At 47.5% G+C, this 121,896-nt stretch overlaps 1 protein-coding gene across 2 annotated transcripts; it reads left to right on the top strand.

Moving 5' to 3' along the window:
* Positions 1–49,627: 49,627 nt before the first annotated feature.
* Positions 49,628–107,762, top strand: LOC144147053 (uncharacterized). 2 transcript variants are annotated; one of them, XM_077679078.1, is made up of 8 exons: positions 49,628–49,936; positions 61,188–61,387; positions 64,423–69,613; positions 73,708–73,890; positions 76,872–77,093; positions 77,847–78,097; positions 81,668–81,746; positions 104,915–107,762. In XM_077679078.1, the coding sequence occupies exons 2-8, from the start codon at positions 61,200–61,202 to the stop codon at positions 105,155–105,157; spliced, it is 6,357 nt and encodes a 2,118-aa protein (XP_077535204.1). In that variant the 5' UTR covers positions 49,628–49,936; positions 61,188–61,199; the 3' UTR covers positions 105,158–107,762. The 2 variants fall into 2 exon arrangements, with proteins under 2 accessions (XP_077535204.1, XP_077535205.1); XM_077679079.1 differs by lacking the exon at positions 64,423–69,613 and having other exon boundaries at positions 49,642–49,936.
* The last annotated feature ends 14,134 nt before the right edge of the window (positions 107,763–121,896 follow it).

Genomic DNA, 121,896 nt, shown 5'->3' on the forward strand with positions numbered 1-121,896 from the left:
CGAGGGGATGATGTGGGCCAGTGGGAAGAGGCCACAAGCGAAGAGCTAGAGAGGATAGGCGAGAACAGAGGAGAACGCCGGCAGGAGTGGACGGGACAGGTTAGAGGGGCGCGACGTCCAGTTAAAGACTCGCAGCGTCTCGGGTTTTCGGGACCCGACCTCGAGAAGGGTCTACCAGGCGCCTTGGCATCCTGGGGCCGAGACGCCACTGACTCGTGGAGGCGCGCAACGTACGCATGCTCCGTTCTTCGACTACCCGCTGTCTGCGGCCCGTCATCGTCCGGCAGTGGCAGGTTTCCTCCCCCCTGCTTGTACGGGACGCCCGATCGTGAGCGGGTGCTGGCAGACAATTGTCAACTAGGACAACGGTGCCTGTTCCGCGTCAACGTTCCGACGTGTGCAACGCCGTCGTCTTAGCACCGCAACGCCACACCCCGCATCGTCACCGGCAACCACGACACACTGCGGACAACGGCTCATCGCCCAGAACAGTTGGTGGGGACATTTCAGTGTGCTTTTTGTAGATTTCGTATTTCTTAGAGTCATGTACAGTTTGTTCACAATCCAGATGTTACTGACGGCCCTGTGCGTGTATTTGGTTTAAGAATATATGTTGTTGTGCCGTTGTCAAGCGCCCTCGTCTAATTATTGACACTGTGGTAGGTCCTAGTCGCCACAGAATACCTGAAAAAAAGAACCTGCGAGGGAGTTTCCCCTCACCACAAGTATCTAGTCATGGAAGATTTGTGCAATATAAACAAAATTTTGGTGGTTCTGTTTACTTCAGGCCAGTTGCAGGCGTTGTTTTGTAGTTTATTGTGGACTTTGAAGTGGCTTCGTGCTGTTTGCGTCGCTTGGGTTCTTCTCTTGAATATTTTTGTACATTAGTGTAATAGTTAGGTCGGTTTTGGTTTTGAATATTTTTTAACTCGAATAAATTATCTCCTTTATGTCGAATTAGGAAATTTGCGCCAACTGCACATACAGAGGAAGGAAGACAAAGAATGCCCAACTCACAACTCACAACTCACAAGTTATGAATTGTGCATTACTTGTCTTCCTTCCTCTGTATGTCCAGTTAGCGCATTAGCGCAAATTTCGCAATTCATAATGCACCAACTAGCCAAACAAAACATTTTACTGAAGTCCCTTACGTCGGTTTAAACTTTGCCACAGATAGCTGATCAAAGGCTAGCGGTGGTAAGCATGTGAGCTTGGTTCTTTTTTAACAGCGTGGCTGTTTAGCATTAGTAGTAGTAGTAAACGTTTATTGGAGCAAAAGGGAAAGGTAAAAGGGTGGTGGTGAAGCGTTCCAGGTGGCCTCTCGACCAGGCCGACTCAATGGTCCGAAAAATCAAGTTCCTCTTTTTCGGGTCCGCAGTTAAAAATACGAATAAATTGCCCAGCGCGCGCACGTGAGCCCAGGCCCCACGCCGACCACCCGGCACTTAGCAAAGCAACGAAAATCACGAGCGGTCGTGTGTGCGTGGCTCGCGACGACCGCCCAGCGTCCCCGGCGCACTTTGGTCATGCGGAGCATACCCACTTAGGAGGACTGGCGAAAATTGGCCCCGCCAAGAAAACTCTAGCGTTCGCCGTGGCAATCGTGGCAACGCTTGCTCGGAATAAGAAAGGCACGTAATAGCGTACACCCGTGCAAGGTGGCCGGCTGGCTTCAAAAAAAAAAAAAAATGAAAGAAGCTGACACGTACAGCAAGAAAGTTGGAGTAGATGCCGTTGCGGCAGCGCGGAAGGAAATAGCCTGCAATCGCGGACTTAAACCATGGTGATGGTCATGAAGGTTGCGTGAACCTTCGCTACCTTCAAGTCTTACGCGTTAGTGTGAACTTCCTTCATTTTTTTTATTTCGGGCGGACTTGCACGTTTCAGGTTGGGTTGGTGTGGTATTATTTCAATTAGAATGCTTTTCCCCTGCTTGTTTTTAGGTTTAGTCTCTCGAACGTGCCCCAAGCAGGTGCGGTCCCGTACGCGTGATGGTTTGTGAATACGCTGCCCACCTTGCGCTTACTTGGGAACGGAATGTCGCTGGGTGCTGGTACTTTGTCATCAAAACAAGTATTAAAGATTTTATTGGGTGCGGGGCATAGCGGATACATGCACAGGTATATCGGCCAACGACAAAAGTTTTTTTGCAATCTAGTGAGCACGGATGCTTACACACATCTAATATGGAAGAAGCCCTCAGCGGAGTTCAATTGGACATTATTGTAGCCGCAATACGTAACTGAAAAAAATGCTTAGGTACCTTGGAGTTTGGTTTTCGCTATCATTCGTTCTTTTGCTTTGTAATTGTTGAAATAGATTTTTTTAATATTCGTAAAATCACTAAGCCGGCTTCTTCCTTGCCCAATGCCCCTGAGGGGTTATTTGCAATTTTGTTTGGGCCGTTATATTTGTCACGTCTCGATTGCTAATTATTGTCATTTAGAGAATTTTTGCTCAGTTTTTGCCGCGGGAATATTGTCTGCACCTTTCCTATTTATTATTGCCGAAACTGGGCGTTTATCCTGTTCGTAAAATGCATCCTCCTACATTTTTTCCCTGAACGCTAAAGTATCTGTTGTTACATCACTGTTTTTTTAATGTTTAGTTTCTCAAAATTCTTAGCATCACTTTCTTCACAATTTTATTCGATTTTCAACAAGTTATAATTTTTATTCTTCATGTATAAGGAGATCACAATATGACTTGGCCAACCCTCCAAAGGGGGTATGCTTTAGTGTTACATTGGCTCCAACCAAGCAACCAACCAACCATATTTGCAGGCGGCGGCGAGCAGTGGAGTCGAGCAGACCACTGGCAACGCGTGAATACCATGGCCTATTCGCAGCGGTACCCCGAACTTCCACCTGCGTCTGTCGAAAAGGCTGCTGCCTTGAGGGGGCCTGATAGTAATCACGGCTTCCCAGCATTCACCGACCACGAGCTCAATATGAGTGCGCAAGGTGAGCGCACTCTCCGTCCACCAGATTTAGCGAATATGAGACCTCTGTTGCCGAATAGCGGAATTTCAACAGATTGCGGAGAACGATCGAGTTGGCCTAGACTCACAAGGCGACCTATGCAACCTCATCAGCTGCAGTTCGGAATTCGTGGCGGCAAACAAACAGACAGCATTAATTTCTGTTGACGTTGGTGTTGGGATAATGATAACAAGGTGTCTCAAAAAGAAGTTTTTTCTTCAAATTCCTTTATGTCTTTTCTCAACAACGCTTACTTCTTTTGTGTCAAGAGTACTTAGCGATGGCAGGAATTGTAGGGTTTTGTTGCAGGTACAGTTTCTGGAGGCGTTGATACAATTGCTGGTGCAATTGGTAGTTCTGGTACTGTGATATCAAAACCGAAAAATATATCTTCTGGAAGGCTTCTTTTTGTATTTGTTTAGTTTCGTTGCGCCGGTAGGACGGCCCGATAGTGATATGAACATAGCCCTTGCTCAGGAAACAAGACACTCTGTTGAGGACTTTGCCAGGGAATATATATTTTTGCGATAAACCCGGGCGAGTGACATTACGCCTGTTTTGTCGCGAAGATTGAAGTAGTGGAAAGCTGAACATCGAGGAGCCAGGTTGTGTGGGGCTGCGAGGCGATGAAAGCATAAAGGTTTCATTATAGGGTCTTCTAAGCATACGGTTGTACCTGTGCGATCTGTCTGATGTCAAGTCATCGCTACGGGCTGACCGGAATGCTTGCGGTGGGTTTTTGTACCTACAATGAATCGCGTGGAGCAAGGTAGTGAGCGTGAAATCGGCCTTATATTCATAGCGTTTGTAGACTCGGGCCCCACGCACTACGGTGCGTAAAGAACACTTTGACCTCGGTGGTTATTCGTCTGGACCTGATATAAGGCCTTTATCACAGTAATAGTCGCTCCGCATTACTAAACGTGGCACCCCAAGCCCATCTCATGAAAAAAATGTTAGAGAAAAATAAAAAATTCGACACAAGAATGTGATGGGGGCCAACGCTGGCAACGTACACAACATAGGGCGATCTCAGGCGTTCAATGAGGACAGCGCCGACTTACCTAACCGCAAATTTCTACTTGTGCATCCACCAGGAAATTAGGCACCCTCCTTCGGTAAACACCATCGGCTGGTCGCAATCGAACGGTGATTGATAAGATCCCATGAAGGCAACATGTGAAATTGCACCGACACTTGTTCCGTCCGTGCAATGTAGCTTCCAGGCGTGAATGCGGTGCATGCGTTAGTTCGCATGAGCGAAATTTAGAGATGGGATTGTGTGACCCCGACGCTTCACTGCCCGATGCGACACCTCACCGAAAGGCCGCGTTCAGTTTATAACACTCTCTGCATGTCAAGCCACGCTGCTAATAAAACAGTTGCGCATGCCAAACAACAGAGCCTGATAAGCCTATTTAATATTCGCACAGGGCGTAAGCCATCATTTTAATTAAGCATTTCTACTCGCATTTATTTACGCGATTACTGATAAAGCTACGTGGGCTTTTCTAGGTTTGGAATGTAATTCGATTCAATTCAGTTCATTTTAATCACCAGATATTACTGGTTGGTTGCCTGGGGTATAAGCTGTGGGGACAGATTGACGGGGGCCCAGACAGCCAGTACAAGGCAGCAAAGAACGATACATCAATCAACAAGCAAGTATGCCATTGCAACAATAAAAAGCGACTCCAGATGAGAAAAATAGAGGTTGAAATGCATTAGCAAAATACACAGCCATGCATAATAGTGAAATAAAAGTGCAAAAAACAGTAACACTTTGTAAGCATTAAAACTACATGTTCACAAATATTTCCCGTAGTTCCTTTAACGTAGAATAACATAGCTCAATCTCGCATTATGCTGGGTATACTACGGCAAATTCGACAAAAGGAAGGGGGCGAAGCGAAGGTGTGCAGTTTCACCTCCGCTGGACGAGGTGCACGTACTTTTACCGTTTGGAGAAAGAAGCATCCCATTGGAAAAGCTATTTTGTGTATACGGCTGTTGCGTATGAAACAGCCTATTGGTCATTTTAAGTCCATTAGGGATGACAGGTTCTTTTAAATCCAGCCTCTAAATTAAGGATGTTACCGAAATGCTTCATTTGAGGGAAAAACGCGAGGCGCTAATGAATTTTGTATGCATACTTGGTAAGTCCTGAAGGAGCTGGACTGCATATGCAACTTCTCGCAGAAAGCAAATACATAGTTTTATAAAATAAAATGTTTTATTGTGCGAAGGAAGATGCCGACAAGAGACGCATTCTATGGCGAGTTAGTCCGAATTCACAAAGAAACCCAGACATACTCGCTACAGGGGTGGCTTCTAGGCAGCAAGAGCAAACACATAATGATTAGAATTGCATGCCTGCGTCCGGGATTGCTTGAAAGGTTCAAGCGATCAAGATGAAGAATCGAGGTTTGAACTAACAAAAATAGCTGATCTGGCGGTTGTATTAGAGGGCTCCTTGGTCGTCGCCCTAGTTATGCGTAATAATAGATCACTGGTTTTGAAACAGCATGTAAGAATGTCACTAAGAAGAAATTACTGTTACATGTTGATGCTACGTATTGTATATCCTAATTTACAGTAGAATAAGCGGTGAAGCGGGATACAAACTTAATAAACTCAACCTTTATATCAATTTCCTGCGTTCGCATTTGGCCAATTCCTCCGAATAAAGTTGTGCATGGGGTTTATCGAGACGTTGTGCATTCTGTGGTACAAAAGAGAATAGAAACCATTGCCTTAACTATGTGCTGTGCGCCATCACTAAGAAGGCTTAGCTTCATATTCACAGCATCATTCTGCCAAATAAGCCTTGTCTGGGCGTGATTAACGCAGTACTCTGTGTGGACTCGGTGTGATGCGAGGCATAGTCTGCAATTTAACGTAAAAGGCTGTTATCTTATGCGGTCTACGCTGTGGCACCCAAGTACGTCAATTTCGTATCTTATGCAACTCATCATAGCGAAGTTGGTAGTGTGGCCCGCTTGTAGCCCCAGATAGAAGCCGTACGTTGAGTGTGCATGTCGAATGTTCGAACGACTTTGTACGAAGGTTTTCTGGTGGAAGCGCAGTGTAGCCCCTAATGATTCAAGAAGCGAGGGTAGAGGTTAAGTAAACAGGTTTTCTCGGCTCAATCTCTCACGTATCAACGCAGGGGTTGAGTAGACAAGCTGCCGAAGCGAGTCTGCCCGACAGGCAGGCAATCCGCGGATTGACCGGATGGTCAGTCTGAGTCAGTGAGGCGCGGGGAGCTGAATACCTCCGCTTCCGCCAACTTTCCTGTCCACACCTCGTCGCGCCATTTTCCCACCTAGTCACGAGAGCTTAGATGACCATGACAGTAGTGCGGCGAAGAGTGGGCGAGCGAACGGAAAGAGAAATCACGCGGGGCTAGATGCGCTCGGACGATTTCCCTCGAAGCGATGCGGCTGGGACCGCCTTCCCACAGAGTGCATATATACGCAGGAAGGTCAGGGCAAGCTGAACCCATGAAATAAGCCAACGTGCCGTTGCCGAGGCCATGTATACAGATCTTACATGTCAAAAGCTGGGCTAACCACCTTTACAACGGACCGACAGTGGCGTACTCAATTGCGCGCACAGAAGAAGCACATTGGAGGTCGCGGCAAATTTGGAAGGTTAGTCGGCTGAACCATTTAGGAACGAGCGGCTGTGAAAAATACGCTCGGGCCTTTACCATTCGCAGATACCAACTTGTATCTTCGGAGTGCGGAACGTGTCCCGAGCCTGTCTGGCAGTATTGGGCAGACCGGAGGCAAAATAAGCGTTGGGCGGACGAAGACGCCCCCATTCTGGCGTTTCTGGGGTGTTATTCTGGGGCTGGTAGTGGCCTTGGGGATCATTTGTGCGTACTTGAGCCTTGGAATTGGTGGATCTTCGGCTACTGCCCAGACAAGTGAAGGCGAACGGGCTATCGTGGAACTCATCAGGTCTTGGAAATTGACAACCACACCCCCCAGGGCTGGCCCACGTCGCAAGAATTCAGTGTCATCGAAAAGCCCCAGGTAATGTATCAGCGCCTTATATTTCCCCAATTCTATGGCAGCCCCGATAAAATTCACCTATTGTTTGACCGCATCAACCGAACCTGATCGTAGTAGATGTTCATCCGGCGCGAGGGTGAGATTCTGGCTAATATAGTAGACGTAATAAGAGGAGGAACGTGAGTTTGCGCTTCAATTTATTTTTTGATGTTCGGTGCAGGCTAGGAATGGCAAACGGAGGGCATAAGCATTTCATGGTGCAAATATATGAATATAAAAAAAGCGATAGAATGACGCATTAATTTTATTTCTTCAGCTTTCCTAAGAGTGCATGCCATACGTAATGAACTTACAAATGCTTCAAGGCTATCTCTAGCAATGCTATCAAGTCTATATGCGCCACAGTTTATGCTCACAATGTGTTAGCCTAACACTTTCACACGCTCAACTGCATTGTGTCGTGAAAGGTGTTATACAAGACCCGATGTCGCAGAAAGCCTCCGCAACTAAGTACACCACAAAGCAGAGGCGGGTTTATGGGTCCTGCCTCTTCCGAGCCATGAGAATTTGCAATGATAATGATGATGATAGTACAATATACTACTACTAATACTGCTACTACCACCACTACTACTACTACTAATAATAATAACAACGATTAGTCGAGTAGTCCTTCATTGGCCTTGCAAATATAGTAATACATAATACATTATTTTTTTACTTTATAATGGCATTAAGTACAACTCCGACAACATTCACGCAGGTGTCGCGAAAACAATTTTGGTGCAATCTAACAAATAACTCTCATTTGCACTGGGTCTGTCAGTGAAATAGGCACGAACGGTGCAAGTATTATATAAACTAGGCATCAATTCACGCCTGTGAACACATGCAAAAAGGACCAGGAAATTTACAAACGGCTCTCCAAAGCAATTATTATCATAATTGGAGACTTGTCTCACCCAAAGTAATATATTAATATGTCGTTCGTACGTGATGTGCCTGAATTGATAGTTAGAATTACATACTTTACGGAAACGTTAGTTGAAAAATTGGTACAACAAACGAACAATAACTGCAGAAAAGCCGTAAATGACTCCGATATGAATACGAAAATATCTCTGTGTGTGAGTAAATGTAGGTCTGCACCTCGAAAGCCGTTGCATTCGTGGTGTCCGTTTAAGAGCTAAGCGTTACCGAAAGGAGGGCAAAAATGATTGCGCACGTGAGTATGGTCTGCAGGTTGACAAAACGATTCAAGTTTTATCAGTAGGTTGTATAGTACATTAAAATCGTCTGCCCCTGGAAGCCTTAGCAAACGAAGCACCTTCCGCGTTCATTCTTGTGGCATCGAGCCACGATCACTGACTAAAGTAGGTAGCGGGTAATTAGATTGGCGCAGCATTTCCGCAGCATCGCGCTGTGGTTAACTCGATGGCCAATTGATCACGCCGCTCTCCGCCCGCCTCTCTGTCCAAATATAGCGAAAGTCTATAACTGCCAGATAGCGAAATTCTCATTGTTTTATTGCTTTCGTACGCCAGTCAGAAATACAGGGACAATTATATCTTAAAGAACGCAGAAATGGGGCTTGATTCAAAGATATTTTAGGTCACCCAGAGGGTCGGCTGGCCACCCACCTTCAAATTCAACGCTGCCACGAACTACACACGTTCTTTAGTTTTTCTAAATTGGTTCACGCTATTTGCCGATGTTGTAGATAAACGCATTCCTTTTTATTTGCCACATCTGGAGGTGCTGTGGATAAACTCACTCCCGTTAGCTTGCCACTTGAGAGAGAAATAATGGTCAATTCCGATGAGATGCACAGCATCTGAGATGCACAGCAACTGCTTTGGATTATCATCACTGCAGTGAGCTAACAATATCGGTAAACTAAGAAGGGTGCTTTTCCTGAGTGTGTATAGCTATAAATATTCAAGAATATAACCACAGCTAACTAAACTCCAAATAACAGTGTATTTGCAACGCAAAACCACGTGCATAACCATCCATCCGGCATGTTTGTGGCCGTTTCGAACCATCCATCTGGCTGTTGTGGCTGTGAAGAAGGAAAACCTGGGAAGCTGGACGGAGTCCACGGAGTGCACGAAAAAGAACACGTTTGTTCGTAATTTGCGATGGAGCCCACTTCATTGCCAATTAGCTGAATGAACTTTCGAAGGACCTAAGCCTTGCTCTCGCGGACAAACACGGACCTGTCTTTGTCCTTCACGCGTCGTAAGTATATTACTGCTTGTGTGGCACACCAATCCAATACGCTATACCATTAAGGACACCGAACAGGTCCCATTTGGCCGTTTGACGTCTACGTTTAAACCTCGCCCCAGCACAACGCACAAATCACCCATCCGTACTAGCATGAAGCCTGCATCTGTGCGTGCACGCTTCTCCCCCTCCCACTATTCACTACAAACGTCTCACTGCAATCCTATGCATGCATAAATTGGCAACGGGAGATGTGCTCGTGCTTAGAAGCGACAGACGCGGTGGAAATGTTCCTCAGAAGGTCTTAATCAGAAGTGATATTTGACCACGCCGGCGTTCCAAGCGAGTAAGATGGTTTTTATCCGGGAGGGATTCGCCGCGACTTGAGGAGCTAGATCATGATGCGGTAACGGCGGTGTCACCAGCTGTCCGTTGTTTTTTGCGCCCATTCGCGCTTCTCTGCAGGCCGACGCATAGGAATGATTCCCGAAAAATAATTCCGGTTGTGGTTCCTCCAAGCGAACGCCATGCGTCGGTACCATTAGGATTTAAAACCTGGAATCCCCTGAGCTCTATTCTTACATACGAACAACTCGCTCTCCGTTTCCCTTCCTCTTCGTAAAGATCTTAATTGTTTGTGTAACACACCCGCCGCGGTGGCTCAGTGGCTAAAGCGCTGCGCTGCTGAGCATGAGGACGCGGGTTCGATTCCCGGCCGCGGCGGCCGCTTTTCTGATGGAGGCGAAAAGCAAAAACGCCCATGTGTACGAGATTTCGGCGCACGTTGAAGATCCCCAGGGGGTCAAAATTAATCCGGAGAACCACCATAACGGCGCGCCTCATCGCCTGTGTTGCGTTGACGCATTAAACCCTACAATCAATCAATCAATTGTTTGTGTAACACATCTACCCCAAACCAAAACCAATCTGTTACGGAGGCCAGCGGAGAGGTGGCATTGACACGAGAGACTTTCACGTTTAAAGCTCCCACCAGCATCACCGGCATTTCATCGGTTGCGGCATGAAGTCTATACTCGGTGACAACTCAAGAACGGCACCACTTCATGTAGCGTATCACTCCGCCAAAGCGCCGGACCCGTGAGGTCAGTGCGCGCGCGTTTTGAAGGGGGTTTGCTATAAATGCGTGATATGGTCTGCCTTGTCTCACGCAGTTTGTTTGTCGTCACTGTAGTCTTTTATAAACATATTAAGTCCAAAAAATCACGGGAACGGCTCACGCCATGTTCAAAATATTCCCAGTAACGCCCTACTTGCGCCGCGTGGAGAAACATTCAGCTACGGTGATAAGGCACAGCGGCAACTTCCGGTGCCGTTCTTAAGTTGTCACCGAGTATAGCTGTGAGTTCACACCCTCTCCTTCCACCCCAAACTGTGCACGCATAAACCGGCAACGGGTGATGTCGCATACCTAGGCGTGAAAGACCCCGGCGAAAATGTCGCTCGGAAGGCCTTCCAATCTGAAAAAGAGTTATGGGCTCACGGCATGGTTCCAACTGCTCAAGTTGCTTTTCAACCGGGAGGGTTACGCAGCTACTGGTCGCGGTAGAAGTTGAGGGGAAACGGTGGCGGGTACATGTTCAGCGGCGGCTGCGGGTGTCGGTTGTTTAACTACCATCCGCGCTTCTGTTTATTTATTTATTTATTTATTTATTTATTTATTTATTTATTTATTTATTTATTTATTTATTTATTTATTTATTTATTTATTCCAAATACCTACAACGCCCGTTGGGCATTTTTGTAGGATGTTAATAAGTAATCACAAAACCAAGAAGTAATCGTACAAATGCAAGCTATAGAACGGAAATACAGGTTTGTCTCGGTAATCAGAAGAGAGCAGAACATAGCCACAGAACATAATTTAAAACATAGGAACAATATACGGTCAAAAGCAACAAAATCAAACGTTAGCATTCAGGAAACACTTTCAATAGCAGTCAAACATTCGGTTTGCGAAGAATTTCATTCGGGAGCATGTTACAATCGTTAATTGTATTTGGAAAGAAGGAATTCTTACATTCATTGAGGCAGCACTGGTACGGTTTAATTTTTTCTAAATTGTCTCTTCGTGACGACACGTAATTTGCGTTTTTAGGTAAGTATGTTGTTACTTCCAATTGAACCTATCTTAATGTCATGGAGGAGCTTTAGTCTACAAATTTTACTTCGCTAGCGTAATGTCTTCCACCCTAAGTTATCCCGGATGACAAAGTTTCTCATATCAAAGTTGAAGTTACCTGTAACAAATCTGGCTGGACTCTTCTGTACTTTTTCGAGCTGTTCATTCAACACTTCCGTATATGCGTCACCTCAACCATCTGATAACGGCGCTACCGCCATTAAAATAGTTCTGAAAATAGTCGTGAAACAGGGGCAAGCGCTGGCGAGGAGGAGCCCCAGACGGCATCGAGCAAATCGGCTCCATTGGAATGAAAATTGGTTGGCGGGGGGCAGGGTGTTAGACATATACTGCTCGCAGTAAAATGTTTTAGGTGAGCAGAGAGCTTAAAAAGGAACTCCAATAGCCAGTAGCCCTGTATTGTTTTCGACTAATGGCGTCACGTACCGGGTAAACTTATGAACGAATTTGGTGGTGTACGATCCAATGGGATGACGCGCGGCGTTCTTTTGTGTGACTGTACAAGTGCTCACTACAGAACGACAGGAGACTTGGAGTCACGCTTTCCGTTGTCCGGTAAACACGGCAAGAGTCATGCGCGTGCAACCACAGCGCGTGATTGGAGCTTTCCTCCTTTCCTTTTCGGCGACTGCGGGCTAACTCTCTGTTGAGCCCTAATACATCCAAAATGGCAAATGGCATAGGGGGGCATGTTTCGATCCGAAGATTGGCTTTCGCCATTGAAGGCTAAATGAGTCGTCTACCACTTCAACAGAATTGTAGTGTGTCCCCTTGAGGCTACTGGCATGCACGCCCTGCCACGAATACCTTTTTTATGGTTGCCACGTTCATTGTTTAAAAGGATACTGTAAGAAACCAGAGCGAAACAGTGGATGGGAAGAATACACCTCGAATGAATTCTGTGGTGGTATCGACAGCGGTCAATCCACGGTTGAAATAAATTAGTTATTGAGCGAGCGCCTCCTCATCTAGGACCGGTTGGCCAAAAGTTTGCATTACATAGCCTTGATTGCAAATGATACACGAACCATACAGCACCCACAGCAGCGAGTAGTTCATTATGTCGTGCACAGGCGTTCGCGTTAGATTTCTTGGCGTCTTCTTCTCCACGACCGTAAAGCCAACGTTTATAGATACTTTTTCAGTTCCGTATCTCTCCCGCCGCGACTATCGGCCGGCTACGACTATCGCCACCGGCCGCCGCTGGCGATCGGCCGGTTGCGATAGGCGGCCGGCCGCGACTATCGCCACCGCGGCGCTGCGGTTGCGAGTTGCGCTAGGAGAGCGAGCGTCGTCTGCTAGCGGGGAGTCTGCTCGGCATCTCCGGCCCTCGCCGCTTCTGGCTGCGTACTGCAAAAGAATGACTGTTCTCGGATGTTGCTCATCATTTTGTTGAGGCCGTTGCAGTTCGTCATCTATTCGAAACGGACGGTATTATGCAAGGAGTCATGTACGTACGCCCAGGGATTTGAATCAGTGGCTAAAATATAAAAAAACGACAGCGTTTTAAATGAACGTTCGCGTAGCAGTGGCTGTCAAGCGTGCACACAAATTCTCTTGCCATGCCAATTGCGCAAATTTATGGCACTACGAATGATATTTCCTCACATGACTGTTGGAGCAGGTTCCCTTTCCGTAGACAACATAGGTAATATCGTCCCTTTCTTTCCGGCCTAGTAAAAAACAATTTGCCGAAGCTGCCGTGGTTCTTCTTTGAGTGCTGCCGTTTTCCAGTTGGCTGGGAGCCGTATTGACGCACTATTCTCGACTATCTGAGCAAACTCGGTGGATTGCTATGGAACAGGCGCCTTGGAGAGCTCCTCTTGTCGCTCCTTAGGAAATTGCTCTCCTTTTGTAATCACCTAGATTGTGCGCAGATGCCACCTTTCTGTTTTTCGGAGACCGCCGCCGAGTCTGCTTTCTCAACAAGTTGCTGGAAAGATTGGGAAATTTAAGGAAAACTGCACCTTCCTCCAGTGCCCAGTAAGCCCGGTCGAACTCGACGACTTAACGTTAATGATCGCAATATCCTCTTCAAGAAAATGAAGTCCGCATACCTTGCACGTTTTGCGTATCTCTTTGACCGCGCGGGGAATCGCTCTTTTTCTATTGGGTGAGATGCTATGGATCCGATGACGGCGCTAAAAAAGCTTCTGAGTGTTGCTTCTGTATCTGCTCGTACAGCCAGGTGCGGAGCATGTTGGCATTGCGGTAAGTCAGGCTCATCAAAGGATACACAGCGTCTTGACGGAGTCACGAAATCGTTGATGAAATCGGCACTGTTCAATAGCGTCACAAACTGACCGCACTGAAAGGGCAAGGTTCGCGCACAGGGGTCAAAAACAAACGCAAACGAAAGAAAGAAACTGAGACACGCAACTACGCCGAAACGTTGAGCTCAGCCGACTGGAGCACGCGTATATGCATGCTCTTCTGCAAGAGGGAACTCGGAAGAAGCACACATGTGGAAACAAAATCGTTGTCTTCTGTTTATTGTAGCTGTTTGCTTTCAAGAATGTACACAATTACCAGATGTGTGCGCCCACCCACTCACGCACAGCAAACATGCGGAGCGCTTTACTATGGTTGTCGCTTTCCTGCTCCAGTCAGAAGGAAAGCATAACGTAAACCGCATGTGAGCGCTGGGATGTCAGCGCGCAAGAAAAGCTCTGTGCGCTTGAACCTAGAACAGGCACAGAGAAGAATAATCGGCACCACATGAGAACGCCGACTTGCCGGAGAGCACGTGCAACGCCGTGCAAACGCAGCGCGCGTGTGAGAAAAAGAAGAATGGCAGAAAAATATAACATAATCCCCAGGAAAAAAAAGAAACTACGTGGCGTAACACGTTACGTAGGGTTGGTGATCACGTGATTTTTTTCGCTCTTGGACTCCTTCGCCCTCATGCAAATGCCGGCCCTCCCGTCGCGTTCCGCCCCGGCATCTCGGGTTATGCTCTGGCTGCGTACTCGAAAAGAAATAACTTTTCTTGGAAGTTGCTCAACATTTTGTTTCCGCGCTATTCCAGTTCGCGTTTTATTTGAAACGGGTCGATTATGCAGAGATGTACGTACGCCTAGTGATTGTTAGCGGGGGCTGAAATACCAAGAACGCCAGCATTTTAAATTAATTTTCGCGTAGCATTAGCTGTCAAGTGCTCACACGATTTCGCTTGGCATGCCAATCGCGCAAGTTCGTTGCAGCACGAATGATAATTCCTGATAACAATGCGCAGCAACTGCATGCATGCTTTCTTTATGAAAGGCATCCGTGTGGTATCCTTCGTAGTTTCAAAGAAATCAAATTGTTCTGCGGGTAAAGCTAGCCCAACATCCTGGAGTTTTGTATTGAGATTTAAATTGTATGTTTTCTAGTTATATTGTGTTAGAATTAAGAATTTTTGATTTTGTTCATTAGTCTGTTTTGTTTTAATAATAGTTTTGAGCTACACTCCGTCCTCTTCCTCAGAGTTGTACATTTTGCAAAGGGGATAGGCATGCGCGCCATGCACGATGCGTGTGCCCAGCCTCCTCACGAACATCACTGCTAAAGTGGGCTGCAAAATCTCGTGCAGCCGACTACGAACTACGCAAGTCGTCATTGCACCAAGCACAGCACATGAAAGAAAACACAGCATGTTGACGGAGTCACGAAATGCTTTCACCCGCGGCCGCACTGTTCAATAGCATCCCAAATCGAATGCACTGAAAAGGCACGTTTATCGCACGAGGGCGAAGACAAACGCAAGCGGAGAGAAGAAACTTCTAGGGCAGACACGTAACTACACCGCGGCTGCAACTTTGAGCCCAGCGGACCGGGTGCGCACGCCGTCGACGCTACCGCCGGATCCGCCGGCGCAGCGCAACTCGCGACCGGAGCGCCCTATCCGCGCCTAGGGTAAAGCCACTTTGGAGGCGCAGTTCCGAAACTGAAAAAGTACCTATAAAGGTTGCGTAAAGCAGCCTCGTTCCGAGCAAAAATACACGCGCACAGCCTGTCATACAAAGCAATAGGATACGGAAAAAGCGGCCTGCAAACTTTGTTTTAATATATACACGGATTGTCGTTCACCAAACTTCCCGTAGATGAAAATATCCCGGGCCATCTCCACTAACGTGAAACCTGGGGAGGGGCGAAGCGTGCAGTGTATAAGTGTATTCAATGATTGCAAGTCTCGCTCTTGCCACGCAGCGCACGCTAATATGGCGCCGGAGAAGCGCCCGTGGGAGGAGAAATCGCGGCCTGCTGAGGGGGTGTCGTGTCTTTGTTTATCGAAGCGTTCTAGCGCGAGCTGTTGAAAAACGACTGTTGCGGTGTGTTCTTTTACTAGGCGTTTTTGCCTACCCAGATAAAACGTTTAGCGCAAGGCGTTGGAAAAAGAGTGTCCCGGTTTTTTAGTACCATGTCTACATGAGACAACGATGTCTTCTTCCAAGCACGTCTGTGCATGGATTCTCGGCGCCCAAACACGCGCCGATGTTCGCATAATGACGTATAACCTAATACCTTACGAAGGCCGGTCTCCTCTTGAACACCGGTTGCCGAAAATTCTGCGGCCGTTCGCTTGCCGTAATTCGGCCGAGGACCGCTAACCAAATTATAAACGTACATTCTGAGGCCGTAAATCGGCCGGTCTCCTTTATAACACCGGCTGCCCGAAGAAAACGAATATTCTGCCGCCGGACGCGCGATTAACTGTTGAAAGAGCGGATGAGCGGGAGCCGCGCTACAGCCGGTCTCCTTTTGAACACCAACTACCATAAGAATAGGGCTATCCTGTGGCCGGTCGCTTGCCGTGCTTCGGCTGAACACCGCTTCCCGAAGGAAAAACGGATGCCCTAAAGTCGTACTCCGGCCGATTTCTTTCTCAACATCGGCAGCCGAAAGGCAACTGAATATCTGGCAGCCGGGCAGCTGCCGTTGTGCGTCTGAACACGTGCGGCCGGAGAAATGCCGAAGCGCTGGTTGCCCAATGTTGGCCGCTCGTCGTATGATAAGCGGCTGCCAGAACCTGGATGCTGGCCGGACATGCCAGAAAACGGCCATAGACGGGCCCGACTTCGGACACACTTTCTGTGCCGCCTGGGAAGCCCCTAAGGGGCTTCGCCCCTAAAACGGGTTTTGCAGTGACGACGATATCACCGCTGCTGTGCAGTGGATGCTGAAGGGGAAACCATGACGCCATCGCTTATCTACCCTCGCCACGCGGCTCTTGCTCAGGATGCCGCGTCTTTGGAGACATTTAAGTGAATGTGGTGCGCTAGGGTAGACGTAGGCTGCTAGTCACCGCGGCGGGTGGCTGGACGTTCTTGCTTTTATTTTGCGGATAAAAAGGCTATACGCTGGATATATGCGACAGAAGCTACATCCGAGTACCATAATTTCTAATTTTTTAGATTGTATTAAAAACAAAATGTTGCAGTTTGTCGGCGGGAGTCACGCTCTTACGCTTTTCATTATTACCAGTAAGAACAATTGACAAAAAACCGAGGTAAACTACCATTCAAAACCAAAATACTAAAGCCAAGTAACGGTATAGACATTATTATTGTTTAGCAACAGTATCAGTAAACTCTGTAATTCGTAGCCCGTCACGCTCTCCAGAAACGAGGAGTGCTTTTATTTTCATGAGCTGGCATCTGCGGCGATGAACTCCCGCGCATGCGCCGGACACATACGGGGAGAGCGATGAACAAGTACGCATGGACTGCGATATTTACGGTCCAGGCCGCAAAAAAAAAAGGCCGATCGGAGTATAGGCCCCAAGCTACGTGGCAGCGACTCAAAGTAGGCAGCTCTCTAGAAGGAAAGATGTGTAGGCGCGTCATACAGCAGCCACCAGAAACGACCCGGCTACAACAATAAATAATAGGGCATGCCCAGGTGAACGTTTCTTCTCAAACATTTTCGCTGCTGTGAATATGACAGTTTGCAAATCGAGTTACGTTTTCCCGTGCCTTCGGATTGGAGTGATCCTGTTTTTGCAACGCACCAATAGTGTATTTCAATGGTGACTATTGCTCAGTAAGTTATGTTTGAAAGGGCGGAGTAACAGTGGGGAAACTCTTTGGTTAAATTACGGTTCATTACGGTTAAATTACACGAATTACGGCAAAAACGCTCATTTCACCGCTGTTAAATTTTGTAGTAACCTGCCGATGGCAGTCAAATCATCCACGTCACTAACACGCGTAAAACAAATCTTAGGGAGTTTATTTTTCTTTATCATGTATCTTATTTTGTGTTTTACTTTTTGCGTGTTATCATGGGTTTCACGTGCCTTTATTTCCTTTTTTGTTACTACGAAATTACGGTACTACTTTTAGGGGCGAAGCAACATAGGGGCGTGTCTCTTCTCATCGTCATCTCATGTAGTCAGCGTACTAAAACACCGGTCTACTCGTTTTCTAACGCCTCGCGCTTGGAAGTAACGCGTACTAAAAGAACACATCAAGACGCTCATTTTACAACGCCCTGTGCTAGAACGTTTCATCTCATTGGGCGAAAGGGCGTACTAGAAAGACGCACCGGAACACTCATTTTTCAATGCCTCGCGCTAGAACGCTTCGTGCTTCAAGAACACAAGACACTGGTTCACAAAGCGCACTAATGCTGCTCCCACCAGCGCTTCTCCGGCGCCCAATCAGCGCGCTCTGCGCGGCCAGAGAGAGACTTACCATCTTTGAATGAACCCATTTACTGCACGCCTCGGTTTCTTAGGTTTAATGTGAAACCCCATTTCTTAATGTGAAACCCCATCTTAGGTTTCACATTAGTGGAGATGGCCGGGGATTTCTAGAGACGAAGCCCCTTAGGGACTGGGGTTGTTGCCGTCGGCTGTGGTCGTCGTCGTCGTCGTCGTCGTAATCGTCATCGTAATCGTCTTCTGATGTGGCCACGGTACTCGTTTACGCGTCGCAATAGAGCGCAAAGCGTGTTACAAAAACACCTGGACACTGGTTTACGCCTCGCGCTGGAGCGCTTCGCAACGCGTACGAAAAACACCGGGACACTCGTTCACGCCTCGCGCTAGAGTGCTTCGTGCTTCGAAGTCAAGACACTTTTACAGCAAAGCTGCATACCTCTACCCCACAAAGGTTTCATCTCCGCTATCGAAAACACCAACGCGCCAAGAATAGACTTATACACTGCATGCTTCACCCCTCCCCAGTTTTCACGTTAGTGGATATGTTCCGGAATTTTTTGTATTAGATTCAAGGAGCCATGAAGAGAAAACACAAGTTTGGTTCATTCGAAAGATTGCCTCGTTAGAACCATACTGACACCACTTTTAACACAAACTTCGCTCAAATAAGCTACATAATTAGGAAAAAAGGGAATGGCCATGCGACCCACCAGATCATTTCCCGCAACAGAACCTATGATGTCACACGAGAATGCTCTGCGATTGGCGGAGGACGGCAAAAGCTAACGCAAGTTAGGCAGGGCTTACCAGTTTGCATAGTGAGCTATATGCCGGTTAAACATACTGCACATTCCTTTTATGACACTACGAACGGTGGAGTAAACGGTTGAAGTTCCGAATAAACACGCAAGCGTGTACGCCAATGCGTACGAAACTACCGCCAGCCGAACTCGACATCTCGCCGTCGCCACCGTCGCGCAGACGAATTTTCGGGTTCGATGCTCTTCGGGGCCAACGAACCGTCCCAGCACGCAGAGCCGCGACCTTGCTTGGTATCGTAATCCCTTCACAGGAGGTTGGCCGTCATATCGCCAACCAGCAAAGGTAAAAATAGAAACGAGGGGAGTAAGGAACAGCAAGCAGCGACGAGATAGTGACAGTCGTCGCAGTTTCGGAATGGTGATGGCTTGCTGCTATTGTTAGGAGCTCGCTTACAGTTTACAACCACTGAAAACTTCAGTTTGTTCGAGTACTTTATAATGAAATTTCATTGCTACATTTTGAAATGCCCATGTGGTACGCGCAAATCGTCGAGGGAGTGCGACATCCCCGCCGGTGAGGAGATCTACTTTCATGTGCTGCCCAACGACGAACCTCGGCGAAGCTAGTGGCTACGTTTTGTTAACTTTGCAAACGGAGGAGAAAGACAGCTAAAGGAAGTACGAGTGTGCTCGCTTCATTTCCGAGGAAGTGATTACGGCAGGGATCCTTACGTTAGCTCACTCCTGGGACATGCTGGCGCTCGTCGCCGACTTCGTCAAATCGCCGCCAAAGCGCTCTGACCTTGGTGGAAACAAATGCCGTACACACCGCGCATTGACGCTCGTATCTTTCTGGTCGAAGCAGAGAGCTCGCGCGAACGGCTTTCCATACACGACACCGGCCAACTAGCATAAGCGATACTGCTACTGAAATTAAACTATTATTAACCGTAATAACAATACGGCACATACGTACCAGTCTGTATTCGTCCGTCGCGACGGGGCTGACGAGGCAGCGGTGCCGACGGCTGGGCGTTCGTCTGTTGTGACTATCACGGAATGGTCGCTTTCCGGTCCATCCGCGTATCCCACAACTTCTCCTGCCGCTCGTGCACTTAGAAGCATTGAGCGTTCATGTGGTGTGAGGTTGTTAAATGCAAGCCCGAGCTTCTCGGCGAGAGTTTTGTTCTCCGGATCAGGCGATTCCATGACTAAGGTTGCGGGTGCACTAGGTTTTACTAGTAGTTTTAAAATGGCCGCAGTTCCTGTTTGATTCCCGCGTGTGGGTGCTATATGGAGTCGTCATACTAAGTATCTGTTTCATGGACCGGCTCGTATGACGCCATTGTTCACGTGACGAAATGTGCAATTTCGCGGGAGATTTTCAATTTTGGCTTAAATTGCCTTATTTCTCAGTGAATAAAGCATCATTTGCTTCCGGGAAAGCGCTTAGGGTACTATGAAACTCCTAATCTTTCGAATAAAACAAACTTTTGTTTTCTCTTCATGGCTCCTTTAAGCTACATTTTGTATGTACGCAAAAGGCTGATTTGCAGGTCTTTTAGGGGCGAAGCCCCTTAGGGGTTCGGGCTATCGGCGTTTCCTACCGTTGTCGTCATCGTTGTATCTCAGATCATGTAATAACGTTACTAAAACACCCGGAAACTTGTTTTCTAACACCTCGCGCTAGAACGTAACGCGTACTTAAAAAAACACACAAGGACGTTCGTTATCCAACGCCTTTCACTAGAACGTTTCATCTCAGTATTCGAAAAGGCCTACAAAAAAGACACCGGGACCCTCATTTTCCAAAGCGTCGGGTAGGAAGCTTCGGGGTTCAAAGACACGGGACATTTAGAGCAAATCTGCATATTTCGAACCCTAACAGTTTCATCTCCATGGGCAGAAACGCTTAGGCTCGAAGAATGCAAATACACTGCATGCTTCGCCGATCTCCAGGTTTCACTTAAGTGGAGATGGCCCGGGATTTTTTTCTACTTCGCATTCATTTGATGGGCTCTCAAGCGCAATTGCTGCATCCACTCAAATAATGTTTTTATTCATAATCGAGTGTACACTTTCGGTCTCATGATTCTGGTACCCTTTTATGTGTACTAATTTGTTTGTATTTGTTCCATCAAATAGCGCTTTGTCTTTGCAAAATAAAAGTAATATCCACCTACGAACTGATTTCAAGGGTTTTCTTTGCTTTGCCAACACGTGTCTGGTAAGAGTGACTACTACTACGGTCATTCGAAAGTTGGCGCGAATTACATCGCGTAAAGGTATTTAACGCGAGTTTCATTCGAATATACAGATTGGTACGAGCAAACATCTGCGTTCAGCAATCTACCTTGCAATAAAGCAGCAGGAGGACAGGAGGAAAAAAATGCAGTCGGTAGATGCAGTTACTTTTAAGACGCGAGGACTTTTAAGACGCGAGGCCATTTCAAAGAGAAATATTTTTGAGAATGAACACTTCAAAAACGTTTGCCCCAAATGCCACCATGACACGGCACCAAAGCAAGTTACACGCCTGTTACACGGGTACTTCAATGGTTGTTAAGAAAAATACAGGTAGCTTGAACAGCCATTAAGCGGATAAACGGAAGCGCGAGCTACGTTGGCAACCCAACGGCGAGCGATGCCGACAGAGGTCGCCCGTCTCCGCTCCGCCGCTGCTCCTGTCCGTTCCGTCATCGGGTAGGGAAAGGTTGCAACCCCAAACAACAACATGTTCCCGCTGCAGGCGAGCGCCGTGCCGCAAACTCGCGTCGTGGGGACACATTTGATTATAACTTGAGGTAGGACAGTGGTGCTTTGGTTAGTAGCTACAAGCGACGGATTCTGAAAAGTGACGCTTCATCACGTCGGAAACACAACAAACGCAGCCATTTGTAACTCCATGGATGGGATTGAATCGCCTCAGTGACAGTAAATCAACACTGTTGCAAAAAGTTGCCGCACAGAGTAAAAGAAATGCACTGCGCATTGATGCGCCGTAGAAAATGATTGCAGAAACAATTTTTGGAGTTCGCTAGGTAACATTTCACGAGTCACGTGATAAATGATCCAAACGGAAGTAAACATGGAAAGTCGTGTGAACACGGCCACCACCACCCTTTTAATTCCCACAGTCGTTGCGGCGTTCAACGGCCATTTGGGTTAACAGTCGGGGCAAGTGCCCTTGTATTAAGAGTTTGAAGCATGCTTTGAAATAAAAATGACAATACTATACAAATAATCTATGCCCACACGCTAGGACTGCTTCCCGTCCTCCTGAATGGTTATAGCGAGAAGATCAGCATGATGATAATGTGTTTACAACAGACAAAATCTTTGTATTTAAACCAGATCCAACTCAGGAACCGGCAATTCATGCCTGGTGTGACGACTGGGAAGGGAGGGAGCTGCAGCGAATCCTATTTATTAAAATTCAGTGACTTCGTACACAATCGTTCTTGAGGCTCACTTCAAAGCTTTGAGCCACTTTCCAGGCACATCGTACTGTTATATCCATTCACGCTTAGTTTTTCACACACTGTGCCAGTTCCCCTTTCGTTGTTACCGTGGTTGCCGGATAGAAATGAATGTTCTACACCCGGAGGAGTAATGAACGTCCAGCGTAGCGGCCACCCAAAGTTATGTCGTCTTTTACTTGGTGAACAAATATGCGCCGTACGATCCTACGCCAGTGAGTGCAGTTCATGGGACACCTGGGTACAAGAATAGGGCGCTCACTCCGCCACCGACACACAACGATATCTAAGTTAGTAGGGGAGCGACGAAGACGACAACCCCAGTCTAAGTAGTTGCTATGGTAATGTGGTGCACCCGACCCCAACGCGAGAACTTCACACGATCCAAAGTGGCGACTTAGGCTGTCCTGCGGTAGCTTCTCCGCGAGAATGTAGAACCTGGAAGATGCGATGTCCGCCTGGGTAGGATTCAAGTTGAACCGGCATAGCGGGCGCGTTGATAAGATGAAGGCACCAAAAAATTCTATTAATACTGTCTCTAGGTTGTATTTCTGTGTGGGCGATGCTGACACCTGCGTGACGCTGAGAGGGCTAAGAAGGAGACAATTGGGTATAAATGTGACCTCTTACTAAACGCAGGAGCCGCACGAAGCCCACCCGGCCTCACTTGGAGACAGTGGAGGAAGTGGAAACCATGGTGATGGACGAAACGAAGGACCAAGAGGACACCGGGATGACTCTAGCAAGGACGGACGAACAGGACACTGTGACGACAGAAGGAACCCCGAAGCGGCGTAATATGCTGCGACAGAAAAGTTCAGCGCTGCGCAAGAATGAAAGCAAGAGCAACAGCACGCAGCTGACCACTGCGGAAGGCCCAGACAGCAGAGCTAAGCCCAAAATATGAGCTGTCCAGCCGGATGAGGACAAGAGGCCGATCTATTGATCCTCCGGCTCAGTCTTACTCTCTCTCTCATTCAGAAGTTATATGAGCTTGGATCATGGGCGGTCATAGAAATTCAGAATGATATACGTTGAACAATAAATTTTTCGCACACAAGTTGGCCTTTCTAACATAATAACGGCGGTGATGTCACTGTTATGGTCAAAAAACGTAAGGTTTGAGGGGATATTAGGTGTTTGAAATTGAACGGTTATTATTTGATATATTTATTTGTTTACAAATATAGCTGTCTGAACAAGAGGCCTAGCAGGGGTGGTATAGCTGTGTACAATAATATATATACAAGAGAGATACAAGTTACAAATAATGTGTAAAATGTGTACCCCTAAGAAAAATGAAACATCAATAGTATATACACGCGAAATCCCACGAAATTCACATCACAGGACATGATCTGGCAAGTCCTTCAAAAACAGTTCAGCCGGAAAACGTCGCACGGCTGGCTATACATTGTCCCATCGTTCAATTGTTTGTGGGAAAAAAAGCACAAATAATCCGAGTGAGCTCTAAAGAGCGCAATATTCAAGGGAACAGTATGTCTTGTTGGGCGCCCCGAGTAATGTGCGAAGGAAAGTAGTGCCGCTATAAAACTTGAGCCATGTACAATCTGGTGAATGAAAGCAATCCTTTTGCACTCACGCAGGTGAGATAAGGGCAGACGTGACAGTTGTTCCGAATGAAATTGAGGGGAAATATAGCTGTCGTAGCGACAGAATATAACCCTGATGGCCTTCTTTTGAGCGCTTTCAATCTTACCTATATCAAATTTAAAGGTGCACTAAAACCAATTTGTTTGTGGTAATATTATTACACGGCGTTCTGTACTCGACAGGATACCCTGGCTGAAATATGGCGACCTGCGAAGCGTGGAATATACTTCAATTTGACATAATTTATCGCGCCGATTTAACAGCACGCTGAGCGCTGCGCAGTAGTTAGACATTGGCGTGACATCAATCCGTGTAGCGCAAAGAAGTGACGTAGCCGTGTGCCTCCAACACTCACCAGATCCTCGTGACGTCACTTGACGCGCGCGGTCAGTCAAGCGGCGACTGGGCGCAGGCGTGTTCATAGACTGGTGCATGTAGCCAGGGCTATAGGCATAGCCGCTACATAGAAAGCCACTCTAGCCAAACATAATGTTCCACACGCGGTTAAGAAGCCGATAATATAGCACAGAATCACAAGAGAAGCCGCCATCATGAATTTTATTAAAGGTGGGCGTCAAATTTCTGCCGCAATTGTGGGGGCGCCTTCTGGCAGCTGGGCCACGCAACACCGGCGGCGGAGAGGTCGAAACAACGTCTTCACCGGCCTCCACAGTGTTTTGACGTCCGCACAAAACGGTGAAGTCATACTGTGGTTCTTCAATACGCGCCCTCCGGGTTGGAAGCGTTGGAAACCTAAACGGAGGATTTTCAGGACGTTCGATGTCATTCATTATTGCCGCCCAAGGATATAAAGTGTTGCTTCGGGTTTGCTATGCCACTAACCATCGATAAAAGCAATAAAATAGGAACATCAAATTTTGGTGCCAGTACTGCTTTTAACTGAGGTGACCATACCACTTGGTACTAGTTTGGCACTTTAATTTGTATGACATTGTTACAAATTCAAGGGTGTTTGTGTACTGTACTCATACCGGTGTGAGGTAGAAAGACGACGACGACGACAGCGTCTCCGAAACATATGCACAGTGCTCGTGCCGCGAGAGCCAGCTGTGGGGACCGCCCTCCCTGTGATTCCGTCGAAGAAAAAGAAGCCGCACACGAGACGACGGAGTGACGTGGACCAATAAGAGGCAGCACAACCGAAGAGCTAGGGAGGCCAGGGGGAAAGAGAGGAGAACGCCGGGAGGATTGGACGGAGCAGGTTAAAGGAGCGTGACGTTCATATTCAAGACTCGTAGCTCATCGGGTTTTCTGGACCCGAGCTCGAGAAGGGTCTACCAGACGACTTGGCATTCTGGGGCCGAGGCGCGACTGACTCGTGGAGGCGCGCAACGCTCGCGTGCTCCATTCTTCGCCGACCCGCGTCCTGCTGCCCGTCGTCGTCCGGCAGCAGCCGGTTTCCTCTCGCCTGCTGGTACGGGACGCCCGATTGTGAGCGCGTGCCGGGCAGACCGTTGTCAACGAGGACAACGGTGCCTGTTCCTCGTCAACGTTTTGGCGTGTGTGACGCCATCGTCATAACCCCGTCACGCCGCACCTGACGACGTAGTTTGAATAATAATAATAATAATAATAATAATAATTTATTCACTGTACATATGCAAATACATGAACCAGCCCGCATAAGCGTGTGGGGGTCGCTTGTGTGCGTGGCTGGGCAGCCCAGCGAATCACAGTTTGTGATTGAACATAATAAATATACATATAGCCATTTACAACCAAGTACTACATTTCCAACATACGAAAACAAGCTCGATAAATGAGAACACGAGTGGGAACATACAAGACATGCGAATACACTGCAATTAAGGAAGCTTCGCAAGAAAGGAAATAATACAATCGTTACATAAAGGAATGCAAGCTTGGTGTTCAAACACAGTAAGAATTACAAACGGAAGAATGGGAAACTTTATGCGTCTGTGCTCAACCACTGTCGAAGCAAGCGTTTCACTGTGGTGAAGTTAGGGATATTGGGGTCAAAGTGAAGCTTATTAAAATAAAATGGAATATAGAAGTGGCGACTTCTTTTACCGAAATTGGTGTACACACGAGGTAGGACGAATCGTTCAGTGTAACGTAGCGGCTTTACTTTAATGTTTACTACTTTGAATGAATCATCAAAATAATTTTTCATTATTACATCAAAAATACACTGCTGGTGCACAGACAACATGTCAAAGAAATACATAATTGATTGAAGATCGTTATCATGGTATCGCGTACCATACGCAAGGTTAACGGCAATTTTATTCAATATTCGGTTTATAACGTTTAATTTGTAAGGGGAAGCAAAACCATAAACAGTTAAACCATATTTGATAATAGACTCACCTAGACATTTGTACACCATTTTTCTAACTGAAACGTCACAGCACGACCTCAAAGAATACAAATATATACAAATCAAACGCAATCGTTTAGCCACCTCCTCAATTTGCAGACTCCAAGATAATGTGTCGTCAAAGATCAAACCAAGGTATTTAACGTTGTGTACAAGATCAAGTTCAGAGCACGAACAACCGAAACATTGAGTACCATGGAGAAAAACAGAGTAAGTCGGCGCTGGGGCTTTATGCGGGCTATGAAAACATAATAACTTTGTTTTTGATGTGTTAACAAAAATACTGTTTATGTTGAACCAGTCGACCAAAACACAAATGTCCTCTTGAATAATTCGAGCTCCATCATCGTATGTGTCGCAGGCCAATGCAAGAACTGTATCATCCGCGTAAAGAAAAATTTTTGATTTCAAAGGAAGATCGCCCAGTTGGTTAACATATATATTAAATAATAAAGGCCCCAGCACAGACCCCTGTGGTACTCCATGGTCTATGGGAAGCGTATTACTACTGCAATTTGAAATACGGACGCATTGAGCACGATCGGAAAAGTAATTATTAAAAAACTGCTTATACGGTCCTCTGAAACCAAAGGTATCTAATTTCCTTAGCAATGACTGGTGGTTAATTGTGTCAAATGCCTTTCTCAAATCGACGAAAAGGCAAATTACCATTTTGTTATTATCAAAGTTGCTGCAAATGTAATCGCATCATTTGAACCCAGCTAATGAACCCATGACACCTCGGAGGTCTTCCCCGTCGGTTTCTTTAATGCCATGAATCTCAACATTATACTTGCGGGAGTACTGTTCTAGTCTATCCACTTCATTTTCAAGAAAAGAAATTCGGGCGCTTTGGTCAGCCACTTTCGTTCCAAAGTCATGTGTTTTCTTTGTTATGTCTTTTATTTCCGCTTTCTGTCCTTCAAGCGAACGAACAATATCGTCATATTTTGAAGAAAGCGTTTCTAAACTCGTTTCCATGTTCTGGATTGTCTCTGCCTGCTTAGCGATACTATCGTTTGTGGCTTGGTGCTTTTCTAGTTGCTCTTCCTGGTTTCTTTCAAGAGCGTTCAAACGCTGAAGAACCATATCTAGCTTTGCCATCACGTCATTCAAAGAAGGTTCGTCATCACTGCCGGCCGAGCTAGTGGCAGCGCTGGAGCCAACTCGCCCAGGCGCGTGTGATTTAAGCTCACGGGAATTACAAGTTGGGCATAACCACGTGTCGAGCCCTTCCGCTGACATTGCTTTAAAACCCTTCTTTGTGACACCAGAGCATTTACCAACATGGTACTGATTCCCGCAAGGCTTACAGGTGAGACAATGACCGTCAGGATCGACAGGCTTCATGCAAGAAAGGCAAACAACATCGTTCGGCATGATGAACAAATGGTGCAGTCCGGCAGAGCCACTACCGTAAGACAAATAAGTCACAATGCCTTACCTAGGCGAGAAAACAAACGCAGTTTAGCACGGTTATCGTGCTCCGCCGGACTGCAGTAGCCGATCAGCAGGCGATGGTTTTTAAGCCTTGAAATGCCGGGTGGCTTGCGCTGACTGGCTGACATCCGGTTGACGTAAGCCCAGATAGCGTGGTGCACCCGGGCGCTTGACTTGGCGATTCCGTGACTGTGCTTCGAAGCGGCGACAGCAACCAAACGGGAGACCTAGGCGAGAAAACAAACGCAGTTTAGCACGGTTATCGTGCTCCGCCGGACTGCAGTAGCCGATCAGCAGGCGATGGTTTTTAAGCCTTGAAATGCCGGGTGGCTTGCGCTGACTGGCTGACATCCGGTTGACGTAAGCCCAGATAGCGTGGTGCACCCGGGCGCTTGACTTGGCGATTCCGTGACTGTGCTTCGAAGCGGCGACAGCAACCAAACGGGAGACCTAGGCGAGAAAACAAACGCAGTTTAGCACGGTTATCGTGCTCCGCCGGACTGCCTATCAAGGATATAAGGCGCGTCAAGGATCAATGAGTCAAGGATATAAGGCGCGTTCGTAGCCTTTGATTCTGTGTCGTTTTGTAGCGCAGTGGGTAGAGCACCATGTACCTTGCGTTCCGCCCGCAGGGTCGTGGGATCGAAACGAGGCGCCGGTAACTGTTATTTCTTTTTTCTTTTTATAGTGTAGGGGGAGGCTGGCTGCTGCGGACGCCGACGCACGGGTGACATCGGGAGTTATACAAATGCTCTGCATTTAAAAACAAACAGGTCCGATCCACTGGAGTTCGGGAGAGAAGCGGGAAAAAAATAGACAACGCCACGCTCACGGCTCTGTCCGCGCCTGCAGGGCCAGCTCTCCGCGCGGAAGACGTGGTGTCTCTTAAGGCATTTAATCGACCCACTGAGTACCAAAACTGCGACCAATCGCAACCTCACCAAAGAATTGAACACTTACAAAGGAGATGGCTGCAGGCTCCTGGAAGACCTGTAGGCGAGGTACCTAAACGAAGAGAAGGGCCAGTACCCGGTACCCGAGACGTACGAAGGACCCGACAACGAGGAGCTGGACAGGCTGTTTACCATGACGGAATTTTGGACAGCGATAGACGAAAGCAATAAGAGAAGTGCCCCTGCAGGGATGCCATAACTTAGAAACTGCTCGGTAACATGAGCGGTGCAGCGGCCCGCGGCCTCCTAGAGCACATCAACGAAACCTGGGACAGCTCGCGGTTGCCGGAGGAATGGAAGGAAGCCGAGGTCCACTTCATTCCAAAGCCCGCCGAAGCCCTCACGATAGACAACATGCGGCCCATCTCCCTCTCGTCCTGCGCGGGGAAAGTGATGGAGTGCATGGTTCTTCGCCGGCTGCAGAAGCACCTCGAAGAAACAGATCAGATGCCGGAGACGATGTACGGCTTCAGAGATCATCTCAGCACCCAAGACGTGATGGTTCAACTCCACGAGCTGGTCGTCAAGCAGGCAACGAGACACGCGCCGCGCGGGATACTCACCCTCGACCTGAAAGGAGCGTTTGACAGCGTGTCCCACGCAAGCGTGTTGCAGAATCTGAAAAAGACCAGGTGCGGCCGCAAGACATTCGGCTACATAAAAGATTTTCTGTCAAACCGAACGGCGCCCATCGGAATAGGGGACGAGAAGTCGGACCCTGTCGAGCTCGGCGATAGGGGCACCCTTCAGAAGTCAGTCTTGTCGCCCCTGCTCTTCAATCTGGCCCTCCTGCCCCTGCCCGATCTACTCAAGCAAATCGAAGGCGTGGACCACGCGTTCTACGCCGACGACATTGCGGTGTGGACGGCCCGAGCCGGGTCCGATGCCTGGGTAGAGGAAGCCTTGCAGCGGGGGGCAACGACCGTGAACGAGTACGCCAAGTCGTGCGGGCTGAGCTGCGCTCCCCAGAAATCTCAGCTGCTCATGATCCAACCGGGGAAACCTCAGAAGGAGCCGCTGCCGAACGTGCCCATCACCATCGACGGAACGGCCATCAAGCCAACTCAGCAGATTCGGATTCTCGGCCTACTACTTCAGACGGACGGGAAGGCACACGCCGCCGTCAAAAAGATCAAGACTACATCCGAACAGATACTCAGTATGATTCGGAGGGTATCTAACAGAAACCGAGGCCTGAAAGAGGACGATGCCATGCGCCTGGTACGCGCTTTCGTCGTGTCGCGGGTTACCTACTCAGCCCCTTATCTCCAGCTTATGAAGGCGAATAGGGACACCCTAAACACGATGCTTCGCAAGGCAACGAAGCAAGCACTCGGCATTCCCGTATACTCGTCCACGCAAAGACTGCTAGACATGGGCGCCCACAACACGGTGGAGGAGCTCATCGAAGCCCACCTTTCGAATCAGAGAATCCGGCTCAGTCACACGAAGCACGGACGAGCCATCCTACGCAAGATAGGTTGGCAGATCGAGCCAGTAGCGGCCCTTCCGGAAGACTGGAAGATGAGCATTCTGACCAAACCCCTTCCCCGGAACATGACGCCGGGCAAGGACGACGAGAGGCGCACCGCGCGGGCAAAAGCAATGGCCCGGAAGCTGGAAGAGAACCCCAGGGTACTATACGCGGACGCCTCGCTCCGAAAACACAGCGACCATGCAGCGGCGGTAGTTACGTCCAGAGACCGGCTGATCGTCAGCGCGTCCCTGAAGACAACAGACCCCGCAGTTGCCGAGGAAGTGGCCGTGGCCCTTGCACTCGCACAGCCATGCGTGGACACCGTAGGCACCGACTCAATGACAGCGTACGGAAGCTTCCGCATGGGGGTAATCTCTTCCGCGGCTCGAACCATTCTATCCAAGTGCAAGCCACCGGGAAGAGCCATAGAGCTCGTGTGGGTCCCGGCTCACTCGCGGGTAGCAGGCAACACCATAGCCGCCTACCATGCCCGAGAAATGTCAATCCGGGCCGAGCACGAGCCGGAAGAGCTACAGCACCCGGTTACCAGCTTTCGGGACATTACCCGGATGTACCGAGAGGAGAGGTGCAGACTGCCGGAACCGCACCCCAAACTGACTAGGCAGCCACAGACGATCCTGCGTCGAGTGCAGGCGGGATCGCTTGCGCATCCCGTACTGATGAACCGCATGTACCCTGCGGAACACGGTACGCTCTGTCCGTTTTGCAAAAGAGAGAGGGGCACCCTGCAGAACTCTGTACAGAACTCAAGACCCCCCCTCCTTCCCTTCCCCACAACACTCCCAATCCCCAACCCCTTGAGCGATGGGAGACCTTGTTGACCAGCCCCGCCCTGCCGACTCAGCTCGCACTGACAGACAGGGGCCACGAGCTGTTGGGAACATATAGGTCCCGTAACTAGGGAACCACCGCGTCTGGTGCCAGTGCGCACCACCGATTTCTTGGGCTCAGTAAAAGTTGATGCCTCCTCCTCCCACAGTAATGGCGCTCAGTGGCCACGGCGTTGACGTCCTGGCCGCAGGGTTTCGGAAGGCGGCGGACCAGTCGCGGTTCCGCTGAGTCACGCGCGGCTGGCTCCGCTCGCTAGGCCTTGCCTCGGAACTGCGGCTCCCAGGGACGTCGCGGCGATCTGACAGCTTCCCGAACGGCGACGTTGGTCTTCCGTGTCACAGGCCCGTGGACATCACCCCGCTGGAGCGACCACGAACCTCGAACCTCGAAAGCCACGAAAGCCTCGAACGGCCTGCCCGTCGTTTTGGTCCAACTGCCCTGCGGAACCTCCGCCGCTCGCCCCGGTTCCCAGGCCAGCCCCCCATGATGATGATACTCCCCTCCTGGCACACACCCTCTCAGGGAAATTGGCCCGGTCACCATCTTCTTCTCCAGGCACCTGCTCTGCGCCGTCGTCCGGTTTTTTCCCCACTCGTAGGACGCCAGTCATCACATTCACCCCCCTGCTCGAGAGGTTTGTTTGGGAAAACAAAACTCGGCACACAAAAATGTTCGCTCATGGCCGCGACGAGACGTATGGCGCTGAAGCACGTTCTGTCGTGTCAGAAGGTCAAGCACCACTAGCACCAGCATAAGAGTACAGTCCGAAACAGTACAAAACAGTCTCTAACCCAATGGAAGGGAACTCTTAAATCCACTCTATAGAAAAAACTGCCTACTTAAAAAAATGTCGGACAAAGGTGCCCTCTTCCGTGCCTACTCTCAGTGGCTTGAAAAGGTTAATCGGCACGAGCAGTCGGTAATAAAGCAGGGATTAGAGGGAATGACACACCCGCAACTTAGTCGTTGGTTGAGTGAGGCATCTTGAACCCTGTGGAGAGGTTTCTCTTCTAGGCGCTGGGCGAGAGGTGGACGACCGGATCGAGGGCAACACGACGAAATGCCTCGATCTCCGCCACGATCTCCCGTGGCTACTCTGTGCTTAGGCGCAGCCCTCTGGCACATGCGACACAACTTTACGAAGCGTGCAGTGTCAGATTGCATCCCAGGCCAGTAGAAGTCCTTGCAGACACGCTCCATGGTTCGCCTGATACCCCTCTGACTGCCGAGGGTTCCTTGATGGGCCTTGTCCAAGACGAAGCCTCGTAGTTCCTGGGGGACGACCAGTTGCTTTCTTCCTTTTGCGGAAGGAAACTGATGCCGTCGATAAAGAATACCGGCTTCCTTCACGAACTCGATCACCGCTGCGTTGAATTTCACCTTTCTACCGACCTCGCCGAAAAACTTTTGGAGAGAAGGGTCTTGCTCCTGTAGCGCACATAATTCAGCAGAGGTGATAGTGCAGGGGCTTTCAGCAACGGCAGGTACCTGCGGCATTGTTCTCGGAGCCTCGCTTTTTGCTGGGTTGGCGCGCATGTGGGTCTTCAACCCCGCTGCAGCTGGGGAAGACGATGGCAGGTTCCGACCGCGCAGGTCTTCTGGGACGCGGACGCTGCCTTGTCCAAGCACCGTGCTTGCAATCACTGGTTCCTTTTCGTGAGGCTCCTCTCGTCTGATGTTTCGATTGTCTTTCGTATTTGCATCACCAGTCCCCTCAATGTTTCCTATAATGACGTCGCACAAGGGGTTGTCCATGCAGGACGCTAGTACGCGGCCTGAGAAGAACGGGGAATCGATTTCCACGTCTGCCTCCGGTAGGGACAGACACGTTCGATTTAATAGTTGGACGGTGCTCATGCCTCCTGTAAGCTTGGTGTCAGCAACGAGAGAGCGGTTCACGATGACCGTAGTACAGCCAGCGTCTCGCAGGACGACCACGGGTTCCGACGTTGGCATCCTCTCCAGCTCGGTTGTCGGCGTGCTGTTTGCTGGAGACACTGGCACAGCTTGGCGTCGTCGAGACTTGCTGGATGCATCTACTGGAAAGTTTTTGGGTCCGGTCATTGCGGAGGGTACCTGTCTCACGTTCTCTGGCAGGTTGCAGCAAGCTTCAGCCTGGTATCGGTGTCCGTGCTTGCGGCGCCTCAGGCAGAAGGCGTTCTTGCTGGGCTGGCTGGAACCCCGTGACTTCGCCCAACAGTGAGACGGACGATGGCCTGGCTTGTTACATAAAAGGCAACGAAGCTTGACCTCGTGCACCTGATGATCAGGAGCCCGGGGAAGTCCAGCTGGCTTGCCGCTGTCTTTCTTTTCTTCCCTTCCTCTGCCCAGGTTGACCAAGCCTTGAGCTTCCAGGTATTGATCAGCCGTCTCAGCAAGCTGGTCCAGGTTCTTGCAGCCCCTTTCTTTGAGGAAAATGGCGAGCTTCTCGTCGCACTGGCTCAGGAATTGCTCGGACACCATTTTGTCCCGGAGCGCGGAGTACGACTGCTCCGTTTTCGCCATTTCCTGCCAGCTGTCGAAGTAACCGAGAAGACGACCAACAAACTGACGACCTATTTCTGAGTTCTGCTGCCTGGATTCCCTAAACTTGCACCGGTACCCTTCTTCGGTGTACCTGAACCTCTGTAAAAGGGTCTTCTTCAATTTCGTGTAGTCCATTGCATCGTCGGACGACATGCGGCCAACGGGACTGAGCGCCTCACCTGTAAGGCACAACTGTAATGTGAGCGCCCACTTGTCCGAAGGCCAACCTTGGCTTGTTGCCGCTCTCCAACCGCTGTATACAAGCGTCGAGCTCGTCTCGTTCCTTATTAAAAGCGGGAACCAACTTGTGAGGGCTGTGGAAGCTTTGTGCCGCATTAGTCGCGGTGTCACTTCCCACGGCGTCCGAACTCGCGTTGGAACCCTGCGACCGCTCCTGAAGTTGTAGCCTCAGTTCTAGCATGGCACGTTCAGCCTCAATTCGAGCTCGGGTCTCGGTCTCCGTCTGCTGTGCTAGCCTTGCGGCTTTTCTAGCCGCCTCACGTTCGGTCGCACGCTTCTCTCTTTCGCGCGTTCAGCGTCGATCCATTCTCTGAGATCCTGACCTGACAGCCCAAATTCTTTTCCGATGAGCATCAACTTCTCGATATCCATCCTCGTTCGTCAAACCCACTTGCCTGCTTAAGCTCTTCAGATGGAAGTAGAGCAAAGTCCTGTCGCGGACGCCAAAAATTGTGAGGACTTTGGGGTTAAGCAGACGGGTGTGTGACTCGCGGAGGAAGATCACAGGGAAATTGACGCCATGGTCTTGAGCGGATATTCCAACACTGAATATATTGGGGACGGAACGCGCACACAAGGGAAATAAAAAAAACAAACAGGTCCGATCCACTAGAGTTCGGGAGAAAGCGGGAAAAAAATAGACAACGCCACGCTCACGGCTTTGTCCCACAGTGATGCCGCTCAGTCGCCACGGCGGTGACGTCCTGGCCGCAGGGTTTCGGAAGACGGCGAACCAGTCGCGGTTCCGCTGAGTCACGCGCCGCTGGCTCCGCTCGCTAGGCCTTGCCTCGGAACTGCGGCTCCCAGGGACGTCGCGGCGATCTGACAGCTTCCCGAACGGCGACGTCGGCCTTCCGCGTCACAGGCCCGTGGACATCACCCCGCTGGAGCGACCACGAACCTCGAACCTCGAAAGCCACGAAAGCCTCGAACCGCCTGCCCGTCGTTTTGATCCAACTGCCCTGCGGAACCTCCGCCGCTCGCCCCGGTTCCCAGGCCAGCCCCCCATGATGATGATACTCCCCTCCTGGCACACACCCTCTAAGGGAAATTGGCCCGGTCACCATCTTCTTCTTCTCGAGGCACCTGCCGTGCGCCCTTGTCCGAGTTTTTTCCCAGTCGTGGGACGCCAGTCATCACAGTTTGGTTTAAGAATGTAATTTTTGTGCCGTTGTCGAGCGCCCACGTTTAATTCTTGGCACTGTGGGAGGTCCCAGTCGCCACAGCATATCCTTAAAAGCACCTGCGGGGGACTTTCGCCTCACCACAACCGGTTAGCTAAGAAACTAAATAATCCTTTGCCAGTAATTAGGACAACTGCGGCGTTAGCACTCACGCCCCACATATACTAAATCCTCAAAGTAATGGTAAGCATTCAGTGTTAAATTACGAGAATTGCTTACCATGTAATATTGCTAACACCACGATGGCTATAGTGGGATACCTAACTGATATTGGGAGCAGGGCAACAATACAAAATCATTACATGTGGTGGCCTCGTCGGGAGTCAGGATTTCCATCTGTGCACGCCTCGACTCAGCAACGTTAAAAAAGACAGGCCTTTGAGGCTTCATATATCTGGAATAAGCGAGCGATGTGGCCGGGCTTGCTGAGGGCATATGGACGATAGCCTGCTGTTTCAGTTGTACCTTGATAAAAACCACTCTGCTGCATGAAGCTCAGGCGCATAAACATTGCTTCGGGAATCAGATATTTGGTGCAAACTTTAACCTCTCGATAAGGCGTAAAGCAAGGACTCCTAAATTGCAGGGCGAAGAAACGTAAAACGGTGAAGGATATGAACAATCATATCCTTGTTGTTAACAACCCTCTCAAATGGGTTGTTAACAAGAATATGAAGTACTAATGCTAACCAGAGACTGATTGTGTGCCCGTGGAAAGATGCAATTCCTTAATTACACACAGTACTAATTGCAATTAACCACTTAGTTAAGCTAGAAATTTTTGCGCAAGGCGCATTATCAGCGTCGTGTGTCGCCCAAGTTATCGGCTTCTAGCGCCCTCGAGACTGAAATCCGGCATGATGATGTCTAGATAATACCCGTGCCCGATAACTGGCAGTGCTTCTGCGACGGGCTTGGAAGGACACAGTTCGCAATGTGTACCTGCAGAGTGCTGAACTTCCGTCTAGCCTATCGCGTGGGACGAACGCGGCCAGCTCCTTCTGTTTCAATAGTCGACGCCGTTAGCTTCCTGATAGCGCGTGGCTGTGCGCTACTGTATGGCGCTCAACAACTTTAGAGGGGTAAAACACAGAGGCAAGTGAACAAGCCACATGAAGGGAGGTTGTGATAAAGGAGAAAGTGCAAACATGGCCCCTGCACGTGCCACGAGATTGTACGGGCTCCCAACGAGTCCCGCCCGATTCCTTTCCCCTTGGCGAAGATGCGTTGCGACGTAAGTGCGAGGGAAAGATTTTTGTTTGAGTTCGTCACAAGGGGCATCCCATCTAAAATTCGTTCCATTTAATTGCACTAGCGTAGAAGGGCAATTCACAACACAGTAATAGCTGTGTCGTCACGCAGTGCCAGTGAGGCTTCCGCTATCGGACAGTGCCGCCGGAAATAGAGGGTTGTCCTTATAAAGAAATCGCGCGGCTGTTAGCCGTTTCACTTTAAACGAAATATTTATTTTATTAAGCATCATGCGTAGACATTACGGTGTGGTATAAACTTTTCAAACAGTGAATAAAGCATGCTCTGTTGCTATGGCTAATTTTTTAAAGTCTTAAGCTAACCGACTGGGGTGCATTGCAGATTTTTTGCAAAATTGCCTTCTTAACAACAAATGAGAGGTGCGAGGCGCTGTTGCAGGTTTTACATTAACGTTTAGCGGCCTGTGCTGTGGTGCGCAGGGCGGAAAGAAATTCAGCAGTGTTTTATAGGTTTTGTCGCAACTAAAAGCACTGAAAGTCAAAAGGTAATCCTGCACTTTGTCTTCGGACCCATACAGAGGCACACGACTCTTGTCCACATGACGAGTGGACCATAAAGAAAGCTGCCAATATCCCAATAATTGATAGGAGAATCGGCGCCCTGATTCAACGTTTCATTGTGCAAATGCCCACTTTAGCTCCAATGGTACATAACCATGCTTTGGGATTTTATGTTGAAATCTATTACTTAAAGACGTTCGAAATGGTGCAATTCTGTTTTAGGCTAGGTGCAAGCCGGGCACTTTTCGTACATACCTTGGACCACCGATGGCTTCGCTTAGAAATGTATCGCTATTGTTTTGAGCAGCGGCTGAAATGTTTGCTGCTGTTTGTGTCCGTAGCCGCTGATTGTGACCTAGATTCAACGCCCAGCAGTTATAAGTTTTTTGCGGAGACCCTAGTTTCTTGGTCAAAAATATTATTTTAGTCCAATTCTATGCGTTGTTTTTGTAGATAAGGATACCTTGGTATCTTTTAGGTTTGTTTTGGTGCGGTGCGTTGCCTGTCTCTACGTGTCATTGACGTACTACTTCGGGCACACCGCCCCGTACTGTTACGTCTCTCAGTGGAAAATGCCCCTTTCCTAAGAATTCCTGTCCCCGATAAACACACATTAGCCAGTAGCCGTGCGTGCACAGCCGACTGGTGGTTGGTATCACCTCATTTCCATAGTTTGTGAATTCGTTTACTCTATCAATTACATATGAGACGTCCTTTTTTGTGCGTGTTTGGGTAAACGATCGTTTTGAGATGCCTTTATTGCTAATTTTATCCATGACACCTTTTAGAAGCCCCTACGTCTCAGTGTTTTCCAAGCCTGTTCACGTCAAGACGGTCACATAGCAGCGTCATTTTTACTCATATACAGCAAACCTCCTGAGGGTTAACAATGCGCTGTCCTCCTGGCAAAAAAAACAGGTAATCTGGTAAAAATATTGACGGTTGATAATGCAAGGGCGCTGCAACGGATTGCATTAAAAATACCCCGATATATTCTTGGCTCCCCGTAAGTTTCCGCTGTTACACCTACCAAACAGTTTTGTTTCACAGCAGAGGGTATTCCTGGAAAGCATACGTGTCAGCCATCATAACAAAGGGGTTCATTTGAGCAAAGTTCAAAACTGCATCATGCATCGATCTAAGCAGGCGTCTTAAGATGGCACAGCTACGTTATGATAATGTGGTTCTTACTAAACCTGACAGGTTGGCTGGGCTAATAACAGAATATCGTGGTAAAGCAGCGCATGTTCATGTTTAGAGTTACCAGCCGCGGTGGCTCGGTGGCTCAGTGGCTAAGGCGTTGTGCTGCTGAGCACAAGGTCGCTCGTCCGATTCCCGGCCGCGGCGCCCGCTTTTCTGATGGAGGCGAAAAGCAAAAACGGCCGCGTGTTCGGGATTTCGGCGCACGTTAATGATCCCCAGGTGGTCAAAATTAAGTCCGGAGCCCTCCGCTATGGTGCGCCTCATCGCCTGCGTTGTGTCGTCGCGTTAAACCCTACAACCAAATCAATATTTAAAGAGCTGGCAAACATTGTCGCGTGGATTCTGTGTTAACCAGGGCAATCCCCTGTTTAAGATGCGTACCGGTTATTGCGCTTGGTACAGTCTCTGAGTGATGGATACGTGCTGTGTTTGCTGGCTTTCGTTTCTTTGTCTTTTGGAACGGATTACTTTAAACGGCTTTTTTTCTGCTATTACGTGTTTGCGTGAGTTTCTTTTCTTTCATTTGTTCGTCTTAGTGTGAAAGCAGACTGGAACATACCACACCCTCCCTATAATCGGTGTTCTGCGAGCGTGGTGTGCCCCTGTACTACTCCCGTGACATCACGTTCAAGTTTCACGCTGCAAGCAGTATTCTACAACTGTTACTTTTCAAATTCACAGTGTTATGAACTTTGAGAACCGGGCACGTTAGTTCCTCGAAGCTCGCAATTGCGGGCCGATCCCTCGAGTGGCCACGTGCTACGAAGGAAGGAATAGGAAAAAGGAAATCACCTTTTCAGATTTGTTAGCTTTATTTCCATTTGCTCTTCACCGCACTTGTTCGAAGAAGCTGTCCACAGTCGTTTTTTTCATAGAGTTCAATACTCTCAGAACTCCCTAAAACTTCGCGCCCTTCCCACTCCCGCTTACCCTCCCTCTGGCGTCACGCGTTAATTTAACTGCTAACTCTCCCCTTTACTCGCTTTCTATTCTCTTCTTCCTGCCATACGACGGTGATGCTAAACAGAACCCGTTGAAATCTGTAAAGATTGCCTCTGGTAATAGGCACGCGCCGCTGGTTGTAATGTAACGAGGGATGTAACAGGCTATGAAGCTATCGGGGTATGCGCCATACGAGTATCAGCCATGTAGAAGGGGAGGTAGGGTTATGCCCAATCCAGACGCGAGGACATGCGCCAAGAACGTGTCAGTGGAGGAAGATGAACCCCATAAGGTGCATGCGCGAGAAATGAGCTGGGTTATCAACGCTCGGACCTGCGTTCCTATCGGCTTCACCTCTGAGAATAAATCACCTCAATCGCCTATCGGTGCGTCGCCTGTCTCCTTAACAGTATATGTAATACGTATAAGCTATCCTGCCAGTAACGTTTTACAAGAAATGCGCGTCACGCAACCCCTCCAGGGAGGTTGTCTGCTACGCTGATTGTAAATAAAACGCACGCTCATGAAACGACTTATTCGAAGCTGTTCTGCGAGCAGACGATAACTGATGCGCAGGCTCCAGCTGCAGACGGATAGATGCGCGGTAAGAACCTGCGAAAGCCATGCCCGCCAAACCACCTAAAGAAAGTAAAGATCTGGGAAACACGTCTCCGCTTATCATATTGCGCACACACGTGCTGTCGGTCGACTGGTGGCGATCGATGGCGAGGTCTCCATCAACGCTTCTGTAGAAGCTACCCGTCGCGTAAACCGCAGCGCACACTACACTTGCTCCTCCACAGTCGTGGAGCGAAAGCCTCCTCTAAGTCGTCGCAAACGGGGGTCTTTTAGAGAGATAAAAGCGAGCTGTAAATTCCTCCTTAGTTTAAAATACCTGTCAAGGTATAAATATGCCTGCAACGGTGACCATAAATTTAAACCACGCCGCAGCAGTGGCCACCATGGCCGTGCCGAGTTCAACTCGGCCGTGCAAAACGATGCCCGAGTTTCCACCGAGTTCTAATGTCACTCAAACACACGCGGCCCATTCGTGGGCGCGGAGTAACAACCGAAGCCACACCCACCCATGGCGTCCACTTTGTGTGGGCGTGGCGTCGTAGCCACGAAGTCCTCATTTGAGGCCCGCTAGCAGCGACGAGAACTTAGCACGAAACAAAAATGAAGTCCCTAGGCCACCGTTAGCCAATTGTACCACACTCAAGGGGGTATTCGGTCCGAACTGGAGTTAGGACTATTGCGCAAGCCGATAGGAGAGGCCAAGACGAGACGATTTTCTCACGGGAGCCTTCTTCATACACCGTGAAAACATAGTCGATGATGAATGACACGACTTCAACGTCTAAAATGCACTCGCCAATGATCAAACTTGACGCACTCTTGACACGCTGAATTGGGACGATTTCTGATCAGCGCCAGCTGTGCACACTCAAGCAAGCCGTAAACAAAAGCCATATTTGATGTTTGGAAGCAGGGCGCGTTCCGTTCGCTACAGTGGACCCCTTTGATTTCTTGGTTTGCGCTTGCGCAGAGCTGCACTGGGACTAGCCTCAAGCGACGTAGCAAACATATTTCAGTCGAAGAACAGAACACCGAGAAAAAAAATTATACCATCTTCCCGTGGGGAACCATGAGGAGGATGCGAAACATCATAGGGGTTCCGTGTAAGTTCCATTGTGTTGTCGTTATGTTGTTTCATTTATCGGAGCACGAATGGGAACGTAGTGTGAACCCCCATGTAGAGACAGAGAAATGTAGAGACACCGAAGAGACCGACACCGGCGTTACCTGATCGAACACCTCGTGGTTCTCGTCTTTCTTTATTGCGTGCTCACGCTCCTACCCCGCTGTCCGCCCTCTTCGCGCTCTTCTCTGGTTGAGGTGCAAGGCACGTGGCGCTTTCCGCCACAGCTTTCCCACGGGAAATTTAACATCCTACTCTAAAGTTTTCAGTTCGTCGTTTCCGTTGGCGTTCAGCTTCGCGTGCCTTCGTTCTATCAGTAGTTTCTTGACGTAGTTTGAATAAGTCAAGGACATAAGGCACATTCGTAGCACTTGCTCCTGTCTCGGTTTTGTAGTGCAGTGGGAAGAGCCCCACGTACCTCCCGCTGCGGCCAGAGAGTCATGGGATCGAAACCGGGCACCGCTAACTATTTCTTTTTTTTAAGTGAATTTTTTAAAGTGTAGGGGGAGAGGTGCGGACGCCGGACGACGGATTGTCGACTAAGAGGCCCAGTGCCGGGCGGGGCCAACAGCCAGGCTGGGCATTTAAAACTACCAGTGGGGTTATCTAGTGTATGCTAGGGAATGAGCATTGCAGATTGATTTCAGATGGGGCTGCATGCGGAAGATAGCACAACGCGTACTTTATCAACGTATACGCGGCCCCAATACAGCGCGCTGAATATGCCAGGCGTGCTGCGCGCGATCCCGGCGGTTTCGCTCGAGGTGTATCGAATTCTCCACTACCTCTACTTTTGTTACCCAAGCAGTTGGAAACTCAGGAGTAGGCGAAACTCGCGCCTTCTGGAATAGCGCCCCAGAACACCGAGAAAAACGGACCGCACCCCGCTCCGGGCGTTTCCAACAGCTAGGACGTGGATTTCAAAGTAGCAGGGGTTTTTTAGATCATGCTAGGGAATGAGCATTGCAGATCTACTTGAGATGGTGGTGCATGAGGAAGATTGCACGAGCCGTACCCTATAAACGAAAGCGACCCAATACAGCCCGCTGAATTTGCCAGGCGTGCAGCGTGCAATTCCGGCGGTTTCGCTCGAAGTGTATCGAATGCTCCATTATCACCACTTTCGTAACACAAGCAGCTGGAAACTCAGAGTAGGCAGAACTCGGGATTTCTGGAATAGCGCCTCAGAACGGGTATAGCCAATAAGCGTAAATCGCTTGAAAAAGCGCTCATGTGACTGTAGCCCATACCTAACTTTAGAAGCGTCCGACAAGTTTACATAGGCGTTCTTGCATCTAAGAACCTAACACATCTGCCTAAACTTCGTTTCACCGCACATATCTGCTCACAATACCACCAAAACGTTGAAAGCACCGAAGCAAGCACGGCAAAAACAACGAGAAGCTGCGTAGTCCAGTACACCGGCTCATTCCTTAACGAGGGGAGCGCGTAGTGGTGGCGCGACCCGTCCAGCTGCCCGGACACCTTGACGTAGAACGAGCCTGCGTGGTTTTAGAGATTGCAACCACTTGGCCACATCAGTGCCCAAAGTGTTAGTTTAGGCTGATATTTAGGCCTCAGCTAAACAAACCTTATATGTGAGCCTTAAAACTTGCCCCGCAACGTCATACTCAGTGTACGCCAAGCAGCGAGTAGCAACTGATGACGTTAGAGTCCAGCAGTGTCGTTAGGCCTAATGGCGGGCCGCGGCATACCCCAGCCTTACCCCGTTCCCCCTCTGCTGCGCATCAAGCGCTGCAAAAACCTTTTAGACTTCTGGAAGTTCAAAAAACTTCGCAACGAGGCTGTGAGAGTGAGGCTTGCCCGAGTGAACGATTTTACAAGATATCGGTGCAGGCTGGCTGATAGTACATTCACACTAGAACAATTTCTACGGTGGTGCTTGTCGAAACATTACTCGACGTAAGCACAATGAACTAGAATATTGTAACGTTTCGAATCTGCCGCGCCCAGTCACTGCCACACGCTCTGTTTGAGAGACGATGGATGGCGCCAGGAGGCCAAGCGATGGCCACCAGCTACGCTCACAGAATAAACCCATTCGTTAGACTGAATTCGGTTCACGGTAACGCAAGATAATCTTCGACTGCGTGAGGACTTCAAGCAGTTGTGACAGTAATCGTGGGGCGGAATAAGGTTAAAAGAACATGAAATTAAAACAAGAGCATGAAACAATCAGCACACGCTTTTAAAGGCTATTCCGGACTCCTTTATAACTTGTAACAGAGTGGTGAATACTACACGAGGCACGGGAGGAATCCAGACGTACACTTTTGCAGTATGTTTCATGCGGAGAGGGGCTAAATAGCTCTTATTCTGGTGGCAAACTGAGAAATGCGTTGCCTGGCACATGCGTAGCCTTCCCCACTGCAACTATACACGAAAAATTACTCGTGTACTTAAACCTGCTTAGATTCTTTGTATGGAAACCTGAATTGGTTGACTGTCTTCCATTTTATTGTACGGTACTTCCACTGCAAGATCTCATGTTTCTGCACCATAGACCACCACCAGGTGTAGAAAATGCTTTTTACAGGATTATTGAAGTGACCGTAGCAACCAACTGGTTAAAAGTTTATATATATATATATATATATATATATATATATATATATATATATATAAATATATATATATATATATATATATATATATATATATATATATATATATATATATATATATAAATATAGATATATATATATATATATATATATATATATATATATATATATATTTAGCTAAGTGATACTTACCCTACGCTGTTTTCGTATACATGTTCAATATCCCAACCGACAAGAATAAGACAAGTATGTTCGTCAACGTCTCTTAGTATTGTATTACATGAAGTTATGGGCACTCGCTCTCTTTGGCTGTTTTACAGAATATTATATTTATTCAAGGTTATGGTTAAACCTACAAATAATTTCTGACGAAAGTTTCTAATTTACTGTTGAATGCATTTTCCAGACTGAATGCCTCTAATGCATTTTCCAACCTCCACTCAACTCGAATCCCTCTAATGACCTAACCGAAACTTCTCCATGCCCGTTCTAAAGCAGCTGTTAATACCTCCGAAAAGGTGGTGCCTCCTTATCTGACTACTTCCGCAACAGGGGATATCTGACTGCCTTTTACGAAGGGTAATGCTGCTGGCATGAAATCATGTGCATTTTTCCAGAAGCACTTCGGGAGTTTCTTCAACTCCCGGGTCACTCTGTGGTTCAATCACAGAGGTTGGGTTCATTATGTAAGACACCATTTACTAACACTGTGTTCCGGGATCTGGTGTATTCCGGGGAATTCTCTATTGCCTAGCTGATTCCACAAATGCAACCATTCTCCAGCATTTGCGTGTTACTTGAAAGGAAATGATAATGTTAGAATGTAGTTTTGCAGCAGTGAAATCTGACGACCGATGTTCACCGGCTATAGGGGCTGTACGCTGATGATCGCACAATGATCATGTTGGCCGAACGACTCGTGTGAAGCTTACGTAAAGTAATAAATCAAGCTTTCATCGGTTCACCGCAATGATCAGAATTCCAAAATGCACGCTTTGTTTTGTTTTTATTATCGACAAATATTTCCGACGATGACGTCTCGCATGCTGCACAGAAAAATTGCAATTCATTCGTATATATAAAAAGCAGCCTTAAACGAAAATGCGGTGTCACAAATACTCCTTGACAGCCCGCCAGTCTCCCGAAGTTACGGTGTTTAGAATTCCCGGAATGTGGCGTCAGAACAGAAAGAAGAGTGCAAAAAGTATTTTAACACCTAAAAACGCAAGCGAGAGAGTAATTAAAAGGTACACCAGAAACCGCAACTGCTGCAGCGGCCTGAAAGGAAGCACGCTATGGCTTGTCTGCAACGTAGTTTTTCATCGGAGCGCAGTATAGCTTGCCCTAACTAAACCTCAGAAACGAAGAGATGGAGCAAACCGAGGGACCTACGCAGTGCCTATTAAATAGCTCCCAAGGTACCCCGCAACACATTTACTGAAATCTTAGCAGCCATTTAGGTGTAGAATACAGATGCGAAACTCAAAGAAACCCACATGGTAGGGCAACAATATTGACTTACTCTAGTGACCTTAAAAAAAAAACTAGTGCCAATGTAAAGTGACCACATCAAACCACACGGATGAACAACACACAAAGAAGACTATGGAAGGTCAAACTTGCCTCCCCCCCCACTCCGTTGTAAAAATTGGGTTAATTTCATGCTTTTGTATCCACCCCGAGTTTGATGGACGATAATTGTTGCAGATGTCAGAAAAAAAAGCTGAGTTCGTATCACGCTGCCGTCAAAACAGTCCAGCAGTGTCGATGCGTTTCACAAGAAGGTCGAGTCACGGGACCAGTAATTAAAATCGCATGTGCTACGCGGTATCCATTCATTCAGTTATCAGTTTTCCACGAGCTGGGCTCGAAGACTGAAGGCGCGCTTTTGGAGCATCGAGATAACTTGTGATAATGCTGCTATGAAGGCTGCAGTAGCAAATTCCGACATAACGAAAGGTCGCGGATGAAACGAGGGCGCAGAAAGTTATGAGGAGAAAACTACAATAACAAGCCTACACTGTCTAACTGCCATAACGCAGACGAAACTGCTCTGCATATGAGTAATAGGAGTATAAGGTAATTCCAGACGTTGAAAAAACCAGTGCTGGAACCAGGGGCGCTGCAATACAATTATCAGTAAAGTATGTTGTTGGGCTGGTTGGTTATCTTACTTATACGTAAAACTGCGCATAGTGACGGTACAGGGAAACGAAGAGACAGGAAGAGCGCAGACTCACAGCAGTTGTGAGTCTGCGCTCGTCCTGTCTCTTCTTTTCCTTGTCCCGTCCGTATGGGCAGTTTAACGTATAAGTCAATATATCAGTACGGTGCACTGAAACCCTGTTATCTAACGAGTACCCTAAAGTCTCGGTGATCGATAAGCACTGTCATTTTTTTGGATCTGCATGTATATACAAAGTTGGAGTATGATTGTGCGAAGATTGGCTCGCGTACGTTCAAAGTTGCGCCACTACGCGCGTTCGTTCCAAATGATTCCCTGGTGGGTTTGGAAAATCAATACTAAACGCACTGCCAACTTATATAAGTTACCGTAGCCGAACAAGGACAACAGCTGGTATGTTTTCGGTGCAAAGTTTGGCTGAGAGCCCCGTCGCAAGAAGGCAACAAGCTGTGAGTAAGTACAAACGTCCTAAGCGGAGCGCGTTCGTCCAGAGAAATTTTCACGGGAGTACGACAAGACACGTGGTCATAATTACCATTGGCCGCACCTCGCTGAAAAGGAACCTCACGCGTTCTTCACGCACTCGCCTATCCGAGTAAAATCCGTGGCCGCCGGGACTCCTCTCCTAGAAAGAAAGAGGGAGGCATCGGGAGTGGAACCATGCATGGAGGGCGATTGCGCTACTTTAACCGGCCGCACATTTGTGTGCTTTCTTAAAAAGTACAATGACAATCCGTTGTCACCCTCCATCGTGACGAGGAGCTAAATACTGGCGATAAATACTCTGCTCGTATGTTTTGCAAATGTTAATTTCGAGCAGATTTCACCAGTGGTGGGTAAGCAGAAGAAGTGAGGTACGCTAAGGGCGGTACTTCTTCCATTTACCCCTCCCTGTACCCTTCATAAAACTGCCACGCGTGTGGTATCCGTACCACAGTCCCCAACTCCATGTGTGGCTGCCCTGTCCTCACTTTCCCTTCAATCACCTCTCACGAGCATTGGAAAGGAGCGCTGGGTATACGCTCTTGACCGGGAATTATACCATGACTCGTGAACAGAGCCGCTGCTGTTACCTCCAGACCGGCGCCGGCAGCCGCTCCACTCCTCTACACGATTTCGCTCAATAAATGAACATTTATCTCTTTTAGGGATGAAGTACCTTAGGAACTCACTCTGTCCGGGTCTGGGCGTCCGCGTACACAGCGTTGCGCATGCGCGAGGAGCATTTGATTGGATTGGATTGAATTAAATTGAATTGTATTTGATTGAATTGGAATTGTATATACTGTACACACATGTTGTCACTCATTTACATGCGGGAGTGGGCAATGCCACGTGTGATTTACGGTAAGAACGATCCTCAGTGCTTCGCCCACTCGTCATGATTAACTTCGTGGAGATGCGCGAATTCTTTATCTCTCTAATGCACGGCGTATATATGTAGGGCTTATGAGGCCGCTAACATATATGTCCTGCACAGACCCCGACGCCATGCCTTGCCTGTGCAGCGTCATATTCGTGTCGACTCCTTTCAGCCAATCAGGGCTCGCTGATTGGCTGAATGAAATGGACAGAACTCAGAATTCCTCCCTAGGATTCTCTTCTCAAGCTGTTGCAGTGCGTATCTGTAGCTCCTCGCGAACTTTAAGCTATGAGTTTGGTCTGTGGAAATTTGCGCGTTTACGAACTGACACCTCACGTGGTCACCGCCCTCTACGTCCTCGCCAGTACCACTCAAAACAGAGCTCAGAGAAGGAAAGTTTTACATCCACCTGAATGAAGCCATAGGGCTACTAAGGAAAGCTATACAGCTGATACAGCTTCCTAAGAAACTACGCAGTTGAAGAAATATTTTTCCTGGTCCAGGATCAATTGCTGTTTTTTTGCTTTAGTTATACAGGTGCCAAACGTACACAAAAAAATGACATTAAGTGCTTAATCGCGGTACTGCCATACAGTTGCATAATTCAACAGTAATTGTTCTGCATTCATTCATCAATTGGAGTGCCTTTAGTTCACTACAGATATTGTGGCATGTTTTGTTTTTGCTTTAGCTTACTTCCTCCTGTGGGTGATTTGTATCGCGGTTGTCGTTTTTTTGTAATGGTCCTCGTAACCACCATAATCATGTATATCCGGCGGCTTGCACCTGCGTTTGCTGAAAGAACGAGGCAGTCGTGGTGAGATTCTGGGACGCGTGACCACACTGCGGCAACGCTGCCGTGAGTACGTGAAAATACGTTTTCAGTCAGCTCGACGGTTTTCTTGTTGCTGATATTAATATTTTATTCCCTCCCTCTCTTTTCTTAATGCCCCCTGCTAGAACAACTACCACTTACACCATTAAACGTGCCTCCAGTTACCATATAAGCATTTTACTGTTACGTGGCGGCAACATGAAGGTGACCCTAACAATGCTAGACGTAATGATCTATGTACATGAGAGAGAGGAGAATGAAAAAAAAAACGAGGGGAACATGAGTAAATGCAGAGCATTGGGGGTCGTTAACGCCGCGTAAAGTCGCGTTAGGGTGGGTAGTTGGGTCGTAGTTGCGTTGGTGTTGGTTTGGGGTAGAGAGAGGAGAGTAAAGTCGCGTTAGGGTGGAGCGAGCGTCAACCAAGGAAGGAAGGAGCAACGCAGTGACTGAAGCACGAGCGACCGCTAGCCGCTTTATATTTGCAGCGCGCGCAGTAGAGGGAGAGCGGTACGGGGGTGAGAGCGCGCATGCGCAAGCAGCACGCGCCCTTCCACGCCCCACCGCGCTGCTATCACGCTCCTGTTACGCCGAGACCGCGACGGGGCGAACGAGCTGACTACGACGCATGCGCGCGCCAACTGCTGTTGAGAGAGAGGAGGGAAGGAGGAGAGGCGCGCCTGCTGCGGACGCGGAACTGTGGACGCCGTCCGACACAGGAAGAGGCGAGGCTAAGAAATGCTCTGCATTTAAAACGGAAAGGCCGGGACGTTAACGAGGTGTAGAGCCCGCTTTGTTACCCTGCAATGGGGTAATGGGGTTCAAGGAATAAAAGAGATGGTGGGAGAAGAAGAAAAGGTAGGGGTGAGATGGTGAATCCTCTAGTCTCGTTTCATGCACTACAGTATTTCATCAAATTCGTTTCGCTCAGGAAAAGTCGAAGCTACACGCAAAAATCTAAAGCAATTCGCTCTAATGTCATTTTCGTGTTGCATGTTTCGTGTTCACTTGCACAGCGCATTCGCCTTCACGAACGCCTTAAGTCGGCATGATCTCGAACGAGATGACCAACAAATGAAACTAAAGAAACTCTGAGCACCACAGTGTTGACACGTTAACATAGCTGAACTTTCAAATAGGACGATTTTTTCGTCCTCTTGCTGGCAAAATTCTGAAATGATGAAGTTCACTGAAACTGCCGCAAAAGGCAAAACATCGTGTTACTCTTCGTTTTGAATTTGTCGCATTTGGCTACCGCTGGCGGGCGACGGCCGCTGCTGAAGCCACTGTTGAAACGGCTGCCACCATTTTTACGAAAACACAATTTTTTTCATTACGTTTTCTTTCCGACCCTAAAAAACAATTTGAACCCGTGTAAGACGTTGTTCTCTACCTTAAAAGCTTCTAAAATAGCAGTGCATTTTGATTTTTGGGCATCATCACCATCTTGCCTAACACATTTAATGCCTTTGCGTCTTCTCGTGTAACCCGGCCCGCCCAAATAATGTCATTCGGTATCTGAACGCCTTAAACACTTAATGTCATTTTTCGTGTACGCGTGGCACGGGTATGAGCCTGTATCGCACAATAAAATAAGCTATAACAATGTTTTCGCATCTTAACCGACAGGGTGCCGCAAATGATGGAAATTGTCAGGAAAACGTGCCTGATCTGGAAGTAACCGTCGCCCCACACCTCCCGGAATTTTAGGAATGCTTGCCTTTCTACGTATTTCGCGGTTGTATATTTGGTATAAGGTCTTTAACTAATCAATTCAACAATAATTTCCTGAGAGGAACCGACCACGCTTCCCTGCACCCTTCACGTGAGCTTTGAACACGTCGTGTACAGCGCCGTTGTGACAAAAAACGTAACCGTGCGGCGCACTGAACTTTACCCGTCAGCGCCCTCGCTTGCACCATACGACAGGACACGTTTCAGATACGACAAAGCGCTTTCGTATGGCTCGTGTATCCCACCTAACCGCGCGTGCTCTATTGTTGTCTCTGAATGAAGCTATTTCCTTATCGCCGCCGCAGCTTATCACCGCCGCAACTGCGGGGGGCAAAAGGGCTAATGTATACTCAAATAACATGAGCGCTTGCTTCATTTAATGGGGGAAAAATATTAACGGAGCGTTGGCATGAGCGCGAATAAACCTTCGAGAGCACAGAAGGCGAGAAGGAAAGAGGGTAGGAGTCACTGAAGGCATTTTTTTATCGTTGTCGGTTTTAGTCGGTGGATGACGCCCCTCGGCGCGATATCCGATACCCGCCTCGTTTGCACTTTGTTCGCCGCCCGTTTTTCCCCGTAGCCTGGACGCTGTATCGGGCTCCGGGCGTACGCACGTTCGCGCGGCTGGAAACGCCGCAGCAGGGATGTGTCGGGCGGCGGTGCACACAGCAACAGCGGAACAGGCCCCCAGGTGAGTTTGGGCACACACCCGTGAACTGCACCATTTCCTACTACGTTTTACGTCCTTGTAGTATCTTTCGCACAACCAACAACATGCTGGGTTTCAATAGGCGCTGCCGGGCAAACCATAGTGTTTTTATTTACACGGCGAAACCAAGTGGGCCTTTGTGTACCTTTTTCGATTGAGCTCAAGATTTTTTCGATTCAGTGTTCATCGTAGCGACTGGGGCGAAAACATGCCACTTGAGAAACAACCGTATCTTTGTGATAGCAGCTGACTTTACGTCTGCGGACGTCGTCGAGCTGAAGTTCTCTCTCGAAGGGGTGCGCCATTGAAGCCTCAACGGAAGCAGTCGGAAAGCAAGTAGTTTAGCATTGGCGTCGTTGCGTTGGAAACGTTAATACACCATTTTATGTGGCAGTGAACTCCTTAAGAAGTAGTCACTTGTTGAAATTCGTGAACATTGTGTTTCTACGTTAACCGGTGAGACGTTACCGGTGCTGGTATTTTCTGCTCGCAGTTCAGGTGAATAAAAAGCTTTTGATTAAATTGTTTTCTGAACACTGTACTTAACGCCTATAATAGAAAACAGAACTTTTGAAAGTAAAAAAATGGCGCTGTGTGTGTTGGCGTTTTTATTGAATGCCACCAAAATAATGCAAACTTATTTCCGTAGCTTCTTTTGAAACATGTACTGACAATTCTTTCGTCTGTGCGGACCAAGGCCGTCGTATGTAGCAGCAAATATTCAAGCGATAATATAATATAACTAATTGAACAAGATAATTACTGATAAATGTGCATAAGTTTTAAATTACTTCTTTGAACCTCTTTGAACAATGCTAGTGCGCTCCTTAAAAGCTCTTGCCGAAGCAGAATGTTAACTATTTAATAATTTCTGATAAAGCTGCTAACCTGATCAAACCACCAAACTTGTAATGGTCTGAAAGGTGTAGCAGAATAAACACACAAACTATGAAAAATCCCTCGGTATTTTAGTCTAAACCTGTACTGATATTTTAACCATCAGCAAGAATGCGCGTCGAGAGCGCAGGTTGTGCCGCTCTTCCCAAAGGGAAACCGTTCAGTGTCCGCGAGCAGTGCTTCCTTGTTCAACAAGTCCGAATCTCTGTCCACACAGCACAAGCAATGAGCGCTCTCCTGGACGACCACGCGTAGCTTTAGCTGCGGTGGCCTCCGTGCGGGGAAGACCTGAACCCCATCGATAATGTCTGGAGAATGATGAAAATGCACCTCGCCAAAAGAAACGACTGTGGCAGCACGGATAACGAGCTGCGGAATGGAATTGCAGAGGAATGGGAACGCCTTCGCTCCCGTCCAGAAATTGTAAAGTCTCTTTACCTTGCGCTGCTGAGCACGAGGTCGCGGGTTCGATTCCCCTCCGCAGCGGCCGCTTTTGTGGTGGAAGCAAAAAGCGAAAATGCCCGTGTGTGCGACATTTCGGCGCACGTTAAAGATCCCCAGGTGGCCAAAATGAATCTGGAGCCCTCCACTACGGCGCCTCTCATCGCCTGTGTTGCGTCGGCGCGTTAAACCCTACAATCAAGTCGCTTTACCAATCGCTGCCCCCCCGTATTCGCGAGGTAACAGACAATGACGGCAAGTTTGCACACACCTAATCGGCTTGTAGTAAGCCACTCGCTGTATCGCGTATGTACGAAGCGAATAACCCATCCCAGTTATTTTCAGTGCATGGTACCAACTGCATGTTCGTCACATAGCAATCAGCACTGGTTCTTTATCACAGACTTGCTTGAACGACAATTTTCTGTGCAGCCAATGAGATGGCAGTAAAAGGAGCGGCCGACACCATATCGCAAAGATGAGCGGCGCCGTTGAGCGCATTAGCGCATGCCACACGTTATCGGCCGCTGCCAAAAATCGTGTCGCTCGCAGCGAGCACCGCGCACCGCGCCGCCGGGTGCCACACTGAACAGAAACGAAGCGCTGCGGCCGAGATGGAGAAAACTGACATACATTGACTGGACCGGAACACGCATGGGCCCTCAGCTATCTCGACAGCAGGCGCTCGACCGGAAGGCGTCGCGCCGATAGTTATCGCGCACCGCTCCCTCGGTCCGATTTATTTTGTGTCCGACACACGTTTAAATATTGCCTTAGTGTGGTGACGTTGGGAAGTACTGTGAGCAGATATAGCGGGCGGCCCCATCTTGTAAGGTCATAATGTGTAAGTGATGTAGTATGCTTGGGAGTCATGCCGAATTTATGACGTTAATTCTAGTTAATGGCGCACGAATGTTATGTAGACGCGTTTATTAATGTCCGGACATGCAAGCCGTAGTGCAGGCAACCGAGCATGCGTGGGGCATCTGAGCAGATTGTTTGTATGTAAAATGCCCGTAGTAGAGATGTGAGGTGGCATTCGAGGTATTTGTGTGGTGCTGCTGGGGCAATCAGGACCGAGTTAGTTTTGTCCGGAAACTGTGTTAGCGTTTTTACGCGGGAATGATAATAGTTTGCATTTGTCAATGTTTAATGGCATTATTAAGTTATCACACCTGCTGAAATTTGTTTGAGAGCCGGTTGAAGAGTAATGATGTCTTCAGAGTGGCGGATGGCGGTGTATTGACGCAATAATCCGCGAACAGTTTTTAATTTGTTGTGAGTATTAATAGGTATGTCAGTATTATAAATTAGGAGAATCAACGTAGAGAGGCAGGCACCCTGTGGGACACCTGGCGTTAGAATAATGAGACGGATGATCGTCATTGACTCTTGAGAACTGTTCCCGATTAAAAAAAGGAAAGATAAAGCCAGGAAATTGTTTGAAAAAATTCCGAAATTGGAAACTTTATGTAACAATACGCTGTGAGGAACATGGTCGAATGCCTTAGAAAATCTAGAAAGACTGCATCAATCTGAAGATTGGCTTTCATGTATTGTGGTAAGTAATGTGTGAAGTCTGCTAATTGGGATTCGCACGAGAATTTTTCGGAAGGCATGTTGCCGTGTGTAGAAGTTGATATTCAAGCAGCTTTGATGATATGCTAGCCAGAGACAAGTTTATAGTTAGCTGGTATTGCAGGGTTCCGAGATTTGCAAATGGCTTAACCTGGTCCTTCTCCAGTCATTCAGGACGTCTTCATTGTCAGGTGACTGTGTAAATATTAGGTGTAAATTATGAATAGATTGCAGAAAAGTATTTTGAATAATTTGCTGTCCATCGGATCGCAGACGGCTGAAGATAAACGTTTAAGAGCTCTTAATAAGTGAAATGTTATTCTCTGAGGCCTTATTAAAGTATCAACAGGCAACCCGAAAGAGCTGGGGTTTAGTGGTATCCGGCAGAAATGTTAGTGGCAGAAGAAAAGACAAGGGAAAAGTGGGCACTGGGGGCACTGGCGTAATAGGTCTCGTCGATGACAACACCTTCCGGCTATTTATATAAATGCTAAGCGGCTGTATCCGGCCATGGATGATAGGATGCATAGAAGTTGTTTGGGTTCGTCTGAAGAATAGATAACAGTACTTCGGAGAAAGCTTTTTCTTGTGCCGCTCTTATATCTTAAATATATTTTTAGCGCGTTTGCGATAGCGTTCCCAGTCTCTCAACCTGTTGTTTCAGTGTGCTTTTTGGTGGAGACGTCTATTGTGGTTGTGAGGCATTTTAGGCGTTTTGTAAACCATTGTTTTTAAGAGTAGAAAAAACTGCGCGTCAAAGACAAGACCAGTACAACTAGGACATGACGGGCCCAGGCTCACAACTAGCTTTGTCGAAAAAATGAATCTATACCATATATGAATCTATACCATAAAATAAACATGAATGCATACCATATGTTTCACATGCGCACAAAGCAACCTGTTTTTTATAGTTTCATTTTCCTTTGTGCGTGGAAAATGCCAGTAAAAACTTCGCTCAATTTCCGGACAGCCTAACAAAAGGCTCGTTCCCCCAATTTTCACGATTTTTGTAAAAAAAAGGCTTCTACCGACTCGTGGGCGACTTGCTCCCGGCTTCTGCTCGGCACTTTTGTTTCATTCAGCAGCGGCTGACATGGCTTGCTTCACAGCCTAAACAATGGTGTGCAAGATGCGACCCTGTTTTGTTTTTTATTGATAGCTGGTATCCCCCAAGCGGTCATTGACACAACGACCGGTCTGGCCCACATATACCTTCCCGGAAGTGAGCGGTATAGTGTACGACCCCAGTAGCGCATCGCAAAAACTACGTAGCATGCGTCGTCACGCACGCTTCTTTAGGCATTGTCTTAAAAGTTCAGTACGCACAAGCCCAACAACCTACTGTACTGCTTGATTGTTGTAACATTGATTGCTGTACTATCGATTGTTTCAAACGGATTTGAGAAGAATTCTCGGAATGTGTCTGTTTTTTAAATTGGTAAGACACAATACAATGAAGACGTTCAACAACAAAAATTCCTTCTCAGCATATATCTTAATGCGCAGTTTACATCATCGTTACCGCGAACGAACGGCACTGTTGCTTCGCGCACACATGCTTTCTTGGACCGCAGCGGCACATCCACTTTTGCGTATATTAGATGGCAGAGCACCCCTGGTTATCAATTGACCTAAGCTAGAATAAGCATCATCAGTTTGGAACTTACCGCAAGCCCACTTCCCCACCATTTATAAATGAATTATCAATACAAATCGCGCGACACTTTATTACACCGAATTGCTGAAATGCAATACGTTACATCGCCCTCCGTATTACAACCTCTCCAAGCACGGCATAATCGCTCGTTTATACATTCTGAGAACCTTGTACTACCGTCAATAGTCACGTCATGGTTTATTAACGTTGTCAGTAGAACATTTACTGGATGGTTGCATATTGATACCTGAATGTGTTTCTTCGTGTATGCGTTTCGGCAAAGGTACTTCCTCACGTGCGATTTGTAGCATTCGATACACTGTAGACTTCAGGAAAAACAACTGTGAAATCGTGCCTCAGGACGTCCTTTTCATTACGCCGATTTCAACTGACTTGTTGTGATTAGGTTATTGTGGCGTTGTGAACTATTCGAAGTTTCCATCATTACGTATAAAGAGAAGTAAACGTACAACTATCTGACGGCTGAATGGTGGATGAATGAACGCTTGGCTGAAACTTCTGCATTTTCAAACATAAAAGTTTTGGAGTGCCTTTGTATCATTTGATACGGGTCTCTAAGGAAATTCAGGATTCGTGGAAATAAGGCGCCACAAGGAGGACTGGAGAGCAATCATGCCTTCTCAAAGCCGTGATTATCTCGCTCGCCTTAAAAGATACTGCAGCAATCGTTGGTGATATTCTGCCCCCCAAATATCTTTAAAGTAGTTTTGGTTCTCCGCCTTAACCAGTCCCTGTGACGCGAATTCTCTGTCGGAGAAAATTAAGTGTTTTTAGATTCCCCAATTCCCCAATATATGTTGCACCGTTTGATAGGTATATCGAAATGCGTTTTGCTAATAAATTTAAGTCATTCTAAAAAAGAAAAATGTAAGAACATCACCCTCGGTCGCCGCTAGAGGCCTAGCGGGACTGCTTAAAATGGTACTCTAATGAGGTCTCGCAGGAGATATGACCACGCCACGCCACACTGGTGGTCATAAGGGCTTCAAATTTTTAGAGTACATTCTTTATATCCTGTACTTTTCAGCATATGAACGCGGGTATAATTCCAGGCCGCGGAGGCCGCTTTTCTTGTGTGGACGAATAGCAAGAAACTCCCGTGGGACGAGATTTCGGCTAACGGTAATGATCCCCAAGAGGTCAAAATTAATGCCCTGACCACAACTATTGCTGCGGCTCAATTCCAAGGTGTAGTTGGACCGCGTCAAACCCTTCATAATACGATGTGTTTGAGTCTATCAGTCTGTAAGAGCTCAGACTGGTGATGTGTACAAAAATTACACCATGGAGACAGTGAAAAGGGAGGAATAATTTTCAACATAAGTTTTTTCTTCCTGGCACCGATGGGGTCCTTTCAGAAAAGCTAATGCATTTCCCCATAGACCGGTTGGTCGACCGAAAATCTCTGATAAGGTCTCTGGACACACGGCGCGTGCGTGAAATCAGGCCTCCTTTGCGTCAAAACGGTTACTTGGGAGTCGCGAAAAACGAACGGCTCTAGATAAGACAATACGCCTATCGATCTTGAAGAAGGAGTACAAGAGTATACCTTTACCTCTTAAACCACATACCGGCATACATTTTTGATCGTGCGTATACATGCGTTTACTTGGTGCGCAAAAAGTCCTCGCATGGGTTCGTTCTTCGGTTGCGATTTGGGTCTTCGAAGGATTGACGATACTTTGGACTCACTTTTAGCAGAGGTTGGACGCAATTTTACCGACGATTTTGAGGCACTTTTGATGCATTGTTGATGCAACGAAGCTTTCCCGCTTGTCTCAACTTTCTTTAGGAAGCAATGGTAATTTTTTTCAGAACTTCTACATTATATCGCACTCCCAATCTGCTATCGAACTAGTTTTTGCTCAGATAGCCAATACATCTTTCTAAGAGTTTGCATGGTATTTTTCACTTAACAACCGCTTCATTAAACTAATTTGTCTTTGCAGTGCATTATGATTTGCTAAATATTTGCCAATTAATATGGGGTGCGTGGAGATATGCCGGTACTTTTCGCTCGCAAAAGTTACCCACACAAATGGCGAAAAACAGATTTCAAGACTTTGTCCTAATAACGATGTTAAAAGGAAGGGGGATTTCCAAAATGACTTCTTTGACAAATTCCTGGTTTAACATACCATATCCACACCTAGCACGAACTTCTGCACCTATCGCCTTGAAGTTTCAAGAGTACACTCGGGTTAGGGTGATGGAGCTCAATATAGCTCTATTTTTTCTGTTTGCCCAAGGAAGTAAAGATAATTGTGTATCAATGTGCGTTATTTGAATTATCATAAAAAATGAGGCTTCAGACGTTCCTGACACGTAACCACCGCTCTCATTTCCCCCTCCCATCCATCGCGCTTTTTTTCTTTCCTTGTGAAACTACCCCGAAGAATGCAATGAAGGTCTGCTCAATTCATTCTACTTCCCCGCATTCGCGCTGCTGGCGTCCACTCTCTTAGCATAGCGTGAAACCTTTTGACGCTGCTTCTTAACGCGTCGTCTTTTCTGTTGTCTTCTGTTGGAAAAGCGATTCAATGTGCATTTTGTTACTCTTCTGCTACTGTTTCTTGTTTGTGTAGCCCAACAAACACTATAGTCTTCAACGATCGCCGTAAAGCTGCGATGGAAATGTGATTGGACAGCGGAACCACTGAATAGGCGTGAGAAAACACTATTGACTAGGGTGCAGCAAATTATAACGGAGAATTGTGCAATTGCGTTCGGCTTTTCCGGTTTCGTAAGCAGCCCGCCTCTCTCAGAAGCACATGCTATACGTTAAAAACTGTCTGGTAGGTATCACTACAGGCGGCATTTTTTGGCATTCAAAAGGCTTGTTTTCGGGGCCAAATCAGGCAGAAAAAACATCGTTTTAGGCCAGCAACGTTGCGAATATAGGCACCTTACGTAGTTATGTAAGTGCAAATAATTCCAAACAACGACGTGCGCGACCTCTATTTACGAGACGAAAACTAAGAACCTCATTGTTTATGATAGCACGAAGGCACGAACAGACGCGCATAGACGTTCAATTGTCCATTAAAACTACTGTACTAAATACGATCAATTGGCTTAATTGAACAAGCGCACTGGTCACAGTTATGTTCAATGGCCGCTGTCGCTTGCTGTAGCGTCTCATATAGTAACAGAGGCCTGAAAAAGAATACTTGAAATCTGGGAATACTGATTTTAAAAAGCGCTACCTATGTCTGCCTTGCGCACTTAAATTAGGGAACACCAAAACAGACACAAATAAGCACAAGAGAGACTACGATTTATTGAGAAATTAACATGCTCCTATATCGTGACTGTTATGTGCAACTCGCCAATTTTCTCATGTAGATTTACAATAACTGAATTGCACATGGAAGCTGTCCAAACACTGTCACATACACGCTCGCACATTTTACGAGCCTATTTGAAAGGTTTTTAACAGCGTAACAAATTCCTGATAAAAAGCGGACTTTAGAGCCCGCCATAAGTAATTTCCAAAAAAATAAAACAGTTCCACTCTACGTGGAAGCTGCCAAGTAAGGAGCAGTGATTTACCAAAGGGGATGTGGCTCCCTCTGTTGACTAGTTTCAGCATAAACCTGGCGCCGATACCATTCGTATTCAAGACAGTGCCCCGCAGCCCCTGAAAACGCCTATAAAAGGGCACTGGATGCAGTTTGTCATTTTGGGGTAATAAGCGCTAGTGCATGATTTTTTTTTCGTTGTACTGTTGTGCACTTATTTCCGGCCCAGCAACGTCAGCCTCCGTTGCAACGGAGCAGCGCAAAATCACCCCCAGCACTTTGCATATGAGTAACGTGCGCCTCTGTGGCGCAACGGGATTGACATCGGTTTCGTAACACGAGGCGCTTAGGGGAAGCGGTGATCTTTTCGAAGGCTCTGTTTGGCTGCGTGACGCCTACTCGCTCCGCTACCCAGACCCCGTGAACCCGGACGAGCTGTGACGACACGCCGGGACCCTGAAGTGCTACGCACCAAAAGCCGCGCGTACAGCCTATGTCAAAATTTTGTGGGCCAAGCCGGGAACGCGCAGGCTGCAAAAAATTCAATGTACAAGCCTACGTCCCGAGCGAGGCTGAAACTTTTTAGGCAGTAAAGCGAGAAGAAACACCTTTCTTTCTTACTGCCTTAAAATAGTTTCGTCAGATTTAATGGTAAAGCGGATTCTTTGAATTCCTCGTGGTAGAGAATGCTTAGGATTGGCCAACAAAATTTTAACAAAGGGTGCATATCACCTTTTCTGTTTTTTTTTTTAGTTTCCCTCACATTTCCCACTACAGCTCTTTTCGTTTTCGCGTTCGCTGACCGCTCGCGTCATGTCAGCGGGGCGGCGTGTGCTAGCCGGAGGGTCCCATTTTACTAAGGGAGGTGGTTGACTAAGGGAGGTGGTTGAACTAGAGGACTAGGTTTAACCCCATAAAGTTTACAACAACAAGTTGCCCAGTAAGATAAATAATGACCTTAAACGGTACTAAAAATGAAATGTGAGGTTAAATAGTGTTAATATAGGCATCAATTGTGAAACAGGCGTTTTGGCATAACCGCCAAAATAGGCATTTATAGGCCTTCCAGGAACACCATGGCAGCCGTGCTTATACTCTGATTCATGCCCATATATCAAAATAGGCCGATAGGAGCGCAATGATCAAATTGGACTTAACAAAACTTTTTGAGCTAGTTGGTTCACGCTTACTTAAACGAATAAAACAAACCACACGTCTTAGTCTGCTTTGCGCCCTCTTTTATTCTTTCCAGTAAACAAAATTGCAATGCATAAAATCCCATCTCTAGTTATCACACTTACTGACATAACGCTTCCGATGTGTATGTAATCGTTTCAGCTCACTACCTTGCACAATTTGTTCTGGTTCCAATAAAGCACAAGCTCCAGCCACGTTGTTTAAAAACGCAGCTTCGCTACAAGTCATCAGCTGGCAGCAGGCAGATATTGATTGCGCTCTACTGAACGGTGAAGTGCTAATTATGAAAAGTAACGAATAATTCGGAATGTGTTGTACCCGTCGCTGTGTTGACAAATTAGAACGTCGCGGGTTAAGGCCGGTTCTATTCAATAAACGCTCATTTACGCCAAGACTACGGTTACAGAAAACAGCATGAAATCGTGTTTTGCCGTATCTATAGCAAAACAAATTAGTCGACGTTGCATATGCTCGAAGGGGTGCATCACCATAGGAAGTTTTGTCTGAGCAGGTGTCATTGATCCCTATCGGTCTCAGTTTTAATACAAATAACATAAAGCAGCCACTGGTGATCCATTACGTCCACATCGCAATGCTTCAGTGTAACAAGCATGGACATGTTTGTCTGCTAGGGTGAAACTATCTCACAAGTCTTAACGAGCTAGTGAATTCAAATAGGGTCAAATCCGAACTAGCAGCAGCCTTGTTTTCATGTTGGGGTCGTTGGAACAGCGCCACGGTCACTACACCATGCAATTAGTGTCGGTTGTCAAGTTAAGCGCAGTTATCCGCAATTTTGAAATGTCGTTATAATCCGGCCGCGGCGGTCGCTTTTCTGATGGAGGCGAAAAGCAAAAACGCCCGTGTGAATGAGATTTCGGCGCGCGTTCAAGATCCCCAGGTAGTCAAAATTAATCCGGAGCCCTCCACTACGGCGCGCCTCATCGCCTGCGTTGCGTCGGCGCGTTAAACCCTACACTCAATCGAAATGTCGTTATAATACCGTTTTGCCATACACGCTGTCCTATGATGTCCGTAGAGATGAGTGTTAATCACTTAATTTTGTGCAATAGCCGCCTTTAATGCACTGCCTGCTGAAGCAACGCTCACAATGATCACACTATTATCGACAATAAGTATGAAGTGGCGTGTCGCAACGTGCGACCTTTATATAGTGCCTCTTTCAAATTTATTATGTGGCCTTATGGAGCAACAAAATACGTAGTCGCCGTACCGGAGTGTGCGTTTTAACAGTGGCGTCTTGTCATTTTTTTTGTTATGCTTTTTCGTGGTGGCATTGCTGTGTTCGCTGGCTGTTCTTATGTAAAACGCCTCCCCCCCCCCCCCCCCTTTTCTTTGCAATTCCTTCGACGACCTTCTCGTGCCGATAAAAAAAATAAATCAGGGACGCATCTAAGGCGAACACTTCATGGCTGTAGTTTAAACGAACATTTATTATAAAGGGCGCTGGTTTTTGTTAGAGAAACGGTAGGCTTTCCCAGGAGATTTTCATTCGCGCTTCACTTTAAAATTGGTTTAAAAGAACGTCAGCCACTAATATTCTTTACTATCTTCTAGCGTAACAGTCAATTGTGAGAAATTGCTGATCAGCGTGAAAATTTTGGCTAGTTGGTACTCTATTGCAGGAAAAGCTGATCGCACAAAAAAAAAGAACGACTTCCGTAGAAGGACAACCTACGGGCAAGTGCTTATCCTGTGTCGTCCTTCTCCGTAGATCGTTTTTTTTTTTGTTCCACCCAATGAACATTTTGCTCAATAGCCAAGTTGCTCCAAGCGGTACGGCGCAGCTCTTTTCAAATACCAATACTTGCATATTTGCAACAAACAGAAGCTCATGGTCTGTCCACGTGTGGCAAAAATATGTTTCGCGTTTTGTGTGTCGCATCAACTTTTACAGGGCCCATTAGCCATGAGCTGGCGGGGCGCCCACAATGGGCCCAGAGGTGGTCACCAACCCCATCCGGGTCCCGGGCACACCACTGGCGGAAGAGGGGAACCCCTGGGTGGATCGAGGCCGGGGCCTCGTGGTTCCGCTGTGCCCCCTCGCGGCGCTGGCGCAATCAGACGAGGAGCCTCCAACGCCTCTCATCACTCCAGGTAGGACAACAAAATGTCCAAAAACGAATCACTGGCAAACTTGAGAATTAAATCCTCCTCAAGCAACGCGAGTACGATGATACGTGCCAGACAAGTGCTCTTTGCGGTACGATAGCGTAGCAAAAGGCGACCATACTACCGCTGCCCTTGCGGTTTTCGTTTATTTCCCAGAGAAAGTAATGAGCCATTACGGTGACTCATGGGGAACAGTGATCCCGCTACTCCAACGCTTATAACAGACCAGTGGGCCACCTACCATACGTGAAAGCGCACTGTGATGGCGGCGCATGAAGAGACACGCACGTAGAAATGAATTTGTCTTGAAGGAGGGCGCCTCGACTTCTTTTCTAGTGTAAAGCAAAAATTGACAAAATTTTTCGCGTTTCGCTAAAAAATGGTTTCCTAACTACATGCTTCATTGCAAACGTTGTGAAAAACACGATAATTGTCTGCCCCTTCGCAACGTAACTCGTTATTCGCTCTCCCCTACCACGCATCACGCTTCTCCCCCTCTCGCTCTTCTGGTCATGAACTGAATGGAAGTTCGTTCAATGCAATTCAGTTTTCCGTCTTCGCACTGAAGCTGCACCGTGGCATTCGACACTGCGCATATTTTTCTGTATCTGTTGTTTCTTCTTCTGCCTGCAACAGCACAAGCGGAAGCTCTCAACGCAGCCGCACACAGATGACCATGTGGTGATAAATGTCACTCTCCCTGGACACTTGTCTGCTTCTTCGTCTGAACTCGGAAGTAGCGAGAGGTGGCCCCTTAAAAAGCATACCAAATTTAAAGGCATTTCACACCGCGAGGTAACGAGGGGTGGTTGTCCACGCCAGCACACCGCCGACAGAGGGAGCAGAATTACAGACCGAAACGAGAGAACAGGCAAGCAGCATAATTTCCCACCGTCGTGAACTCCTGCATTTGTAAAACAATGCACCGCAAACGGCAAGATTACAAAAACTTTCCACAACGACGGAAAAAAATAAGGTGTCTGATAAGTTGAACTGGACATCCATGCTTATGCATTCACGACCCAAAGGTGCAAAGGTGTCGTCGGACTTCGTCATAGCGGAACATTCTTTACTGAGCACGGCCGCACCCCCAACGCCTCGAATTTGGAAACAATGCATGCATGACCGAGTAAGACATGCAGTCACTGAATTGTAATTATTAGTAAAACAATTTTAAGCACCAAAAAATTAAAAGAACTGACAGATGTAAAGCAGAGAACTGACTGAAACAGAAAAAAATGCATGTTATATATATTCCCCAGAAAACGAAGACAAAAATAACAAACAAATTCCAGAAAAGAGCGACGGCAACACGAATAAAATTTCACGAAAGTTGAGCAACTGTGTAACACCGTAGAAGTGCGCTAATTCTCGTTGTCAGGTACAAGCAGCTTAAAGGTGCATGTGCGGGCGTTCGTGCTGTGTGTCTATTCAGCTTGGAAGTTCACAAAACAGGAAACAAATTTGAAGGCACAGCATTGGCTAGGTCCCAAGGTTTGTTGAGTTATGTTCGTCAGAAGGCAGTCAAACTTCTTGTCCTCCCACTATGGAGGTGACAGATCACAAACGCGCAATATTGCGAATGTGTATCAGCGCATCCTCCATCTTTTTGACAACCAGGCTGGCCACGTACGCCGACTTTTACGTATGGCTGTTGGCGAGTGATACATGACTGTTGCATTGGCAGCATGATAGACACAAGAACCTTCCAGCCTTGGATTTCAAATTTTTATTGGTGTAATCCAAACGGCATTGTTATTCTTTTGTTTACATTAGAATACCATGGTCAGAAATTGTATTGTTACCGGCAGCCTGTAGCCGAACACACTGCAATATCTCCTCGCGAGTGTATCCAGGTGCTCATATTCTCTGACTGGGATGCGTGATTTTCGTTTGGTAAATTTTATGCCTAATAATTTGGCACACGTATAGGATAAAGCACTTCATTCGTTCTAAAGCTCCCCATTTTAGTTTCGCCAATCTACATATGCTGTTTCGGGCTTTTTAGATCTCTTCTATGCTTTATAAAGACTAGAAAAAGGCATTCTCAGAAAACCATTCACTTCTGAACTCGTTCCTTCCCGTTATATTGCGTCAGCTTCAATGGTAATAAACTGAGAATGTAGTGATTATCATATTGACGTTGTGTTCCTTTAGCGCAACGGAACTTCTTTTAGGCAGGTTGCCCTCTGCGGTAGCTAGACTTAGACGCCTGCCCAACAAATTATTATGATCAAACTGGAGGGTTTCGCATGCAGTTTGCTCGGCGGCCCAAAATTATCGACCGTGCAAGTAAGAACTACGTATTATACTTTCTACGACAAACGAGTTTTTTTACCCCGGCTTCAAACTGGCGAAATATGCAGGTCGACTTTAGCGCTTCTTTTACGTGGCCACTTAGTTACCCGTATACAGGTGACACGACGCTGTGGTCTCATTGTAAAGTTTGCTATAGCTCTTGCATATTTTGACGGCCAGGGTGGATATAGTCTCTATTTATCAAACCCTCCTGTCAGTATCCACGGCCACTAGCAAGGAGTAGAAACAGAAAGGAAAAACTGTAATTGTAGTGCTTTTATTCCGCACATATCGCCATTTTTAAAGTTTAAAGGTCGAGGAAGAGAAACGGATGCCACGAGTTTTTTAGTAGGCGCGGCTGTAACCTGCGCCGTGATCTTTTCTTAGCACGGAACTCGCCCTGCTCGAAGGTTTTTTTTTTTACTTTTTGCCTAAAATTCTTTTTTAACACTGAAATCTGCTAGACACCTCTGCGTTCAGCCGGCGCAACACTGATCATGAAGTCTTGTTACCTAATATGGAGAGTTTGCCCAAACACTGCAGGCATTTTTCTGCCCGCGGCAGTACTGTATGTGTTTTCTCCTAATCGTTCAGAAGTTTTGCGCCAAGGCAGCTTTTCACTTATTGTACGTGTTTAGTTACCTTTATCGATTCATTTATATGAACTGTTTGCGATTTCTTACAGTGCGTGACAAGCAGAAATACGACTTTCTTAATTGCAGGAGGAATGACGATCAGGGCACCGGGCCCCATGGCACAAACGCCGGGCGAAGTACCCACACGAGGGCCGATGATGGACATCGGCAGTTGGAAGACAGTGGGACCGGGGACCAACACACGCATCAGTCATACCAGCAGGAAGTTCAAAAACAGGGTGCTTATATAAAGAACAGCAAAGGCCATTTTCCTCGTGGCCGTTTTTATAGAGGGCGCTTTCAATCGAGGGGATGCGGCAGCGCCTGGATGCACCTACATAGCGCTGGTGGTAAGGACGAGGGAGCCCCAAGCGCTGGAGAAAGCCTTTTGTCGTTCAAGCGAGCCGTACGCCATATGAACACAGGCTACGCGCGGTCTGTCATGTCCGAAAGCTGCACGCGCAGCGTTTCTGAGTTTGGGGACGCGTCAAGTCAGTGCGGTGGCAACGACTGTGACGCGGACGACGTTCGTGCGGACCCGTTCTACTACGACCAACAGAATCTGAGCGAAGAAGGGTGCCTTGATACGTCATCACGCCATGCTGATTATTTTGAGGACCTAACAGACTCGTGTGCCAGGGACTACAGCCAGCAGAAAGGACAAGTTTGTAGAGAGCCACCGACCCTAGGTGGTCCCGTAGCATCCTCGTCTATCGGAATGATCAGCGTGTTCTGGGACATTGAGAACTGCGCAGTTCCTGTAGGTGTGCCCGCGTACGAGATTGTGCGAAAGGTGCGCAGGATATTTTATCCAGGTCACAGGGAAGTAGACTTCATCGTGGCATGCGACATAGGACGCATAAAGCCCGTCGTTGTCCGTGAACTGGACGAGGCGCATGTCACTGTGATTCACGTGCCGGGAGACCAGAAGAATGCGGCCGACGACAAACTACGCTCTGTACTGCGACGTTTTTCGGACAGCTACAAGTTGACCGGCTCGCGCATTGTTCTCATTTCCGGCGACGTGGATTTCGCCGCTGAAATACACGAGATGCGCTACAGAGACATCATACACATCGTCTTGATCCACAACGACCAAGCAAAGAGGTCACTTACAGACGCGGCCAACCGGAGCATCCGTTTTTCGAAGTTTGTAGAAGACCTTAAGAAAGACGGAGCAAAGGAAAGCACATCTTCGGCAGCCACCGGACGGGACATGTTGAGAGCTCAGAAACTTCCTCTTGGTCGACAAGAGGACATCGCCACAACTACAAGTAGTGAAAGTGATGGTGCCCGCAAAGAGCTCACAATTAACCGTGACCGCGCACACTTATCAAAGATATCTACTACGACGGATGCCCCTGTAACTAAAGTTGGCCTCCTTGTTACAAAGGAGCCTACGAACAGCCACTTTTGGAAGGAATACTTTTCGAAGGTCAGCATTCCGCAAAACTTCATCCTTGAAGTCGGTTCCTGTGGTAGAGACATCGTATGCCTGGTGTACTATAGCGCCGACAAGGCAAGACAGGCTATGGCATTACTGAAGAAACAAGCCATGGATGACGATGACATGCCAGTTTGCTTGGGCATATTGTCTACTGAAACGTCTGGAAATGAACAGCAGACGGTGTGTGAGGAGCCACATCGCGCGAAAAAGGTGAAAGCCGTGATAAACGCGCAGCAGCACAGGATCCAAAGTGTCCAAAAGAAGATAGCGTCTCTTCCGGGCAATGACCAGGCAGCAAGGGAGCAACGCAAGGCGCTAGAAAAACTCTCGGATTCATACGTGGCCCAGTTGACAGAGTTCACCAAAACCATTTCTCAGCTGCCATCGTCACCCGAGCTAGCCGATAGCATCACTGCGAAGGAAGCAGCACGGCTCCGTAGAGCATATCATGTTTACAGCGTTAAAGGCACGCTGAGAGACAGCCTGGAAAAGCGACAGATAGCTTTGCTGATAACCTCACCGGGATCAGGAACTAGCCTTGACGTGGCCTCCTACGTCCAACACAGAGGATGCCGCGTTCTAAGCATCCAACCAAATGAGCTCGTAGCAGAGCAATGCGCACAGCTTGCTGCATCGATGAGTGACATTGGACCAGCGGAGTGCTGGCTTTATCCTAAACAACAGATTAGCCCAGCATCAACGGTGGTCTTCACGACAGCACGCCACTTCTTTCACGAGTTTCTACGGTGCGGGACAGCGCTGGCATGCTTCGAGGTCATCATCGTGGACGGACTGGAAAGCGACTGTCCCTATCAGCACGTTGCCCTCCTCATTCTCCGCCGCCACTTTGTGTCGCATGTTCGCTTAATACTCTGTACAAGAGACCCTGACACGTGTCCTTTTATCCAGGACCTGTTCTGCCTTGGAATGCAGGATGTAATCCGCTGCGAACTAAGATTCCCAGTGAGTGTCATTTGGAAAGGGCAGCCAACGAACCGTGTAGCGGCATGCGTTGCTGCAGCTCTTGAGTACTGTCAGAAGGACGATGGCGGTGGAGACGTCCTAACGTTCTTGCCTTCCTTGACCGACGCGTTCCTTGCGGATGGTATTCTTGCGCACGAATTGAAGATGAAAGGCCTAAATGTGGATGTAACACATGAAGTGCTCCTTTCTGGCATGACCTCAACATACAAGACGGTAGCGTCTTCCGAGAGTAGGTGGCGTATAGTTTTCGCAGTAGAGTGTCCCGATGTTGTCGTTAGTGCACTGCGCATCCGGTGTGTCATAGACAGTGGTCTAGTTCTGAAACCAGTTTACAGAAACGGAGTGATTGTCAAGCAGCTTGCATACGTTTCTGAGAAGGAAGCTGAGGATCGAAAATCCCTGGCCGGAGCCCGTGACTGTGGAACCTGCTACCGCCTGTACAGCCGAGATGCATTCACTTCTCCAGCATCAGATGCCACAGGAAACACACGTTTCATGGAAGACATTGTGCTTCGTTTACTCAACCGACAAACTGAGACAAGCGTATCATTTCTGGAGAAAGTTCCCAAAGAGCTCCTAAAAGACGTGAAAAGAGGGCTTCTGACAATGGGGGCCATAAACATTCATGGCAAAGTAACAGAGCTTGGAACAAGGCTTTGCCAGACAAGCCTAGAGCCCCGGCTTGGCAAGCTGGTATTGGGTTCTGCAGGCCGAATCCCAGGATTCCATGCTGTTGTGTTGGCAATCCTAGCTTTTGAAGACCCGCTGGTGGTTTACAAACCACTCTACAAGGACGGCAGCCGTCGCCCACAGCCTGCGTTTGCTGGAGGATGCACATTTTCTCGAATAATTGAAGTGTACAGAGAATGGCTAGCTGTCCCGAAGAAAATGAAGACTAGTTGGTGCGACTTGAACGGCATCAACGAGGCTATCATTACTCGGATGCACAACACTGCCCTAGCAGTTCAATCCGAATTTGAAATGTTCAAGGGCAGGAACCTTTGTGCTGACTCACTTAAGCAAGAGAAAGACTGCACCTTTAGCTTAGGAGAGTTGCTCGCTGAATCATTTCCAGAAGGCCTGCTGCAAGCTTCCAGCTCGGGCTATCAACACCCGGTTTTAGGCAACAAGCTCAAGGTTTCCCACTTGGCAGTGTCAGACGTGCAGGTAGCGCGAGACAAGCGCGTGGTCTGTTGTTTGTTCGCTGTGATGAATGGCGCCAAAAAGCCACAGCTCCTCAACTTCTGCGCACTTCCAAGTGTTGACTCTCTTTCAGAAACCAAACCTGTTTCTTTGGACCTAAAAGAAGCCTCAAATATACCGAGAATTCAGGAGAGGTTTGGTCCCGTTGGGAACCTGATCTGGAATTACCAGTTCAAACTCCCGCAGGCACTGAAAGCTGTTCAAGAGGATGTGAAGAAGACGGGGGGTGCAAATGGATCGCTTACACTCGATGAGCAAAAACAGTGTGTCCTCATCACAGGGACAAAGCACTACTGCCTAGAAGCTCGTCTTCAGCTCCAGTGCATCATCACTGAGCAGGTGACAAAACTTGCCAAGAAAGATAAAGAGGCGTTTCTCACCCCTCGTGACTCGCCGTACAACGCGCAACCAGTGCTTGCGGTGGTGAGCGTTGGCGGCCGGGTTGATGAAATCCTATCGCCGACTACTTTCCGCACAGTAGTGTTCGCGGACATAAAAATCCCCCTGCCTGAGTTTCGCAGGAAAGTGAACGACTTAGGCGACATTGTTCAATACTGGTTTCTCAAGAAAGAAAACGCCTTCCAAATCACATACAAGACCGCAGAGCAAGCAGATGCCGCTTATCGAACGCTCTCTGAGCAGCGGGGCGAGTTGAGAGCTTTTGTAAAGGGGCCGGCACTCGAACACCGCGAAGAGCAGAGGGCGAGAAGGCCGGCTTTCCATGCTAAGGTCTCACTAGCACGGCGCTTGTGTACGGGCATCGCTTTTGCAGAACTGAAAGACCAGGAGTCTTTCGACCGCATTGTGCGATTTCTTCCACTTCGTCTAGAACTGGATGGGGCCGAAGTGACATGCGACCGCAACAAGAAGGTTTCGTGTCAGCTCTACATCCATGGATTGCCGCCAGCTGCAAGTCAACTGGCATTGGAAAAGCTTCTGAGGGCTTCTCTACCGGTTGATTTCAGCTGTGTGCGCCTCATCCACGAGCCCCCCAGGGATACGTCCACGAGGGAGCTGCGGCGCATGGAATGTGCCATCCAGAGACTGTTCGACGACGAACTTGGATCTGCCACTCCTAAACTGAGCCTGAAGCCTCCTAATGCCACTGAGTACATCGTAAAGGGCTGGATGTCTTTTCAAGATCCCGTCGCCGCGCAATCTTCCTGCGTCTTACTGAAAGGTGCTGCGATACCTTTGCCCTCGGGGCCAGAGAAGACAGAGTTATTGGTGCCATTGAGCCTACATACAGTTGTGGAGGAGACATTCTTTTTTCCCTGCCATTTCTTCGTTGCTGTTCAGAGCAGAGTTGAAGCAGAGCTTCGCCGCCAGGAAGGGCTGCGTCCCGAAGATAACTTGAAATGCGACGCGACCCCCTGTGGCGAGCTAGTTCGAGTCAAGCTGCAGGCGAACAACTTGAACGACTTTCAGAAAGCAGTTCACCTTTTGAACATGCTACTGCTTGGATCAGATGCACCGCGCGTGGAGAACGTGTTGCCCATAGAACGTTTGGCAGATGTGGTCAGAGCTGCAGCACCCCCAAGGGGTATCTACATCTACACCAAGCTTGGGGAAACGCGCCTTGTAGGCGATGTAAAACTGACTTCTGCTGCCATCGAAATGGTCAAGAAGCAAGCCAAAGCATTGGTAAGTGCTCTCGAACTAAATTTTTAAACTATTACCGCAACTGAGCTTTTCCACGAACTTTACCAGCATATGCGCAAAGAAACGGCTCACCTATGTTTGGAAGATGACTCGTTTCTAACTTTCCGCTCATGACAAAATAGGGCGGTTCATCAGGCCAAGTTCACACATTTTGGCTGACATTTTGTGACCGCTGCCCAAGCGCTGAGTGATTTAATTGCCAATGACTGGCAGTTTCGAGACGCGTAAAAAGTCGTCGCCAGCGAACACAGTCACCACCGCGCATAAAGTAAGGAAAACGAAGCGCGATCTGCATGAAAAGCGTACCTTTCAGGCTCACCACGAGCCCACTCCTGACGAGAGATTCCAAAACGGCAGCACCAGCAACTATGGTTGAAACAAATCCAATTGTGCTTGCGTTATCGCTGCTACTAGCGCTTTTCTCTTCGTTGAAAAGGCCAACTACCCTAAAACAGTGATGCGTTCTACCGATAATGTTTTGCAGTATCATATACGGGGTCTACAAAGTGGTTTTAAACAAGCAGTGAGAGATATACTCGGAAAGCATTCGGGATCAGCCAATGAACTAATGCAATAACGTCATGCGTGCTTTCAAAGTTGTAGTGATGGAAGTTCGTTTCCTACATTTTACAATTATCTTAGTCGTTCTGTTTAACAAACTTGCCTAGTTTCCGCGTGGCGTATAAGGGACATCACATATTTTTAATAGACCGTTTTGTACAAAAAGGGGGCTTTGGTTACAGCATGTCACCACATTACATCAAGATGGCGTTAAAGGAAAAGTCCGACAAAGCAAAAAAATTGTACTGTCGACGAGAAAACTCTTAGAATGAGCTCCATTAACCGTACGTTGTTTTAATAGCAGTTTTGAAAGCGTGTACAAGCCTAGCGCCTCGTTTTTATTTTAGTTGTACCACAGTTGTGAAATATTTCACATTATTGCGCGACCTTTTTCATACCCACTTTTTTTGCTTGGCGTTAACTGTTTCTTGTAACACATTTAGTCATCCTTGATGTGTTTACTCTTCTAGTAGTTTTTTTTTTATTTATTAATCTGCCTCAAAAAGTTGTGCCTAATTACATGCGGTGAACGTGTTACGCCTGGTTCAAACAGGGGATGCTACTTAAGAACTGAACCCTTTCAATACCATTTCTTGATTTCGTGTTAGCGCCAAAAATTTTAGAAGCTCTCATCGATACTTATGAAAATCCTATTGAACTACTTGTGCGCATGTTTCTGACCAGGAAAGGGGGGGGGGGAGGGGGAGTCCTGGGTCATTATAAGTATGTTCCGGGGTATCTTTGGTTGTACAAAATACCATTGTCGGTTGCCGATTCCCCATTTTTGGTCTTGTACAAACGGACTCGGAATTGCCTAGAGCAATGAGAAGACCAATTAGATATGAAAAAAGAACAGTACGGTCTCATGAGGCAAATTTGAGGTTACAGACAGTGCGAAGTGCTCCTCCTTGGTGACTATTTGTTTAGCAAAGTAAAAGTTGTGTTCAGCGCTTATGGATAATGAATTACCGAGACATTCGAGCACCGCAGAGGTTGTTCCAAGTTAAGACGCATAGCTTTAATAACGCGATTCTTGCAAGGCCAGACAATGCAGAGTGTTCGCTGACGGTGTTTTTTTCGGTCCGCTCCCCTTCGATAGTAAACGGGAACACCATTGCGCATGCGTGGTGCATTCCAGCGCAAGCGGCATTACCGGAGCGGGGCCCGCTTTGCGCGCCTTGTTCGCTGAGCTAACCGTCTCGGCAGCTTACGCCCCCGCAGCGAGGCATTAGCGCCCGCAGCGAGGCATTAGCGCAACAACGCACTCCGTTTCTTGAGTTGAAACACGAGCGACGAAACCGCCAAAGCGATTCCGAATAGGCAAACGTGCCACACGTCTCAACGACGTGTAGAACGGAAGCGAAAAACATTGACCGAAGCGCGGGCCTATTTTTATGCAGCTCCGAGAGAGAGAGGCTTGTCTTGGCGATTCGAAAGTTGAATCGCTCTTTTAAATATGTTTAGGAGCATTATATCGTGTCAGAGAATAAATATAGAAACAAGGCAATAAACACGGTACCTTAGTTTATTTTAAGGCCTAAGATACCAATTCTTGTGTTTCCTTTGGTTGTTTTGGTTTACACATGCACAGGGCACGAACGGTGACTCGATTCCCCGTCGAGAGAGATACGGTTATTGCTTAGGTAAAAGTGTTTCTGATGCTGACGCTCCGGTCGCGTTGAGCGAGCCACCGGCAGCGGAGTGGGTTTCGAAATACGGTCAGCTGAAACTGTGTAATTACGAGAAGCCAAAGGACGCTAACCACGTGTGAGTAAAGCAAAATGTGGTTAGGTAAACAACGTAGTACTGTACGCAAACGGTAGTAAACGACGCCAAAAATTCTTTTTTTCTACCCGGATTTACACTGCGTTCCACACCACTATGAGCTGGTGGTTCTACTTCATCCATGTCCACCGCAACACCACTACGCATGGACACAGCATGGGCTCAGATCGAGGTCGTAGCGGAGCCCCAGGAACGCTTTCGCCAGCAAGAAAGACGCGCCCTTCTCGTATTACTATCTCGGCATTCTTTCGCTTAGAATAACATTGCTGGGAATACTGGTTTTTACGCAATTGGCACAGATAACGCTCTCGCGCTAAAAAAAAGGATAAAAAATTTGTTTTTGTGTTGGGTTTATTTCACGCCTCAATGCGTTGCGGACAACGCAGGAGTTTTAGCTGTATCCGGGAAGATAATTGGGCGTCCTGTTTATTGATTGTAGGTTTTAACGTGCCGACTCAACGCAGGAGATGAGGGGGGCGCCGTAGAGGAGGACTCCGGATTAATTTTGATCACCTAAGCAGCTTTAACGTGCGCCGAAATCTCGTACACACGGGTGTTTTTGCTTTTAGCCTCCATCAGAAAAGCGGCCGCCACGGTCGGAATCGAACCCCCGTCCTCGTGCTCAGCAGCACAATGCCTTAGCCACTGAGCCACCACCGCGGATTAGATTAGCGTCCTGTGTGCACTCTAGAAAGGCACGGTACGCAGGTTAGTGGAGCCACCGATGGCTGAATATGTTGCGGCAAATGGAGGGCCGCAACCATGAGACGTTTCCTTGGCATGTTGTGGGTATCTCTGCGTGTCCATAATCAAAATCTGGTTTTTTCGCGTTGTTGTATACGTAGAAGTAGTTTGCGCGTTTTTTCCACATACATTTTGAAACTAAAAAAATCCGCACAGTAGAATTATAAACGACGTAAACAAGAAATTTCCTGCAGTCGCGTACACCACCAGTGCCCCCCCCCCCCCCCCCCCCCCCTCCACCTCCCAAACTAATGGGACTTCACTGCTGCGATTCGTGATGTGTCCGCTGCAGCGCCTCTATATTTCCTACTTTTCTAGTGAGTATTAAAATACCGCCCTGCGTGGGAGGTGACCAGAACAACGCAACTGCAATTTTGCACCCTTCAAGACCCAAATATTTTCCTTGCGCGAGTAATGTAAGGGGAATGAGTAAAGGGAATTTCGGTAAGAAATTTCGCTGTCAATTCAAAACACAGCAGCAACAGAACAGGAAACGAGAGCACTACGTAGAAGGGTGACGGAACAAGCGCCTCGCAGTGGTGGCACTGGCTCTGGTGGCGCTGCATTCGTAACGCTCCAGACCGACCTGCTATGGGGTGTGAAGTCAAACGCGCCGAATCGCATTGTCCCCCAGTCGCACTCATCGACGGCGTCTCGATTCGATCCACCATCGCTTGCACACGTTGAAAAATAATGGAAAATGAGTGTAAGATTGAGTAGGCGGCATAGAAGATTGAATTGTAATCAGTGACAAGGTGTTAATGCCGCTGCTAAAGGGAGCAAAGTTAATTACAGAGACGGCCGCAACGCAAACTGCTGTGGGAACCATTAACAATGGGAGTGTGAAAAACGCCGTTTTGTGCGGTGCAAAAGCCGGAGGAAGCCGTGCGCAGTGAGTCCTCACATTCGTAACTGACGGAAAACAAAAGCTTGCTCATCCGAAATAGCCTCGAATGAGTCTCTTATCACTATATTATTTTCCGCAGGAGAAACGCAAGAAGAAGAAATTGGCACTCGTCAGCGAAGAATTCAGCCTGCTGAGAGCTTTCATGGAGAAGTTCGGCGACGACCCCTGGGAGCTAGCTAAGGAATGCAAGCTGGACACGGCGCTGTTCGACGACCGCTTCGAGGCTGTTGATGTTGTCGGCACAGACGCAGCCATAGCTAAAGTAAGAAACTGGGGATTGGTTGCACTGCGACGACAATTTTCCATAGCAAGAATGGTCTCGCCAACTTCCCCGCCAACTTACGTAACATCCAAATTAAACACGTGTTTGTGCGATTATGCTTCCAATTTTACTGCGCGATATACACTTCTTAAACAGTTTTCAAGCAGTATGGGTGAACTAAGATGCTTCCGAACCAATATTTGTGTTTTTAGAGCCTGCATTTTGGGTTACGGAAACGGCAATCAGGGGGGTTCAATACAGAATGACCATGTAGGCCAGGGTTGGAGTAAACGGCTTTTTATTAGCTGCGGGCGATTGATCGATTAACCTTCCCATTGATGGACTAATACTTTAGTCGAGAATATTTTTTTAATCGGTTATTGGGTTGAAACGTCAGCAAAATGAACCAACAGTGTCGTGCAGAAATTTTGCGCAAGCCAAGTAAAGATTGTACTCGTGTTCAAATAATCCGCTGTGAACGTCACAACAGGAAGCGATTGGAGTATGCCCAGAAATGGTGGTGATGAGAACCGCTGGCTGATAGGCAAGACTGACGAGGAAATGGCTGTTTTTAATAGAAATATACACGGCGCAAAAAACGGCGAGCGGACACTCGCACCCTTTTACCGTTGTCGCGACTAACGCTGGCGTAAGTAAACCACAATTATTTGGCGCCGCCAGCAAATATGGCGAGTGTGTCCATGTTCCTGGTTCTAGAAATATAGCACGAAGGATGAACGCACGCAATGCACCTCCCGGCCGCATCAGCGCCATGACGATAATCTGCCTATTTTATCTGGATTGTCTGTGAACAGGACGAGGAGCGTACAGATATTTGCATTATTGTATTATTTTTATATTTTTACATTGTATCATTCAAATCATTTTATATTTGTTCATAAACCCATTGCGGCCAATTATTCGATCAAGTAACCGATTAAAGTCTGCTGATTAGCGGGGTTAAAATTTTCAGTTGACGCCCAGCACTACTTATTCGCAGTTTACGGTGTCGCCATATATGCTTTTTGACCTGTATACGCTAATGTCTCTATGAAAAGAAAATATCTGCAAAAGAACAATAAAGCAAGATCCAAGCGAATCATATAGTGTTATCTATTTATAGAGACGTTCATTTTTAGGTAATCCTAATGGGGTTTAGTACGCGTCAGCTAGCAACTATGAGGAGAAGAGTTAGGTTCATTTGAAAGGAAATTTAGGCATGACGTGAATGATAAATAGCGGTATTCATTGTGAGCTATTCTATAGCAATATTAGGTAGTGACACACAGGTACGTTCACAAGTTTTTGAATTGAAATTGAATTGAAATTTATTCCGCAACAATCACTTGTCACGAGGAGGACAGGTAAAAGCTGTGGAAACAGCTTGAGAGACCCTGACCCCCTGGAACACGGGGTTGGCCTACGGAATCGCATTAGGCTGAATACAGTTTTATTTCGAGCTATTCTTATGGTCCGCGAACAGTTTACCCCCGAACTGTCTTTGAATAAACCATTCAAAAGCAGAATCCCACACCTTGTCATCATTCTGTAATATGTATTGTGCCCTCATTTGATGAAGCTACAAGCGTGGGGCATTCGGGTGTAACAAGCACTGCACATTTCCTTAACGTTCCTAGAATGATTTTATACTGCCGGTTCGTCCTGTGAATAATTTTGTCAGTTTTACTCTGTCTGCTCCTTGAACAATTTTGTAATTGGAAGTCAGAGGCCGTCTTGATATGAAATACTACATTTGACGGACCCTCAAGCTTTAAGTATACAATTTCAATAAAGAAAGTCGTTTACCACCGTCTAGTAATGTTCTTTATAATATTTGACCATTCGTCGTGTGTGCGTCCTTTGTGTTCTTTCTCGTCGCTTTCGTTGTAGCGAGAAGCAGTGACGCTGAAAGACAGAACAGTATTTAATGTTTACTTTTCAGCACTACTGATCCAATAAAGAAAAGAAAATGAGTAACATTTAGGACAATAAACGCTCTTCCGTGTATGACCAGGTACTTGTTTAAACGTTGTGAGTATACTTTGGAATTGGGAATCGACTACTAATACCATGAGCCAAATGATAGCTATGCACTTCATGGTGACTTTATTTTGGAGCACAGTGCTGTAGGAGATTTTAAAAATGTTATGTCTTATGTATTACGACACAAATACTATAGTTCATACTACAAGCTAGGTGCAGCACTTATGAGGCTACATTGTCAAATGTGCGCCCACTGAGGGCACCTAACGGAACGTGAAGGGGGTCCTGAAAGGACATTTCCCTCTTCCCTGTCGGCAAGTGCAACCGCAATGCCCCGGCGCCTTTTTCGCTTCCTTCGCGGCAGGTTGTCGACGACAATAAGGTAGCCTCCACAAAGCGGCACCTAGCTTGTGGTATGAACTATAGGTTTGCAATAGAAGAAAAATCTTGCATGTATATTGTAATTTCTATTTGTGAACGACTATTATGGATGTGGAAAAGGAATTAGGAATATCGTTCTTGCTACTCATCAGCACTCAAAGCGGCGTTTCACGTAGCATTTACGAGGTGATTACCACGTAAAAATATTAAGAACTGGCAGCCATTATGTCCTTTATGTCGGTCTAGTCATGTGTAATATTGTATTTAGCTAATATAAAGTAAATTTATCAAGGTTTTTATTCCTCCTGTTTCTTTATTGACATCTGCCATGCCGCAGAAATTGCACTCCAGATATATTGATTAAAACTGTCTTTCTGATTGACAGATACATTGATTATAACATTTATGACAAAGCAGCAGAACTAACAATTGGGAAGTTCTAAACTCGAAAAATAACTGTTACTTCACACATTTAGTGGCTGAAAAGGCGTACCCCATGCGCCAACCAAAGCGTGAGGAGGTTCTGTGTCTCACGCATAGATTGACACCCATTTTGTACAAAATCCTGTCAGTAATTGTGTTCCGAATAGAATGCGAATGGACACTTTTATGCACAGGCCGAAGAACTGTTGGGCAAGCTGCCCAAGCAACCGGTGGAAGCAGGTTCTGCTCTTTCGGACGAGTGCTGTCCAATCTGCCGAGTGGCGCCACTTCGCTCAGACGGAGGGGGAGATGCGTGCGGGGGACATCGGCTAGAATTGTGCGGCCACCTCCACTGCAACTCCTGCCTTCGGCTGGCTTTCAAGCGAGGGCCCTTGCCTTTGGCCTGTTTCAAAGAGGTAAGTTCCAGAGTCTTCAAAATCTTCAAAGCTGACTGTAGGATCTGCTTCGGGCACGCAGTTTAACCGCGTAGCTGTCTCTAGAGGAGGGCGAAAACGCGTTGTAGGATTCGCGCCACTGGCTCACCACTGCTACCTAATGATGTGTACACCTAAGCAATTCTCATCAGTTGGGAATGAGAAAGCAGTGATGTCAAAAACGGTTCCCAGAGGCAGTTCTCTGGCTTGCTGGTGACAGCTGTGGAGAGAGGAACGTATTGCGCTGCTTTTATTGCGTAATATTTTTCATGCACTCACTCTGGATACGCGTCTAAGACAGCGCGAATTTGAGGGCCAGCGAGAAACTGCGTACAACGCCTGCTTTCTCACTCAGTGCATCATCTATTGCTATCTTATGAAAATACAGGCTATTTTTTGAAATTTTAAAAAAGTTCGGCCGACCTGGTTGCTCACGTGGCAGTAGCAGGCCAGTTACTCTGCCGCCGCAGCACCCCCTCTAAAGTGGGCGCCTTGGTGCAGAGGCTGCATGGGAGCGTGGACGGGGGAGCTAGCGAGTCCCCACACTAATACAGAGCTCACTTTATGTTCAAACGCTATAATACTTGACGGATAACACACAAAATGTCGTCGAATAAAACCCATTTTTTTTAGCACAAAACACTCCCCTCAATTCTGAAAGCTCGTTTACAGTCTCTTCATCCTTATGGCTTTGCGAAAACTGCTGGACTTACAAACCCCATATTTCTATTTTAGGACTGCGCCTCACCGTGGGCAGTGGCTGACATTACCCACGTGACCAGAAATGACGCGGCACTGCTGAGAGACCTCGCTGTGAGGTCTCTGGAGCGTGCAGCGGCTGCGGATGGGAGCGGTCGCTGGGAGCCCTGCCCGACACCGGAATGCCAGTTTGCTTGGGATGTCCACAGGGACGCCGAGGGCCAGGGCGTCCACGTTCTGGGAGAAGTGCACATTTGCCCAGCATGCACCAACCCCGTTTGCTTCAAGTGAGAAGTAATTCCTGGTTTTGTGTACCACAGGGGCTAAAAAAGGCGCTTCGTTCCACGGAAGTCCAGCTAGGCATTTCATGTACAAAATCACAGAGCAGGTCCTGATGCGCTGTGGGGTGCTCATATAGCCGCCATAGCGGAAGTGGACACCAGGTGCTCTTTTGTAACTCAACACCTAAGTGCATCGATGCGTTAGTCGGTGCGATAGTTTTTATTACATTGCCGCGCATGCATCACTGCATTAATCAACGTCGCATTCTCGTACATCATTCCTGGAACGTGTACGGCTTTTATTACAGCGCTTCGAGCTTTTTACAATGATTCAAAAGTTGCGCACATTTCCGGTGAGTAAGTTTAGCTGTAAAACATATCGGTTGCTCTTGCGTAGTGCGCAGCCCACGTTTTTTGCTTTATTCTGGATTTAATTTTATAATTATGTACGTGCTCGTCTGTGCTTGTGACAGGGATGTAAGTATTTCATTACCAGTGTCGTGAATTGTGCAATGAGCCCTATAGTAACGGTAATTCGCGGCTGCTAGCAGAGTGTGGTTTTTGGCCACTACGCTAAACTCATCTGCAACACACACCATTAGTACTCATTCCCAGGGAAAGCGTGTTGAAGATTTCAAAGGGCTGCACACGGGTTTTGGAGCATGAGCAGCCTTCTACAGAGTAGTGCGCAGTGGTATCAAGGACGCGTCTTCCATGTACACGCGAATAAGGCAAGGGCAGCTGTTACGCAATAAAATAATTCGGAAGCAAATGTTGCACCCCTTACCTATGCTTTATAATCGATATTCCCACCAAATTTTTGACATAAACATGGCACTCTTTGCCATCTTACGTCTTGTCGGCTCTAAAATACATATGTATATTACTTCTACTACTCTCGCGTGGCTGCAACTGACTCCCGGGGGTATAAAACCCACCCGGAAGCATAGGGAGCGCGGCACTTTTCGGAGACACCGAGAGGAAAAGTGCTGTTTGTCGCCTTTGTGCGAGTCATGTAACGCTTTTGCTTCCCTTGTACATACTGTATATAAATGTTGCTTTAACAGTTCGTCGGCGCGATAACTTAATCGCTCTGCTCTGCGCCACGTCTATAGCGGACGGAGCAAGGCAACGTCGGTACACTGGACGGTGCTCGGATGTTCAGCCGCAACATGGGTGGCTGGGGTGAGAGGGCTGAGCCCCAAGAGTGGTGACAGCGTAGGGATGGCTGATTCCCAACACTGGTGACAGCGCCGGGAAGGCCAGCCCCAACAATGCATCATGGTTTTTGGGATAGCAAATGAAATACACATAAACAGCAGAAAACCGTCGGCTGGACTTGCCCGCACTAGTAGTGGAGCTCCTGGTGGCATTTAAAAAAATTAAACGGCAACAGAAACAAAAGGTTCCGCTAGACGCGTCCCGCGTTCCACTTTGAACGCTCGCTGAGCAGGGAAACGTGGTTCTATAAACGCTGGAGCAGGGTACGTCTATCCACGCGCAGTCTCCGCCGTACGGCAGCGCTGTCATCGAGGCACTCGAGTCGTAGTAATGGAACGCGGTAGATTTCAATTGTCTTGAGCAAACCTCTAGCGTGTTATCTTGGGGGGGAACTTGACGGGAGAGGAACAGCATGAGAGGTGAGCGGGAAAGAGGAGGGAGGCCTTTACTCGGAAAGGGCGCCTGTCGACTATCGTCTTCCGTCGACATATGCTACGAAAGGAGCAGATACGCAGCCATTTTTTGTTTCCATTTATTTCTGCAGCATCTGGTCCCAAGACCATTGATATACGGTTATAAAAAAATTAATAACATATTACCGGCTTGAAAGAAATTGGAAGCAGCTGTGATCATCTGCACGCGTTCAGAATACAAGAAACACTACTTCGTGAAGGTTATATTAAAAAGAAGTAGAAAGTATCTGACTATAGGTAAGATCCGTTCTCCAGTTTTTTGCATAAACACTTCTTCGTTTATTTTGAAGCCAGAAAAAACACATACATAAGGAAAAATGACAAAAAGGGTCAATCCGTGCGTGCTGCAGTATAACCGGCGAATTTTCGCTCGGGGAATGTCTGCCGTGTGGTCCGGTGTTCCCCAAGGCTCTGCGTTGGCTCCATACTTTTCGTGATATACATCAATGACTTGTCAATAACGTCCACTCATCAGTCCGCCTTTTTGCTGATGATTGTGAAATTTATCGAGAAATAAATAAATTTCAAATTAGCACCTTACAGTGCGATAGTAGTAATGAAGTTATAGAAGGATGTATGTTGTGGAAGATGAATCTTAATAATAAGAATTGTAAATGTATTCGCGGTTCTCGAACTACGTCTGCATCATCTAGCTACTTTCGTAACGACGTCCATCTCGAAAGTGTCTCATCTTATAACTACCTTGGCGCGCACTTACAGCAAGCCTGTCGTGGAAACTTCAGATTGATGACGTTAGCCTACCTAGGCGAAATTTTTATATGACTTCTAGTTCCTAAAGTTGCTTTTCCATAAAAGTCTAGTTCGCTCAAAATTAAAGTATGCGTTCTGTATGAAATTCTGGTCAAAAATCACTCATTGCAGTAATATAAGCATTCTAAAAGCGTGCGTCGCGATTCATTCTTTCAAACTGTCGCCGCACATAAAGCATTACAGCCACGAAATTAAACCTTTCTTTACCGCTGCTCCTCCATTGAAGGGAATTATTTCAGTTGTATCCAATCAATCGATCAATCGTTCAATCGTTCAATCAATCAACCAATCAATCAATCAATCAATCAATCAATCAATCAATCAATCAATCAATCAATCAATCAATCAATCAATCAATCAATCAATCAATCAATCAATCAATCAATCAATCAATCAATGCAATAGTTACTTGCGCGACAACGATGACAGGCACCCACTTATGAGGAGGATTCGCAAAATTTGAACTAAAAAATACCAGATATTTCTCTCCGCACTGGATGATGAAGGGGACACTAGTTTTACTGCTTGCGGCTTGTCACTAGCAAAAAAGATGTGACGCAGCCTTCACGATAAACACATTGCAGGCAATTGGACAATATGTCACAAATACCCACTTCAACGAGAGGAACAAAGACCGGAAGAAGTCTGACAAATATCAGTTCGTCTGTAGCGCTTGTGCGGCCATATTATTCTTAGTGTTGTCCTTCTAAGGATCGACATTGTGGGCGAACCAGCTCGCCCACTTTGTAAATCTATTGGGACGTGCTTCGCTAGTACCTAAGATTTAAATAGCGCTGGTTTCTACGTGACTCTCGGTTGCAACGTGACATGCATTTGGACAACGCAGTTTTCTAATATGACTTCAGGTAACAATGACCATTTACTTACAACTAAACGCGACTAAATCATTGTCAGTGTTCAGAAGCGTTTGTTTTGAACTGCTGAAATATGCCAGCCACAGACGTGACTTGTGAAGTGGACACGGCTGTCAAGGACCTGCTTCTTGATATAAGATAAATTGGAAGTTGAGCGTTCCAAACCGTGTGAATTGCATGAACAAGTTTCACGTATCACAGTTTTGTCTGAGGAAGATTTGAACTTGCTGTTGCAGATGTGGTTCCCTATTCCATTACGGAATGTCATGCTCCGCATTCAAGGATTCCCTGTTGCCGGCCAGAGATTCAAACAAGGCAAGTCCTCAGCTTACGTGTTTTGTTTTCTTCCCGCAGTGCGATTTTCCGAGCAGCTTGCTGGAAAACCAAAAAAAGGCATTTTATTGTAAGCGGATAAGTTCAGCGTTGAAGCCAGAAAATTATAAGTTAATACCTGATCGGGCGCGGTGGTTCACCAGACAGGGAGTTGCACTACTGAACACAAGATCGAGGGTTCGATTCAAGACTTTGCCGGCCATTATTCCAATGAAGGAAGAAAATAACGGCGGCGGGGTGAGATTGTCTCGAAACAACGATCCTCTGCAGCCTGACGCATTTCTCAGCCGTCCATTACAGCATGGCTCATACTGCAGTAGTAGCTGCAATGTGCAAAAACAGAATGTTATGTTTTCGGGGCACCTTGAGTAATCTTGGTGACGGTACTGGCGATACCGGGGACCCCGAGCCCCCAACATAAACTGTAACCTACCGTGGTTATGTGTTTAAAGGTGAAGGGTAGAAGCCTCAAACGGTGGCGTCGGAGCCCAGGTCAAGCTCCGGCGGATGGGCTCCCTGTCTGTTTACCAGGCAGAGAGCTCCGGGACCTCTCAGGCTACCAGGGTAAGGTTTGAGAAGAAAGTACCCCAGTCTCCCTGCTTTTATACTATGCCCTATGGTAATTACAACCCCCCCCCCACAAACGTGATCGGTCCCTGAAAAGGGGCCGCACCGAAGTATCTTTTCCTTCATTGCCATCTCTGACATTTCCTGAACCAGATCATTACTCTCGATTTCTTGTCATGGAGTCCCTCAATCCAACCCACCCTCTTGCATCTCAGTCAGTCTTCTTGATCGCAAAATATCTTGAAGCCATAATAGGAAAATCATATAAGTGCAAAAAACAAAGGTCTAGTGAACTACTAATCGAGGTAAATGACAAGCAGCAGTCCACGAAGCTTCTAGCTCAGACTAGACTGGCTGATCTAGACATCAGGGTCACACCCCAAAGGAGCCTCAACAGCTCGCAAGGTGTGATATCCGAGACGGATCTCTTGAACGAAACGGATGCGGATCTCCTTGCCGGCTTGACGGATCAGGGCGTCACTGCCGTGAGACGCATCACTATCCACTGATACGACAAGGAGATTCCCACCAAACACATTATCTTGACTTTCGACCGCGCAGTTCTTTCACAATACATAAATGCAGGTTTTATCCGTTGCTCCATCCGTCCCTACATCCCGAACCCGCGGCGCTGTTTTAAGTGCCAGCGGTTCGGGCACGGTACAAACTCTTGCCGTGGCCGAACGACGTGTGCAAAATGCGCGTCGCATGACCATCCGAGCGACAACTGTACATCTGACACCCTCTCTTGTGTAAACTGCGGGGGGGCGCATGCAGCCTACTCCCGCAAGTGCGAAAAATTGCAAATTGAAAAAAAGATAATCAACATCAAGGTAACTGAGAACATCACCTTCCCAGAGGCGCGAAAGAGGTTCGCCTCTTTCCCTCTGGAGAAGTACGCCGATGCAGCTCGCCGGGGGGAGGAGCGGCGTCTGGTTTCCACAGGGACCCAGTTCAGCGAGTCTGACCTGGTCCCTCCCCCGCCCCCTCCCCCCCCCCCCCCCCTGGGATGCCTCAGGCAGCCCAACCCGCCACCACGCCGCTTGCTGAGGCAGCAGCGGTTGTGGTGCCAACCTCTTCCGTCGGGACCGGTGCCGCTCCCGCCTCTGTCTCCCCGTCCTCCAGTGTGTTGGAGGGTACCGATGTGATGGACACCACGGGCCCCGCACCGGTTCCCACCGCCACCGCACCGCCCGTGCCACCTCTGGCGCCCCGGACGCCCTCAGCGGTGGCGGCTCAAAAGAAGGGCTCCCGAGGGGGGGGGAAAGTCCGGGGGGCCCGGTCCGTCGGGCACCCCTCGGACATCCGACGACGAGATGGATGTCGGGCCGTTCCTGCCTGCAACGCAGCGCAAGGAACGCGTCCCGACACCAAAGCCCCCCGACAAGCCAAAAAAGGCGAGAGTCACAGCCCCGAAAGACGACACATAAACAAACACACACACTCAAGTAGCTCTCACACTAAATAATGGGAAGAGAAAACATAATTCAATGGAATTGTAGAGGCCTTCTTTAAAATCTTGACGATGCATACAAAATACTTCATGCTAATCAGCCAAGTGTAATGTGTGTTCAGGAAACACATTTGAATTCCAAGCGCACAAATTTCTTGAATAGTTACATGGTGTTCAGAAAGGACAGGGATGGCTGCACACACTCTTCTGGCGGTGTGGCCATAATTGCCCGGAAATCCTTAGCCTGCCACCCTGTCACTCTGAACACTGTCCTCGAGGCTGTAGCAATTCGAACAATATTATTTAATAGGTTGATAACGGTATGCTCCATATACATTCCTCCTGATGTTACACTTTCGAGCTCTGACTTCGAGGCGTTGGTTTACCAGCTGCCCGAACCATACATCTTAACAGGCGATGTTATTGCTCACAAATCGCTATGGGGCTCTACTCGTACGGATGCCCGGGGTCGCCTGATAGAGAGGTTTCTTACATCCTCTGGAGCATGCCTTTTCAACAATAAACAGCCTACATACCATAACATAGGTCACAACACATACTCACATCTTGACCTGGCTGTTGGCTCTGCAGTTCTCTTTCCATGTCTTGAGTGGGGAGTGGGCACTGACCCATAAGGCAGTGACCACTTCCCCACTTCACTAACGTATATAGGTAAAGGCCCAAGCAGTTCATCTTCCCATAATAGGTTCAATGGAGCACGAGGTAACTGGAACACATTTACAGAGACATCGAAACTACACCACACAGCCATAGGACACCTACACGTTGAAGAAGCCACCCAACTCCTCACGGCGCACATCCTCGACGCCGCCGAAAAGTCCATTCCCCACGCCTCTTGTGCCCCGCGCAACCAGAGGAGGCCGTGGTGGAATGAGGACTGCAGGCGGGCGCGAGAGGCCCAGAACAAGGAGTGGGGTATCCTTCGTCGGTACCCCACGTCGGGTAACCTTATTTTGTTCAAACGGGCCAATGCGTTTGGTAAACGTGTGCGCCGTGAGGCAAAACGAGAGAGTTGGCACACCTTCTTGACATCCATAAACTCGTACACAGACACACACAAAGTCTGGACACGTATACGCAAGCTCAAAGGACAACAGACACACAGCCTGCCCCTGGTTAGCACAACAGGGGACACACTGGAAGACCAGGCTAACACACTTGCACAACACTTCAAACACGTGTCTAGTTCAGCACACTACACAAACACTTTCATGAAACACAAAACATCTGCAGAAGAAAAGCCCTTACACGACAAAGACAAATCAAAAACTTCTTACAACTCTGAATTCACTCTCTATGAGTTGAGGTCTGCCCTGAGCACGTGCAAACCTTCAGCTCCAGGTGCAGATAAGATTACATACACCATGATACAGAACCTACACCCAGACACTCTTGAAACACTTTTACACCTATACAATAAAATATGGCTTTCGGGGCACATTCCACGCTCTTGGAGGGAGGCCGTAGTAGTGGCTGTCCTAAAGGAAGGGAAGGACCCTTCCTCTCCTGCCAGTTATCGCCCCATTGCCCTGACAAGCTGCCTGTGTAAGCTCTTCGAGAAGATGATAAACAGGAGACTTGTGTACTTCTTAGAGTACAATGGCCTTCTCGAGAGCTGCCAGGCGGGCTTCAGGGCGGGGCGATCTACCAACGATCAACTCGTTGCATTAGAGTCTTATATCAAAGATGCTTTCCTCCACAAGCAGTACTGTATGACAGTCTTCGTTTATCTTGAAAAGGCGTACGAAACTGCTTGGCGGTACGGCATCCTTAGCGACTTGAAGTCCTTTGGCATGTCGGGTAACATGATGAACACGCTTGCCAGTTACCTGTCTGAAAGAACGTTTCGCGTGCGAGTTGGAACTGCACTTCCTAGGGTTCATGTGCAGGAAAACGGCGTGCCGCAAGGTGGAGTTTTGAGTTGCACTTTGTTTATTGTAAAAATGAATTCTCTTCGGAAGGCGCTACCACCATCGATTTCCTGCTCCATTTATGTAGACGACGTTCAATTATCCTTTAAGTCTTGTAACCTGTCTGTCTGCGAGCGCCTAGTCCAGCTTGGTGTTAACAAGCTAGCTGGTCGGGCACACAGCAACGGTTTTAAATTTAATCCAGGGAAGTGCACTTGTTTCTTGTTTTCCAAGAGGCGTGGCATCCGGCCGGATCCAGACATTCATCTCAATGGTGTCTCGATTTCTGTCAAGAAAGAACACAAGTTTATAGGTATAATCTTTGACGAAAAGCTCACATTTATCCCACACATAAAACAACTAAAACATAAATGCTTAAAGACAATGACTATCCTGAAGGTTCTGTCGCACATTTCTTTTGGTGCTGACAAACAACTTCTTTTACATGTTTTTACCAGATTGATAGGCTCACGACTGGACTATGGTAGCGTTGTCTATGGGTCAGCCACTAAAACATCCCTCAGAATGCTGGACCCTGTGCTTCATCTAGGGCTCCGCTTGTCATGTGGTGCCTTTCGGACTAGTCCAGTCGAAAGTCTGTATGTAGAGTGCAACAAATGGAGCCTAGAACGCCAGCGAGCCTACACAGACCTGCTTTATGCTTTTAAAATCTCATCAATGCCTCACCATCCTTTTACATCAGTTTTTTATGATACATCCATATCTCAACTTCTTACTAATCGTCCATCAGTCTCTGCTCCCTTCGCTTTCAGAGTAAGAGAAGAAGCGTCGCAACTTGATGTCATGTTCTCAGACACCATCAAAACCTCCGCTACTGAACTTCTAGTACCGTGGCAGCTTCGCCCAATATCATGTGATGTATTTTTTATAAGTGTCGAGAAAAACAGAGTGCCTAGAAGCGCGATCGTGCAACATTTCTTGTCCTTGCAGCACAAATATAAGTGTGCTGAATTTTACACGGATGCTTCAAAAACTGCCACAACTGTTTCCTGTGCTGCGCATGGTGGCACCTTTAATGTCTGTAGAACTATGAATAGAAATACAAGTATCTTTACGGCAGAGGCCTATAGCATACTTCTTGTAGTTCAACATATTGTTCTAAGTCGAATTCCGAAATTTGTAATTTATACTGATTCTTTAAGTGTTGTGCATACATTATTCTCACAGAAGTCTAAAAACCATGTGGTCAATGCTCTCATTAGTACTCTTATGTCTGTGCATGCGTTAAACCTTGAGGTGACCGTGTGCTGGGTGCCAGGGCACTCTGGAATTCCAGGTAATGAGACCGCAGACCGAATGGCTGCCGCTGCTGCCCTTACAACTACCGTTGACATAACAACAATACCCTACACCGACCTCAAATCACACATCAAAAAACACCTTCGCACAACATGGCAAGCGCACTGGAATCAACAGACTGACAACAAACTACACATTATATATATAAAGGGAGCATACACCACTGATACTCACAACAGACACAACGAAGTTACCCTGGCTAGATTACGGATAGGCCACACGCATGCAACTCATTCCCACTTCTCACGGGATCTCCAAGACCCATGTGTAGCAGGTGCGGGGAGGGCCTATCCGTAGTCCACATACTAACAGGGTGTCGAACCGGAACCGGAACCGAACCGAAAACCGGAACCGAACCCGAATTTTTGCCTGGAACCGGAACTGAACCGGAACCGTATTTTTTCCGCCATTTTGGAACTGAACCCGAACCGGAACGAATCGAAGGAACCGTTCCGAACCGGTTCCGGGGCCTCAAAACTGTGATTTCTAGTTTTCCATTTCGGCAGCGTACCTTGCCCCTGAGGATATTTTTAGCATTCGCCAGATGGCACCACGAAATATTTTGCATAGTCTGCAGTTCCCAATGCCCGTAAGGTTCTCATCAACGATTCTAGTAACGTTGGTTTTCATCTTATTATTACCGTGCATAATGTAATATAAATATAATGTAAATATAATGTAAACTCCGTATACACTATTAGTTTGCGTTAGGTATTTCCCATCTCCTCCCATTATCTTTTTACATTTAGAATAACTAAAGTTAGAACGCATATTCTGTGGCCACATACCGTGGTGTATTCTTTGTGGTTTCTATCTTCAGTGTGTTTAAAATCGCGTAAAGTATTCAATGTGCTGTTAATTCGAATGCATACGTGTCCACTTGTGAAGGCCTTCAGGGACACCATCAACAATAAATACACATCTTCCAATTATTTTAGTTTGAGTGGGCGCTTATATAAAACAGCACTGGGACACAAACACTCACAGTTCTCCACGTCATCATCACTTTTTCTTGTACAGTGCCGTTGTGTCATTTGGTTACTGCCACAGGAGAACATGAGAATTGAAAAAAAAAATTGGGGCCTTCTCATTTGCACTTTTAAAGTAGATGCGATAGCATTTTGATGCATGAATCTAAGTAGATTAACGCGGATTAGCGGGTAGACTGGGGTGGTTTAGTGAGATGACTGAATGAACTAATGTAAATTAGTGGGACTGCGGTGTTGATTAATATTAATTAGAGGAATTAGCGGGTCAGTTAAGGCGGATTAGAGGGTCGGACCAAACATGATAGCATTGGGGTCCTTGGTATTTGTAAAGTTCGCAGCGTTCTCTTTCTCGATAAATCAGGAAATGTAGTTACGCACAAAATAGCCGGAAAGTTATGTGTCGACCACCTGAATGCTATAAAAGGCCTTTTTTATGCAGGTATTACGCTCTTATGTTGTTTCTCGCGTAAGATTTACATCTCGCACTGAAGTTAAAAACTAATTGTCTAATACATGTCTTATATTCATCAAAAGGTTCTCAAAATCTGTATATATATGAGGTAAGACTAGGAAGCAACTAAACTGAAAGAAAAAAAAGAGGAACGATCAACTGGTTTGATGCGAAAGACACCTGATAGCCAATACCTTCCATTTCTTTGTGCTACCGTTCTGCAGTGCAGCCTTCCACCGGTGTAGCATCTCAACCCCCGAACACAGCCCCCTCCAAGCTGAGGAAGCGGCGATCACGTGCGCTTAGCCAAAGCGGCGCCAAAAGTCTCATAACAGACTTTCATCAGGTTTGGCGCAACTTTGCCAATGGTCTATCGCATGTTACAACAATTCCACCAACGAGACCAGCTAGGATTGTATAGGCACCAGCTCATACTGCCATCGCTTGCAGACAAGATCACCAACGTCGTGGCTCGACATTTGACCCGCTTAGCCAGCGCTGATGAAGCCGTGCCCGAGCGCATGCATCCTGTATGCATACCAGGAAATTAATTAGCACTATAGGCTCTCCCGTTGAACGCATTCCTTCCCGCACAAATCGCTACCGAATAACAAGTAAAGATTATTCCGCGCCCTGCGGATTAACACCTTCCCACACATAAACACTCTTCACCTCTTTGACCGGACACAATTCTCTCCATTCCGTCGCTTCTGTGGAGAGCCTGGGAACCTCATACACATAGTAGGCGGATGCGACAAGTCCACCCTAGATCCACCCAACCTACACGTTTCCATAGAGATTTAGGAGAGAGCCTTGGTCAGCTCCGGCCTGGAAGATCAGTTGCTCTTGATGGAAACGGCTGTCGACTCTACCCCTTGAATGAGGACGCCTCTCGGAGACGTTTCCTCGATTTATTTAAAGTTCATTTTCCCTCTCTCTGCACGGGATAATTACTGCTGCTTGTGACTTCACTCAGCTATTATGTTTCGTAGAGCCCAACCGCTCTCACCTGTCACTGAAGTGCCATTTAGCAAGTTCCTATCTCCGGTGGTTGCCTATCCAATGCCGTCCTGTACCGGCGTTCAATGAGTCATTAAAGCCGTTCTTTCTTTCTAACTGGTACGTCAGCATATGAAAGATAACAGAAGGAAGTCGCTTTAAACGCCACCAGCCACGTTTGACAGTCGGAGGTTGACGCCGACGCCGAACTGTTTTCGACTTCTAGCAGTGCTAATGATTTCGTGTTAAATCTAAAGCGCACTTGAAACAAGGGGTACATGAAAAGCGTAGCAGACCAACCAATTTATTTACGATGCAAAATTGTTTGCCTCATTGTGCGAAAACAGGGGTGCATGCGCGCGTACGTGCGTAGACATTTGGTGGAACCAAAAAAGATGTTGGGCGCTCAGGCTCTCCTGCCCGCCAAAAAGACTGCCATCTTACGAGTAAACTACCTGCCTGCCTGGCTGGCTGCCAGCAGACGATTCCTGCAAGGATGCGTGATTTGGGGACGAGGGGTGGCCCGCCATGAGACGCCCGGGCGGAGGGGGCGGAGACGCAAAATGCTGTACCATGGCGACACTCCAGGGTACTAAAAAAATTCTGCAGAAATTCAAAAGAATTATTGACTAATGCATATCATTCCTATGCCGCTTGTCCTCAGTGTGAGTTTCTACTTGCCATTTTTTTTTGTTTTTATAAATCCTGTCCGACCAATTATCTCAATTTACGCTGCTATAATTACAAATGGAATATTCGCGAAATCTCCATTATTGTAGAAAAGCAAGCAGTTATACGGTTTGCCATTTTCCTTAATTGCCTAATATTTTTCTTATTTTATAGTTTTTCAAAATTTCGTTCGACCAATTATTTCCATTGGCGCTATTATAATGATTACATTTGTAACTCGCGAAATCTGCCTTATTGTGGAAATTCAGGGTGTTACACGGTTCTCCAGTTTCCGCAATTATTTTACATTTTTCTTATTTTTTACATTTCTAAATTTTGTTCGACTAAATATCTCCATTTGCACTATCATAACGATTACAGGTGGAAATTTCCCGAAATTCTCATTATTGTGGAAATGCAGGGTGTCACACGGTTCGGTAGTTTCGGTAATTACTTTTTTTATCTTTTAGATTTTCAGAAATTTCGTGCGACCAGTTATCTTCATTTACGCTATTATAGCGATTACATGTGGAACTTCCGCTATATCTGCATTTTCGTGGAAATGAAGGGTGTTACACGGTCCTGGCTGTGGGCAAAGAATGCTACGCATTAAAACGATTGTGGACGGACGGGTCGTCTGCTTATCGTAGGACGGGGCAATAGGCAGTCTGCAGGGAAGCTGCCCATTACCAGAAGATTCTGGCGAAGATGCACCGAGGGGGAGGCGTCGGAGGCACCCGTGTGCTGCCCACTGGTCAGGAGGCTACATTTTTGCCTTCCGGAAGACTGTGGCGAGAACGCATTATTTGGAGACGACGTGCGGCCCATCACTTGTCGGCGAAGGGAGTGGATCACATGGCTGCACAGCGGCTACGTTAGAGCGCAGCCCTTTAAGCACCCGCTCCTGTGGTTTCGCGTAGTCCCTCAGCGTCGGACTCCTTGTAACCGAGAGAACGAAGACGCCACCGAAGATAGAGCTAGCAGGAAAACGGAGGTTGAAAGTATGACAAAAGTGTAAGGGGGAGGGCGTAATTCCGTGACCGCGCGAGACGTGCTTCACAGTGGCGACGCCTAACGAGATAACGACAGAGAGAAAGAGAGAATTGCTTTATTGAGGTAAGGAGGCCAGATGCCCTGGGGGGAAAGAGGTAAAAAGGTAGGGGAAAGAGCAGTTCAGCGGTGCTCCCAGTTCACACAGTTCTCTTTCTCTGCATATTAATGCACACGCTCGCTGTTCATATGCGGTTCACAGTTCACTAGCTTGTATTCTTCTCACTTTTCGTACACAAACCGGGCAGATGGAGCGTGCTCGGTGCACTCTAGGGGAGTCGGACAAGTTGCTACACCATTTTAAAGAGACCATTCTCAAGAGCGCATTCAGTAATCATTTCAAGGGTTGATGGATCTTCCCGCACCCGGCGTATGTGTTCGGATTCGGATGTAGGTACCGGGCCAATGGCTAAAAGCTGCTCACGGCCTCTGTCGAAGGCGGGACAAAGCCAGATTAGATGAAATAAATTTGGTGTGCCATCACGATCACAGTGTGGGCAGTGGTGGAGCTCGGACCCTGCAGGGGCTGTCCATTTGTAGATGACGTGAGGGGTGTAGGCCGCATTGGCATAGACTTTGTTTGCGAATATTTCCCCCGAGCGTGAAAGAGTATACCGCGTGCCGTCGTGCATTAGCTGATGACGCGATCACTTCCTGAGACACAGCATCTATGCGCCGTCGCCGAGAAGACTACAGTTCGCGCTGCGGTATACCGACAGAACAGCACGCGACGAAACGGCACGCGACAGAAAAGCACCGACATAACAGCGCGGCGTCAAAAGGGCAAGCGTCAAAACAGCACGCGTCAAAACAGCACAGCGACAAGAGCGCACAGCGACAAAACCGCACACGACAGAAGAGCACGGCGCCAAAACAGCACGGCGTCAAAACAGCACGCGACAGAAGAGCACGGCGACAAAACAGCACGGCGACGAAACAGCACGCGACAAAACAGCACACTGCAAGAGATGAGCACTGTAAAAGTTGGGTGCGGTGGCGTTGCTAGGTAGTATGGCATAGTGCACTCGCCGGAACGGAATCCAAACTCTGCGGCAAGTAAGGAATAGAAAAGCACATTCATTTGAGCTTAATTTAACAAGCCTTCTCTGTGCAGGAACATATCAGTACATGGACATTTAGGCACCCGCATATTCCAGTGGAGGGCAATTTCGGTACAGGAAGAGATTTAGGTGTGCCTGTGATAGGCTGAAGCAACACAACATAGTGAGCCGTTGATATCAATTACAGATTTTACTTGTTCGTATTACTTTCTTTTTCACGCATGGTTATATGTGCAATTATTTCTATGAAACGACTACTCCAGTAATTGCCTATTAAAGGTGGTTCCTCGATACCGTTGTATTGATTGGTTTTTGGTCATGAATTCAGGGATCTATTTTTATGAAGGCGGCATCTGTGCCCTTTTCGTGGTAATTTAACGCAGAGCCATGAATCTGCATATTTCGTGGACACTTTTTTCTGTGTTAATTTACTGAGGATTGTTCCTGGATCCTCTATTATTTAATTACTTTTCTTATAAATGTTGTTTGAATTATTCATTTGCTCATTGACGCCATTATTTTGAAAACTTCGATGTATAGTGACGGTCTTTTTCACTAAAGTGAAGAATGTGAGCTGCCGGGTCACCAATGAGCCACGATCCACAGTAGCTCATATTCGCGGACGCTGCTTTGACGCGCAATATTGTTGCGGAAATATTTCTTACCGACTAAGAGCTCCTCTGTGCTGTTAAACAAATTAAACCCCCATGTATAAATTAGAATTAAGTGGTGTAGGACTTCAGTAAGGCGCAAATTATCCGACAGAATAGTAGCGCTTAAGGATTACACTTCGGCTTTTTCGCTTCCATCATATTCCAGGTGATTTGGGTTGCAGCGGCTCATGATAACCTGAGGCATGCCTATTGCAACTGGCACTTTTTCTTTTTTTACTTTTTCGATAAAATAGCAGAAAAAGAAAACAGCAGCAAGAGAAGATCTTCTTGTGGGAGCCGAAAGATCACTGCCGCTGCAAAGCATGCCTCGGTACCGGTACAAGGTCTTTTCTTGCCTTGATGCCGTTTTTTGTTTTTTGCATTCGCAGTGCGGACTCAATAAAAGAAGCACACAAAAGCTTTCATTTCTTTCAGCTTTTTTAGGCTTCACAACCAGAACGCTAAATTTGGGATATGGGATGCTCCGCAGTGAGGGACTTCACACTTCTTCGCGTGCATTTAAACGGCGACACTCCGGCGTGTTCGCTCTTCTCCTTCATTTGAAATGCAACCACCATTGCGGGCATCTAACTCGCTTTCTTTAGCTCGGCGGCTCAACGCTATCCGCTCTTTCCAGCCCCTACAGGTGGCGCTGCGGAAAACGGCAATAGGAGAAGCGAGTTTAAAACCGGTAGGCGGAGGGCTAACCCGTTAGGGTAATAAAGGGTAGGTTTAATGAGTAGAATAAGGCAGGCAAGTTGGTTGGTGGCAACGGACATCCCGATACAGATGGAGGGCTTCTAATCATCATCATCATAATCATCATCTTAATCATCATGGCGTACCAGACTGTGATCCGGCCTTCATACCAACATGCGCGCCAGCATCAATAGAGGCCCAAAAGCCCGTAGCTCTACTAGAAACAATTACTTTATTAAAGATAAACGCAGGCATATGTTGCTAAATGCGAGAGAACGTTAAATTTGTTTCAGGGTGCCTGGTGCGGCGTAAAAAGAGCCGCGTTATACGCAATCCGCTGTGCATGGCTCCGGCGGCACGGAAGTGGTTCGCGAACACCCGCCTTATTGCGAAAAAAAACTGCTATAGGATGTGCAACGCAAATTTCGTGGGGTGTTTGCAGTGTACGTCATCGCAGTGTACGTTAAACTTGAGGCGTGTTTGTTTTTTTCCTGTGTAACTGCTAAGCAGAAGACCACACGCACGATGTGCGGGCGATATGGTCCCGGCACAAATGGTCCCGGAGCTACTGGCCCCGGAACTGATAGTCCCGGAACAAATGGTGCCGGAAAACATGTCCCAACTCCAAAGTAGGAAAAAAATGTCCCACCACTACTTCACCTATGCATGAGCGCCTGTATAAGGGAAGCAGGGAGGGGGTCAGTTTATTTGTCTTTGCATGTTTGTATTTGTGCACAATGTATTTGCATCGGTCCGTACATAATATATTTGCTAAGGCTGAAATTATTTGAAATAAATGCTGCATGCGTATTTGTCGTCGTACGAGTATGTTCTCCCGTGCTTCCATTGCTTGTATCCTTTCGTTTATTAACGCTTGAGAAGCGAGTATCACGATTCAGGCTGTGCAGTGAGCGCTTTTGCAGGCACAATATTATTTAGGTTACATGATGTGTCGAAAATGGGAGTGGGCCGGCACCACTGAATATCAGACAACATAAAGCTGTACTAGCGATCACGCTCGCCGATTTCTCGCTATTTAAAAAAACGAACTTTACCCGATGAATGGTTTATTGCGTTACCTAAGCTGCGATACTGTGCTCTTCATCGGAAATGCTTCGATATCTGCAGTTAGAATCAAGCGAAGCGGCACTAAGGTTTTGGACCTTGATACTTTTGCAGCTTGCAGCTTCGGTACTTTTGATTTTCCCCGAAAATATGACATATAGTTATTATCTATGACGCCTATTATCTTGCTGCAAGGCTTAGAAGACTGCTGGCTAACATGCTTTGTTCAATTTGCCGGCGTGTTGCGGGAGTCTAACAATTGCTGACGGCAGCAGGTGAGCTCATAAAAACAGGTCACCCACCATAAACAACAAACTCTGTTGTTGGGAACCGCATTTGTGCAGAAACATATCCAGTTCATTCGCTAAAATACATAAACGTGTTCGTGTGCATCTTTCTGACAGCTTTACTTTCCCAGAAATTGCGAGAATCAAAGACTGTCACTTGTCATGGTACAATGAAAAGCCAACGATTGATGCAACGATTGATGCAAGAACGGGTGGACCACGAAACAACCCCAACGCGTTTGGCCTGTTTCCAAGTCCCGCTCTCAAAATAAACTGGCTCGTGTTCAAAATCCCTCCACTCAATGCGCATGTTAGCAACTGCCCCCTCTCGTTTCCCCTCGACCTCGTCCCTCTCCTCAGCGAAAACGAGGGTTGGGTCGGCTTTTGTTGCCGCCAAGACGAACAAAGGGGCAATGGCTGCTGTGGAACGCAGAGCGTACAATGCGCACGCGGATACGTACAATGAGTTGCTCCCCTGCTATACACCATTTTCCATAAGCAACCAGGGAAGGAGGAAAATACTCTCAAACCAGTTCTCTCGGCGGCCGACCAGCGTTGCCTGAGCGCGCTGGGCTGCTAACATCGCTCGGCGTGGTGTGCTCCACTGCGTAGTTCAGGAGTATTTCGCACCGCGTGCTTAGTTTTTGCGGAACTTTCAACTGTTTTAGCCAATGCTGCGATGCCGTTCAAGGCGCAAACGTCGCCTGGTCAGCACTGCGCGGTGGTGGGTTATTCAACAACCAGAGAAAGCGAGAAACAGTCGCTGACAGCACGCATGTGCACGACACTGCCTGGAGAAAATGCAGTGCGGTTGCGGCGTGTTTTTGCGGCATCGCTTCCCAACGCACACAGAGTTGAGATATCGGTGGATTCCGTTGATAAATCGCAACGACTTTGTACCAACGACCAACTCCAGGGTTTGTTGGGTGCACTTGGACGGCAAGCAAACGGATCAAAATCCATTTATCACACGCAAAGCTGCGACAGGGAACGGAACCCCCTGAAATGTTAGAAGCAACTTTATACTTTACAATACAGCATTGATTGGTTGGTTGATTGATTGATTGATTCATTCATTCATTCATTATGGTGTTTAACGCCCCGATGCTTCATGGGTGATGAGTCGCGCAGTAGTGGAGGGCTGCGGGTTAATTTTGACCACTTGGGGATCTTTCACGAGCACCGATACAATACAACACTACAATAACTTCTGGTTCCTTGTAGTCAATTTAAAATACCATATATTGTTTGGTCATTACAGCCGATTGGCATTAAATCATCCCCTTTTCATCTAATCTAACCTTTAAAATCACGGCGTTTTGTTTACTTTTTTTCAGGCCAACGCATTACACTGCCAAACGATTTGAAAGGATAACTTTCTCCATCGCACACTGCTGGTCGATAGCAGGATAAGCAGGCAGCCAAATGTGGAAACGCAGCTCGAGGTACGCGTGAACGCTGCATTTGGAAAATAGCTCAACCTGTTCACAACGCGGTCAAAGGAAAAGCTTTTAATCCTTTTGCGTTGCCACGGAATCTAAAGTATTACAATTACAAAACAGTTACTGCTGGTCGCGTAAAGCATTTGTGGTGAAAGCAGCGGTTTCACAAAGGTGGGCTCCGAGCGACAGGCCACATGCGCTGCGCAGAGTTAGGTCAATCATGATCACGATCATGATCAACCAATATTAACTCGCCCGAACGTCAACCCTTTTGCTCAACCTTCGAATAGTAATTTGACTGGTTGTGCGGTCGCGTTATTTTTCCGCCCGGGTAATTTCGTTTCGTCAGTAACCGTCATAAGTCTAGTTAAGAAAGATTATATTGCATTGCAATGCCAACAGCGTAGCAATCGCCTAGTCGAAAGTCCATCGCGAGCACGGATCACCGTGACCCACATATGCTATGCGCGCTCCGCATTCGACGTCCGCGCTTCCGTAAACATGACTAATCGGTGAACATAACAAGCACGGTGGCATTGAAAACACGTATTTACTCCCCGATATCGATTTCTATGTCAGTCGGTGCCATACCGGTACGTTTTCATCGCGGAACTGCGGAGCACCACCGGCACCACCACCACACTGCTACTGCCGCTGGTCTCAACAGCCGGGGTCGGAATTTCCCGCTCTGGCAGCAAATCTGGACCTAAAATCCGTCCGCAGATGATGAAAACAAAACAGAACACACACACACAAGCACTGCAACCGCTAATTTAACGCCAAACCACTACGGTTCACTCGGTAATGCACGGATTCCGAGCTGACGCACGCAAAGAACGGCGCACTTAACAGCCCAGCGCGGAGGTTTCGGCGGTCGCTTCATAGACGGCGCTAAAATAAAAAGCTCGTATCAAAAAACTGCAAAATGTTTCTGCGGCGCAAAGCAGACATACCAAGACTACCCTGCGGTTTTTATTACCGATTTTGCTCTGATCGCATTCCGGGCGAACAGTATTTCCTTTGGGTTCGTAGCGCAGGCGTTGACTTCAGACTCGGTCACCGGTTTTAGCGCGTGCTAACGCGGTCCACTTTGGGAGAGATGTGAAAGCCTGCGAACGAAATGATCCGGGCCTACCAGTCTTGGAGAACTGTCAGCGGCAAATTCGGAAATAAGTTATTCTTCTTCTTATTATTATTATTAATATTATTGTTATTATTATCATAAAAATTGTAGGGCTACCTAAAAAGGAACAAAAGCTTTACTAAATGTCGTCCCTGGCTTTTGCTTCTTTCATTTCAGATATCCCACATGCTGTAATAATTAAAGCCGTAGTATTTTTCCCGAGAAAGAGTAACGAAACGTGAAGGGAACCTCTGAGAGAGCAGTTTGCGCCCACTAAAGTGTTTTTATCCATGTTAAAATCAAAATATTTGCCCATTTAGGCGTTCCATAAAATCGTGCCGTTCTGTCGCTGTGCTGTTTTGTCAACGTGCTGTTCCGTCGCGTGCGCTATTGACGCCGTGCTGTTTTGTCGCGTGCTGTTTTGTCGGGTGCCCTTTTGACGCCGTGCTGTTATGTCGGTGCTCTTCTGTCGCGTGCCCTTTCGTCGTGTGCTGTTTTGACAGCGCCCCCGCGCTGCACCCAAATTTCGCATTAGCGAGTGTCGTAATCGTCCGTCATTTTCTTCCTCAAGAAAACAACCGCGGGGTATAAAACTGCAGTGTTATGATCCAAGAATAAACTAAATTAAATTACAAAATTGAAAAAAAAACTAAATCAATAAAAATAAACTTGCGGCCATAAAGAGCAGGGCTTTCAAATTCATACAAATACGCAGTCTTATGTGTCCGAGCGAATTTTTCATTTCGCTTCAGTTTATGTGTAATCGTGGACCTACTACAGAAAACATTTTTCAGTGCATTTTACAGTTGTTAAAGGAACTCTTCGACACTTTAGATCAACGCTTTTACTCGTCGCATCTGAAAGCACTGCGAAAGTTATAGCTATTGCCAGCACAGAGCAGCAGTGCGTGATTTGCTCGTCCCAGCAGATACGCCTTCCGTTTCTGCTTCGCTTTCGTGGATTTCATTTTAATGTCGCAACTTAAGGAAAGCTGGAAAATAGCCGCTACATCGCTGTCATGACGTCATTCCAGCGGTAGAAGAACGCCAAGACTGGGGAAAAGAGAAATATTTCAAGCAAGTTTGTAAGTTATCTGATGGGGACAGAGCAGTACTTTTTGTCTGAGGGACTTTCTGACTCTCTGGTCTAAGTACTACTGGATGTGTTAGTTGACTACTTTCTGCAAGCATTCAAGATTTCAAACAAAGCTGAAAAAAGTGTTGCAGGGTTGCTTTAATTTGGCCAAAACAAAACGTTTGCACAAAGAAACCTACATTATGGCTTCGTTTTTGACAAGGGAACCTGACAAGGAAACGAAAACCGAACACAAAAAAAATTAACAGAAGAAAACACACCTGTTTTTTTTTCTCCGAACCCGTTCGAACCCGTTTGAACCGGTTCGAACCGGTTCGAACCGGAACGGAATGGTGCTCCGGAACCGAACCCGAACCGAACCCGAAAGGCTTGAACCCGAACCCGAACCGAACCCGAAAAAAGTCCGGTTCGACACCCTGCATACTAATAACATGCAAGGCACTTCACACAACACGACACAAACACTTCTGAGAACTCTACAGACAACATATCCCACTACATCCATCGCTGTTTCTAGGTGACGATGCCTGTGTTTCTGTGAAACGTGTGTTTGATTATTTGTCAGATGTTAAGATTTTAAACTGTTATGTCCGCGCGGTCAGTGACAAGCTGACGCACGGGCACACTTGAAATAGGGTTTATTCACTTCAAGAAGAACGCGGCTTTTTGCGACTGCTCTGCAGCAAGGTCCCCAAAGCGTCTCTCCCGCCTTGTCCATCGCACCGCGGAGTCGGCGAAGAGGGTGTTGGTCGGGGGCGGCGTCGGCGAGGGAAAGGGCCCCTTGCGGGGGACACTAATTGGCGCGGGGTCGAGAGGCGCCGACTGGCGCGCTGTCGGAAAGCGCCGAAACGGAATGCACTTCCGCTGGGCACGAACACAACATTTCTTCCCCCCTTAGAAGAGCGCCTGGTAGCGGTCAGGGGGGTGTCGCTGCCGTGAGGATTTGCGTAGGTCGACGGCCTGGGGTTGCAATGCAGACGGGAGCTGGCCGTCTGCGCATGTGGTTGTCGGCGTCGCCCCGGCGCTCTCCATAGTGAGATGCCATGCCCTGTTGACGGGTGGTGACTCACAACTTCCTTCAGGAGGGGCTGGTTTGCTTGGAGACGGCCTAAGCTGGCGGAGCTGATTGAGGTGCCGCCGAGTTGTCGTCCCGGAAATCTCGACGAGCCACGACCGCAGGCCAATTCGTTTTTTCACGGTCGCTGGGACCCATTCCGGCTTGTGGTGAAACTGGCGGGCGAGCACCCGTTTTCCCTTTTGTATCCACCGGCTGCGCGGTGGGTCGCGGAAATCCTGTGCCGCCTTTGACGATGGCTCTGGTCGTACGGGCGTGAGAGGCGTCCTCATTTCCCGCGAAAACATTAGCCTCGAAGGGGTCTGGCCTGTGGTATTTTGCACTGTTGTGTGCTGCTTGAAAAGGAAGCGGGCCAAGCGTCGCTGTAATGACCCTGTCTCGTCCTTGGAAAGTGCCCTCTTGAGTTCGGCCACGTAGCGTTCGGCTTGGCCGTTCGTTGCTGGGTGGTACGGGGCGGATGTCACAGCGGTGATGCCGTTGTCTTTGTAGAACCGCCTGATCTCTGCCGACACAAATGCCGTGCCGTTGTCCGATACTATCTTCTGAGGTAGTCCGAACGTTGCAAACAACGCGCGCAGGGCGTCGATGACTGCCGCAGATGTTGGCCTACTCATTTGTACAACTTCTAGCCATTTTGTGTAGGCATCCACCACAACTAGAAATGCCGTTCCTTCGATTGGGCCTGCAAAGTCAACGTGCAGGGTGTGCCATGGCGTTGTTGGCTTCTCCCAATCAGGAATGGGGGCTCTCGGTGGGGCTTGTTGGTTTCCCTGGCAAGCTTGACACGTTTGCGCAGCTGTTTCGATGTCGTAGTCAATTCCTGGCCACCACATATAGCTGCGAGCGCACCTTTTCATGGCTACTATTCCTCGATGCCCAGCATGAATGAGCGTCATGGCTTGCTCGCGTAGTGCGTGCGGGATAACGACTCGTTACCCGAGTGTCACGCAGCCGCGATGGAGACTCAACTCCGTTGCTCTTTTCTTAAAGACGTTGAAGTTTTCTCCGGTCAGTTTCTGCACGCGGCCTTGGTGCAGTGCCTCACTCAGTTGCGACAACGTCGGGTCCTCTTGCGTCGCTACGGCGACTGTGTCGGCCGTTAGCGGTGGGTTAGGCAGAGCTTCAAACATCAGCACGCAGCCCACTTGTGGGGGATCCTCACTTGTTTCTCCGAGCGGCAGACGACTCAATGCATCCGCGTTCTGGTGTCTTTTTCCTGGGCGGTGCACGAGCTCGTAGTCGTACGCTGACATTTTTATGCACCACCGTGTCATACGGGGGGACAGCGTATGGGGTATTTGTTTCTGGGGGCCCAAAATACCCAAAAGAGGTCGGTGATCTGTAATGATGACCACGTGTCTGCCAGCAATGTACTGGTGGAAGTGTATGGCTGCATACACGATTGCGAGCCCTTCTCGATCCAGTTGCGAGTAGTTGCGCTCTGCCGCTGAAAGGGTGCGGGAAGCGAAAGCAATCGGTGCTTCCCTGCCTTGATCGTCGGCTTGTGAGAGCACTGCGCCCACACCGTAGGGCGATGCGTCGCAGGCGAGAAGCAGGGGCTTCGTTTCATCGTAGTGCCTGAGGACTACGCGCCGCCGGAGCAGGTCCTTCAGCGCGTCGAATGCCTTCTGGTGGCGTTGCGACCAGCTCCATTGGACATCATTTTGTAACAGGTGGTACAGGTCGTTAGCCACAGTCGGTCGCTGCTCTAGGAATCGATCGTAGAACGTAATGAGCCCAAGAAAGGACTGCAGTTCCTGCTTGTTGGTTGGTGCTGGTGCCTTACTGATAGCACGCACCTTGTCATCAGTTGGATGAATGCCTTCAGCATTGATCAGGTGCCCCAAGAACTTTACCTCGGGTACTGCAAAACAGCATTTCTCGATGCTTAAGCGCAAGTTGGCGCTGGCTAGCCTGTCAAGTACAAGCTCTAGGCGTGCTGCGTGTTCTTCACTTGATGAGCCGCTAATGATCACATCATCCAGGTAAACGCGCACTCCTTCAATTCCAACAAGCGTGGACTCCATGTACTTCTGGAATATTGCTGGGGCTGCTGCCACTCCAAACGGAAGTCGTTTAACCCTGTAGAGGCCCCTTGTAGTGTTTATAGTGAGCAATTCAGACGTTTCTTCGCTCACCTTCAGCTGTTGGTACGCCTGGGTCAGGTCCAGCGTGCTGAAAATTCGGCCTCCACGGAGTGTGCTGAAAACCTCCTGTGGCGTTGGTAGTGGGTAAGCAGAAGCCTTCGTTGCCAGGTTGACGGTGCTCCTGTAGTCTCCACAAAGACGTAGAGTTCCGTCTTTTTTTCTGACTCCGACAAGTGGTGTGGCCCAGTCTGAGTGCTGCGTCGGCTCAATGACATCCTGCTGCTCGAGCTTGCGAAGCTCTTCGTCGTACGCCGAGTGCAGGGCAAAGGGTACTGGCCTGGCTTTGAGAAATTTGGGGCTGGCGTTCTGATGTAGCTCCAGGTTGATGAGAGGTCCGTTGTGACCGGGAATATCCTTAGCGAAGACCGTTTCGTACTTCTTTTGAAGTCGCTCCACGAAATCCTGTCGCTCGGGAATATTGTCCTCGGTAGCCTGGTTGATACCTCCGATCGTTATCCCAAGAGCGTCGAACCAATTTCGACCCAAGAGGCTAGATCCGGCCCCTCGCACGATAAGTAGTGGTAGCTGACAGGTTGTGCCGTTGAAGGAAACGTCAACGTTGGCACTTCCCAGTAGTGGCAAGGCCTGCCCTGACCACGTTCTCAGGTGCGTGTCGTCGTCGAGCAAGATGGGTGCATGCTGACGCCAGGTCTGGTGGTACGTCTGTTCGCTAATGAGCGTACATGCTGCTCCGGAATCCACCTCGAAGTGGATCGGCTGGTGATGCACGGTGACGTCGATCATGATCTTCGGTTGCGTGCGTAGGTTGAGAACGGTGTTTAGGTCGTACAGCGCCGGTGATGCTGGTAGACTACCGTGCGTCTCCTCCTGCGTTATGGCCTCTGAGGCGTTCACGTGCTTGTGCCGTTCAGGGGGTGCCCTCGACTGTTTCTTCTTTGTTATGCATGCCTTCTCAATGTGACCTCGTTTCTTGCAAAAATGGCACGTTGCGCCTTGAAGCTTGCATGACTGCGGGCTGTGCTGCTAGTCACAGCGCCAGCAGCGCTGCGTCTTAGGTGGTTTTTTGCCACTTGCCTGGGGGGGTTGGAGCTGGTGATTTGTGAGGTATGCCGGCTCGGTGGGCTTCCGGATGTCACGCTGCTGCTTGCCGGCACTCTCCGCTCGAATGGCGATGTCGTAAGCCTTTGCGAACGTCAAGTCGGTCTCAGCAAACAGGCGCTGTTGTAGGAAGTCGTCCCGCAGTCCGCACACAAATCGGTCACGGAGCATAATGTCCAGTGGTAGCATGGTAGGGTTCGCAGGTGGCGTGGCGACTGGGTGTTCGGTAGCTACCGTTGTGGTGGGCAGCGTTCCGAAGTTGCAATCGGCGGCCAGTTTTTTCAGCGCCGCAACGTAGGCGCTGACCGCTTCTCCCTCCATCTGGTCCCTTCGTTGAAAACGGGCCCGGCTGTACACTTCCGATGGCCTTGGGTCGTAGTGCTTCTTGTTGTGTTCGTGCCCAGCGGAAGTGCATTCCGTTTCGGCGCTTTCCGACAGCGCGCCAGTCGGCGCCTCTCGGAAAGCGCCGAAACGGAATGCACTTCCGCTGGGCACGAACACAACATAAACCTTATCTCATATCACGCATAATCAAATCTGGCCCTATGCACCAGCCATCACCATTACCTTTAATTGATTTTACTATGTCCCATTTACATGTTTTTATACCTACCTTTTTGTGGTAATCACTTCGCTTCATTATATAACTTCTTTTCTGGCGCTCTTTGCCCTCGTTGGCCTTGCGCCATGAAACACCAACCATCATCATCATCATCATCATCAGAATGTTATGTTTCAGAAACAGAATACCTGCTGTCGCAAAAGTCTGGTAGTGGTTGTCGTTTGCATAGTACTGATTTTATTGATTGCATCTCGGCATCACAAAAATGCCTCAAAATTGCTTTAGGGGTAAAAACTGGACGAAAACTTTTTTTACTTATGATACCCATTGATCTGTTTCCACACTTTTGCCCTTTAATGGCATGGACGGTAAAGCTAATATTTACTTAGGTATTTCCCGTAACAGTATTCCTAATGCACGCGCATAAGTTATTGTAAACTTGTCGTCGCTGGCATCGACAGAAATGTATAGCTTAGAAAGTTGTTTTTTTACCTGTCAGTCTCCTCATGAAGTTTAAGTAGGCCGATATTTTTCAGTGTAGCGCTCCCGATTACACCCAGAACTTTTAACTGTTGTCATTGTTTAAGGAAAATATCTGGAAGCGGGGGTTCTTGTATGTCCATTTTACTCTCCGACACTAAACGGCCTCACAAGTACTCGAAAGACAATATTAGTTCGTAATGGGCATCATATTACTCATTCACTTATTATTATTTACTTGCTGTTGTTGCAGCCAAAGTTTTGATATGCCGAAGTCCATCTCCTTAAAACACTATTGGGATGCTTCTTTTGGTATTTTTGTCGCTTTTGGCCAATGTTTTCATCTCTCCATACTATTTCCATGCTTTGACTGAGAGTTTTATACGCTTAACGCAAGAAAACAGCGCGCAGCACTGTCCGCATAAAACGAGAAGTAAGAGCAGAATATATCTTCTACCTGTCGTCAGTTTGGTGCCCCGCTTTATTAGTTTTTCGTTTGTGCTCGTCGAATGGTTTGTAATATCTTTTTGCCATTTTTCAAAACATTACTACCGCTTTTAACAAAGGCAGCTCCTCTGAGGAAGTTTTTGGACCATTTTCATACCCGTGATGGTTCGTGATTCATTAAAACATTTTTGGAGCTTGAATGCTAACTCCCCTAAATAACTTAAAGGCACATTTTGCACCTTTTTTGTATTAGTAGTCAAAAGTTATAGCTTGTTAGGATACACGTACCAATTTGATTTGCTTTGAATTCAGCAAACATTTCTTCACTGAGATAGTTCCCGCAAATCGGTATTTGAGGTTTTATGCTAACCGTGTTAAGAAATGCTACAAAAATTAAAACATCAGTTATTTGCAGAAAAATTGTAGTCAAAATTGTGTCGTGCTTCCGAATACATGACATGGAGTGAAAATGAGGCCGTATATGTTTTCTGACTGAGTTTGTTCGGTTTTCTCTAACGACTCTCAGATGTGGCTTTCCAAAGACCGTCGAAACAGGGCAATCTGTCCAGCCTGCAAAGCCCGCGTCGAGCGCCACAGTGTCGATGGCGTGGAAGCCAAGGTTGGCGCCTGCTGGGCTTGTCGCCGCCTCTTCTGCTGGAACTGCCACCGAAGCTTCGAAGATGACGCTGCCGCCGCAAGAGAGCACCGAGTGCAGAACTGCTGCAGGCCTACCCATTCAAACGGTGGTGAATCGTGTGACGTCATGTGACGGCGAAGCCATCAAATATCGCGCATTACTGCGTTATATAACTCCACACTCGAGCGGTTCTCGCGCTACCTCTTGTTCCTGAAGTTTTTCTTTAATGGTAAAGCTGCATTGGCTTTGGGACTGAAGGCAAATTTTCGGTCCTCCAAGAGTGGTATCATGCGCTTCTTTTTGTTTCTGCCAAGACATGCGGCAAAAGGATGTTAACATTGCAGCTCAGTGTGGTAACTCTGTGTCCTGGTGGGCAGTTTGCAGATTTTTTTATTTTCCGTTTAATGCAGTGCCTTGCGGAAGGGTATTACCTCCAAATGTTCCGGTATAAATATCCGAAGGTTATTCCTGAAAGCATTTGGGAATAGCCGAATGATTTACGCGTAAAGCTAGATCTGGTGGACGTGAAATATGCCGAAATCTGCAGTTCCCACGATCATTTTGTTTTCACCGTGGTGCCTTACTGGACGTGATGCCTATCAATATAGTGACGGAGTGACGGTCGGGATGTTAGCCCGTAGTTATTGGCCAGATATACTAAGGCTCAGAGATTTTAGTGGAGCAGGTTTGATCGGTGTGTTCCTGAAGTACTACTGCCTTTAAGGTGAGAAGAAACAGGGTACTTTAAGCTTTATTGCCATCATAGGCACATCAACTTCTGAAAGCACCAAAGTGAACGTAACAAGCTGTTTTGAATAGAAGTTGGTGTGTGCAAAAGTTTGTTAAACTGTTCGTGGTGGTTGGAACGTAATATGGCCTTCGCTTTCACAATAGGACGTGTGCTGACAGGGAAAGGAACTAACGGTAGGCGGTAGCGCACGCTTTTTGCGTAAGGTTAATGGCCACGACCAGAACCACCCCAAGTGCATTGATACAAGAGAGCCCCGATTGAAGGTGTCTCTCTTTCTATAGCAGGTGAGCCTTGGCGCGTTAACTTGATTGACGAACGCGCAGCAGGGGCTTGGTGTTTTAGGTGACTCGTGTCTCAGCTTCCGTTTTCTACTTGCTTTAGATTTATATTCGAAATATTGTTGCTATGAGAAGAATTACCCGTATAAAACTACTATATGCCAAGGGTATTTTTTACGCAGTCATGCAGGTGCCGGTTACTAAGCGTGACTGGATAGGTGAGTGCTGAGTTTCGGTTTAATTAATTGCGTAATAATAAATGGCCAAGCATCGCAGAACTACCATTTCGAAATATAAATTGTCCAATTAGTTTTGTTGATAAGGCGTCTCGTGATCAAAAAAGTTGCCCTACAAGTGTAACGCTTGACTCCACCCTGCAGTTGCGACGGCCTGCGGGCAATGTTTGTAAACAATTTTAATTCTCGATATCCAAAATTCGTTGCTTTGAAACAAACTACAAGTCGGAGATTAAGCCAGCTGGTTCAAGTTCATTGCTCCCTTCGTGTGTTAGGTTGCTAGAGCTATTCTAGCTGTATATTGGGTGATGTTAACTGGGAAAAATCCTCCACTTTGAAAGTGACGTCACAGCGGGTGGCAGTAAAAGTGCCAAGGCCTTCTAGTAGGTATCAACAAGTTGCAAAACTGCGGTGAATTAAACAGTAGTTCTATTGCCGCCATTATAACTGCTTCCAATGACGGAACGTTTACTTATTGTTTGGCTAATAGAATGCAAATGAGGGCATCAGTCCGATAGGGTGCATTTCTTCGCAAATGTTCTTTCAGTGTCCTTTTCCCACAGTTCCTAGGTCGTACTGGTTTAAAATACCACCTTCTCACTTTCACGAAGATATGATGCTTAGTAATTACATTTGGAAAGTTGATGGCTGTGAACACAATGTTGCAAAGTGAGTGCGTGCTCGTTTACATCCTGAATTAACCTGCAGGTTGTCTTTGAGCAAGTACGCATACGCACTTGTTAGCAGCACAAATGTTTCATGAGTGCTTGTATACCACGGTGACATAGCGCGCCCGCCTCGCAATACATGGTCGTGTATTGCAATGGGTCTGCATTACTTTGCGTCGTATTATACGCTGTAATGGCACGCCGCTCATTACAGGATGCAACAGAGCTGTTATTTTGGAAATCTTAGGGCCATGGGATATTGCATTGGCGTTCAAGAAATGTATGGCGTTGATTCTGAATACTGTCCTGACGTAGTGTTATCAAAGTTTATTGAGTGATTGTTTGACTCTGATTTATTGTTGAAATTGTGTTGCTTGTTTCTTGTAAAGCATGCGTTCAATTGTTTTTCGCCTTTTGAGTGTGCTTGGCGCTCCGTTTTGTGTGTGTAGCTGAAGGGCACTCATGAGTATTGCTGTTGTGCCCGAGGCGACTTGTTCCCCAATGTTGAGGCATTACCCAATAAGGTTTTCACACATACAAACTGTCAAATCGGTGAAATTGCTTTTGTTTTTGAATGTGCCTTGAGCGTAGCACTTGGCGTTATATTTGCACATCGTTTTCGTCGAGTGGAAGCTTACGTTGAAGTACAAATCTGCATTACTTATTCTTTTCCGTACGCAAACCGAGTGCTGTTCTGAAAAGATAAGCACAGAACTATTGTTACCAACTCCGTGGGATTCATTATGAAGAAATCGCCCACCTTGCTTTTATTTTTGAATTCAATAAAAGTTTGAATTACCTACATTTGAGCGGAAATGGTATGCAGTAATAACCTCTTAGGAGATGTGAAGGGCATACTGTTAAAAAATTACGAATATTTGGAATTTTTTAGTCTGAGTGCAATTTTCTGCAAATAGAATAAAAAATTCAACGTTAATAGATTTTCCCAACCAGGGTCGTGTTATTAGATGTGATAAAAATTTCTTCCGCAGATCGTGCTTTTCCCTTTTAGTGATATGATTGGATCAAACGAAGCGAGGCTACTCAGTGCACGCCGCAATGGCACTTTAGGCAACCATTGGCTTCGGGATGAGTCAGCCGAGCAGAATCAGACCTTGGGCCGAGCAGAAACAGCGAGCGGCAGTCTGTGACAGCCTAGTGTTGATAGAAAAAAAGAGAAAAACATTTACAACAGCCACAGGCCACACATGAACGACAATACCAACGTGCGAAAAGTAAAAAAAAACAGGAAAAAGATAGTATTCACTGGCTAATAAATATTTGCGGCCATGAAGCCACTGACCTCGGATTAAATTTCAGTGCATAAAAATCGGGAATAATGGTTTTCAATGACGCTACCACCGACGGAGTGTCTATCCAGCAAGGCGAATTACCTAGAGTGAAGGAATATAAATATTTGGGAGTGTGGATAAACGAAGGGGATAACTACTTAAGTACTCACGAGGAGCAACTTAAGGTGAACGGAAAGCGAAACGCAGCTATAATGAAGCATAGAGCTCTGTGGGGGTATAACAAATATGAAGTAGTAAGAGGAATGTGGAAAGCAGTAATGGTTCCGGGTCTCACGTTTGCGAATGCCGTGCTCTGCTTAAAATCAGACGTTCTATCAGGCCTTGAAGTAAACCAGAGAACGCTAGGACGTTTGGCCTTAGGCGCGCATGGAAAAACAACTAACGAAGCAGTTCAGGGAGATATGGGCTTGGCGTCGTTTGAAGTTAGAGAAGCTCAGAGTAAAATATGTTTTGAGATGAGGTTGAGGGCAATGGATCAACGAAGGTGGGCAGCTAAGGTTTTTAGGTACCTATACTTGAAAAGCGTGGACACGCAGTGGTTAAGAAAGACTGGAAGGCTAACGATGAAATACGGAAAGAACAGGGGGGAATCCAAAACAGCCAAGGTAACCAAAAAAGAGGCAAGGCAGATTGAAACGAATAAATGGAGGGAAAAAATGGAAGCTAAAACGTCGTTAGAGATGTACACGGCTGAGAAGATGAACATCAGAAAGGGAAATTTCTACGATAATTCCCAGGGCAGTGCTTTGCTTTTTGAGGCTAGAGCAGGTTGCCTGCGAACTAAGAGTTTTGTGGGGAAGTATTCACAAAATGATGGGGTATGCGTGGTCTGCGGAAAAGAAACGGAAACTATGCGGCACATCGTGTTAGAATGTGAGGGTATCCATCCAAATCTACATGAAGGGAATATTGGGCTTTCAGAAGCCCTAGGATTTAAGGGTATCACAGAGGAAGTTAACTTCAAGGCTGTCGAGGGGACGAAAAGAAGATTAGAATGCTGGTGGACGAAAAGCAGAGAGGGCAATATTGCCTAGGACAGTTACCACCTGTAACAGAAAAAAAAAGTATTTTGTGCCTAATAAGCATTTTGTGCCTGCCCTAAGCAGCGCTAGTATTGAACCAAAAGTGTAAAACATAGGTATATTAGTCCTTTTTGGTAAGATGACATGTCATCACCCCGATACAAAGGGGAAACCAATAGAAATCATCATCATCATCATCATCAACTGACATAACGTCGGGAATGACGATGTTACCAGCGAATCTTGCTTGCGTTCTGTTATTACAGGGCCGAGATTCCCCGAACTGAAACCCTGTAGAGCTAAAGCACGTCTGTGTCAGCTAGTATTCCTCCCAGGTAATCGATAATTGCGTCACTAGCACCAATTTGTCCCCTGGTGCTCAATAGGCCAAACTGTCAAAACAAAAAATAAACAATAACTGATGCTGCTATGGCAACGCTTTCTTTGATGCGCGAGGAGGAAACACTGAGCCGCTTATTACCGTTTTTGACGCTCCGCTCTGGTCCCGACGGTCCGCTCAGCACAACCGGAGCGTTAGCAGCGGAAAGGCCTTTAGCTAAGCGATAACCGTATCTCACTCGACGGGGAATGATTCGCGTCACTGGTCGTGCCCTGTTTGTGTGCAAAGCAAAACGTCATCGACAAACTTAACGATACGAATTCAAATTTTGTCGCTCAAGTGATGTAACCACCGTATTGAGTGCCTTATTTCACCTTTTTAATACAATGTAGTTGCTTACGCGGTGCAATGATTGTAAATTATTTTAACGAAGCCGATAAACTTTGGAATAGCCAAGACAAGGCTGTACTTCTCGGCGCTGCATAGAAGCAGCCCCGCGCTTCGATGGGCGGTTTTCGCTTCCGTACTAATACTAGTTGAGGAGTGTGGCACCTTCGCTAATCGGAATAGGTTTCGCGATTTCGCCGCTCACGTTTCAACTGAAGAAACGGAGTTCGCGGGAGCGCGCTCGCATCGCGGGGCAGCCATGATGATTTTCCGCACGGTAACGTTAGCTAATAGCGCTTTCCATTGTTCGAACAGGAGCACTTCTAACTGCACCCAAAGTGCTCTCGCGAGTTCTGGCGTCCCCCGTGGTCGGGCAAGAGCAGGGGCGTTGTGTTTCATTGGTGAGGGAGGAGCACTTTTTTGGCGCCGAGAGCAGCCGAGAGCAGTTCTCGGTGCTCCGTTGCCAGCGGCGGAGTAACAGGGAACGCCGAGGAAGTCACATGACCTCTTTTACGTCAATTCTGGTTTTATCCCCGGGTGGCGGAGGAAAAATGGCAGAATCCAGCAGCCGCGATAGTCGCTCAGTGCGCACGGTAGCAGCTACGCGCGGCCGTCTGGACGATGCTGCTACTTTTAGATGATAAAAGCACCACAGATTGAAGCGCAAACTCATCATCGGACAGCAGCAGCAGCAGCGACGACGACGACGATTTGACATTGCCTGAGTTTATGTTCGAGCACCTGTTCACCCCGCCGGAGAGCGACCGAAGGTAGAGTCGTATCTGGAAAAGACGGCGGATGCTGTTATCGTTCGCAGCTAATTTTTGGGAGATACAATGGTGACCCTATCATCGACATGAACATCGGCTCGGCTTCTTGATTCGTCGCCATGCGGAAGGCAGACACAAAACCACCGGCACGTATCTGGCAAAACTGGCGAGGAACAGCGTGCGGACAACACGAGCGCGCTAAGTGGTCCCGGAAGCAAGAGCGTAAAAGTTTGGTCACATGACTCTTGACATCACGCCCTCCCCCTCTTTTCACTGCTCCCGGAGCAGCGCGAATGTTTCATTCGTGGAATGGAAGCACACGTTTCCGTTACCCCTGTGTGCTGCTCTGGCTGCTCGCTTCACTTGCTCCTGTTCTCCCAATGGAATTCGCCATAAGATAGTCCGCTCAGAGTCACCGGTTAGCGGAGCGGGGCCCCGCTCTGGTATCGCCGCTAGAGGCCTAGCGCCCACGCATGCGCATTGGCACCTCCGCTAGCTATCGGAGCGGAGCGGGCCATCAGAAACGGACAGCCAAAACTCTCTATTGTGTGCTATGGGCTGGACGAGCGCGACTGTCTTTGTGTGCCGCAAGCGCGAACAAGCACCGCTTGCATTTTTCTTTTCATATTGTATTGCTGCTGCGCATCTTGTTTTCGATAGCTTTCAGTTGCTAGTTTGCTTGGACTCTTAGCAGGTGCACAAAAGTTTTGTTTGGAAATTTTTCTTAGTTCAGTGTACGCGAGCCAGCAGGTGACAGTTTCGTTTCGGCACGAAAAAGGAGTAGGCGGGAAATGTGGTTTATTCACTGATTTTATTAGCACGCTATCGCAAACGAAGTTCAATACATGCCACAACAGCACAGAGCTATGTATCTCATATAGTAAGTACAAATATCCGCATTCTGTGTCGGTTACACAAACATAAGAGGTATATTAGCACAATTCATCGTATACAGAAAATTGCTGCAGAGGTTACCACGTTCATTTGCTGTACACAATACAATTCTACAGAAACGATGTTTCAAAGAAACACGCGTAAGTGAATAATAAAATGATTATAAATTGATATGACCAGCACATTTCGCTACCATTAAGAACTGCTCCGTATTCTTATCCTTGTAAACTTGCTAGCCCAAAAAGCATTTCATTGCTACCGAATTTTCCGCGTAATTCAGCCATACGTCAGACCTAGAAAATGGAAGAAACGCCAGCATGGATATCAATAAAGAACACGTAAAAGTGAAACAAATATTGAGAGTGCAAACAAGGTACAAAAAATGTGTCCTAGCACAGATTGAAAAGTGAACCGCAGCTCGGCCGTCGTGCAGGTAACTCGAACTTGTCGTAACACGGAATGCAAGCGGTCAGCTGCCACGTAATTATTTTGGGAGCTTCGTTCGTGTGAATAAATATGTAAACATGGCAATGTCACTGTAAGGAACTGATCGTCGGAACGCTCTAAAGCCAAACTAGTTCGTTAAAGAAGCGTTTAAGCACATTCGCCGAACATAATTTCCAAGCTTTCCTCTGGTGGAAAGAAAATGAAGAGCAACCGCTTACCAAACCGATACCGAAGCGAAATTTCCGTCTGCGTGTCCGGTGGCATCAATCGGCTCGTGAGAAACTGTCGACAAGTAGCTTCACGTGCTTACAGCATTACTCACAAACGCGTCGTACCAAGAAAAAGAAATTCTCTGTAAAACAACAGCAGAAGGTTTTTCGGTTTGCCCTGCAGCGTTTTAAAAAGTATAGCGCTTGCTTCTATATAACTTTGACTGAATAAAACGTGTGCTGACCTGTCGTCCGCTGGGAAGCGGAAAAAGTCCTCTGTGCTATTCCTTCCAGAGTTGTCGCACAGCACAGCAGCGAAGCACGCATTGTCTCCTTTTCTCAGTTTCTGTAACATTTCGAGCTCGTTCGCACTCATAGACACCAAATTTTTCCCCTTCAAGGCATGCTACGAAACCTGTACACGTTCACACAGTGAAAGCGGCAGGAGCAGACGGACAGGATGGCAGCAGAAAAGATAAGAGCGAAAGCGCCGCCCGTCGGCGCAACGAATGAAGCGACTAAAAAAATTATTAGGATGTCAAAAAAAGGAAACAGCCAAGAACACATTTTATTTATACACATAATAGTATCACTTCCGTTTATTGCTGCGTATGTTCCAACGATAAAGCCACGTATGCAAAGGTTGCTGAATTTTCGCTTGGCTACCAGCGTCATGGTAGCACCTTATTTCTAAATACCGAAACTAGCCAAAGTGTCCGGCCCCTGGCTAAAGCTCCTTCATCGGCTTAGCCAAGTAGCGACAACAATTGATGTGCCGACGGACGCTGCTATTGGCTCCGACGAGGAGGTTCCAGGTCCAACCTGCGTTTTCTGTTCCCGTCCGCCATGAAAGATCAAGCTGGACTCTCAAGGGGAAGCTGATCTTGTTGTCTGTGAGCGCCAGTCGTAGTCGCCGGTGGTTTTACGGCACTGTTCAGGCGGATATTTCATTTCGCTTACGGCTGGTTCCCCCACAGCGCATGAAACTTCATCAGATGACGGGCCGTTGTGCATATGAGTGCGCGACACAGTCGGGTAAAGGCAAGGTTTTGTTTGCAGCGCCGCTGAGCAAGCTACGTGCCGAACACAGGAAAGCTTGGATGCGTGAGATAGTATTAAAAGACTTGATTCCTACCATTGGGGGAAAACTATGCCAATTAAATTCACATCTTACTCCAAGAGCCAACTGCTGCTGCGCGGCGGCGGCAACGCAGCTCGGGCGTGTGTGTGCATGTGATATCCTTGTTGACCGTGGCCTTGTTATTCTGCGCAAAACTTGCGCATTGTGAGCGTGGGCCAGACAAGCTTGCGCCAGTAGGAATGATTCTTTGCACCGAGGTTTAGGTGCGGAGTACCTTAGGACCGCACAATGTCCATCCGCGTCCGTGCGCAAAGCATTTACAATCGCAAAAAAATCACACAGGCACGAGCAGGATTCGAACCTGTGTCTGGTAAACCAGGTAGAGTTAGTATCACTCGTCTTACCATTAGGCTATGACCGTGAGATAGTACCCGAGAGTCAAACGGCTTACTCCCTCACCTGTGACGATGCGGAGTATACTTAGGACCTCCCGAAGTCCATCCGCGTCCATCTGTGCGCACACCAAAATCAAGCGAAAATCAAGCGAAATTCGATTTGAGCCGTGAGTAGCAGTTTCAGTTAGGGAATAATCAAGGTGCAACCCACGGCTCAATTGAATGACGGTCGGGACGAAAATCGGATGTCACTCGCGGCGCAACGTGGATGTCATTTCGAGTACCCGTACTCCGCACCCCACCATAACCGACGGAGTAGAGATGCTGCCATTTTTTAAGAAGAACTTTCCCAACTTTCTTGCTGAAGAAGGTTCAACTAGCGACGGGGAACAATAAGTTCAATACAATGATCGCCGAATAACTTTTCCTTGTTTAAATTGTTGCCGGTAGAACATGAATGTTAGCGGGCCGGTTTATACATACCTCAGCTATATGTCTGTGTGCTGCTTTGTTGTCTTGTTTTTTATTTTCGCCCTGTTTGTCGACCAGGAACGTGAAGCCGAAGGCAATAACAAAATGATGCCTTGGACTCTCCACAGTTGTTTGAAATGCCGCTTCACTGCATGCGCATATCTGTATCTCTTCCCACCTGCAATGTTGCCACGCGCAACTTCAAATGATCTTTTTCATACGTTATCTTCTTTTCTCTTTACTTCATATGACGTGTTACTTGTTGCTCCGTTTTTGTTCATTGGACATTTGATGTTTTCTGACAATTCTGTCACTACCCTTACCCTTTGTTACCCCCCTTACTCAATTCCCTACAATAGGGGCCTGTTAGATATTTTTAAATAAATAAATAAATACATAAACAAACAATCACACAAACAAATAAAAAATAAACAAATAAATACATAAACAAAAAAACAAATTAATAAACAAATGAATAAATAAATAAATGTCAATAAAAATTTTCGAAATCAACACGGAACAGGCTTTCATGTTTCTTCCATCTTGTAGGCAACATTTGTGATTTTATGAATGAAGTATTCTAATGTACCTTTGTGGGCACAGCGATTGACAGCTACAGTACCATGCCCGGCATTTCGTGCCCGCATTCGCTTCTAAAGCTGTTTAGTGTTATGCCATTGCGCTCATAATTTGCGTTGAAGATAGAACCTGTTGGTTGTGCTAGGCTCAATTCATCGCACATTAGTCGCTAATAAGCTAAATGTGCCACTTTGACAAAACTTGCTTACTAACTGGGAAGGTAAATGAAAAGCTCTCTGCATAAAATATCTTTTCCATGTAAGACGGTTTCACTAGCACTTTGAAAATAATCACAATGTCCCAATATTTCGAATGTTAGCACGTGTGGTATATCAAGTACAGCTATATAAGCCCATTTTGGATAAAAATCTGAGGTACTCGGAACACGGGCAACATTAGGGATAAACATGAGCAAACAAACAAACGTGCATTGTAGGCAGCGACTAATATAATAATACACAGAAAATTAACTGGAATTTCTGTTCGAATTACGCTTATGTGTATTCTGTATAAGTTGGCAGGTAAATACTTCCAAAACCAAATACTCTGATAAGACAGCATTACCGATTTTTTAGGCAAGCTTTTATGCAGCTACCCTACCCATAACATCCTTGTGGGCGCATACAAACAAGAAAGAGGAGCAAGACTTTAATTTGCACTAGTTTTGGGAGTAGACGTTCAAGAAATCAATCCCGAACAGTGCGCGGCTTTATAATGCGAAACTTGTATTTATCGGGAAAAGCGAATTACACCTTCAAATGTTTACAAATGAGAAACTTGTCTCTGTAGAGTTAGTGCTGCACTGTTATTTTCCAAAACTATCCATGGCACATTCTTATACATAAACTGTTTTTAACTTCTCAATGCTGGACTCGAAGGCTGCATTAACTGCATTCATAATGAGTTCCTAACCTGACAATTTTTCCCAAAGGCTCACTAGAAAAAAGGACTCGTGGCGTATAAAACGGAATTCGTCGATCTCGCTTTAGCGAATGTTGACAAAGAGGCCTGATCCAGTTTTCATGTAAAGATGGTGGACTTCAGGGGCTTTATAACCATCGCGATTTGAGTGCGTCGCCACCAAAGTGCTGTCGCCCCGCCACGGTACGCGAATGTTCACGGTGTAAGCTGTAACAATGGTGAGTCGGCGTGTATATATTCAGCGCTTCATTCCTTTCTTGGTGTTGTGGCTCAAATTAATAGAGTTCGCGGTGTATTCTACAACGCATGACTGATTAAGAAAGTTCATGCTACTGCAAAGGCACAGCGCGTAGCACGGCTGACGTGCGGGGCGTACGCACAGCTGCGACGGGCTAGGAAGATCCTGGCGGATAGAGCTAGCAGACGACACGAGGGGATCAGGAGAGGGGTGGAGAGAAGGAACTTGTCGCTACTTGGGTAAAAACCGATGAAGGGATTTTATGCAGAGCATACCCGCTCGCGCGCTAACTCTGGCTGGCGCTATCCATGGGGGACTGCTGGTTCCGGAGAACGCGCCACTTTACCCAGTTTCCAAAAACTAGAGAAATGAGCGCCAAGCGCACTCCTTTATTATGAGTGCGCCTCCCGGCCATCTTTTGGGAGCGCGCTCTCTAGTTGCACGACGCCTGTCATCCTGTCCTTGGTTCCCCTCACCTGCGCTCGGTGCTTGCTCTCACCCATGACTTGGCTCCGCCCACTGGCACTTTCTGTCCGCCCTCTCTCTCCACACAACTCCGCACCTGTGCTTGGCATTTGCTCTCCCCGTGGTTATGTTAGCCTTCTCGACTTCGCTGCGACAGGGGTACCACGCCCCGTCTCAAGAAAATTTCCACCAAGAATAGCTTCCTGTAAACGCAACGGGGTCTAATGCGCCAAGGCATCAGCTGGAATATAAGGTCAGCTGCAAAGAAGTGCTCTCAATCATTTGGGCCATTTATGATTGTACACATCAAAGAAACCTTCAATGAGCGCACAGGCGAACAAAGGTGCCGTCCGCAGTTTTGAACGCGTTATTGCGCTAATGAGTTCACTATCTTTGTGAGGATGTGCTTTAAAGTTGGAGAACCGTAGTCGGTACGTGTTCGGGGTAATTTGCAGCTGCCTGTGGTGTAGTACATGGTTTTTCTTGAGGTATACGAGTCCGGAATGCGTGACTACACGGATCACTCCATTTTCTATCAGCGCGATAACTAGTCGCGAGAATTATTTGTCACAAGTGAGGTATAGGCGGGATTCTAAGAATTTTGAGAACGGGCAAAGTTTGTGCGTCACAAGGCAGAGTTGAAATTATAGCTATAGCCTTCTCGGGTTGTGAATGAAGACCTGTAAGTTTAGTGTTCGTTGTGTTTTCCTGCACCAATAATGAGTACCAAACTCTACAGTAAATAAGGTAGTTACAAGTATGCAATTGGGTGTTTCGTGGCAGAAAACGTGCGCCAAATAGTTTACCGGCTATGCTGGAGAGTTTAGTAGAATAACGCCGAGATGTCTGACTATGACAGCCAGTGTGCCGCAAGGTGGCCTAATGTAACACGAACGTCCCAGTGAGCCACTCTATGTTTTCGCCTCGCTTATACTGCCTCTGTTTTTGAAGCATTAATAGTTGCGGAATTTATGATGCGCTGGTTGTGTAGCTCCAGTTGAAATACGTGATCGATTGATCGATGATGAAGATGTTGTGTTTGGCTCACTGATCGAAGGCACATAGCTGACGACGGTCTACTCCACAAAATTTGCATAGTACAATATTCACAGCTACGTTACAAGAGACATAGAAGTACCATTGCTCGAGGAGAGCCTGAGATGAGCCCGCATCAAGCGGGGCTCTCTTCTCGCTCGCCACAACAAACACTTTGGTTTTATTAATAAAACCACGCCTGCAAGGAAGGCAGAACCCCAGAGACAAAGAAGGACACATAATGAAAATATCTGGCCATTCATAGGCCACACAGCCGCCACAGGCGGAGCTCCAAACTTCTTTCCCATTTCCCAGATACTTGAATCAGTACCTAAACAAGCTTCTTTACCAGTCGAATAAAGAAAGTAATTGAAAATGTTTATCATCAACTTCAGCGATTTGTTCAGTCCAAATCCCCGGCAGAAAAAACCTTGTGGAAGACGACATTGGGTTGACATCCGACGAACCCTTCCGAACCAGGATGCACAGATTTTTACCCAGTCATGAGAAGCTGTTGAACGATTGCGTTCAAAGCATGTTGACACCGGGTCTAATCATGCATGGGGAGAGTCAATACGTGTCACCAATGTTTATTGCAGAAAGTCCTGGCAAGACACCCCGACCCTGCATTGATTATCGAAAATTGAATGCGATTACAAAGACGAAGTTTTTGCTCATTCCTAATGTCGAAGCCTTGATCGAAAAAGTTTCCGCTGCACAGTATGTTTCGACGTTGGATCCAGTCCGTGGCTTCTGGCAAGTGCCACTCACGGAAAACGCCAGTCAGCTAGCCACTTTCATGACTCCGACAGGCACATAGCGCCCTCTTGTGCTGACGTTTGGTCTCAAGAACGCACCGTTCGTATTTTCAAAACTTATGAATCAGGTGCTCACATGCACAAAGTCATTAGCTCTGCCTTACCGCAAAGTCATCGCGGTATTCTCGAGCAATTGGCAACAGCATTTGGAACATCTACAGCAGGTTTTCCTTTGACTACGTAAAGCAGGCTTCACCCTGGAAGTGACCAAATGTCGTGTTGCAAAAACAGAACTCCACATCTTGGGGCTCGTTGTTGGCCATGGGAAGCGACGTCCTTCTGAACTAAAAGTTGAGGCAATCACCAGATTTCCTTTGTCGAAAACAAAGCGTTCATTTTTGGATTTAGCTGAATACTATACAGAAGCTAAACTCCAAATTTCGTCAACAACGCTAGTCCCCTCACAGACGCTCTGCGAAAGACCGAGCCAACTAATAGTGCGTTGAGATACGGCTAGAAAGGAAGCGTTTGCTGAGATTAAAAATATTCTTGTCAGTGAACCGGTTCTCGCGGCAAAAGATTACTGCCTGCCTTTTGTAGTTCCGTGTGACGCCAGTGATCTCGGAATGGGCGTCGTTTAAAGTCAAGTGAACGAAAAAGGCGAGGAACACCATGTTATCTACGCGAGTAAAAAACTCACGTCTCGTGAGCAGGCATACAGCACAACGGAAAAAGAGTACGCCTGCTTGGTGTGCGCCCTCGAAAAGCTCTCGTGTTATCTGAAAGGGTCTTCCTTTGTTTTCAAAACCGATCACTCCCCTTCGGTGTGGTTGAACCAAATGTCAAACAAAAATGGCCACTTGACGAGGTGGATTCTCGCACTCCAAAAATTCGATTTCACAGTGCGGCACAAGAAAGGCAAACACCATGCAAATGCTGGCTGCTTCAGCCGCACTCCCTAGTGTTTTTTCTCCTTCCCAGTGTGTGTGTGTGCATGCATATCGGCGCAAGCTTTTCCATTTTAGTTTTCTTTTCATGTTTAGTTTTGTTTTCATGGCTTTCCTAAGCTTGGGTGCCAGGCTGCCGCCTGACGAGATCAACCCTGTGCCAGGTGTCTTCTGCCAGCTCTCTCTCGCCACATGCTAGACAGCCAAGTGGCAATCGGCGAGCGGAGCCCGTTCTCATCGTCGCCTCCTCCTGGGAGCCCCAGACACTCCGCGGGCTTGGTGTTGGGGCCTGAGGACTCAAAGTGCCCTCTTTTTCCACTGCGCGGGTGTCTAACACAACGTGTCCGCATGTGTCGCCATGTACCCCGGCGTCTTCACCCATGCCAAGCACAAGAACAATGTGAACGTGCGAAACGCCCGGTCAGCGCTGTGCTTGGACAAACTTGCCTCGAATGTTGGCTACCTGTTCCTACCTTCAGTTGTTGAAGAAGCGTCATCCTCTTGAACGCCTTCCGAAATGGGTAGCTTTGGTCGAGTTGTAACATTAGCTGAGCTGCTTGCCACGGTCTTCTGTTGGGTTTTCCGATAAGATTGCCCACTTGCCGCAGTATCTTCTCCTCTTTTTATTTTTGCCAACCTCTGATGGCAAAAATAAAAAGCACAGCGCACAAAAAGCGCTTCGCAGAGTGAATAAACGGGATTGTCTTCCTGGCACTGCGTGAGTCGTCTGTTCATCGGCAGCAGTCGGCCGTCCAGCCGCCGAATACGTAACAGCACGCAAACTAGGCGTCAGTACTCAGAAAAGATTTCCACCGGAAGCCGTGAGACAAAAAAAAACAAACAAAAAAAAAAAAACTAACCAAGTCCGACGCTTTGTTACACCGATTTGGGAAGTGGCCTCAAAGGGCCCGACAAGGCCTACACTCCCCGAAACCCACATGCCAACAAACGCCTGCGGCGTGTCGCCGCTTGTTTACCAAATCTTGCCGCCGCCGCACCATGCACGATTCCTTGGTCAACGGTTCTGAGAATTTACGTTCAGTGGTCGCTCTGTTTCCGGTCATACCCGAAGTACGCACTTCAAAACAAACCAGACGTTACAGTTTCAAAGAAATCCGTCGCCGCTGCTGCCGTCGCTTTGACATTTCTCGTCTTCGTGACGAATCCACCCAGCGATTTGTGACCCGGTTGCTTCCGCTTCAGGTCCCGCGCCCGAGCCTGGACACTCAACGCGCCTGGTGCGGGAACACGCGGCACTCACCCCTCGCATGCTTCCGAGAATTACGGCCGACGGATTCCCTGTTACCGCCGAAGCGCTAAGCGGTGTCCGCCGCCCCTAGAAAAAGACAAAAAAGTACCCTCAAAGAATGTGCTTCCGTATGCAGCGTGTCGCGCCCCTCGGCCCCTCTAGGCCGTAGACATTAAGTACGGGCCTTTACGGACACGAAAAAGAAAATTAAAATTACAGGCCAGTCTTAGTAATTAGGCGATCCAAGCCCTAAACGTAACACCTCCCCACCAAAAATCTTGTATGTACACTAGTTGTACCCTCAACACAAACTCCTTCTGTAGGAATTAAACCACAAAATCGGAAACTACGCTAGAACTGAAAGCAAAGCACAAACCACTGTAGAGAACATACGCTGCATACACCACTTTCAAGAGTACGGAATCGTTAGACGATACAGCACACGGAATACAAACATCACACTGTCCCTGCAGACACTGAATACCAAATAAAGAAAACACCAACAAACTACTCACTAGATTCCAAAATGGCGTAAGCATTCAGCTGGCACATCGAAACACCAAAGATATCTCGCTTTATACACAGCACACACGTGCTAACACTAAAGAAACAAACAAACGAAGTAATATTACAAGCCACAATACCACTAAGAACGAATGCAAAATCATAATTTCACTTTAACGAGAGAAAGAGACATACAGACAAACCGAAAGACAAAATGCGGCTGATTCTGTAGCAGTTACAAAACCTGTAAAAACGTCCAGCGTGTCTTCGCGTTCTCGCGCACGATCCTTCTCTCAGAAAGCACAACAATGTGTGTTCGTCCCTGCTGCGGGCCCACGTGCGGTGCGTTGCAAGAGGTCAACTGCACGGCCTCCACACCCCCAGACACGCACAGGGTGGGGACCCACTTGTACATTCAATGGCCCACCACTACCAGACGCCTACAAAACAATAGGAGCCACTAGAACCTTCACCCAAATCAACTGCTCTAACGTACCGCACGTGCTTTCACCTGTTTATCATAACCTATAACCAAACAGGACCAACGTGCGCAACAGATCCAACGTGCGCAAGAAGACCTGAACTACCCGACACTGAAATGCGCCTAATGCAAACTGGAACCAACTGCCTCCACTCAGTACATTAAACTGAGTTCAGTGACGCTCAACTATGGTTATAATGCTAAGATAAGACTCTGAAAACAACCACCGAAATGTAAGATGAATGCCTGACACAAGAATCCAATTAACTAGAGAAGTAAGGCAATTACAGTCCGACCTGACACTAAAGCTTCACTTAAATTTATTCCAACACACACAAGAACATCTTTACAGCTGAGTGTGCGCAAAGCATCAGTGACTCCAATGTTCGTTACCCCAAATTTTAGTTAGCGTGCACGCTTATTTTGAGGCGG

Source organism: Haemaphysalis longicornis, unplaced genomic scaffold (assembly GCF_048455015.1).
Source record: "Haemaphysalis longicornis isolate Haplotype H1 unplaced genomic scaffold, Haemaphysalis longicornis Haplotype H1 scaffold_7, whole genome shotgun sequence".
Lineage (NCBI taxonomy): Eukaryota > Metazoa > Arthropoda > Arachnida > Ixodida > Ixodidae > Haemaphysalis > Haemaphysalis longicornis.

Excerpts from the sequence above, each read along its gene's own strand:
- LOC144147053 (XM_077679078.1), top strand. The coding sequence starts at position 61,200 with ATGAGCTGGCGGGGCGCCCACAATGGGCCCAGAGGTGGTCACCAACCC. Across the intron at positions 61,388-64,422 it reads AACGCCTCTCATCACTCCAG|GAGGAATGACGATCAGGGCA; the intron begins GTAGGACAACAA and ends TCTTAATTGCAG. Across the intron at positions 81,747-104,914 it reads CGGCCAGAGATTCAAACAAG|ATGTGGCTTTCCAAAGACCG; the intron begins GCAAGTCCTCAG and ends AACGACTCTCAG.